The following is a 143,432-nucleotide window of genomic DNA, read 5'->3' on the forward strand; positions in this document are numbered from 1 at the left end:
AAAGGTGAATTTGTCTCCCAGTATCTGTTGGAATGCAGACTGAACCAGGTTCTCCTCTAGGATTTTGCATGTGCTTATCTTTATTCCATTTCTTTTTATCCTATAAACTCCCTCGTCATTAACGATTGCAAGCATACTCATAACATGATGCAGCCACCACCATGCTTGAAAATTCGAAGAGTAGTACTCAATGATGTGTTGTGTTGGATTTGCCCCAAACATAACGGTTTGTATTCATGACATAAAGTACATTTCTTTAGCCTTATGGTGAAATCCATGAGAGGTATTCTTCCTCTCTGACAATTGAGTTAGGAAGGACGCCTGTATCTGTGTAGTAACTGGGTGTATTGATACACCATTCATAGTGTAATTAATAACTTCACCATGCTCACCATAGGCTCCCGAGTGGCGCAGCAATCTACGGCACTGCATCTCAGTGCTAGAGGTGTCACTACAGGACACCCCGGTTCAAATCCAGGCTGTATCACAACCAGCCCGCATTGTTTGGGTTTGGCCGGTGTAGGCCGGCGTTGTAAATAAGAATTTATTCTTAACTGACTTGCCTAGATAAATAATTTAAAAAAACATATTTAATGTCAGATCATTTTTACCCATCTACCAATGGGTGCCCTTCTTCGTGAGGCATTGGAAAACCTTCCTGGTCTTTGTGGTTGATTCAGGTGTTTGAAATTCACTGCTCAACTGAGGGACCTTACAGATAATTGTATGTGTGGTGTACAGAGATGAGGTAGTCATTCAAAAATAATGTTAAACACCATTATTGCACACAGAGTGAGTCCATGCAATTCCTTAAGTGACTTGTTAAGCACATTTTTACTCCTGAACGTATTTATACTTGCCATAACAAAGAGGTTGAAAACCCATTGACTCAAGACATTTCAGCTTTTAATTTTTAATTAATTTGTAAACTATTTCGAAAAACATAATTACACCTTGACATTATGGGGTAGGCCTGTGACACAAAATCTCAGTTTAACCCATATTAAATTCAGGGTGTCAAGGAGTGTGAATACTTCATGAAGGCACTGTAAATTCCACACTGATTACCCCTGTTCGTGTAAACTCGTGGGATCACCGTTGTTCATGTAAACTCGTGGGATCAGGCGGCTCACGAAAAATCTTTGTATGCAGAGATACTGAACTAAGTTACTGTGCAGCTACACACGTACAGACAAAATGACACACCCACATTTATTATACACATTATCCGTTGTTACTATCATGACTTTACTGTAAAGTGGATGTAAAATAGAGATGATAAAATGGCTTGAAAACAAAAGCAGAATGCTGCACATCAAGATATAATTTTTTAAATATTAACATAGGGAACAACATTCTTAATAAAGCAATACAACAGACACCTTTTTAATTTGGTCTTTATTTCGAAAATACAAGAGTATCACTTTCTAATATTGGCAGGGCTGATGGGTTAGATCCGATTATTCAGTATTCACATTTTATTGTTCTAGATTTGCCCTCAATATGTTCTTGAATATGTGTCTTTCATAAAGGGGAATCTGACCTTGTTGTCATTGAAACCAACCAAATAGACAAATGGGGAAATGGTTCGGGTCAGTTTTCAATAATATTCAATTCCACCATAAATAAATAGGGGGGAAATAAAAGGGACCATTTGCCCCCTATAAACACAACACACATTTTAAAGCGGGAGAGTGGCGTATGTTACAATGGTATGCATATCTTCAGATTGTAACTGAACACCTTGCCGTTCTCAAGCACCTACCGGGTACATTACATTTTGCAAACATGCACTGTATTTATGGGAAAATATATTTTGGTATTTGTTTCATTGGTCAATTGTTGCAGTGCTTAATTTGTGCCGGATTCTGCTGGAACAGGTCCGGCACTTCTCAGTTTTGGACATTTTCGTTCCAGAACCCATTTGCCAGGATCCGGTACATCTTGTGGCATGAACAATTATTTTCACTGTTTGCAATGTAAAAAATATAATAAAAGCAATCAGAGTTAATTCAACTTTGACTCCTCTGTAATTCTCCTGCCCCGTAAAAACGTAATGGGAAAACGTGCCTGATATTCTAAGAATGTATTAATGTTGGGCTGGCCCGGGTTTATGGTTTGCCTAACATTGTGCCCTATACCAACGCGTGACCATTGCTGTGGTTAGAGACGGAAGCACGACTGTATCCTTTACATAACTAAAATGAGATTCACTTTCTACGATCTCTCTCTCCCTCTTTCTATTCTGATAGTCATGAACCTTCAACTCTCTTCTCTCCAGCGTTGCACTTCATCATTTATTTCCTTATATAATCATAGCCACAGGAAGGTGGCTGGAGGTTCCGCAGCAACCCTGATAGATTAAAATAGCCTACATTTGCCAACGCTATATACTTACTGCTGTCTGTTCAGGAAGAAATTAAACAATTCTGAATACTACATCAGGAGTAAACCTATAATTTACCCACAGAGGATCAATAGTTTATTTAATTTTTTTGTCTAGGTGTGGATTGTGTGTAGTCGAACCGCAAGGCATGCCTACAGTCCGGAACACGCGGAAAATCGTTCAGTTAACAAACAGCATGCAGCCAAAACAGACATTTCGCAATATTTCAAATACAATCGCGGGAAAACACAGGTTGGAAAGCAAATGGATCCTGCTGAAAAGAAGGCTAATCTGTTATCAACTTCCAAATAGGCCTATTGAGACAACAGCATTGTTTTACAAAGTAAAACAAGAGAGAGATAAGCTTTTTGGCACGAGCGCATCCGCCATCACCGGCGAGTGAGCAGCGCATCATTGGGAGAGTCACTGAAACTGCAAAGCTTTTTTAGGACTATAATTTCCTCCTCATATTGTATACTATTTGTCTCCCCGCACACCTAGGCCTAGGCTATTGATGGATTTAAGACAAACTCATTTCTAGTGATCTCAGATTCTCAGTTTGTCAGTGTCAAAGTAGCCTGTCATTTCGATCATTTGTGAGGTATTAAAAAATAGTATGCTAATCTAAAATGATGTAGAATTAATTTAATTTAATGTTTTAATAAAAGGCCACATTTTTCACGGACACTAGGCTACAATTTTTTCCCCCCCATATGTTCAATTTATGCAAGCTCTTCTTTTCTACTGCTCTATGCCAGTAGCAAAAACTATGATAATTCTGCATGGAATTTATTATAAAGGGGATTTTTTTTCATGCATTCTGGTACATCAGAGCCCCTCAAGTCACCTCCCTTTCTGGCACACTTTGTTCTGGCACCTACCAATTTACAAATTTGTAACGTCCTGACCAGAGTTCTTATGTGTTTTGCTTGTTTAGTGTTGGTCAGGACGTGAGCTGGGTGGGAATTCTATGTTGTGTGTCTAGTTCGTCTGTTTCTGTGTTCAGCCTAATATGGTTCTCAATCAGAGACAGCTGTCAATCGTTGTCCCTGATTGAGAATCATATATAGGTGGCTTGTTTTGTGTTGGGGATTGTGGGTGGTTGTTTCCTGTCTCTGTGTTTGTGGTCTGCACCCGATAGGACTGTCTCGGCTTTCACTTTTGTTATTTGTTAATGTTCATCGTTTATCATCTTATTAAACATGTTGAACAATAACCGTGCTGCATTTTGGTCCTCTCCTTCATCCCAGGAAGAAAGCCGTTACAAAATTAAGCACTGCATTGTTGATATAGTCCCAAAATGTTTTGCTAGTCAGCGATCAGGTTTTCAAGATATATAACTTTCAAAATACAGAAATACAGCTGGTATGACGCATTTTGCATCATCTTATGCAAAACACAGCATCATATGATTCAAAATGCATCATACTAGCTGTATTTCTGAAAACTTGATTGCTGACATGCAAAAACATTTGGGACAATATCAACAATGGACTAATGAAACAAATACAAAAATATCGTTTTGAGGTGGAGTTTTCCATTTAGGCAAACAAGTCAATACTGCTGACACATAGGAAGAGTTCATCATTCCATGCTAAACACAACCCCTTATGACCTTATGCAGGCATTCAGGCCAAGGATATACCACACACTCTCTCTCTCTCTCACTCTCACTCTCTCACTCACTCACTCACTCACTCACTCACTCACTCCTTCACTCACTCTCTCTCTCTCTCTCTCTCTCTATGCTCTCTAATGTAACATTGGCCCATCTCTCCAGTCACCCGCTTGTCACCAGTTGATCATGTCTCTCACATGCCCCCACAGCTTAGTGATCCACAGGTTGACCCCCAGCTCTGTCAGGTATTGCAGCTCGGGTGTGAGCATCTTACGGCACAGCTTGAGGTGGGCCTTGTCCACGTTCTTTTTCAGGTTGTAGCCCATGATGGACTTCTCCCCGATGGGCTGCCAGGGCTGCATGACTGTCTCCTGGATGCTATCTGCATCCACAGCATGCCCTCCCTCAATACAGACGGCCGCCATCTCTGCATTCCTCCTCCGGAGCTCCGCCACGTCGTCAGCCATCCGCTGGTGCCCGTATGCCTCCACCTTCCTCCAGAAGGTTGCATTGAAGTGTTGGTAAAGCCTCCAGTCCACGGCGTTCCACTCCAGGGCCTTGGCCCTCAACTCTGGGGTCAGTTTGGACACGGTGGAGCCCTTCCGGGCGTTGAGCTTGAAGAAGAGCAGGTCGTCCATCTCCCAACAGAGGGTGTCCATGAGCAGGATGAGGGACTCCTCAAAGTGCTCCACCAGCATGACCAGCTGGAAGCAGCCTGCGATGGCCCGGATGCCCTCCTCCACCCTCGGGTCGCCCAGCTCCAGAGTGTTGTCCTGCCCGAAGTCGAAGAACAGAAGATTCTTGAGGTAGAAGGAGTTGAAGCCATCAGGGTCAAAGTAGTGGCGGGGGTCGCGCAGGAACTCCCCCACCTTGTCCTTGCCTGGTATTTTCCAGGTCATGGGCACCAGGCGGCCAAAGTAGTGGAAGGAGGATTCAAAGAGCTCAGCCGGGTCTCTGAGGATGGTGATGTAGGAGGTGTCTGTGGGGAGCACCTTGGCCACCTCCGGTGCATTGAAGCGCATGTGGTTGCATATGATATTGAAGCACATGCCGGGCCTGTAGTCCTTGACCTGGGAGCGTTGGAATGGGGATGGGTAGAAGAAGTCATTACGGCTGTCTGGAAAGGCAAACTTGAGCCTGTGCTTTTCTCCGAAGCGGAAGAGGATGTTGAGGAGCGTGCTGCTGGCCGTCTTGTGGGTCTTCATGAACATGACATCCACTTTGGGAGTGCAGAGGCCCGTCTGTCCCGCGGCATGCTGGGAGCCATTTGTGAATGGTGTGGCGTGGGCTTGAGCAGGCTGATGAGCGCAGGAGTAAGGCACTGGCACCCTATGGAGAGCAAGTGTACACATATACAGTAACAGTCAAAAGTTTGGACACACCTACTCATTCAAGGGTTTTTCTTAATTTTTTACTGTTTTCTACATTGTAGAATAATAGTGAAGACATCAAAACTATGAAATAACACATATGGAATCGTGTATTAACCAAAAAAGTGTTAAACAAATCCAAATATATTTTATATTTGAGATTCTTCAAATAGCCACCCTTTGCCTTGATGACAGCTTTGCACACTCTTGGCATTCTCTCAACCAGCTTCATGAGGTAGCCACCTGGAAGGCATTTCAATTAACAGGTGTGACTTGTAAAAACTTAATTTGTGGAATTTCTTTCCGACTTAATGCATTTGAACCAATCAGCTGTGTTGTGACAAGGTAGGGGTGGTATACAGAAGATAGCCCTATTTAGTAAAATACCAGGTCCATATTATGGCAAGAACAGCTCAAATAAGCAAAGAAAAACAACAGTCCATCATTACTTTAAGACATGAAGGTCAGTCAATCTGGAAAATTTCAAGAACTCTGAAAGTTTCTTTAAGTGCAGTCGCAAAAACCATCAAGCGCTATGATGAAACTGGCTCTCATGAGGACTGCCACAGGAAAGGAAGACCCAGAGTTACCTCTGCTGCAGAGGATAAGTTCCTTAGAGTTAATTGCACCTCAGATTGCAGCCCAAATAAATGCTTCACAGAGTTCAAGTGACACATCTCAACATCAACTGTTCAGAGGAGACTGCATGAATTAGGCCTTCATGGTCGAATTGCTACAAAGACACAACTACTAAAGGACACCAATAAGAAGAAGAGACTTGCTTGGACCAAGAAACACAAGCAATGGACAATAGACCGGTGGAAATCTGTCCTTTGGTCTGATGAGTTCAAATTTTAGATTTTTGGTTCCAACCGCCGTGTCTTTGTGACACGCAGAGTAGGTGAACGGATGATCTCTGCATGTGTGGTTCCCACCGGGAAGCATGGAGGAGGAGGTGTGATGGTGTGGGGGTGCTTAGCTGGTGACACCGTCAGTGATATATTTAGAATTCAAGGCACACATAACCAGCATGGCTACCACAGCATTCTGCAGCTATACGCCATCCCATCTGGTTTGCGTTTAGTTGGACTATCACTTGTTTTTTAACATGACACTGACCCAAAACAAACGTCCAGGCTATGCAAGGGCTATTTTACCAAGAAGGAGAATGTTGGAGTGTTGCATCAGATGACCTGGCCTCCACAATCACCCAAACCTTGAGATGGTTTGGGATGAGTTGGACCGCAGAGTTAAGGAAAAGCAGCCAACAAGTGCTCAGAATAGCTGGTTGAGAGAATGCCAAGAGTGTGCAAAGCTGTCATCACGGCAAGGTTGGCTAATTTAAAGAATCTCAAATATAAAATATATTTTGCTTTGTTTAACACTTTTTTGGTTATTACATGATTCCATATGTGTTATTTCATAGTTTTGATGTCTTCACTATTATTCTACAATGTAGAAAATAGTACAAATATAGAAAAACCCTTGAATGAGTAGGTGTGTCCAAACTTTTGACTGGTAGTGTACAACACATCAAATCACAAATATTATCTGATTTACCATTATGCAATGATGTAGAAGACCCCAAACTAATTTTGCCTCTCATAGTAGCTTATTACCATCATTCATGTGGCAAATAAAGCAATCTGTATCATCTGTATATCATATATATTGCTACTGAATGTTGTTGATGCAATATTTACTGCAAAGGATGCCCAACAACCTCCCCTAGTAAAAAGTGTCTAAAAGGGGCTTACTCGGGCAGGTTGAAGTGGACCTGTGGAGCAGAAAGGCAGTAGAGCAGGATCATACAGCTGGTAAGTAGGGCACCCAGGACAAGGCCTTTGCACATCGACCTCCATTGCCTCCCCTGTTTGACAACCATGGTCCCAAATTGAGGGTTATCTGAAACAAAAAGCAGTGTAAGTTATCCACAGTGTACCAAAACAATAGGCTGACAGTCCTGAAATCAACAAACTCCATTTTGTCATTGACATGGAGTCTGTTAGTCACTTGGATCCACTGTCTCCTGTTCCTACTTATTTGGGAACGCACGTAACAGCTCAGTCAAATGGTTGTTTCCAATGAGCACATTGTGTGCCTTTGGTAATGAAACAACTACTAGGTTTATGTTGAGCAAATGTCAAGAAATGTACATTCCTTGATCATTTGAACACACACATTGTATCCTTAATACAATTCCTTGAAAAAGGCGCAATGGGAAATTGTCCAAAGAAGATGCATGTCCCAGCACCTAATCATTAAAGCTGTACTCAAGAGTTTATCATAATTTATGTTGACATTTTGATACATAAGAGAGACTTAACATTGTATACGTCTTATTGTAAGACATTGTAAGGGATCACACATATTCTTCCAATTATAAAGCGTTATACCTGCATGCTTTTGAAAGTGTTACAGCTACACCTTTACTCTGAACACGGCACAGTGTAGCCACACAACAGCATGGACTGATATACCCTGTGTTTCTGTGTCATCTGTCCCTTAGATGAATAATGCATGGGGCTGGAAAGTCATCCAGTACGGATCTGCAGCCATTCAACCTGCAGCCTGAAATCAGATCGGACTGCACAGTGACCCAGAACAAGCTGGCAGCATTATGTACATAACGTGGGTCACCCAGTTGCCACCAAGAGTGCGCTCGAGCAACTATACTAAAGACAAACCAAGTCAAGAATATCTGTATCAAAATGCTCTTTATTTGACAGAAAGCTCCCACGGCTTTGTTGAAGTTTGAGGTTTGCTCAATACTGAAATCTTCTGTGAACAATTAGGTCTAACATCAGCTAGAATCACCATCCCCATTTTGCAGACATTTGTGTGATAAATGTGTTTTTTTAGTGGAAAAGAAAACGTTCTGTGGCTGCTGGTCACTCAGTGATGGAGTTGAAAATGTCTTCTGCTCCTTTGTCTGGGAGTTCCATGACGGGGCCGTTATAGAGGCATGTGAGGGGGCATTCTGCCTGCCCTTAGAGTCAGCCCAGGCACTGGGATATATGGGAGACATTTAAGTGCTAGTCCCCCTGAATCAGGGATCTTTTCATGGAGCTGTTTAACCTGCCAATGGACCTTGGTATAGATGTGTGCTTCGTTAGGCTGAGCACTTACTCTGGCTCTGGGAAGGATGCACACCTTTGGTGGGCAGGTGTCTGTTATTGTGTAATGTTTCATGTAGTATATTGTATCTACCAAGTATTGTCTGATATGGGTAGGTGCTAAGAAGTAACAGTGACTTTAGAAAGTATTCACACCCCTTGACTTTTTCCACGTTATGTTGTAGTACAGCCAGAATTTAAAATGGATTCAATTGCAATGTTTTTGTAACTGGCCTACACACAATACCCCATAATGTCAAAGTCAGAATTTATACTAATTAATTAAAAATGAAAAGCTGAAATGTCTTGAGTCAATAAGTATTCAATAATTTGTTATGGCAAGCCTAAATAAATTCAGGAGTGAAAATTTGCTTAACAAGTTACATAATAAGTTGCATGGACTCTGTGTGCAATAATAGTGTTTAACATTATTTTTAATGACTAACTCGTCTCTGTACCCCACACATACAATTATCTGTAAGGTCCCTCAGTTTAGCAGTGATTTTCAAACGGGGAGGTTTTCTAATACCTCGCAAAGAAGGGCACCTATTGGTAGATGGGAGAAAAAAAAGCAGACATTGAATATCCCTTTGAGCATGGTGCAGTTATTAATTACACTTTGGCTGGTGTATCAATACACCCAGTCACTACAAAGATACAAACATCCTTCCTAACTCAGTTGCCGGAGAGGAAGGAAACCTCTCAGGGATTTCACCATGAGGCCAACGATGACTTTAAAACAGTTACAGAGTTTAATGGCTGTGATAGGAGAAAACGGAAGATGGATCAACAACATTGTAGTTACTCCACAATACTAACCTAATTGACAGAGTGAAAAGAAGCAAGATTGTACAGAAGAAAAATATTCCAAAACATGCGTCCTGTTTGCAACAAGGCACTAAAGTAATACAGAAAAAAATGTGGTAAAGCAATTACCTTTTCGTCCTGAATACAAAGTGTTGTGTTTGGGTCAAATCCAATACAGCACATTACTGAGTATCACTCACAATATTTTCAAGCATAGTGGTGGCTGCATCATGCTATAGGTATGCTTGTAATCATTAAGGACTGGGGAGTTTTTCAGGATAATAATTGGCAAATGTTGCAAAATCCAGGTGTGGAAAGCTCTTAGAGACTTACCCAGAAAGTCTCACACCTGTAATCGCTGTATTGACTCAGGAGGTTGAGTACTTATCTAATCAAGATATCTAATGAAGATATATTAGTGTTTTATTTATCATGATTATTTTTTTTACAAATGTTCACATTTTTCTTCCACTGACGTTACAGAGTATTTTGTGCAGATGGTTGACAAACAATGACAATGACATCCAATGCCACTTTGTAACAACAACATGTGGAAAAAGGGGTGTGAATACTTTCTGTATGTCTACAACACCATTCAAATGGAATTGTATGGTGAAGGGCAATGGCAAAAGTCACTCTCTCCACAAATCGTATAAGCAGTAATGTATCCATTATCTGATGATATCATAACCTTCAGTCACAAAAGCACATATTGACATACTGTGCATGAAAACATTCCTTGGCAATGAACCGCAAACAGAGACATTCAGGAAAACATTCAATGTGAGGGCTAACTTGCTATGCACACCATCACAGTTATTGCCAATGTGCAAATAACTCATGTCTGAATAAAACCTGCTATGGAATAGGTTAGGTAGGTTAGGTCTGAGGAGCATGATCAGACACTAGCACTACCACTTCCACACTCCAGTCCCAGGGGGCAGCAGCAACCGGGTCCAGGTTCTCTGTCAAGCCTTGATAAAGTGTGCAGGTGTTGGCAATTAGGAGTTTAATCAAACCTTGAGAGAGAGGTGGCCATAGAGCCTCTCGGCCTGACTGTTTTTGTTCTTTTAGTTAACCTCTTCGGTTTCCGCAATGTACAGTTGAAGTCAGAAGTTTACATACACCTTAGCCAAATACATTTAAACTCAGTTTTTCACCATTCCTGACATTTAATCCTAGTAAAAATTCCCAGTCTTAGGTCAGTTAGGATCACAACCTTATTTTAAGAATGTGAAATGTCAGAATAATAGTAGCGAGAATGATTTATTTCAGCTTTTATTTCTTTCATCACATTCCCAGTGGGTCAGAAGTTTACATACACGCAATTAGTATTTGGTAGCATTGCCTTTAAATTGTTTAACTTGGGTCAAACGTTTCGGGTAGCCATCCACAAGCTTCCCACAATAAGTTGGGTGAATTTTGGCCCATTAATCCTGACAGAGCTGGTGTAACTGAGTCAGGTTTGTAGGCCTCCTTGCTCGCACATGCTTTTTCAGTTCTGCCCACAAATTTTCTATGGATTTGAGGTTAGGGCTTTGTGATGGCCACTCCAATACCTTGACTTTGTTGTCCTTAAGCCATTTTGCCACAACTTTGGAAGTATGCTTGGGGTCATTGTCCATTTGGAAGACCCATTTGCGACCAAGCTTTAACTTCCTGACTGAGGTCTTGAGATGTTGCTTCAATATATCCACATAGTTTTTCTTCCTCATGATGCCATCTATTTTGTGAAGTGCACCAGTCCCTCCTGCAGCAAAGCACCTCCACAACATGATGCTGCCACTCCCGTGCTTCACGGTTGGGATGGTGTTCTTCGGCTTGCAAGCCTCCCCCTTTTTCCTCCAAACATAACGATGGTCATTATGGCCAAACAGTTCGATTTTTGTTTCATCAGACCAGAGGACATTTCTCCAAAAAGTACGATCTTTGTCCCCATGTGCAGTTGCAAACCGTAGTTTGGCTTTTTTATGACGGTTTAGAATTTCTGGATTAACTATCTAATGTTAGCTAAATGTAGTAATTAATAAATTGGCTACATTTCTTTAAATGGACAATTCTGTGAACTGTCTTGTGCAGCTTTTAAATTGACACAATACCTGTTAGCAAAGGTGTCCGTTAGAGATGACGTGCAGGAGCTTGCAGTGATTTGTAGTCTTGCATGTCTACTTTGATGCTAATTCGTATTTTTGAATATGAGAGTAAATAGAGCCAAATATATTGATATAAGTCACCTTGTCCGAGAGAGATTTACATGGTTATCAAAATGTCACGCCAGGGTAAGCCTACACGAAACAAAGCCCTTATTTTAAGTGTTTCTAAAATGGGAAAAATGAATGGTGGAAAAACGATTGGAATCATTTCCCTGTTTGACCGCTCGTTTTTATGGGTATTATGACACCTCCACTGTGGGGCTCTATGGCGACAGCTAGTCTTCAAGGATACTATCGGCAGAGCAAAATGTACTTGGCGGTACAGTAACTGAAAAAGGTTGGAAACCACTGCGCTAGCCCGTGTTGCACTGGTGTAGGCTTGCCCGTGTTGTACTGGTGTGGGCTTGGTATGGGGAAAGCCCATGAAGGGCTAGCCCATGTTGGGCTGATGGGGTTGTTGTGGGCTAGCCCATGTTTAGCCCATGTTTGGCTGGCTAAGCCCCTGCCCACCCTGCCCACCAAATACCCAAATGGGGCCAATAGGGCCATGTTTGCTGGGTAGTCAGTTTACAGAACAATTAGGCAAGCCTAGGCCCCCTAGACCCAGCGAGTATAGTGTAACAGTAGGTTTGTCTTATCAGTTCTGTAACAGCCCATATTGGCTGCTCTATCATTTGAAACAATTTTCTTCAGCCCAAATGTCAGAACTCAAACTTGAGATAAGATATTTTAGTTGCACATCATGATCATTCTATTATACCTATGTCAAAGAATAAAACAAAAAAATAGATGTTTAGAACCAGTGGTGGAAAAAGTACTAAATTGCCATACTTGATTAAAAGTAAAGACACTTTACTAGAAAATGATTCAAGTAAAAGTGAAAGTCACCCAGTAAAATACTATTTGAGTAAAAGTCTATAAGTATCTGGTTTAAAAAGTACTTATGTACAGTTGTGAAAAAGAGTAATCAATTGTCATACTGCTATAGATCAAATTCCTTATATTAAGCAAACCAGATGGCACAATTTTTTCTTTTTTTTCTTTTACGGACCGACAAGGGTACACTTCAACACTCAATTTACATACGCAGTATTTGTGTTTAGTGAGTCTGCCTGATCAGAGGCAGTAGAGATGACAACGCATTATATTGATAGGTGTGAATTGGACCATTTTGCTGTCCAGCCTGAGCATTTGAAATGTAACGAGTACTTTTGGGTGCCAGGAAAAATGTAATGGAATAAAAAGTACATATTTTCTTTTGGAATGTAGTGGAGTAAAAGTAAAAATGGTCAAAAATATAAATAGTAAAGTACAGATACCCCCAAAAAGGACTTAAGTAGTACTTCAAAGTATTTTTACTTAAGTACTTTACATCACTGTTTAGAACCATAAATAGGTCTGTAGTATACATTTCAATATACAAATCTCAAATGATCCTCAGTGATTCTCTTTGTGAAAAATAACACTTACCCTTTTGTGCATAAATCCAGCAACTGCAGTTAGATTAAAAATGCCACTGAAGTTGAAACCTAGGACGGTTGTTTCTCCTCAGAGTGTATAGCAGTGAGTATAAGAAGAGCTGTCCGGTCCACTGGTGCCTTTTTCCTGCTCCCGTTGGGTCACACATGCTGTCACAACCCCACCTCATGGTCCAGTACTTTCCTTATCATTACATATGACCGAAGCCCATTCACCTGGCAGGTGCTCTCTCTCTCTGTATATTATGCAAACCTGATGTCTCTGGCACCCTCCTCCTCCACTTTCAACTCTCAAAGTGATCAGGCTCCCTGTCAGGGGACTTGCACTTGTCAGTGTGTGAAAGAGAGAGAGGCACATAGAGAAAGAGAGAGGGAGAGAGAGAGCGTGAGGGGGGTAGAGGGACAGGGGAAGGGCTCTTTTCTGTCTTTATACAGAAGGCTATTGAGAGCAGACACTGGACTCAAGTCTGAGATGCAAGCTGATAGGAGGGCTAGCAAATAGTTTAAAAATAAAAATGCAGAGAGCCACAGAGCACAAAGCCCTCGATTGTGCCAACTTATCAAGCCTGCTCTATCTCACGACCGTATTGTTCTAAAGACTACTTTAGCAAGCTGTGCATATAGATCATTTAAAAAAAATGAAAATAGGATTAATACCATAATGAAATATGAATTAAGAAATAAGGCATGAGAACCCATGGATGATCATAAATACACACGGCTAAGGGATGTTCTTGGGCACAACACGAACAATAGGTTATAAATACACTGAAAAGACATGGGTATTGCATTTCATGTACTCTTTGTTTTGTGGTGAACCCAGTTACAGTACAATAGCCACAATTCATTTTTCAACTAAACAGCTGAACTTGAGGGATGGGCTTGAAAAACCTTCTACTGTTCTCAACTGAAGGACCAACAGCTTATGTATATTTTGAAACTTTACATTGTTTGGGTTATGATATATGGATTATGTACTAAGTTTGTAAGTTATATTACTTAAGAATCAAAGGTATATGTAACACATTAATAAGAAAGACCTAGTTAAGCTGCAGCTGGCCCAGAACAGAGCGGCACGTCTTGCTCTTCATTGTAATCAGAGGGTTAATATTAATACTGTGCATGCCAGTCTCTCCTGGCTAAGAGTTGAGGAAAGACTTCTAGTTTTTTGTAAGAAACATTCATTTGTTGGAAATTCCAAATAGTTTGTATAGTCAACTTACACACAGCACTGACATAAGCACTTACCCCACCAGACATGCCAACAGGGGTCTTTTCACTGTACCCAGGTCCAGAACAAATTCAAGGAAACATACAGTATTATACAGAGCCATGGGTGCATTGAACTCCCTTCCACCTCATAAAGCGCAAGTGAAAAGGAAACCCTGGTTTCAAAAAACAAATAAAGCAACACCTCTCCCACACGTGACCTACAGTACTTGTGTGTATGTACTGACATGTATGTGTAACTGATAGATGCAAACACACGACATGTTAATGTTTTAAATGTATGTAAATTGTAGTCTTTTGTCTGTAATGTCTTGGATCCCAGTAAAACTAGCTGTCGCCCATTGGCGTCGGCTAATGTGGATCCTAGTAAATCTAATTGTGAGGAACAGCAGGAAATCTTGTGTAAAACTGATTTGATTCATTCTGCATTTTCAGCTTCATAATAAAGGCGTGTTACCGGACTCAGATTAAGCCTACTCCTGGACCAAAATGCACTTTCAATGGAGATTTGCCTACTTCTTTGGACTCGTGAGAATATGGACAGCTGTATTTGGTACCACTACCGTCCATTTAACGGCAGTATCACGGTGTCAATAGAGAATGATCCAGACATATGAGCCAAAGATTGATTAGTCCATTTTACTCTGGGAAGCGGGATGTGACAATATGTTGTCATACAGCACTGACTGTTACAGTAAAGGGAGGTGGGCACTGTCCCTCTCTTTCCACACACTAAAGCCTTTCAATCCAGAAGGAGAAAGCATAGGGATCACGCTGATCATCCCACCCTGCCTCTAACCCTTCCCCCCTCAACACTCAGTCTTTTGTTGAACGGGGTGCGTCCTGAGTGCCAGGCTGAGACTCGGACTAGGCGGGCATGTGTGGAATGCAGATATGGCATGCTGGTAAGTAGGGGGGGGGCAGCCAACCCAAACCGTTCTGTGCTTTCACATCACAGTTCCAGCAGCAAAGGTGGATGGGTAGCTCGGTTCACCCGTGTGAAAAAGCTAACAGTGAAACCATGGCAACCTCCACCTCCGTCCACGCCACGATCCTCATGTGGCGGCATCAGATTCCACATCTCTGGTATCAGAGTTGGCCCAACTGCACATATGAAACCAAGAAGGCTACCATCTGCTATTTACAGAGCCAGTGTTATCATACTGATGACTTGTCGAGATCAGGGGAGAATGACTCTCTGCTCTCATTGAAGCCACGAAGGTCAAGGCGGACTGCGGTACAGCTGGCATTGTTTTAAAAAAAAAACAGTATCCCCATTCTAGTGAATGGAGAAAAATCTTTGGGTTCAATCTTCGTGTAAAAAGAAAAATCAGGTTACCAATAATTGCTTCTATTACACCAGATGTATGTCCTTGAACCAGTTCCTTCAAAATAGCACACAGAAGTTAAGGATTATTCAGTTGCTACTGGCAGCACCACGGTCAGCCTTCAACTGGAGATACTCAAGGAGAGGGCAGCACCAAACTAGCCTGCAACGTCACTTCCTGGACTAACTCAAACTGTGCATGTTGTCTTGAAAATCTACCCCATGAAACACCATCTTAGCTGCCAAAACTGACTTCCTTGCCTTCAAAGGCACTATCTTCACATAGCAATGAATGGGGCCACGTGATCGATGGGTTTGTCCATTCATATACAGTCATTGGTCAAGACTGATGCTTTGTATGGTTGTGGCTACCAGTACAGCGCCATCTAGTTGTCACGTCGGAAATAAAGCTGACAACTTTAGATCGAGCCTAACCCTTTTCCATTCTCCTAAGCTGCTGCGTTAGGGCTCCTAACCCGCTATGTAGTCACTTCTGTCCATAGCTGGGTGAGGCTTAGCTAACATGCTACGGTTGTCAACAAACCATTATTCTAGACAAACCATCAGTATCACAACGGCACCATGAAATTACTCAAGCCCCGCCAAACCTAGGAGAATTGGACTCCCAGTCAGTGGCAGTGACTAGAAGTAACAGTAAGTAATTCATTACACTGGACAGCGATGCAAGAATCTTAATCCAAAGGATCCGCACCATTTAAACGTTGATGAAGGAAAGTCTTGAAGCCCTAACGCATAAAACAAAGAAAGATTGGACATAAGTGACAGGTAGTGCTAGGTTGACAGGGGTAACTAAGCACTACCGTGTGCATTGCTGCCACACCTTACCCACCTCCCTGCCCTCCCTCAAGTTAAAAGAAGTGGGACAATTAACAAAAAAAAGAAGTCCATAAACAATTTATTTGAATTACATATCAAGCAAAGAGTCACCTTTTTTAAGCATACAAAATGTTTTCATGGGGTAAGCTTCATACACATTTGAATTTGTCTGATGACACCAACAAGTTATTCTACTGAAGTATTCAGAACCACATTTAATTACACATGCCATAGATTAAAATAGGGTGAATCATGGGGGGGGGGGGGGGGGGGAATTCAGGTACAGAGTACTGACCAGTTCACACAAGAACAAAGCAAAGTCACCTCACGATGGTTGTGGCAGGGTGGATAATATTTCACAACAATGTGACTCCTCCAGCTTTTCCAACTGCCAATATGCGTGACCACATGGTTTTAACACTCATCATATTCAATGGGACCAACTTTTTCCTGAATAAACCTATTAGTTTCATGAGACTTCAACCTTGTATGATTGACGACCATACAAATAAAAAAGAACGAGTCCTTGATGAATATCCACAGTTAAGCGGCTACTGTTTCTTGGCTTTTTTCTGCTTCTTCTGAGCCTTGCCTGCGTCCTCGTGGGCCTTTCTCTTGGCCGTCAGTTTGTTAACCTGCGAGGGGAAAGTAGATTGAGTTAATGAACAGTGGAGTAAAATCGAGAATTCATGGGTGTGCAACCAAGGTCACATGCTCTCTAAAAGAGCTATTGTTTTAGCGTGCAAGGTTTCCTGGCTATTCAAACCCTGTTAATCATTATCACGACAGCTCAATAGGTAGATACTAGGCACAAAGATAGCAGCCTAGTGGAAAGTACACAGCCAGTTATCCCAAAATGCCAGGCCTGATCCTCTACCTCCATGTATATTAATACGGCTGTTCCCGAGGCAAATGTACTAATGGGTCTGACACGGTAATGTGCTGCGTCTATCTATTTATCTATCGTGCCGTTAAAGTATTTACCCCCTTACCGACTTTCTCCATTTTTGACACTGATTGTTAGACCTTCAACTAAAACCTAATATTAGACAAAGGAAACATGAGTGAACAAATAACAAAATGTGATACTTATTTGATTTATTTAATAAACAAATTTAAGAAGAAACCAATGCCCTTGTGAACAGGTAATTGCCCCCTTACACTCGTGTGGTTCCGGAGTTAATCAGTTTTTTGTTGTTGTATAAACTACTCGTTTCAGGTCCTGCCACGACATCTCAAAATCAGGTTTAGGTCTGGACTTTGACTTGGCCATTCAAACTTGAAATGTGTAGCTTCACAGCCATTCTGATGTAGACTTGCGTGTGTGTTTTGGATCATTGTCTTGATTGAGACGTGGCCGGACATGAAACGTGCAGTTTATGCTCGAAAACCCCCAAATGTCGCTGAGTTAAAGAAGCTCTGCATGGAAGAGTGGGACAAAATTCCTCCCCAGCGACGTGAGAGAATAATCAACAACTACAGGAAGCGTTTGGTTGGAGTCATTGCAGCTAAAGGTGGCACAACAAGTTATAGTGTAAGGGGGCAATTACTTTATCACACAGGGGCATTGGGTATTACATCACTTTAAAACTCAATTGTTTGTGTTATTCCCTCAGGTTTATCTAATATTAGGTTTTGGTTGAAAATCTGATAACTCAACGTAAAAAATATGCTAAAATAGAGAAAATCGGAAAGGGGAAAATACTTTTTTTCACAGCACTGTATCTATGTAAATATCTATCTCCATCGACAGGCAACGGGACACAGTGATGGCATGTGAAGTGCCATGTCGGTTTGGCCGGTGCGCAGCGGAGGGGACTCACCTCTCGGGTCGTCCTCTTCTTGCCGAACATGATCTTGTCGTACAGGTACTTCTCCTTCTTCTTCATCATCATGATGGCCAGACGCTTCTCCTCTGCCTTCTCCTCCTGCTCCAGTCGAACCTTGTTCCCCACGGAACCAGTTTCCCAGGGTTTCACTTTGCCGGGGGTCACCTTCACCGCCAAAGTCTGCAGGGACAGGAGAGAAAAGATACATCTAAAGGTGTGTCCAAAATGGCACTCTATAGTGCACTACGCCTTACGATAATGTTTTATGTTAGATGAAACAGGCCATTCAGATGGTAAAACTGTAGAGCAGGGATCAACTAGATTCAGCCACGGGATGATTCTTGAGCGGAAGGTCAGGAACATAATTCTAAATAACTTGTAGACTGGAAATTGACCGGAAGAAACCCAAACTGATATAATATTTGACTAAAACAATTTCAAAACCTTGCTTAAAATTTCTATACGATCAAATATCTCCCTCTATAATGCGAGAGAATATTATTTATTATACTTTTCCCCCCTCAAAATTAAAAACCACTTGTAGCGGACTTTAAATTTATATATTTTGTTGAAAAGTTGGGAGGGGGCAGATCAAATCACCCGAGGCCAAATTCGGCCCGTGGGCCACCAGTTGGGGAACCCTGGTGTAGAGACTGCTAGGATTCTCTCACCTTGCCATGGGCTCGCGTATCCTCCATCTTCTTCAGATTCTTCTCCTCGGTCAACTCTTCATCGTCCACATCATCATCCTCTTCTTCCTCCTCTTCATCCTCCTCCTCTTCATCCTCTTGTACTGATATAAAAGAAAAATGGTTGAACATTTTAGTTCAACGCAACATACATCATGCAGGTGCAGAAACATGTGAAGCAGAGAGCAGAGAGGGATACAAAGTATATTGAAAGCAGGCGCTTCCACACCGGTGTGGTTCCTGAGTTAATTAAGGAATTACAATCCCATCATGCTTAGGGTCATGTATAGAAATGCTCAGCAGGCCATTATTTTGGCCACCATGGCTATGCCCCAATAGGATGACAATGCCCCCATCCACAAAATTGGATGTTCCAAGTCCACAACAATGCTTAAACCACACCAGGAGACCTCGAGGGTAAAAATGGAAGAAATGTGGATTAAAATGCACACCAGCCAGAGACCGTTGTTTGGTTAGTGATGTTTCTGTAGCGCTCATGTGATTACAAAGTTTGCTAAACAAATGGCCACTGGATTGATGCAAATAATCATATTCTGCCAGGTAGGCACAGGCTACTTTGTAATAAACATTTAATTGAGAAGGTTTTTAGGAAAGTCTTTCCATCTACCAGAAGACGGTTGTCATTACATTAGACTCATCACTAACGGCTACAAAAAGTGGCAGACAAACGCGCACAGACGGGCAGAATGTTCAGAAAGGAAAATACAAATCACGGATGCATTTTGTTCATGTCTTATGATAATAATATTGGGCAAATTAATGCATTTTCTAATAAGTTCAATACATTTAGATGATTTTTTTTGGTTCAACAATTTATTCCGTTTTAAAATCTGGGTTCGATCTGCAACGCAGATTTTATAGGGCACTACGAGTAGTCACTGAATTGTTTGAGGAGCATGAAAATGATGTAAACCATATGCCATCAGATCTCAACCCAATTGAACACTTATGGGAGATTCTAGAGCGGCACCTGAGACAGTTTTCCACTTCAAAACACCAAATGATGTAATCTCTTGTGGAAGAACGGTGTCGCATCCCTCCCATAGAGTTCCAGATACTTGTAGAATCGATGTCAAGGTCCATTGAAGCAATGAGCCCAACGCCCTATTAAGACACTATGTTGAAATGTTTTTTATTTTAGCGGTTAACTGTAGGTTGCATAGGAAATGGCACCCTATTCCCTCTACAGTGTACTACTTTTGACCAGAGTCCAGCTCTGCTCAGCTCTTACCAGGCTTCTCCCCGCGCTGCAGGGCCATGAGCTTTAACTTCTCCGGGGGCACGTAGTCGCCGTCCTTCTCCTCCACGAAGGGCGAGAGGTGGGGCGGCAGCGTCGTCCCCAGGAAGTAGTCCTCAACGGGCAGGCGCATCTTGGCGTTGACAGAGTCAAACACCCACTGGGGCTGGATGTAGTACCTGGAGCAGGACACAACCACCACACACGGTTACAGTTACACACCTGCCTGCCTCCTTTACGACCAAGGTTTCTACACAGATATGGATCAAATTGGGTTCAAATAATAGCCGTCTTCTTTCAAATACTTTAAGCGTTTGATCCAGAAAGTCTGGAGTGCCAGATGGGCGGAGTTTGCACCTTTGGGACTAATCCATTGTGCCAGATGGGCTCCATTGGGAAATGTATACAGTCAGTCAACCCAACCCATATTTGAATGTAACATTTAAACATTCCAAAAAGATGTGAGACCATTCACACATTGGCAAGTTGAGGTTGTAATCACAACAGCTGAAGACAAAGGTCTGGACAGGGTTAGGAGGCCCATAGTGTCGGCATTATGTACCCTGTTTAAAGCTAAGCTCTATGAAGAGCGATAAAGGGGACAAGAACTGTCACACGTGGCTCTGCCCACAGACTCCACCCCCTGGAAGCCCTGGATAACAGGGGCCTTTGAGCGGCCAGAGCAGGAAGAGCCCCTTTGAAAGGGGGCATTGTGGGGATGAGCTGAGCCCATCTCTGAGGGGGGACTGAAGGAAGGAGAAGGAAACCCCCTAACCAGAGCAACAGTTAGCAGCCGGGCAACAAAACACTTGGGTCTGTAAATAGCCCTGGCTGAAATAAAATTGTGATTTGAACGAGGGGCGGGGGTTGTATTTTCTTTTCTTCCAAAGATCATTCAGGCAAAGATTTTGAATGAACGGCAAGACATTGGCAACCACTGTAATAACTGCGGATAAAGGTATATGAACCGTCGGGTTCCCTTCACCTGTTGATGTACTGCTTGTCCATGTCAGGCCTGTCTACAATCTGATGAGTGATTGTCTCGTCGGTCACTTCATAGGTGCCACCGATGCAGAGGGACTTGTCCCAGGACACCTCGGCACCAAAACACCTGGCAGACAGAGAGGGATGGAGATCAAGAAAACAAAACAATGGTTCACTTCATGGTGCATCAAAGCTCCCCTTTGAGGTGCGGTGTGGCATGGAAACCATCCCCAAAAGCTTTGGCTTGCTTTTACTTCCCAGGGAGCCGTAATGTCTGTGGCGGTGGGCTGGTTCTCACCTCAGGATAAAAGCCAGTGACTCTCTGGGAACTTCCCTGTTCAAGAAGAACTTGAGCCCCTCAAAAAGCCTATTCTGGGCCTCCTGCTCTTTCTGCTCCTTCTCTCTGGCCTGCATATTCTCCTGGTCCTCCTGAAGAAAGACAGAAGGTGTGGGTGAAAGGAGACAGGAAAAGCTTTTAGAAGTGTAGACAGGCAGTTAGTGGGGTGGTTTGGTTGCATCATGTTGTTTATAAAACAGCTTGTAGCCATAGAGGAGTGCTGCCCAGTCTAACACTGCTAATGAGGTGAATCCATCGGGGAAAAACGTGAGCCTCTCCCTGTAGACCCACTGATTTTCAGAGTGTGGCCTTCCTGTGAGCAATTAGTTCAATCAGCTACTTTTATCCCATCATCAAATTGCCTAACAACGATTTAGAAAGAACATCAACGTCAAATACAGAGGACGACTTTTGTATGAGAACTATCAATTTACGACGAGGGTGCGCTACAAATAGTTCCTCCACCCACAAAGTTCTGGGAAAGAAAGGGCTTTCTAAATGGAAGGAATGAAAGGTGAACGTGGGAGGCATTGGTCATAACACACTCGTGACCACCTGGTAGCTACTTTATTCAGTGTCTCCTTACCCCCTCGGTAGGGAAATGGTCCAGCTGGTTCTCCTCCTCCTCTGCGGTGGCGACCACCCGTGCCAGGCTGGCACTCAGGGCTGACAGTTTCTGTTGAGCGCATGAAACTCACAGGTTCAGTTTACACACAGCTTAAAAACACATTTCTACTGATAAGAGTACCATCAAGGACGGGCTGGTAGCCCAGATCAATAAAGAGGGATGTCGCCCTGTCCGACATATACAGGAATCCTCAAGTTAATATTTAGTTTACTCATTGATTTGTATCAATCCATAACAGTGACGAAAAGGCCCACCTCCAAGTAGCTCTCTGAGTCCATAGCGTAGTCCTCCTCGTGCTCTGCCTTCAGCTCCGACTCAGCTTTGCTGTCCAGCTGGAGAGATGGGTGGAGTTAGCAACAGCGCAGACAGACAACAACTAGCAGGCCAATGATCTCTGTATACTACAAGACAATATAATGTTCATCGACAAAAAGAACATGGTTACAAAAAAGGCGCCGCTTGTGACGCGTGATAGCTGAAATGGTTCTCCGGGATCGTATTCATTAGGGCACACTGTAGCAAAATGTTTTGCAACGGAAAACAAAAACAAGCATTTCTTATTTAACTTCCGGTAGCCCCTCCATGTTTCAGTCCGTTTTCTTCCGCTTGTTGCGTAATGAACACGATGCAAGTTAAGGCCAGGTACTGGGTTACCTTGGGCGGGTAGACCAGGTTGAGGGTCTGGTAGAGGCGGAAGTTAATGAAGCCAAAGAGGGTAGTGTACATCTCTGTGAAGGTGGCCATTACTCTGTAGTCCACATCTGTCGGGTGCTGGGGGAGAAAGGATAGATAATTAAGCCTGAAAGAATGCATTGTAGAGTCAATGTTGAGGAGAGCCATTGCTTATCGCTTATCAAATTCCTCTAATTTACCCACAATTAACAGCATCAACTTAAATTTGCCTTGAAGCAATGCCTCTCACTCCATTCTCAGATAGATTATTTTCTATAGGTATAGTGTGAAGGAATGTGTGTTTGGGATATCTGATGTATCAGACCATAGTATCATTTCTATGGCCATACATCTAAACTGTAGGAAAATAAAGACTGTGTGGAGATGGCCCTTTTCAAAATTCTCACATTCAATGGTAGATCATATAAAAATGGAAAGAAGGAGATGTAGAGGAAAATGATAAGTTGAATCCTAATATTCTATGGGATGCAGTGAAGGTTGTCATTTGTGCAAAACTAAATCACACATACAACATTCCAGAAGAAAGCTAGATTGGCTATATATCAGAATTTGGCTATATATCAGAATTTGATTAAGAAGTTGAAAGGTATGGAACAAAAAGAAAAGATCACTTGATCCACAACAAATTAAACAAGGATAATAGATGATATTCTGAGTAACAGTAATTTATTCTAAACAGATTTCATGAGGGGGGCCGTAAAGCTACAAGACTGCTATCTAGACGAATACACAGATATATTTTGTATTTGCTAAGATAAGAGATCCACAAAGTAGACAAATTAAACACTGACCCATGACCATAGCCATAACCACGAGTCCGACGCAAAGGATATACTGCTTTGTCAAGACCAGGCAGTGTCAGAGGAAGGCCACTATTATTATTTTTAGACTCCAGTCACCCAAATCATACACTGTTCTCTCTGCTACCGCACAGCAAGCAGTACCAGAGCAGCAAGTCTAGGTCCAAAAGGCTTCTTAACAGCTTCTACCCCCAAGCCATAAGACTGCTGAACAATTAATCAAATGGCCACCTGGACTATTTACATTAACCCCCCCCCCACATCACCAACAAACTATCATGGTCCAAACACACCAAGACCGTTGTGAAGAGGGAACGATAACATCTATTCTCCTCAGGATTGCTGATTCAACTTGTTAGCCAGGGTTCGTGAAGATAACCAATAATTCTACAATGTTCAGATGAGACTGAAATAAGGTGACGATTAATATTGACTGCTATTGATGTAAAAGATTACTAGGTCTTTTAGAGTTTATTCAGAAGATAACAGCTCTATAAACATTATTTTGTGGCGCCCCAACTTTCTAGTTAATTATCTACCTGATTAGCTTAATCAGGTAATATTACAGAGAAATGATTTTATAGAATAGCATGTCATATCACTTAATCCGGCATAGCCAAAAACACGACAGAACTATTTAAGACCATGGAGGACATATTGGACCCAATAACAACATTCACGTTAGATATTTGGTTTGATATGGTCTGGAAACAGATATTGGAGAGAAGAATTAGGATCATGAGAGTTCATATGATGTCAAATTTAAATCTGGCACATATGATGAGTTTTAAACAATGGGTTAATCAGGGTATAACAGCATTGTGTACCATTGTTGAGAATGGGAAGAGTTAGATCCTGAAAACTCAAGGCAACATACAAAACCAGGATTTTTTAGATACTTACAGTAAAATGGATTACTATATCAACGGAGCTAAAGCATATAAACTCACCCATGGACTAAAGGAGTTTTGAGAGCAATTAGTAAAGCATATAAGGCAAGTAAATTTAAGGTAATCTCAGTATTGTACCAAGGCTTGATAGAAAGTAAAGGAAAGTCAATGTTGTAGATCAAGGACATTTTTGTAAAATGAATCCACTTTAATCTCAGAAGATGAAGAGTGGAAGAACGTGTACAACACAACTGGCAACCACTAATTCAAGAATATGGACAGAGTTACGTTGGAAGAACCTGACTTGATTCTTTATTACAGCTAAAATTAAGAGTAAACTTTGTACGCAACAAATGTGTTGGAGAATGTGTGGACACATGGAAGCTAACCACTATCATATGTTGTGGAAATGCAAAAAATGTGTGTTTTGGGATAAGGTGTGTTCTACTATTAAAGACATCCTGTGCTAGGATGGTGTGCCTAGGACTTGCTCTGTTGTCTACCCAGGAAATGTACAGGATGAAATAAGGGCATGTGAATAGTATATGATTAGGAACCTTCTTGCAGCTAGTAAGAAAGCTATAACAAACATTTTTTATTAATTAGATCCTCCCAAACTAGATGATTGGTTAGCCATTATACAATAAATCTATATGGAAAATATATCTTATTTGTTAAGAAATAAGGGAAAACAAGTTTGAGGCCAGATGGGAGAAATTGATATGGTTTGAGGCTCAGTAATGGGATATTAACTACTTAATGTGGTTATGACATAACTGTATGAACGTTGTGATGTTAATATTGTACACAATGTATCCCTGAACACCGGTCTTTTGCATGTATTTTATGTATACATTTTACTATGGTGAATTTCTGTACATTAGTGGGAAAATCCAAAGTATATAAAAAAAAAGTCTCTTTGAGCTGCTGTGATGTGACTCAGCACTTACATCATGGGCAAACTGGTAGGGCACGAGCCAGGTGATGAGCTGTCCAAGGACCTCTGCCTGATAGTAAATCCCCTTGATGGAGAGGAAAACCTGCCAGGGAAAGCAAAACCATGTCAAGTGTACTGCGGAATATCAGTTATTCTCTTTGCTAAAGAGCATGTATCTCATTCAGACAAATTCAATGTGAACTAACCACTCAAATTGCTTTCACAACACGTAATAGGCTTCTAACACCGCTAAGTACACTGAACAAAAATATAAAACGGCAGGTGTTGGTCCCATGTGTCATGAGCTAAAAAAATGTTTTTTGGGGGGCACAAATTTGTTTACGTTGCCATTAGTGGGCATTTCTCCTTTGCCAAGATAATCCATCGACCTGACAGGTGTGGCATATCAAGAAGCTGATTAAACATGATCGTTACACAGGTGCACCTTGTGCTGTGGACAATAAAAGGCCACTTTAAAATGTGCAGTTGTGTCAACCAACACAATAGCACAGATGTCTCAAGTTGAGGGAGCGTGCAATTGGCATGCTGACTGCAGGAATGTCCACCAGCGCCGCTGCCAGATCATCTAATGTTCATTTCTCTACCGTAAACTGCCGTTTTAGAGAATTTGGCAACTAGCCTCACAACCGCAGACCATGTGTAACCACGCGAGCCCAGGACCTCCACATCCGGCTTCTTCACCTGCAGGATCATTTGAGGAGGCGTTGGAGAGGTCATGAGGAGTGTGTATGTAATGAAGCCCTTGTGTGTAAAAATAAATTCTGATTGGGGAGTCAGGCCCAGCCAGTGGCTGTACCCCTGCCCAGTCATGTTAAATCCACAGATTAGGCCTAATGAATTTCTTTAAATTGACTGATTTCCTTATATGAACTGTAACTCAGTAACATCTTTGAAATTGTTGCATGTTGCTTTTATATTTTTGTTCAGTACATACGGAAAGGTCAGACCCCTTGAGTTTTTCAACATTTTGTTACATTACAGCCCTATTCAAAAACATATTCAATAAATGTTTTTCCTCAATCTACACACAATACCCCATAATGACAAAGCATAAGCAGGTTTTTGCAAATGTATTAAAAATAAAAAACAGAAATACCTTTACATAAGTATTCAGACCCTTTGCTATGAGACTCGAAATTGAGCTCCGGTGCATCCTTTTTCCACTGATCATCCTTGAGATGTTTCTACAACTTGATTGGACTCCACTTGTGGTAAATTCAATTGATTGGACATGATTTGGAAAGGCACACACCTGTCTGTCTATATAAGGTCCCACAGTTGACAGTGCATGTCAGAGAAAAAAACAAGCCATGAGGTTGAAGGAATTGCCCGTAGAGCTCTGAGACGGGATTGTGTCAAGGCACCAATCTGGGGAAAGACACCCAAAAGAATTCTACAGCATTGAAAGTCCAAGAACACAGTGGCCTCCATCATTCTTAAACAGAATAAGTTTGGAACCACCAAGACTCTCCCTAGAGCTGGCTGCCCGGCAAACCTGAGCAATCGGGGGAGAAGGGCCTTGGTCAGGGAGGTGAGCAAGAACTCAATGGTCACTGACAGAGCTCCAGAGTTCCTCTGTGGAGATGGGAAAACCTTTCAGAAGGACGACCATCTCTGCAGCACTCCACCAAATCACGCCTTTATGGTAGAGTTGCCAGACGGAAGCCACACCTCAGTAAAAGGCACATGACAGCCTGCTTGGAGTTTGCCAAAAGGCACCTAAAGACTCTAAGACCATGAGAAACAAGATTATATGGTCTGATGAAACCAAGATTGAACTCTGGTCTGAATGCCAAGCGTCACGTCTGGAGGGAACCGGGCACCATCCCTACGGGGAAGCATGGTGGTGGCAGCATCATACTATGGGGATGTTTTTCAGCGGCAGGGACTGGGAGACTAGTCAGGATCGAAGGAATGATTAACGGAGCAAAGTCCAGCGAGATCCTTGATGAAAACCTGCTCCAGAGCACACAGAACCTCAGACTGGGGCGAAGGTTCACCTTCCAACAGGACAACGACCCTAAGCACACAGCCAAAACAATGCAGGAGTGGCTTCGGGACAAGTCTCTGAATGTCCTTGAGTGGCCTAGCCAAAGCCTGGACTCGAACCAAATCAAATATCTCTGGAGACACCTGAAAATAGCTGTCCTATCCAACCTGACAGAGCTTGAGAGGATCTGCAGAGAAGAATGGGAGAAACTCCCCAAATACTGGTGTGCCAAGCTTGTAGCTTCATAACCAAGAACACTCGAGGCTGTAATCGCTGCCAAAGGTGTTTCAACAAAGTAATGAGTAAAGGGTCTGAATGTGATATTTCCGGCTATATATTTTTTGAAAAAAATATTTTTTGCTGTGTCATTATGGGGTACTGTGTGTAGATTGATGAGTGGGAACAAAGTATTTAATCAATTTTAGAATAAGGCTGTAAAGTATTTCTTTTGCCAAAGTCAAGGGGTCTGAATACTTCAAATGCACTGAATATACAATTGTCATGACTTAAATCCATTTCAGTGGTTATTGTACCTGTAACAGTCAGCATCATTACTTAATCAATCAATCATGCCTACATTCATGAGGACCAACTATTTATGTTAGCGAGGACACATCTGCAGTCTCGTCCTTCCTACCTTCCTGAGAGAGCGAGATGTGACCACGTAGTTCATCCACTCCACAGTGAGGCGTCGGCATAGCGTGATGGTCTGGACGTGGCACTTCCCCGTGCGGGCAAAGGTGGAGAACAGGAAGCACATGGAGAGGGCGTCGTCAATGTCACGGAGGGCATCGATGAAAGTGGGGTACCTGGCACACAAATAGACCCGAACATAACCCTCATCAGAAATGTAGGACATCCTTTACAAATGTTATGTTGACATGAGCCGTAAACAGGGCTCAACACCATAGAGATCTTATGACTTGCCATGGCTACTGATAGAGATTTCTGTGCATGTGCAGGATTTTTATTTTTTACGTAGCTGCTGCCCACTCTGCTGCATTCATAGCTTCTGCTCAGTGCTCCCACTGCTGCTTCCCTCCCATTGACATGGAGGGGGTAACGTCATGTTGTACACCCTCTCGTTGACATGAAGGGGGTAACGTCTTGTTGTTGGTAAAAGACCAAGTCCATATTATGGCAAGAACAGCTCAAATAAGCAAAGAGAAACTACAGTTCATCATGAGCAGCAGCTACATAGGGTAAGGGCTGGGCGACATGGCCAAAATATCCTATCACGGTATTTAAAAAGAAATTGACGAAATGACTGTATTTATGTTTTTGAATAATAAAAGTCATACATTTTCTATGAGTAGTGCGTGACCCTAGGGTGGCAACACATAAATCACATAGAATGTCAATGGATCTCTATTTGATTGTTAAATAGTGTTCAATTAAAACTACAAGCAAAAATAATTCCCTGCATTTTCATACATATCTGCATTTCCTGCACTCATTTGAGATCATTCCCACACTGCAACGATATGGGTAAAAAAAAAAATCTAGGCCATATTTTTAACCAATGTTTCAATTGCGATTTAGATCAAAACACTTGGGTGAACTGTTGGAATCATGGAAAAAATTATGATTATTCTAATTCTACAGTTAGAAGATCATAGTGGGCACTTTAAATACAGTGTTAATTGACATGACAACAAATGAAAATGCCAGAGGAGTTATTGTGACAGGGTAAGGAACCAAAGTGTTGGTCAGTGCTTCCTAGGGGACCCTATAATCTTTGGCAACATTAAAACGTTATCTTAGCTACTTCATGTAGCTAACATTTATGCTGTGCATATTCCCCTTTCATTTAGAAGATACTGTTGCACAATCAACATGCTGATTTAGGCCTACACCGTCACTGGTATTATCTGGCTCTATAGCTAGCTCTGTTTAGTCTGACTCAGTACATTTAGCCAGCTTACTAGCGATTAGCAGCTAACACGACTTAGCCACAATGTGCTAAGAAAAGACAAACTAGCTTTTTGCAGATATAAGAAAGAATTGAATCGTTTAACTATAGAATGCTTATGGATTTATATTAAAAAGCATCATAGTCATCAACATTGCTGCATGTGTTGCATTGGCCAGGCAGACTGAACGCAAGTGTCTCGTAGTTGACCAACAAAAAGGGCACTCCTTGAGTGCCAGTGGGCGAGGCAAGTTCTGTGTGGTAAGTAGCATGGAGAGAGAGAGAGCGGAGAGAGGACTCAAGTAGCGGAGTAAAGAATAACATTCAACTACAGATATAGAAGGTAAAGTAAAAACCCCAAACGGTCCATGCATCAATACCGGTATATCGTAAAATACGGTATACCGCCCAGCCCTACATAGTGTGCGTAAAATAACATGCACAGAACATGATCCAGATCCTTAGCTTTGAGAAAAAGGCTTCCAGATAGGCAGGAGCAAAAAGTCAGTATTGGCAGTCACTGCCTATTTTCTATTCCCCGAGTGTAGAAAACATTAGGAACACATTCCCAATATTGAGTTGCTCCCCCATTTTCCCTCAGAACAGCCTCGATTCACTGGGACACGGACTCTACAAGATGTCGAAAGCATTCCACTGGGATAATGGCCCAGAATGATTCAAATGCTTCCAACAGTTGTGTCAAGTTGGCCGGATGTCCTTTGGGTGGTGGACCATTCTTGATATACACGGGAAACTGTTGAGCATGAAAAATCCAGAAGCGTTGCAGTTCTTGACACAAACTGGTGCACCTGGCACCTTTTACCACACCCCGTTCAAAAGGCACTTAAATATTTTGTATTGCCCATTCACCCTCTGAATGGCACACATACATAATCCATGTCTCAAGTTTTAACCTGTCTCTTCCCCTTCATCTACATTGATTGAAGTGTATTTTACAGGTGACATCAATACGGGATCAGAGCTTACACCTGGATTCACTGTCATGGAAAGAGCCAAATGTTCCTAATATTTTGAACATTCAGTGTATGTAATTATATGCTCAACATTGCCATCTCCTGTTTGCAGTTGGCACTGCAGTGGATTGAGACCTCACCTCTCCTTGATGATGTGGTCCAGTTTGTAGCCAGGCTTGTTATCTCTCAGTCTCTCCACCCCTGTCCATTCTGCCTTTCCATATGCCTTCCTCAGTTTACGAACAAACACCTACCAGAGACAGAACAGGACAAGGCAGCCTTACTAGATCTGCCCCTTGATTTGAAAATAGTGGACAGAAAATTCACTGTATGGTACGAAAATGTCAATAAACAAACATGTCTATATAGTAGTCAAAACACTAGAATAAAACATTACCTTGTACTCTCTAAACTTTCGAACGATGGGCTCGTGCAGGAGGAACCGGATGTCTTTGAGCAGGTAGAATGTGCGGGGGGCCGTGGAACCCTTGTTCACCTTCTTCTTGTGCTTAGGCTCATGAGGGTAGATGCCTTTCAGAATACACAGGCGTCTATGGAAAACAGGACGAAGATGCAGACTCAATTTGGCATAGCTATAACTAATACCAGAGGCAACCATGTGATTACATTCACAACCAAAGTACACCACAGGGAAGAAAACGGACTGAAATAAGGAGGGCCTACAACTCACAAAACACGTATTTTCCATTGTAAAACTTTTGCTACAGTGTGTACTAATGAATACGACCCAAGTTGTGGTGGGTCAGTAGCAACGTTACCCAGTACCTGAAATCTGCCAGGCTTAGCTGCAGCTTCTTGCGGGCTTTGTTCCGTGTGATGTAGTTGGTGGCAGAGCCCCTCTCATACTGAATACAAATGGGTTTACAGTTACTCACAAGAAATGAAGACAGTAAAAGATGTGGGGTATTGGAGAAACCTGGCTTTTAGCGAGGATGTCATTCTTAGATTGTTACTACAACACGTGTAACCATACTAAATCGCAAAAACCTTGATGCTGACAATGTTCTGCGCATCTTTTATCACTATTTAGTACTCTGTCTTTTTTATTCACCAGGTGAAGATGTAACGTACTACCGTAGCAGCTAGGCTAACGTTAACTAGCTAGCATAGAAGGGTTGAAAACAATCTGCATCAACGGCATATGACTAGACCGACGTAGAACTACAATAGTTGAGTACAAAGACGTGTTTCATGCAAGCAATCTATTACAAAAATGTGATTATTAGCAGGATTATAGTTTTACAGCTAACTAGTAACAGCTACCTAAACATGTTCGGCCTAAAGTAAAACCATAGCTATTTAATGCTGTGCTCTGATAAACTACTGTAGCCAACTTTAGCTTTACGTAGCTAGCAAAATCGTTGGATACTTAATTTGACAGATAGTGACAACCTTACCTTCTTTTTCTGTAGACCCCCCATTTACAATAGATATTTTCGTGTTATTCTAATAAATTACTTTTTTTAATGGCTTTACTTCTCTAGACAATCCTGTAAACACAACCACCACGAAAAAATTCGTGGCTGATGCACGTGTTGTGTGACATGCGCGGAATAAACTCGCAGGACCCCGACACCTCAAGCTGTCCATTTTAAGGCCTGAATATAAAAGACCTAAAACATAAAAGTAAATCAGTCAAATTTGGATGACCCGTGTGTGTCTATCTATTCATTGGAAATAAGTTGGATTTTGAAGAATTCATTCATAATTCATTCAAACACACACAACCAGTCAAAAGTTTGGACACACCTACTCAGTCAAGGGTTTTTCTTTATTTTTTAAAAAACTATTTTCTACATTGTATAATAATAGTGAAGACATCAAAACTATGAAACAACGCATATGGAATGATGTAATAACCAAAAAAGTGTTAAACATTCTTTAAAGTAGCCACACTTTGCCTTGATGACAGCTTTGCACACTCTTGGCCATCTCTCAACCAGCTTCATGAGGTATTCACCGTGAATGCATTTCAATTAACAGGTGTGCCTTGCTAAAAGTTCATTTGTAGAATTTCTTTCCTTCTTAATGCATTTGAGCCAATCAGTTGTGTTGTGACAAGGTAGGGGTGGTATACAGAAGGTGGCCCTATTTGGTAAAAGACCAAGTCCATATTATGACAAGAACAGCTCAAATAAGCAACGAGAAATGACAGTCCATCATTATTTTAAGACATGAAGGTCAGTCAATACGGAACATTTCAATAACTTTTCTTCAAGTGCAGTCGCAAAACCCATCAAGCGCTATGATGAAACTGCCACAGGAAAGGAAGACCAAGAGTTACCTCTACTGCAGAGGATAAGTTCATTAGAGTTACCAGCCTCAGAAATTGCAGCCCAAATAAATGCTTCACAGAGTTCAATTAACAGCCACATCTCAACATCAACTGTTCAGAGGAGACTGCTTGAATCAGGCCTTCATTGTCGTATTGTTGCAAAGAAACCAATACCGAAGGACACCAAAAATAAGAAGAGACATGCTTGGGCCAAGAAACACGAGCAATGGACATTAGACCGGTGGAAATCTGTCCTTTGGTCTGATGAGTCCAAATTTTAGATTTTTGGTTCCAACCGCAGTGTGTTTGTGAGACGCAGAGTAGGTGAACGGATGATCTCTGCATGTGTGTTTCCCACCGTGAAGCATGGAGGAGGAGGTGCGATGGTGTGGGGTGTTCTGCTGATGACACTGTCAGTGATGTATTTAGAATTCAAGGCACACATAACCAGCATGGCTACCACAGCATTCTGCAGCGATACGCCATCCCATCTGGATTGTGCTTAGTGGCACTATCATTTGTTTTTAGACAGGACAATGACCCAACACACCTCCAGGCTGTGTAAGGGCTATTTGACCAAGAAAGAGAGTGATGTAGTGCTGCATCAGATGACCTGGCCTCCACAATCACCCAACCTCAACCCAATTGAGATGGTTTGGGATGAGTTGGACTGCAGAGTTAAGGAAAAGCTGCCAACAAGTGCTCAGCATATGTGGGAACTCCTTCAAGACTGTTGGAAAAACATTCCAGGTGAAGCTGGTTGAGAGAATGCCAAGAGTGTGCAAAGCTGTCATCAAGGCAAAGGGTGGCTATTTGAAGAATCTAAAATGTTAAATAAAATTTGACTTTTTGTTACTACATGATTCCATATGTGTTATTTAATAGTTTTGATGTCTTCACTATTATTCTACAATGTAGAAAATAGTAAAAATAAAGAAAAACCCTTGAATGAGTTGGTGTGTCCAAACTTTTGACTGGTACACACACACACACACACACACACACACACACACACACACACACACACACACACACACACACACACACACACACACACACACACACACACACACACACACACACACACACACACACACAAATAATCCATTAGGAATAAAACTGTGCAGCCTAATCAATTTGATGCTATGTATTATTGAGAACAGCACTACAGGGGGTGAGGCAGAGAGAGAGAGAGAGAGAGAGAGAGAATGCGAGACAGAGACAGAGTGAGACTGACTCTGACTCATTACATAAACTTGGAAGTATCTGGGAACAAGTCACTCAGGACCTCATATCTGAACAGACAGCTGATAAACTCAGAAATCATAATGGGACTGCTTGAGTTTATTAAGGATTATTTTCTTGGTTTCTGGGACTATGAGACCCCGAAGGTAATGGTGGTTAAAAACAAAAAACTTGGAGTCATATATAGGGGGGTTCAGTTTCTTGTGATCACCTATTTCATCTGGTATGTATTGGCCTCCTGTTGATGCATGCATAAAAATATACCATTTTAAATAGTATTGTCTTGGTGTGTAACTATCCTGTTTTTTGTTGTTGTGATTGAGTGTTTATGTTGCATTATCTATGACCTGCGTTGGATATTGCAGATACTGTGCCTAACAAGGCAATGTTAAGTCTGGTATTGGAAAGCATAAGAAGTAAAGAATGATAACTTAAACAAAAACATTGGTTGACTTTCAAGCTCAGATCAAATGTCCTGTCAGTGGACCCATATTTTTTGCTTTCAATAGCTATACCACCCATAACACTGTGATGTGAAATGAATCATTTGCTGAGAATAGCCACTTTGTGGTGAGGAAATGCCTTCCACTCGCAATTAAATCTCCAAACAAATATACAGCATAATTGATGGTAAGCACATAACGATTGCTGTGGTCAAGACGGACAGCTGTAGTCTCACTGGCATCATTGTGTAATGTGATCCAAATAGGCCAATTTTCATCGATTTTCGTTTTCCTGATGGTCCTTGAAGGAGATTTGTGTCTGTCTACTCATAAACATCCTATTTCAGCTTTTTCAAACATTTTCAAACATTTAAAATCAAGGTTCAAATGTTTAAGTATGCCTCATGGTCATCAGTATATCATGAAGCCCAAAATAAATGAATTTAGATCTTTATTGTCTGAATAAGTGCAAGTGTGGGCATGCATTAAAGTACAATTAAAATCACTTGGAAAGACTGAATTTGTCCACAGAACAGAAGTTAATCTGTGGCTGTCGAATCACCCTTCTACAGGTATGTCTTTATCAGTCAGAAAGCCTATCAGGACAGTGAGACGAGGCCAGAGAGCTCAGTCTACACTAAGATGAAAGGCACAGCACTGCTGGGGGACCACATCCTGGACATGGTGGAATACGTCCGACCCTCAGAGGTGAGCCCAAACTTTTGACTGGTACTGTACATTTTGCTCAGTCGCATGATCACTGATTAAGAAAATGGACTGATTTACAAATAATAATGAGTCCTTTAGGAAACAAGATGATTTGTAGATCAGTCAGTCTGCGGTCACCGACTGCAATGTAGTCGATCCTGAACATGCACGTTTGGCTCTATTCATAAAGCAAGGACATTAGGTAAAATAGATGTCAAAAAGATGATGCAATATGTAGCTATACTGTATGTTTTCTACATGTAGCCTACGTGACTAGTTACCATCATATACTGTACTTTCTTCTCTGTGGCATTTCACCTCTAGGGCGGTGACGTGATCAGCACAATACTGAGACGAGAGGTCACACACAACCAGAGGCAAGGCACGTGTGCTGAGGTGAGCGGTATCAACCATTCCCCACACTCATGTGTTCTCCTGAAACCAAAAAAACAACTCAATAAAAATACTGCAGTCATTTTACATTGATCAATTCTAGGGCTGTATATTAAGTTGTGTGCCTTGCTCCATACTCCACTATTGCAACTCGCACTGTCTCCTGGAAAAGCTCTGTAAGATAATGTGATAAAGATTTATCAGTATCACTACCACCCCACAGCAGCACAGCTGGGAAAAGCTGATAATGTCTAAAACAATGACACTTTCCTCTTTTCTTAGCACTTCACCGTTCCCAGTGCCAACTGCTCAAAGGATGCTGACTGCATCTCAAGGGAAGTGAACTTTGATGGCAATGGTACGGACTTAAAAAGAGGGAAAAAGAGGGAACTAAGTGAAAAGTCCCACTAAGCCAGTTCTATGAATCTGTCTGTCAGTAGATGGTCCAGCTAATGCATTCAGTCTGATGTGTTTCCTGTAGGACAGAGAACTGGGCGCTGTGTTCCCTACTACAACCAGACCTTCAAGACCTGTGAGATTCAGACCTGGTGTCCTATTGAGGACTATGCCGCAATATGGTGAGGGTCAATATCAATATGACATTTTAGATAGTAGGCAGTCACAAACAAAACGACTGTCTCCCTAGTCTGGAATAAGTCACTTGTAAAATCATAAAATAAAGAGAAATCTGTTGTTGTGTCCTTCAGGGAGCCGGCATTGGCAGAGGCCATCAATTTCACTGTTTACATCAAGAATGCCATCCATTTCCCCAAATTTAAAGTGCTGAGGTATAGTATGAACCCCCTCAACAACACACAACACACACACACACACACACACACACACACACACACACACACACACACACACACACACACACACACACACACACACACACACACACACACACACACACACACCTGTAAAGGGAACTGTATCCCTGTTAATATGCTGCCTCAACTGTTTCTGCAAGCAATTCTCTCTTATCTCTTTCGCAGAGGAAACATCAAACCAAACAAACGAAATGGGCAGAAATATCTGAATAAGTGTCATTACAATGAGAAGAAACACCCCTACTGCCCCATCTTCCGGCTGGGCTACATCGCAGAACAGGCCAGGGAGAAGTTCAGCGAGCTCTGCAGGACTGTACGTGTACACCCGCAATCTACATCCAGACAGTGACACTGTATATCCCATTTTACAAATCACATTAAACATAGAGAACCATTATTATTCGGGGCTCACATGAACGACAGAACACATGATCTAGGTCTAACGTCTCTAACAATATGTGTGTGTGTGTGTGATGTTTCAAAATCAGACGGTGTTTACAGATCATGGAAATAAGTAGCTAAATAGATAATGGCAATCAAAACTAATAGAAACAATCCACATTAAGGAGGAATGAGAAGATGTGTTGGATAGAGCGGCAGTAATGGCTCAGTTAGATAGCTCATCAATTGTGTCCTGTCAGGGGGGAGTGATTGGAGTGTTCATCAACTGGAAGTGTGACCTTGACCTGGACCCCTCAGAGTGTACCCCCACGTACTCCTTCCGTCGCCTGGATCTTCGCAAGAACCTGCCCAGCTCTGGCTACAACTTCAGGTGAGCCTCTTCATAGCATCTTGTGAATGCCTGGGTCGTATTCATTAGTGCACACTATAGCCAAACGTTTCGCAACAGAAACCAGGAAACGTGTTTCATATTCTTCTGTTTGGTACCCAGTGCATACGATCATGTCTTTACTATTGCCATCTCATTGACATGACCTACTGTAACCTTTAAGTCTATCTCTGCTGTAACTTGGTTATGAAGAGGCATACAGGTCTTGACTTATAAAATGGTCTAGGTTTGCCAAGTATTACAGTAAGGACGGAGAAGAGTTCCGGACACTTATCAAGGCCTTCGGGATTCGTCTGGACGTCATAGTTCATGGACATGTAAGAAGTTCCTCCGTCAACATCCTTCATCAGTACTCAATTAACCATGAACCAGTTGTTGAGAACGATTACTCAGTGACATAAAGCGATATAAGGACTCTGTCCATCTCATTTTCTGCAATAATTCCTCTCCAGGCTGGACGATTCAGCATCATCCCAACTATCATCAACACAGTGACAGCCATGACATCTGTTGGAATAGTGAGTTTGATTCTCAGCACTCTCGTGGTATGTGTTGATGTAGTGTGTTTGTACCCGTTTCCCTTAAATGGTCGTGTCATCGCCTAGTTATTCATTGATATATTACTTTTCTTCATTCCAGTGTTCCATTATCTGTGACTGGATCATGCTCACTTTCATTGACAAGAACGATATCTACAGTGACAGAAAGTATGATGACGTAAGAAAATAATTTGATTCCATACATTCATGATCTTATTTTCTTCTGTTAACCATTTTCTGCTATAGCACTTATCACTGCACAACCAGTTAGGTAACTTAGTTTCCAAAGAATATAGTAGTGTGTAAAAGTATGTGTATTGTGTAAAAATATTCATATAACATTGTAATAGTTCAGCCTTAGTCCCTACCTGTGTGTTAATATTGTTCTAGCAGGGTTTCCTGAACTCAGTCCTGGGGCCCATCCTGGGTGCACGTTTGTTTTTTTCCCTAGCACTATACAGCTGATTCAAATAACCAACTCATCATCAAGCTTTGATTATTTGAATAGTGTAGTGCTAGGGCAGAAACCAAAACATGCACCCAGGGGGCCCCCAGGACCGAGTTTGGGAAACCCTGGTCTAAAGTAATGTTTTGCTTTTCTGACTGTATATTTCTTCAGGACAGTAAAGTGCCCAGCCCCAGCCAGCTCCTCACAGTTCCCACAGAATTCACCATCAGCTATGGCTCCAACCACTCAGACCTGTCAGAGGGAGTGGCCCTGTGATGTCCTGCCGCTACAGTGCTATTTGGCCACATGCATGGAGGATGCTATTCCTCAGACACCTGACTGTTGGACGGACAGACAGACAGACAGGACGGCCTTTCCCCCAATCGGTCTCAGATGTCCGCAGAGAGGCCTCTGATGGGTCCACCTCTGCGGAATTTAACTGAAAGACAGCCAAGACTTGATGGGTTAGTGTCAATTCCTGTTGGTTCAGGAATTGAATTATACACCAATAAATAAATTCCATGTCCAGTTCAATTGACAGGGACTGAAATTATACTGTTAAACCCAATCTCAAATGATTGCAAATTGTTTGAATTGAACACAAGAAAAATAAACCAAATCATTTATAGCAATCAGCTAAACATGTTGGAGTAAATTTTTACTGAGAACCCTCTTTCCACAGTCTAACCCGAACCAAGTCAATAACTGTATACTGTAATCTATATATGCAAACATAACAATAAATGTCTAACCAACTTTTAACGTGATCTCTGCCAGTCAATCATATACATGTCAGATTGGAAGGAATAAGAATACATGATTTTTCTGGTTTGAAAACACAGAATTACGCATTTCAAAAGGCTGACCATTTTAGTATATATACACACATACATATATACATACATATATACATATATATACACACACACATATATATATACATATATATACACACACACACACATATATATATATATATATATATACACACATCTTTTTAAAATACATTTTCCTTTATTATTTCCTACAAAACCTACCACCCCTCCCCTAATTGGAGTAAACTAATAAACAAGAACACTTAGGCTTCTACTTCCAACTTATACATACTGTATACCTTTTATGGACACAATCTATTTTACAATAGTTATATTTTATTTGTTTTTAGTCCTGGCCTTCCTCTAACATCTATTTCTGGTGTCCATCCAGTTAGATTTTTGATTTGCCATATATTTTTAACTGCTATTTCACAAAAGTTCTGAACCTATATACATTTTACAGACACAGTATATTTGACATGAGTTATCTTGTTCTTATTAGTCCCACCCAGCTCCATTCAACTCCTCCCATCTCTCTCTCTTAACGCCATCCATATTGGATTTCTATTTGCCATATATTTTTCAACTGTGCTGTGATGCTTCACAAAAGTTCAGAACCTTTTTATTCTCATAGTTTCTACAGATTGTAAATTAAAGATAAACATTATTGCTAAAAGTATTATTATAATATTGATCGATTGTCTATGACTTTTCAAATAACCCAGCAGTGCTATCTGCAGCGTTAGCTCCAGGTAAATGTTGCAATTAATCATGACTTTTAATAATTGGATCAATCAAAAAAGATGACTATGCAAAACACAGTATACTATGTTCAGGGAGACAATATTCTCTGGGACTCATATTGCCTTCTTCAATGTTCATGTAGATGACTGATGCTGAGCATATACGGGAATAAAAAGGCACAGAGGTCCAAGAGGAGAGCTCCACTCAGAGAGAGTAATCAAATAATGATTACATTTCCCACAAAATGGTTTCTATAACAAGATTGTGGGACATCCATCTGGAGTCGTAGAGAGTAATAGAAACATCGATAGTGAAAAGGACTGACGGCTGAGGTCTAATGGATCAGTGTTTTACGCAGTCGATGGATTGTTGACAGCCACAATGACACTTTGGAACTAGGTGATATGAACACACAAAGTCAGATATCATGGACGCAACAAGAAAAATCAAGGCAATGCTATTAATGCAGAGTTCTATATGTATTTCATTTTGGAACATCCAAAGTAGATGCCCTTCTCCGTTCAATCGCATTGGCATTTTTTCACCTGCAACATGTCATAGGAAAAAGTGAAATTGTAAATATCTTGAGCTCTGTATTTCACTCCATCCTTTAAAACAAACTGTCGGTCGGCAGGGAACCACCCCAATGCAACCAATCTAATTGTGAGACTCAGCTCCAGTGTAGATGTGAAATTAGATTACTGGTCTGAGAGCGATGCCCGTCTGTAAGCAGCAAAGTGAGTTCTCTGGAACAATGAGGTTATCGTGATGGAGGTAGATGGGTTAACATGATTTTGATCTAGACTGGGATATGCCATAACGAGTAGATGTTTTCTTTACAGATGACAACAAAGGGAGCCAGGGATGAATGTGCACTCTTCCTCATCATCCTCACTCCAGATAGGCTAAATCAACAGATGCTAAAGCCAAGCACTTCTGCACTAAACTGGCATTTCAATTCCAGGCAAATCATCCTCACAATATCAGCAGTATAGTAATGATAAAACGTTGGTATTGGAGCAGCAGGCTCCCATAGCCTTCTGTGTTCTGGTTACACTGAAACTCACATCTAATGTATCTCCCCTAATTGTCTATGACCCTGAAGACTGGGGTTCAATCCCTGTGTCCACCCACATAATTGTATTTTAATCTCCATTAAATAAAAACTCAGACTATTCCTCTGAGCCACATTAGCATCCAATTACAGAGGAAGGAGAGTCACCATGTTATGTTTAGGACTGATGGGGTTTCCAAATCTGGGCAGCAGCCCTCAATGAGTGTTTAAATGCGCACTAATAATTCGATATTGAACAGATTATGCAATTGTAATGTCAACACCTTACTCTGCTTATTTTAAATCGGCGTAAACTCAAAATCAAATAAGCATACGCCGATTATAACACCTGGTTTTCTGAGCAATCTTTTGAATTGTCGGCGTTCCAGCGGTATATTTGATCTGCGCATATGCCAGCACCGGACGAGCTAGCCTCCCTCTTTAGTGCGAGGGAAGTGAGTCCTGAACAACTGAATGTATACGAAGTAGTTCACAGAAATTTAGCCCGAACTAAGAATAAAATATGCTTCCCAAAAGATAACATGTTCGCTGTGGTAGAACGTTTATTTTGAGTGCCGATTTTCTGCATTTATCAGCGTCATCAGGTAGCCTGATTTTAGATGTGTCCATGTAAACAGAAACTGATAAACGGGACGGCTAGAGCATTTCTCACAAACTCTGCCTTGAAAGAAACTGTCCATTGTGTACTAATTACAAAAAAATATTTATTGACAAAAACATTAAGACAGGATGAAACCCTTGACCAGAGGCCTATACCTTTTCTCATCCATAAGCATTCCTATACAAAGTCAAAACACCATATCTACAATTTCGCATGGAGACTGGAAAGCTGATTGACAACTCATTTACATTTCCTGTACTTGGGTGGTCAAGAAATGTACGTTTCTATGTTGTTTTAACAGCTACAGTATAGAAAAGCATAGAGGAATAAAGATGTATTATCATAATTTATTGTCACATCAAAGCAAGTTTGTCTCAAAGTGAGCAATATTCCCATTCTGCATTTAAATATCGCCAGCGTTGAACATCCCACGAGTGACATCTGGGTGAATTTGTCCAATAATAAAAAGTCTGCGGTGTGCTTTAATGAACACAACCCTGGTAACTGACGGGATCTCCAGATACAGCCACAAAAGCCAGTTTAGCTCACAGACTCAGATTGTGGCTCATCATCGAGACTGGCTTATTTGTGGACTCATGACCAGTAGCCAGTCAATGGTCTCTTCCAGGAAGTTCATGTTGTAGTGTGCGGCGATGTTCCGGAACACTTTGATCTGCTCTGAGAAACTCTGTGGATGGAGAAGAAGAGACCTTTAGAAATCCGAGAAAACACAATGTTTCATAACCTTTGAATTTAAGATATTATGGTGGGTGGCACATCGTTTTAACACGGCTAGGGACACATGGGTTGGAGGAGCACAAACCTTGGTGGGGAAGGTGAGTTCAAAGTCTCCTGCACAAGTGCAGTAAAGAGGCATGTTGGCCTCCTTCACTCCTTTACACTTGGCACAAGCCTGCAATGCAACGAACGCAAGGCACGTTTTTAGACTTCACAGTGAGACACGGTCACAATTCCTGAAAACAGTAGTTACTAAGTAGTGAACCTGGGTTGTGTTCATTAGGCACCAAACTGAAGAAACCACCTGGACTTCTCCTTTTGAAAACGTTTTCTGTCGCTTTCCTTAATGAACACGACCCAGGTCATATGAATCCCAAAGGATGTGTCAGATGTGAGGGTGTGGGTTGCTTCCTCACCAGGTCCTGCAGAGTGTAGCTCATGAGTTTCTTCTGCAAGGCCTCCACCAGGGCCATCTCAATGGACTCAGTCTCATACTGGGTCTGGCAGTTGGAGCAGAACCACTGGGGCAAAACAGAGCCGTCCTGTGAGCACAGAACAGATGACTTACATAGTGAACACGAAGGAGCACACACAAAATTTAAACCAAATTGAACATGTTTCATTATTTGAGACTAAATTAATTATATTTATGTATTATATTAAAACAAAAGTGTTCATTCAGTATTGTTGTAATTGTCATTATTACACACATACACAAATATATATATATAAAATAAAAATAATTCGGCCGATTAATCGGTAACGGCTTTTTTTGGTCCTCCAATAATCAGTATCGGCGTTTAAAAATCATTTAAAAAATAAATAAATCGGTCGACCTCTACTTTGAGCATCTGTAAAAAGCGCTTCATCATTCTAATGGATTGGATGAGCTGTAGGGGAGGCACTGACCTGTGCCACCGAGGGGTCCTTGCAAAGGTCGAGGTCGCGGCAGAAGTTGCAGTGGTGGCAGATGACCTCGGGCAGGATGTAAGAGTTGCAGGGGTCGCGGAACTGGGCTTCCTCCGAGAACTCACCCACGTCTACCAGACGCAACAGGTCCCTCTTCAGCTTGTTCACCTGGTTCACTATGTTGGCATCCAGGGAGAGGACCTACAGGGGAAGGTTGTGTTCATTAGGCACCAAACAGAAGAAAACAGAACTGAAATGCTCATTTTTGTTTTCCGTTGCAAAATGTTTTGAAATGGTGTGCACTAATGAATACAACTCTGGCGTGTATTCACTAGGCACAAAACAGAAGCAAACGGGTTGAAACTGGGAGGGACTACCTGAACTTACACAATAAGAAATTAAAAATGTTCATTGCAAAACTTTCTCCGTTGCAAAAATGCTTTGCTACGGTGTGCACTAATAAATATGACCCTGGTTCCCAGTCACTGACCTGGCAGACGTATTTGATGAATTCCAGGGCTGGGTTGCTGAGAGGCAGGTGGGAGCCAGGCAGGACGGGGAACATTTCGGAGGGCTGGGTCACGCTCCGGGTGCCCGTCACCTTCTTCTGGATCTTCTGGGTGATGGTGAAGAAGTTCTGGGTCAGCTCGCTGGACACATACTCTTGAGAGAAGGAGATCATACCTGTGGAGGAGAGACGGCTTATTTTCATCTGTAGATTGCTAGACTGGATATGTGGGGAGACTATTGAAGGTTATAGCTGGCTAATAGTCAGGTATTGCTGGGTTTTCCAGTGTAGGCCAGCTTACGGGAGACTATTGAACAATGTAGCTGTCTAGTAGTCACAGGAAGTAAGTGGGGGACAGCAATCTAAAAGCTATTTGGAGATTAGACACAAACCAGACCACCTGTGGTGGTCACTCCTCTGTTTTCACACCAAAATAACTTTGTTTGTGTCTGTGTACGGTTGTGGTACCGCTCTCTGGTTACTTACCGGGAAGTGCTGTGGAATCTCCTGCTGCCTGCTGGGAAGTCTGGCTCCCGCCCCGCCTCTTAACGGGCGTGGCTCCCGGGGCGTTGCGTCTTAGCTCCTCCCGCATGCTGTGGTAGATGGCAGCAATATAGGCTGAGAGGAAACAGAGGAGACATGGTAAAGGACAGACGAGCACAGGAAATCAGGGAGCTGTGCCCACGGACCCCCTCCAACTTCATTCTGGATCAAACACTGTACACGTGCTATGCTAATGATGACGATGTTTGCGATAATGCGCTGGCCTACCGGAGATGATCATGAGGAAGTATTTCTGACAGGAGGCGGTCTGAGGCAGATACTGCATGATGTTCCAGCTGCTTTCAATCAGCTCCTCCACCTCATCCACCTCTCCGGCTCCATCCTCCTCCTCAGCTTCCTCCTCATCCTCGCTGCCCTCCTCCTCTCCATCCTCCTTTCCCTTCTTCTGGACTGTCCCATTCTGAAAGTCAATGTAGGTAGTGAGTGTCATTTCAAACCCAAATATTTTCATTGGTTATGAGACATAGGAAAAACAAACGCACATCCGTTAAATATCAAATGAAATTGTACTGGTCACATACACATATTTAGCAAAAGCAGAACTAGAAGGTACCTCTCCATACAGGACGCTGGAGGGCAGTTTGCCCTTCACTCCTCCATAGTTGGCCAGATCCATCCACATAAGGAACTCCCAGCAGCGGGAGAAGGAGATGGAGAGGGAGTGGAAGATTTCCCGCGAGTGAATGCTGAAGATTAAAAAAAAAAATCCTCAGTCAGAACAAGTTGAAAAAAATTCATAAATAATTGCCCATAAAACAAAACCTTGCCTACTAATATATGGTTAGTGCTTGATCCCACAGGGTGACGGTATGCTTGGCTGATTTCCACGAACCTTCACCCCATGCGATCTAGCTCTGAATTTATTAAACAACAAACTAAACAGGGCTTGCACTCACTCTCTAACCACGCATCACTGATTTACGAGCGCCGTTCGTTTATTAGGTCAATAAATGTTTTTCTCTGGCTTTGATAGACAGCATATTGATACGTTATAAAAGGACAAAGTACTTGTATAGAGGCATTGTAGTACATTTAACCTTCATTTTATTTAACTAGGCAAGTCAGTTAAGAACAAAATTCTTATTTTACAATGACGGCCAAACCCTCCCCTAACCAGGGACGACGCCGGGCCAATTGTGCGCCTGCCCTACGGGTAGGTTAGTTAACCAACCTGTTGGTGATGTACTCCACGTAGCTGATGGCGTCGTCAATCCTCCGCTTCTTAGTGCAAAGGAGGATGCGGTTAAAGTTTCCGTACACCACGGTGGAGCCCAGCCGCTTGAACTCTGCCACCAGCCTGTGATAGGAGAGCAGAGAGAGCCATTCATCAAGGGATCCTTCCTGCTTTCAAGGAACGACCGTTTTCAATACATGACAGACCGTTTAGAGTTAGAATAAATTTAATACAATTCGAGTAAAAAAAAGAAGAAATCTTCTAATTTTCAAAGTTGGGGGAAGAAGATGATCTACAAAATAAATGGTTTTGTGTCCAATCACATAAAACGATACGAACAAATAAGAATTCTGATCATGTCATAACCTCCCCCCCAGATAAAGCTGCATTTGAATGGAGACAACCAAGGGCCAAGTAGGGTTGTGTGTGTTGGGCAGTGTCACTTACTGGAGGAATACCTTCTTCATCATGTTGTGTAGGGTGCGGTGCAGCGCCGGGTCGTAAAGCAGCGAGCTGGGCGAGCGCAGCCAGCGGTAGAAGTGCATCACCTGGTTGTCGGCGTAGACGTTGTGGTACCGCGTGATCTCCCGCACCCAGCCAACCACCATGCTCTTCAGGATCCTGCTCGCAGACAATACATCCAATCAAATCAAACTTGATATAAAGTATATTATTTTAACCTGTGCTGGGCTACAGTGCTGGGCTACACTCCAAAAACCACGCAGGCTAGTTAGTTTAGAGCCGAAACGGGTTGCTTGACGGATCTGGGGTGTTTCGAGGTGTCGGCGGCAGTGGTTGCATGTTATTACGAAGCGGTCACCTGAAGGTGTTGGAGCAGAGGGCTGTCTCGTCGTAGCTGGCCACCGCACTGGCTCCCTGGTTCCCTGACATCATTTCCTCCAGCGAGGCCTGCTGGATGACGTCAAAGCTGACACCCAGGCTGGCTCCTCCCTCCATGTCGTTGACATGCTGCGACTGCAGGATGGTGTTGACAGCCAAACTCTGCAGGTCCAGCTCCACACACACTGAAACACAGTAGAACGACAGGGAAAAACAGTTTGAAACCTAGTTGAAAGCATATTTCCTTTTGTTCCAATTAAGTCGCTTTAAATGTACCGCATCACCGGTACAGATGATTAATTCCTAACTACAAGACAATGGTTGGGGCTACTTCAATGTGTCAGTGTTGTCCATAATGTTTGTGTTAGAGCGGGGATGATAACCCCAAAAATTACAGGTACCATCATTTTCCTATCTCTTTCTACAATTTTGCATTTGTCAGTTATTTTTGTGTGATTATGCTACACAACGTCCTTAAAACCATTATTTGTTCAACAGTAATGTGAATTATATGAATTCCTGCTACGACAACATCTGAAAGTATCTGCCTGTCCAGGTTTCGATGCTGTGTGAGTGAGCCACTCCATCACCCACTTCGTTGACGTTGTGCAACCTTTAAAAATGCAATTACAACAACTGTCGTTTTCGTCTCAGCTTCCTGTGCGTGTGTCACCTATTTCTCAACTCTCAATATCGAGCAAATGGCACCACTTTACAACGGCAGTTGGCTAAGCAGTATGGTTTTGGTGTGCACACGGAGCGTGGCCTTTGCAGTGAACACATCGAGTAGGCTACGCCTAGGACCTGGAAAGTTTGAGTAGGACATTCATTAATGACATAGCTATCGAGCAACAAAATCCTAATTAGCGCAATCTAGCTAAGTGTTTTGGATTCCCACTTCCTGCGGTGGTGAATGATGTAGCCTACGCCAGTTTGCAAACATTTTTGGGTCGCCAAATTCATCTAGAAAAAGAGCCAAAAGAAATGTGATAATTGTGGATCATATTTTTAAATGTTGCACATCAAAATATCAAATCACACATCCCCTGGATAGGATGGATGAAAGACATTTTTTCTTGAATCAAAGACATCTCAGTTGTCTTACTTGGCACAAGAAAAAAAAAATGTCGCTAAGGGGAAGCAACTGCGTAATTTTTTATTGGTTGTATTTATTGTCATCAAGCAAAATGTTTAAATGTATCATGATTTGACCGTTTGTCTACACGGCCCAGCTCTGGTGTGTGTGAATGAGTAAGGCTGGCTACCTGTTGAGTAGCAGCCCTGAGCGTTGATCTCCATGGAGCCCCTGTCATCAGCCTCCATCACCAGCCTGCTGTCGTCGGCCTCCTTGCCCCCCAGGTCAGGCCTGGCGGTGGGGGACAGCCACAGCAGGTGGTTGTGCTTCCTCAGGTGCCTGGCCAGGAACAGGTCAGAACCAAAGATGGACACGTCGTGGGGCAGGTTCCCCACCGGCAAGTGGTAGTATCTGAAATGGGATGGAGAGGGAACAGTAAGCGACCGTAGCCCAAAACGAGCATAAAAGTCACAATGATATTACACAAATGAAACCCAGACTAAATATGTAAAGTGTGAAAATTATTATAATACATTTTTTGTATAAACAATGTAAAAAAAACCCCACTAGGGTTCTTATTCCAGTTGTGCCATTTAGACTGTTCTAGGTGTACAGAGCCAGCACAGACCTGGTTTAGTGCTGTGTTACCTACCTGGCCATGTCAAAAGCCTGCGACAGGCAGCTGTCCAGGTTGAGGTAGTGGCGGACCATGCGGCGGGCACCGTGGCGCTGCCAGTCCAGCACGTTGTAGCTGATCTCGTCCACCACATGCACCGGCACCACCGGGAACTCCTCCAGCACCGGCATGCCCGCCACCAGCCGCCGCAGCTCCCAGTTGGACTGCACTGCGATCAGGGTGGGCCCGCGGCGCTCCCCCTGAATACAGCGAGAGAAGGACAACGGTCAATAGTGTTACCAGGGCTGTGTTCATTATGCACCAAATGGAAGAACATGGACTGAAACACGGAGGGACTACCTGCACTTGTCCAATAAGAAATGCTCATTTACGTGTTCTGTTGCAAAACGACACTGCTCTATCCTATTAATCTGTGATAAGCATACAACCTTACACCTTCAATAGCAAGTTTGAAAACTTTAGAGAGAAGGCCTAAACAAAGCAACACATCCGAGAACAAGCCGGAGAGAGCAATATAGTGGCAGAACCATGCAGGTGACAGGGGTGCAGCGGATGGCGGTACCTTGTAGTTGAGCAGTATGCGCTGCAGGGCTCGGTGGATGGCCTTCACATCGTTCTCGGCCCGCACCTCAAAGGTGTGTTTCTCAGGGGGCAGGAGCTCTTCGCTGGTCTTCTCCAGCAGGGCTGTACGCTCTGCCCCATACAGGGTGTTCAGGTTGGGCATCTGGTTACTGCGAACCTAAAGTAGGAAGGGGAGGAAGACGAAGGGGACTTGATGTCTTTTTTTCTTCAACAATTTCGTAGGAAATGACTTAAAAATCACTCTCGCATCACGTTTGTGTAATGAAGCATTACAAGGAAAAACGATTTTAAGGGGAAATCTGATGTGTAGGGTGCTTGGGTACAGAGTGTAGATGAGGTGTGGTCTTACCGTGTCCAGGACAAAGATGCTGGCCTTGCGCTGTGAGGGGATGAACAGGCCGAACAGGGCTTTGTGGCCCTGGCTGTGGTGGTAAAGGTAGATGTGTCGGACGCTCCCTGAGGAAGACAACACAACGATACTGGTTCAACGCTCCCATCGTCACGTTCCATATAAGGGGTCGTATTCATTAGGCACCAAATGGAAGAAATGCCAGGTTTAGGTTGATTTACATCATAGTAAATGTCAAGTCAGTCAACACAATAACTTTAAAAAAAGACAGGTAAAGAAAGATTACAAATAGATATCAAATATATGGACGACACATTGAGACACAGTAGAGAAACAGTGAAGGGAATCTGCAGTGCCAGTGGGAGCTAGTCCTACCAGGCTCCAGGTAGCTGAACTGGGCCAGGGACCTCATCTCCAGGTGCTCCAGGTCATACGTCTCAGCCTCCCGGCCGCCCAAATCCCGGACCAACTGCTTGTTGACCATGCACATACAACCCAGCTGTACCAGGGCCCGGAACAGCAGAGGGACCTGGAGGAAAGAGAGAGAGGGTTGTTCATTAGGCACCAAATGAAATAAAACAGAGGCTACCTGGACTTTTATTTTGCGAACTTCTTCTAAAACGTTTTCTGTAAAAAAAAATAAAAAAAAATTGTACTACACACATGGAGACTAACACTCAAAACACAGCCATTGATTATATTTCCCTAAATATGAAATGTTAAACATGCTAACCAAGACACACAACACTGGATTCAGGAATACAGTACAACCCCTTAACCCCACTAACTGCTTCTTGTACACATCCAGGAGGAACACGACTTTGTCCTATCCTAACCCGTAGGTACCTGTGTCTCGTAGACCCCCTCTATGTCTGGGGCAGAGAGGTCAGCGTTGATCTCGTTGAGGTGCTCCTGGTACATGTCCTCAGGGACAGAGTACTGGTACAGGTAGTAGACGATGTTGGAGCGCGGCAGAAGACGGTTCACCTGCACAAAGCAAAAACCAGAGTGCTCAGTCATCAAATAATAACACGAATAATGAGAAATTGAACTTTTGTAGTGCTTTTCATTACAAAAATAACCTCAACGAGCTTTAAAGCAATACCAAAAAAAAAGCCAGGCATTTTAAAACCGACGACATATCATTCAAGAGTAGACGGACGCTCATGAGAGGGTCGGAAGGCTTGAGCAGTCAGCGGAGGGAGGTTGTCACAGATCTATTAATCAATCCGTCTCTCATGAGACTAACATGTACCTTCTTGTATGTGGCTCCCTCCTCCTGCTTGGGGACCTTCTGGTTGACGTAGAACACCCGTGGGATGTTGAGCTTCATGCAGTGCAGGTCACTGCCGATCACAGCCCACAGCTTATACAGCCCAGGGTGACTGGTCTCTGCAATCTGGGGGAGAGAGGAGAGGACAGGACATCCAGTCACACAGACTTCTGGGTTTAAGCATTTTGTTTATTAGAGGAGCATTCACAAGATATATACAGTTAGTCTTCCTTTTGCTCTGTACAGTTCCCATGAACTATTCTGAAACAAAACAATGGTATTTGGAGTTTTAGTCAGTATGGACACAGTTTAAGCCTAGTCCTGTACAAAACACTTTAAACAGATTCTCCATTGAGCAGCAGCATGCTTTTTAGATCAGCACTCGGCTTGATCTGTGTCCTGGAATCCGTCTTAACTAAATGTTATTTGACCCCCCCTAGGCCCAACTTAACCCACCTGTACGATCTGCCAGGGCATGTCCAGGATACTGCGCGCCGTGCGGCGGAGGAAGCTACCCAGGCCTGTGGCGGGGCCCGCGTCCCGGATCACCCCTCCCCCCATGGCCTGGACCTCGCCGTCCAGCAGGCGCCGGCGCTTCCGGCGCTCCTTCCTCTGCCGCAGCTGCAGCTCCCACTTCTTCTTGTGGTAGCGCAGCCACACCAGGCGCGCCTCCTGCGTTTCCCCCGTGGGTGGTGGAGGGCCGAGGATCTCCCTCCAGGACTGGGTGAGCTCCATCTCCTGGGACTCCACGGCCTGGCTGTTCTCTCCTTGCGACACCCGCTTGCGCTTCGTGCTGATCAGTATGGCCGGCTGCAGGGGTCGGGCAGGCATCCCAAAGTCCTCAATGTCAGCCGCCTGCCCTGCCTCCAGGGCATGATGGGCCACCTGAGAGGGGGATGCAAGAGAGAGGGAGTGGCGTGAGTGTGTGTGTGTCTTTCTGTGCGTGTCGCCGCTGACCGTTGGCTAGGCGGGTGTACCTGTCTCTTGCCCTCGCTGGTGAACAGCTCGCTGATCTTCTTCTGCTTGTAGATGTCGTTCTTCTCCAGCAGCTTCTTGTGGAGCCAGTCCGGGTGGCGCACTCTGGGCACGGGGTTCTTCACCTACAGCCCGGATCACAACGGGACCAGATTGGGTGAGCAGCGAGCAGGTACAAGTTGAAAGAATCTAGTCCCACATGGATCAGGAGTAGGCTGAAGTTGCACCTAGGCACTGGTCTTGGATCAGTTTTGCAACCCCCCCCCCCACTAATGGGCAAGGTTAGGATTTGGGGAGGGCAAGCTGATCCTAGATCTACACCTAGGGGCAACTGCACCTCAGAGCCACGGTTAAGAGCTGCTGTGGGTTTACCTGTTGCAGGGCAGCTGGAATGGTGATGATTTTCTGGATGGCACTACCCAATCTCTCAATGTAGTAGCTCCAGTCAAGGATCTGGAGAGAGTTCATGGCTAAACTCGTTAGTGACTGACTCAGCTAAAACACTAGGGAAATAACTGCGGCACTCTTAGGGTGGAAAAAAAAGAAAGAAAAATGCCCAGAGACTTACGGAGCGGATGTCCAGGTCATGGAGGCTGGGCATCTTCAGCCACTTGCGTAGGAAGTGCTTCTTAACACTGGGTTCAGCTTGGAAGATGGCCAGGGGGATGGCCCTGTCAGAGAGACAGCGAGAGAGAGGAATGAACACTAGCAATAAGCGACACTACGCTAAAATGAGCTGAAGACAAAAATGTGAAGTGAGGAGCCATGACTGCCGGTCTGTGGTAGTGGAGTGTGGGTCGGTCTGCCTCACCTCTCTGTGACCGGCGTGCCCTCTGGCTTGCGGGAGATGATGTAGCGGCAGCTCAGCCCGGCGTCCTTCACCATCTGGTCTCCCAGGAACTCGGCCAGCCGCTTGGCCGTGCTGATGGTGTTGGACTTCTGCTCGCCATAGTCCTCCAGCTTCCGCGACATGGAGCGGTTCTCCGAGATGAGCTCAAACAGCTCCGCGTCCGGCATGTTGGCAGCCTGGGCAAAACACAAATCCCGTCAGGACACAGCATAGTAGAACATTCAGATATAATCACGTCAGCTCTCTACTATTGACAATCTGCAACTTTCCACAACGTTTTTCCCGACTGAACGTGGTCCGGCTGATGTAGCTTTCAGCATGCAAGCAGAGATGGGGAATATTATTACAGGTTGGATCGCTCATTTAATACATGGATGAATGAAGAAGAACTGATAAAATGTAAAGTTACCACACACAGGTGCGCGCCGGGAAACAAACACGTTACCTTGCTGTAGAGCACGTCAAGCCAGTAGTCGGCCACCTTGGCCACCGAGTCATACACCTCCTCTAGAGTGGTGCCTTTGAGGAAGGCCTCGAACACGGACGACTGGAAGATCTTGATGAGCTGCAGCTCGCCTCGCCTCTTCACCTCGAAGCCCTTCAGCTCGGCCAGCGAGCCGTCCTCGTTGAACACAGCGTACCTGGACACAGGAGAATGCCGTAACCAGTGCTATTATCAGGAGAATGCCGTAACCAGTGCTATTATCAGGAGAATGCCGTAATCAGTGCTATTATCAGGAGAATGCCGTAATCAGTGCTATTATCAGGAGAATGCCGTAATCAGTGCTATTATCAGGAGAATGCCGTAATCGTGTTATTATCAGGAGAATGCCGTAACCAGTGCTATTATCAGGAGAATGCCGTAACCAGTGCTATTATCAGGAGAATGCCGTAATCAGTGCTATTATCAGGAGAATGCCGTAATCAGTGCTATTATCAGGAGAATGCCGTAATCAGTGCTATTATCAGGAGAATGCCGTAATCGTGTTATTATCAGGAGAATGCCGTAATCAGTGCTATTATCAGGAGAATGCCGTAATCGTGCTATTATCAGGAGAATGCCGTAATCAGTGCTATTATCAGGAGAATGCCGTAATCAGTGCTATTATCAGGAGAATGCCGTAATCAGTGCTATTATCAGGAGAATGCCGTAATCAGTGCTATTATCAGGAGAATGCCGTAACCAGTGCTATTATCAGGAGAATGCCGTAACCAGTGCTATTATCAGGAGAATGCCGTAACCAGTGCTATTATCAGGAGAATGCCGTAACCAGTGCTATTATCAGGAGAATGCCGTAACCAGTGCTATTATCAGGAGAATGCCGTAATCAGTGCTATTATCAGGAGAATGCCGTAATCAGTGCTATTATCAGGAGAATGCCGTAACCAGTGCTATTATCAGGAGAATGCCGTAACCAGTGCTATTATCAGGAGAATGCCGTAACCAGTGCTATTATCAGGAGAATGCCGTAACCAGTGCTATTATCAGGAGAATGCCGTAACCAGTGCTATTATCAGGAGAATGCCGTAACCAGTGCTATTATCAGGAGAATGCCGTAACCAGTGCTATTATCAGGAGAATGCCGTAACCAGTGCTATTATCAGGAGAATGCCGTAATCAGTGCTATTATCAGGAGAATGCCGTAATCAGTGCTATTATCAGGAGAATGCCGTAATCAGTGCTATTATCAGGAGAATGCCGTAATCAGTGCTATTATCAGGAGAATGCCGTAATCAGTGCTATTATCAGGAGAATGCCGTAATCAGTGCTATTATCAGGAGAATGCCGTAATCAGTGCTATTATCAGGAGAATGCCGTAATCAGTGCTATTATCAGGAGAATGCCGTAATCAGTGCTATTATCAGGAGAATGCCGTAATCAGTGCTATTATCAGGAGAATGCCGTAATCAGTGCTATTATCAGGAGAATGCCGTAATCAGTGCTATTATCAGGAGAATGCCGTAATCAGTGCTATTATCAGGAGAATGCCGTAATCAGTGCTATTATCAGGAGAATGCCGTAATCAGTGCTATTATCAGGAGAATGCCGTAATCGTGTTATTATCAGGAGAATGCCGTAATCGTGTTATTATCAGGAGAATGCCGTAATCAGTGCTATTATCAGGAGAATGCCGTAATCAGTGCTATTATCAGGAGAATGCCGTAATCAGTGCTATTATCAGGAGAATGCCGTAATCGTGTTATTATCAGGAGAATGCCGTAATCGTGTTATTATCAGCAGAATGCCGTAATCGTGTTATTATCAGGAGAATGCCGTAATCGTGTTATTATCAGGAGAATGCCGTAATCGTGTTATTATCAGCAGAATGCCGTAATCATGTGATTATCAATGTCATTGGCTGGAATCTCTCTCTGATTGTTGGGAAGGGCCCGTATGTAAGCATTTCAATGTTAGTCTACACCTGTTGTTCACAAAGTATGTGACTAATTAAATTTGATTTGGATAAACCCACCCCCCCCCCCCATCGCCTGTATATACAGAATCGCTTGTATGTACCTTTTCTTCAGTTTCTTTCCCTCCTCTTTGGAGGCGGGCAGGATCATGGCCAGGTAGGGCCCGTCCACCTCGAAGAAGATGCTGTTTTCCGCCCGCGTCTCGTAGGTCAGCGAGGCAGGGTCCACCAGCTCCTGGTACTGGTCGTTGGTGAAGCCTTCCTTCACCATGATGTTGAGCATGGCGCCCGGGTAGGAGATGGTCACCTTGGGCTTCTTCTCGTTGCTCGTCTTCACCACAAAGTTCTCGGGGAAGGTGTTGGGCAGGACGCACCAGATACCATCCGTGTCCAGCTCCAGAGGCCTCCTGTAGTGCCACAGACAAACACAGTAACATAAGTGGTTGAGTTGGCATTGAAAACAGAAAATATATTGGGGGTGGGGTACTATACTTCCCTAGCAAGCAAAAAGGCAGTAACTGCTCATAGCGTGGAACTGAGAACAATTGCTTTTATTTACCTTGGTTAAACAGTAACTTTATGCAGTTTGCTAACATGACCCACATTTTCTCCAAAACACAATACAATAGAGGCAGGATACTTGTCCACATGATTAAACATGTATTTAATGTAGCAAAAATGACATTAATTTTCGACAAAATGAGCAGTTACTGCCTTTTTGCTTGGTAGGGCATTATACTGAACTAAAATATAACACACAACATGCAACAATTTCAAAGATTTTACTGAGCTACAGTTCATAAGGAAATCAGTCAATTGAAATAAATGTATTAGGCCCTAATCTACAGATTTCACAAGACTGGGATACAGATATGCACCTGTTAGTCACAGACGCCTTAAAACAAAAGATAGGGGCGTGGATCAGAACACCAGTCAGTATCTGGTGTGACCACCATTTGCCTCATGCAGCGTGACACATCTTCTTCGCAAGGAGTTGATCAGGCTGTTGATTGTGGCCTGTGGAATGTTGTCCCACTTCTTCAATGGCTGTGTGAAGTTGCTGGATATTGGCGGGAACTGGAACACGCTGTCGTACATGTCGATCCGGAGCTTCCGAAACATGCTCAATGGGTGACATGTCTGGTGAGTATGCAGGCCATGGAAGAACTGGGACATTTGCGCACAGATCCTCACGACATGGGGCTGTGCATTATCGTGCTGAAACATGCGATGGTGTCGGATGAATGGCACAACAATGGGCCTCAGGATCTCGTCACGGTATTCATGTGCATTAAAATTAAAATAAAATGCAATTGTGTTCGTTGTCTGTAACTTATCCCTGCCCATACCATAACCCCACCGCCACCACGGAGAACTCTGTTCACAACGTTGATTCCAGCAAACCGCTCGCCCACACAACACCGTACATGTGGTCTGCGGTTGTGAGGCCGGTTGAACGTACTGCCAAATTCTCTAAAATGATGAAGGCGGCTTATAGTAGAGAAATTAAGCATTCAATTCTCTGGCAACAGCTCTGGTGGACATTCCTGCAGTCAGCATGCCAATTGCACGTGTAACAGTATAGCTTCCGTCCCTCTCCTCGCCCCAACCTGGGCTCGAACCAGGGACCCTCTGCACACATCAACCACAGTCACTCACGAAGCATCGTTGCCCATCGCACCACAAAAGCCACGGCCCTTGCAGAGCAAGGGGAACAACTACTTCTAGGTCTCAGAGCGAGTGACGTCACTGATTGAAACACTATTAGCGCGCACCACCGCTAACTAGCTAGCCATTTCACATCAGCCACACACGCTCCCTCAAAACTTGACACATCTGTGGCATTGTGTTGTGTGACAAAACTGCACATTTTAGAGTGGCCTTTTATTGTCCCCAGAACAAGGTGCACCTGTGTACTGATCATGCTGTTTAATTGGCTTCTTGATATGCCACACCTGTTTTATATTTTTTTATATATAATATTCGCCCCAAAGATTCGCTACATTGGCAAAGTTAGTCACTGTAACAAAACAAAAAAATACCAGTGACCATGCCATGTACTGCCATGGTGAAACAGAGTGCTGTTCATGCATGAGCCTTGTGCTACCCAGCACTACACACAGGTCTCGCTAAAAAAACAAATCTCCATAACATGAGTGCTAAAAAAGAAAGCATTAAGATGCCTTCTGTAAGAGGATGGACATTATTAAGTTACCCGATCTGTTCCACGAGCTCTCTGGCCTGGGTGATGATGTTGGCTCCGGTGTAGCACACTATGCCAGCCATCTCCATGGAGTACCAGCGGGCCCTAGTGGAAAGACATGGCAACCACACAAACACAGCAGCACTGTCAACAGGTTGCAAAAAAACGTTTTCTACCTACTGAATACAGCCCAGATTATGTTCTATCTCTCGATAAAACTAAATATTCTTCTCTGGGAGGGGGACGCTGCAGCTGCACCTACCCTTTCCTCATGACGTAGCCATAGAAGGAGTTGAGGATGCACTTGTGGGCTAGCTGGAGAGAATCGTAGAGGATCTCCATGTTCTTACAGCGCTTCACCAGGGCAGCGTCACCACTTTCCTGGGCTGCAGACAGTTTCTTCTTCCACACCTGCAGTACCACAGAGGACGGAGAGGAGAGGGGAACACTTAACACGCTACGGACAGGCATAGTCGCTGGAATCATGCTGACAATTTAGCGGGAGTAGAGTAAAGCGGGAGTAGAGTAAATAGGTATGGTAGCTCTTTGGCAAGTACCTTGTGCAGTCCCTTAAACTCGTAGCGGCGGTCTCTGAAGGCTCGCACAGTGTCCACGTAGAAGGAGTTCTCCCTCTGGCAGATGGTGGTGACCCGCTCCTCCAGCTTGGTCTGGCGGACCTTCTTATAGGCCCTCCTGCAGTAGTCTGGGACAGAACAGACAGCGCGCGAATGTCATGAAGATAAGTGAAATGCACAACAGTAACTCACTGACAACTTCTGTGCCAATCTAAAAAGATTTCTCCCTCGCTCACCGCCCAGGCGTTTCTTCTCGTGGCGGGCCTGCTCCTCCAGGTTGAGCTCATGGAAGGCCCGCGGCCTGCCGTTAGGGAAGAGCGGAGGAAACTTCTCTGATTCCAGCTGCTGCTGGATACGGTGGAACTCACTGCGGCTGGCCGGCACTGAAGACATGGCGGAGCAAGCAGGTGAGCGGGAAGGGAAGAAAGAGGCAATTACAATTAGGGCAATATATTGAATTAATCCAAATTAATTTTGTGCACGATATTCCAAACGCCTGTATTTCAATAACCATTTTATTTTTATGAGCGTCTATGTCCGCTTGTTGTCTTTTGGTCTCGTCTCCTTCTGTGCTGCGTGCCCCTTCCCATTTACTCGCATGCACGGCACACAAAGCCCCTCCCCCTGCCACTCACAACAACAAAAGATGAGAGAACACTTCTTCCTCTCTGACAAGCCGTTTCAACTCGCCATTTGCATTTGAGGTTTGGTCCAACAGAAAATCGGTCATATGGACACTGAAGATAGGCCACCTGATTTCAACATCTGAACAAAGTGGACAGGCTAGCACGCTGTTCAAACCCGTTGGAGACGGACAGAAGGGTGTCCTCATGACAATTCAACTGCTCTACCTTACTAGCTAGCAAATGGATCCAAGTTGGCTAAACTTGAAATATAGAGATTAGCTGGCTACTCACTAGCATGTGGGCTTGTGCTTGAGACACTTAAATGAGACTTGAATTGATTTTCTATAATGCCTGCTACTAGAAGTCATTCATTATTAGTGAATGTGCAGTATGCATGGTTCTGGTTAAATTTGGAACAAAAATTGTATTTTCATAGACTTGAGTTGGAAGCCAGATCAGTGATTATTGAAAAGAAAAGCAGGTTAAACTATTTTGATAAAATTATTAGTGGGTTTTATGGTTGTGGAAGACTTATATTTAGCCTAGGTATAATTTCACAAGCCCTGAATTCATTTGATTATTGCTTGAATGTTTTAAATGCAGTGTATTTAAAATTGTACAAAAAGCTTATTTAAAACAATTAAATAGATTTATGGATAATTCATAGCCATATTGCCCAGCCCTAATTATCATTAAAAACAAAAAACTGCTTTAAATGAGAAGTAGGCATTGTAGGTCTGAATCCCCCCTCCCAAAAGAGAAGAAATTCACATGGAGCACCAAAATGCCTACTCCACCCATGCTCTACCAAGGTTTTCCAGCACACAGCTTTGACCTACTACAGTAGCTATGTTGGTCTACTGTACTTCAAACAATGTGTATGAAGGTTGCCTAGGATTCAAACAGCTAGCTGCTAATGGCTGAAGTAATTTGTGTAAAAACCTTCCATAACCAAATATATTTTTCCCTGTTCGTTAGTTAACTGTTAGCCATCTTTCAGATGACTGGTGTTAGCTAGTTACAGAGGCTAGCTGCTGTACTTTGGGTACGCAAGCTAACGTTAGCTAGGTAAGGTTAGCTAGCCATCTAATTGGTCGACATGAAAAATATGTTAGCATTGTCGGAAATGCTTCAAAAAGGAAGCACACCGTTGGTTCTTAAATGGACAGAAATGGGCACGTGAGAGCGATAAATTATCAAAATGTAAGAAACTATTGCACCTACAAATGTAGTCAATCCAACATGTTTTATGTCAAATGGTCAGTTTATGGACACTATAGTCTTGTTTTAATCTGACGACTGGAAAATGAGCTAGGTGGGTGCACATTTCTTTTCTGAAAACGACCTTGTTAAAATTCCGGTATGTGGTTCCTGGTAACGACCGGACAGCTAATGATGAAAGGTTTGTTGTGTACCTCCAATTTTTTTTATTTAACTAGGCAAGTCAGTTAAGAACAAATTCGTATTTACAATGACGGCCTAGGAACAGTGGGTTAACGACAGATTTTTACCGTGTCAGCTCGGGGATTCGATCTAGCAACCTTTCGGTTACTGGCCCACCGCTGTAACCACCTGCCGCCCCCAATCAAGTTGATTTGCAAATTTTCCTCGACATTGGTGTCATATTGGCTTGGATACAATGGTAGGTAGATACGAATTTAACATTGCGCTTCAGCCAATGCCATACCATTGTGACAAGTTACATCTCTGAAAAAGACTGTCTCTAAAGCAAAGCAAGCGCTTAGGCTGACACTGGTACAGCAATAGAAAACAGAAGTCAGTCTAAAAAGAGCTGACCTCCGCAACACACACTACAGGAACTTACTGATCTCCCCCCTCCATTGCCAGCTCATCTTCCTCTGACAGTTGGCCCCCGGCTTGTTGAAATCGCAGGCAGCACACGTGGCCTCGTCAACCATAGCAGAGGGCTGAGGAAGAGAAAGGGAACAGAACAGTGTAACTTTCTGGAGTGTTGCCAGACCAAGTCCTTCGAGATGTCGCATGCAATAAAGGGAGCATCCATTTGACGCGCACGCATGCACACCGCAGTGTAGTTTACCTGCAGGCGGTTGGTGAGGATGATGTTGGGGTACATGGCCGCCACATCCAGATGGTAGATGAGTGGACACTCGATCCTGTTGGGGACCTCCTTCAAAGAGATGAGCTTCTTCTTGATCTCGTCACACACCTGCAGACAGGGCAGATGATGATTCATGGAAAGTACAGCATTTCATTGCGGAGAAAAGAGAGAGAATGTATTTTCCATTTACACGCACACTATGGGGGTCAATTCTAACTTCCCCCTTTCTTTAGGGGAACATTTTTATTTTGACAATAAGAAAGCGAATGGTATTTTGTGGCCCGAGAATGTACATCAAGAGAAGTTGGTAACGCTATAGATGTCGCCGTTTTTAAATGTAAGGAGACGTAGGTTGATGGCATGATAATGGGCGGAAACAAGTCTGACTTTGTGTCTATATAATCCTCGGCAATTTTGGTACATGTATTGGTTGGCCTGGTGTGGCTTCTTTATGTACTGTATTTTAAATAGTTAAATCAAATCAAACCTCGTTGAAGTTGGTGACTTGCTCCAGGGGAATCTTCTCCTCCTCCTCGATGGCGTGACGCAGCGTTTCCTCCACCCGCTGAAGCAGGAAGTCGAATGCCGCCGGATTCTGTCCAACACACCAGAAAGAAAACCGGGTCAACAAAACACGTAAACTAAATACCTACACAGGCAAATAACGGACTGGGCCCGAGCAGTGCCATACCATTTTGAAGCGGCAGGGGATGTCGCTGCGGAACACGCCGGACTCCAGGGCCTCCACGTGACCCCCCACGTAGGTCTCAGAGTCCATGACGTGGCCATCGTCTGTCAGCTTGTTGAACACCTGCTCCTGCTTGTTGGGGAAGACGATGTTGGCATGGTAGGCCTGCACCATGAGCAGCGCCTCACACAGGGTCCCCGAACCCTTACGCAGCACCTGCACACACAACCACACACACCAGTGAGCAATAGTCCAATCCCACCACCCCATTGTCCATGTTTCAACTGACAAACTGATAGAGACAAACCTCATCTGGCTCCATAGGGATGATGGTGCAAAGAGCAAAGATGAAGGGGTGGACGTACTTCATGTAAAGATAATACGTGGCCACGGCATCCGACACAGAGTAAGTGGCCAGAGTCTGGGGACAGAGCCATGAGAAAACCAGTCAGACAACCAACCTGCATCACATCTACACACACAACTTGGACTCGTTTCCTCCATTCCTTGCAACCTCTCTACATGCCTCCTTCTCAAAATACACTGGAGAATGAGGCCCGAGAAGGGGAGGGACCTTGGACCTTCTCCTCCAAGAAAGCGGCGAGGAGATTGGATATCAGGACTCAGAGAAAGACATTGAGATAGGCCCTAGCTCACCACTTCTAAAAGCAGTTTGTTTGTGTCTCCCAGAATGCACCAGCTGACCTGTGACTCCTCTGTGGCCATGCGGCACATCTCCTCGGGGTCCAGCTCCACTGGGTCATAGCCCAGCTTGGCCTTGGCCGCCGCCTTCAGGTTGTGACTGCCCACCGGCAGGTAGCTGTCACGCTTCACCCACCTGGCACACACACACACACACACACACACACACACACACACACACACACACACACACACACACACACACACACACACACACACACACACACACACACACACACACACACACACACACACACACACACACACACACACACACACACACACACAGAGGTGGGTTAGTCAGTTTGTGTTAGTGTGCGCGTATCATTATTTGTATAGGTACAACACCACACAGATAGCAAGGCACTGCATTATGAGATGCATGGTGGCCCTCACCTAAAGGCGTCCATGTGGATGGCCTGGCTAGCCCTGTACTCGCCCTGGTTGTCCTTCTGGAAGCCAATCTCTCTGTACATGTTCAGGCCGTGGTGGGCAGCCCTGGTCTCCACAAAGGGCCTTTTGGAGGGGAGAAGTGGAAGAGGGAAAGAGAGAAGATGAGGCAAGGGGTGGGCGGGGGGCAGTTGAGCACAGTTAACCAAACTAAGTTCAGTTGATCAAAGAGTTGATCGGTTGATCCGTCCCCCAGGCCGACTCACCAATCGAAAAAGTCTCCGTTGTAGGTGACAAAGATTTCGGGCTTGGTTTCTTGGACGTGCTCGAACCATCGCTGAATGAGACCCGCCTACAAGCACAGAACACAGCATGTCATCAAGTATGTATGTCTTTATATTGTACGCATTTATGTATGCCCGTAGGCGTTTACTTGTCTTTCGTTATTGATGCTCCCCTCCTTACCTCGTCAGGCTCATTGAATACAGTGAAGGGTCCCTCGTACTCTGGCTTAGGGGTGAACTCAAAGTCCTCAATGTCCTCAGAGACAATCTCTCGGTTTGTGATGAGGTAGCCCTGGCAGGAATCATGAACAGTTAAGACATCAGTTAAAGGAGCAGACAGGAAATCCAGAGCTCCAGATTAAGACTGAAAATGGGACATCCTCATAGTAGATCGGGATGTGCTGTTGTGCTGTACAGCCAACTCCTATGGTTGATGTTAACGACAACTAAGATACAGGGATGCAAACTACTGAGGGCCCAAAAAGGTGACACTTTTTTTGGGCACTGAAACATGCAACAACAAAAAATCCCTGCTAGGTGGAAATGCAGGTTTTAACTAATTAAACAACAAAGAATATGATCTACATGATCCGTCACTGTGTGTAAAATGAAAAGTGGTTCATGTGAACCTAACTCACAGCTAAAAAAATGTAAAGAAAGCAATCCAACTTTACAGCAAATGAGAAGAAAAAAACAATACACTAATATTGCAGTTAGCCATGACAGCCTTTATAATAGAACACTTGTGACCACACACACACACACACAAATATTGCACTTAGGAAAAAAACATCTTAAAGTAGAAATAGAATGAAACAAACAGGCATTCTATTTTTGCTCTATTATAGTGGCCACTATAGTAGACATCGATCAAGTCCACAAGGCTACATGTGTGTAAAAATAACATTCACCGAGTAAATTTTTTAATAATCCCCCCTCACTCACAAAGTGGTAGTGTCCAGTTCAACACAACAAAAGCATTATCTTTGGGCTACACTGCACATTATTAGATTGTACACTTCCTGCCTGTGGACATCTGTTCTACAATGTGCCAGCAGAGCATGATACCCCTTTTTGGCATAATTTCTCTCTTTCAGGCAGAGAGCACACCTGGCATACCCCTTTTTATCCACTGTATTGAAAATTGAGAAAAAGGTTAAGTGTGTGGTGTTCCTTTCACCATACTGTCATCCAGCATAAACCAGGCCCAGCTCCAGCTACACCTGATCCCTGAATCCACTTGCTTAACAAGCAAAGTCTCCTTTTCACCTAATTCTCTAATTCTGAAAATTAACCACATACTGTAGAGGGGAAACAGTTTGTTAGCTAGTTAACAATTCAGATTGCCAGGGTCCAGTGGGCAACTATAGTATTCGCGTTAAAGCTTGAGGAAGGGCAAGGAGTTGTATACCAGTTAATACTATAGCGCATTGGTTAGGTTAATACTGTTAGCTCATCTGATGTTGCAACGTTAGCTAGCTAACGTTAGCTGTCTTCCTTTATTAGCAAGCTAATTCTCACACCATAAACTCAATTATTTGATCAGATAAGTTGGCTAATGTTGCTCAACATTTCTCTCCCCCCAAACTTCTCTCATCGGATCTGCACGAATCACGTAGGTCACCCCTTTTTGGATTCAAAACGGCGAATTTAGCCGAAAGGTGACCAGTTTGCATCCCTGAAGATAGCGGGTTTGTAATGTCTTGCCAAATCCTGAGAGCAGACTGGTCCAACATACCTGTCCGTCGATCATGTAGGATATCATCATAATCTGGTCCGTTTCTGCATCAGGGAATTTCAGAGGAAGCTTGGTGGTCTCTATGTCAAAGGCCAGCACAACTGGGTCCTGAGAAACAGGGAAACAAAATCACAACTACAAACACTGCTAGGACCGTCAGTCAGATTGTGAGTTCGATCAATTAAACTATAAAAATGGAGATAGAGAAAGACCATGGTATCTTGACTACAAGAAACCTGGATGGCTCAATGAAAATCCCAAACAACTAAAACGTCAGATAGATGGCCATCAGGCATAAGTAGAAGAAAAAATATATGTTCTTACTGGTCGTTCCACCAGGTCGCTTCTCAGTATGATCTCCGGAGGGTATGCACTACCCCTGTACCGAACGTTGTACCAGTGAGCCTAGGGGGGAAAAAAATAATCTGAACGGTAAGTCTTTATAGGGGATTACTGGGGAGAGAAAGCCCATGATTCCACTGAGCATCCACTGCCTAGCCTGGTCCCAGATCGGTTTGTTCTGTCTGGCCAACTCCAATGGTCATTGTGGCGAGACAACACAAAAAGGATCTGGGAGCCCGGGCTATCCATTGGCCAAGCAGGAACGTCAAAAGCCCTTACCACGTGGATCTTAAGGTCGATGGACAGGCGCATGTGGTAAGGCACGTCGTACTCTCTCATGTCCACTATGTTGTCCATCTGGTCGGAGGTTTTCTTGGACATGCCATCTTCATCCGCTGCCGAGACACTGCCTCCTGCCAACGCACTGATGAGCAGAGAGCTCGTCAAAAACGTATAGAAAGACCCAGAATAGTCGAATTTCAAGATGATACTGTACTACCGCACTCCACATCACAGTAACACTTTATTTCACAGCCTGTGAGGTATTTACCGAGAAACTACACGGTAACACCATAATGAATACCCAAGAATTACTATATTGTAACAAATATCAGGAGGTAACAATTTTTACCACAAAGTTATTAACTCTTAAAAGACTTTCAAATGATTACCAGAAAGTACTACATTTTACCAAGTATTATCACATTAAATACTGGATTAAAAAAGTGTCAATAGGGCTGTAAAATAAAATGTTTACCAAAATCACACTGAGATACTGTACCTTGATAACATTGAGGTGTAGGTATCGTTGGACTTCTCCCTCTCCCGATTCTTGCGCACCGCCGGCGAGATCTCCCGTTTGACCTTCATGAGGTCATCCACAGTGTTGAATGAAAGCTTGATGTAGCTCCTCTTTAGTCCCACCAGGTGATTGGGCTATGGAGAAAACATATGTCGACATGGTTATCCTACAGTAATACTGGATGCCATCTCCCAGAGGTCAATGTCTGAGCCGGCGTGGACGTGGTTGACGTCATCACGTTTTATGATATAAAACCCAGTGTGTTCACGCTAGAGACGTCCTGCTGAGGCGTAACAGACTGAATCTGCCGGTATTAGCCATTAGCCTATGTGGTAGACATGCGCCTGTTAGCGCATGCGTTTGTCAGAGACGACAGGATGACGAAAAGCCCAAACAGTTTGAGCTAGAAACTATTTGGACCCTTACAAATGCAAACATATTTTCTGTTTTGCTCTACGACGCCCACAAACTTCACGGGAATTGTCTCAAGTTGCCGACGTCCCAACTCCAAACAGGTCTTCTCACAAATAGCCTGAGCAGTTTGAGCTACCAACTAATATCAAAATAATAATCGAAAGCTAAGACTCACGAACACGAAAGTGTTCTCCATTTTGCTCTATGACGACCCCATAACCTTCACAAGACTCGTCTGAAGGTTACCTGGTACTGAGCAGTAAAATAAATGACTGAAAATGAATAGGTTTTTTGGGACCAGGGTAACACATGTAACTCGTTTGGCTCTACTTGAGATGCTCAACGCGCTGCAAGACCCCTCCTTAATGGATATCAAAAAGATACAAACCCACGCGGATGCTTGAAAGACAAACGAGAAGAGACAAATCACATACTGTTTAACTAAAAACTAACTAGGTTTCCCTTTTTATCTGTGGACTAATAGTCGGAGTAGAGAAAGACACGATTTTGTATGACTCTGGTTAAAAATTCTACAAAGAATTAGCTAAGAGGACCATATGCATGTGAGGTAAAATAAAATAACAACCCAATGTTCATCCAAAACAAACTAGGTAGCAACTGCTAGCTAGCTAAATGTCCATGAATCTTTCATATGTGTTTCAACCTGCCCTGAAATTAATAGAATTGATTCACACTTGATTTTGGTACTTAACATGCGTGTCATGATCACGTCTGGTGGGGATAGACAAAATGATAATGCACGTGTGGGGCCGGTCTAGCCATGGTTAGACTCAAGAGGGTTAATGCAATTTCACATTTTAAGAATGATCAGATGAGCTCAATGACTGTATAGGTCCATTATTCCGTGACTTATCTTTTTCTAAATGGGCTATGGTTTGGTTTCTCACCAGATCCAGGTCCTCCTTAGGGAGCATCTCCAGCTTCGCCACCTTCCCTTGGAACTTCTTGGACAAGAATGAGATGACTTCTCTCTCACAGTTCTGGATGGGGCACACAGGTGGTCGACGTTGTCATTCATATGAGAAGTAATAAAGCCTGTTCATTTTAAAATGAGTACCTGGTCATCCCTGACTTACCTTTTTAGTGGCTATGTAGAAATAGGGCTTAAAGGGGAGGGGTACCTACAACAAAAGGAAAGAGAAAAAGAAGGATGAGATTGCAGCAGCTGAACATCGCCATTGTGATCATTCTTGCACTTGTGTTTATATCAGGTGCTCAGATCCTCACCTTGAACCTGCTGCCATCTTCCTGGATGAAATAATAGTCCACAGCGCTGACCATCCGTTTGTCATCGTCCAGAATCTCTGTCTGAGATGGGAACAGGAGGATTAGATACTGACAATAGTCACATTAAGATGAGATGATCAAGCCTTGCTAAAACATTTCTTCAATTCAGGCACAAGACTTGTATTATAAATACTGTATCAGCAGGACAGTGACCTTATTTGTCTATGTAAGCCTAAGAAAGAGTCTTCCACAATGCAATCCCCAATTTGGCGCGGCAGTGGTTAGAGCGTTGGGCCAGTAACCGAGAGGTTGGTGGATCGAATTCCCGAGCTGACATGGTACAAATCTGTTGTTCTGCCCCTGAACAAGGCAGGGGCAGAACGTTCCCCAATAGGCCGTCAGTGTAAATAAGAATCTGTTCTTAACTGACTTGCCTAGTTAAATAAAGGTTAAACAAATATATACAAATAAAACTATCATAAAAATAGCACATGAAATACATAAAGCTAAATGACAGCAGGTCCAACTTAAGGGCATCCTGATCATCTGCTTTCCAGAGCCCACTATGGTCTGTGTGGTTGACCTACAGGGTGCATGTTGATGAGCCAGCCAGTCTTCTCTCCTGGGTCCTTCATCCTCTCGAACCCGAAGCGGGTGTCCATCTCGTCGGTGAACTGGCTGCGCTCCAGCCGGATAGCAGCCGACATGGATGACCGGTCATCCCTACAGAGGAGAATACACAACATAAGAAATAATGCTACATACCGTTTGTGTATGTGTAATTAACTAACTAGTTAACTACTCATTTAGCCACGCAGCAGGGCTGGGGTCATTTCGAATTGAAGGCAGTCAACTCAGTAAGGGATTTTAATTCAACATAACTTCTACTCCTAAGTTATTTGAGACGTCATTGTCATCATTTCAAATGGACCCCAGCCTAGCATCTAAAAAGGGATTAAATAGTTTATTGTTCATTGCTCAGCGATTCTCCAGTCAGAACCGTCTACAATTTTATGAATGTAACTTTAGCAGCATGTCCCGCTCTGAAACTAGCTATCAGGTACCAATTCTTAAATATATATAAAAGAATGATGTACAGGCTCGCACGCTGTCGCTATGGAATGCCCTTAGATCTTGTCTCTTTAAGTAAGTAATTAATCAGAGGTCTAATATTGGGCTAACCCCAGCCCTGCTAAGCAGAGATATTTTGTTGACATGTGAATTGAAACTTGCATGCAGCCATTTCAGGCAGTGACTTACTGTTGATTGTCCTGGTCACCCCCTTGTCCTCTCTCTGACTTGTACCGTCCACTGTTTTGTAAAACCATCTTGGACGGGATTCTGTGGGTAACGTGACCCCAAAAAAGGTAACTTGCATTCAGTGAAAAGTAGTTTGTGAGAGATATGCAAATCCACCTCGCAAGTGATAGATACAGCTAACGTTAGCTAGATAACTGTTAGCTAACGTCGTTAGTTGCCACGCAAAACGGCTGACTGTGTTGAAAACACAAAATATAAGACTGCTCGCGAACATTTGCAAATGGTTGGCATATGGCAAATAACTTCTCTCTGTACACCCAACTGAAAATCTAAAACTTTGTCGTTCAAATTCTTATTAGATAGCTAGCCTAGCAGGCTTTGACAGACGTCGGTGTTGTTCTTTGCAAGTCAGAATTTGGCGCGTTCTCCCTCTTGCCGCGAGAATGTCTTGGGAGTAGTCAAGTCAACGTCTCTGCGGATGCCCCGCCTTTTGGGTGGTACTTCGCAAGCCCTTCCCTCTCCTCGCCCCTTTGAAATGTAGCAACTCGGGTGCGTTCAGTTCGCTTGGACGTTTGCTACGTTACTGGACGACACATTTTCCCCAAAACGTTCTTGAACAGACTTTGAGGTATGTTTACTCCATTCGGTGGATGTGCTGGGGTTTGGCTTGAGCAATGATTGGGGTATTTTTAAAGGGCAGAGGGGCATTTTCAAACCACAACTGAACCCTCCCTGCTATTCAACTGGTCGTTCAGTACAGCACTCCTTGTTCTATTACGTGTTTGTGTAATGAACGCAGCCCTGCTGCCGAAAATAATTTTCACACAGTAGGGCCATTGTTTTTTATACAGGTAGTGAAATCAATTCACAAAATCCATGCATTTCATCCAGGCAATACTAGATGTAGACAACTTCAGACATCTGCCCCTTTAGAATAAGGATGTATCATTGATTGATGGCAATATTGTTTGGCATAATAGCTACAAGTTTTTAATTGAGTCACTAATGAAAAACGGATTATTTTAGTGACAAACCAAAACTATTTTTAGCAGCACAACACCACATAACGAGCTAAACATGTTGCAGATTGATCGCCGTCTATGGCCCGTGACCTTAACGATAATCGAATCCCCTCAGTAACTATGCCAACAATCGCGACACCGAACCTCAGATTTATTACGTTAGCCCACTAACTAGAAATAAATATACTCTTGTCGAATACATGAATCATGCCAAAGTGAGCATGCGATGTAGCTAGATATAATAATAATAATAATAATAGACAGTAAGATGTATACTCTTTAACACCGTTTACTCAAAACGTAAAACGTTTTGTAACAAAAACGAGAGGTTCAATTGGACAAATTCAGGTAGGTCCCGCCCTGTTTCGTTCGGTCGTTCCAGTTTCTCTGTTTTGCTTCCGTTTGGTTCTGAAACGGTAAACGGTTTATCTGTTGCACGCGTGGGGCTAGTCGACATCACAATTGTAAGCATCAACACGCTCAATAAGGCTCCAATGGACTGTAGAGGTAAGCCTACAACTAATTAGTTAACTAGCTACAGTACTGAACTAACCTTAGTCATCGGTCAATAGTTGGCTCTCAAAAACGCTGTAAGAGTGTAGCTAGCTAGCCAGGCTATTCTTGCTTCCATATAACTAGTCAATGCCCAGCTTGGTTAGTAATGTTTACTATATATTGCATATTTTAGCATTGGGGAGTTGAAACTTTATGCGACATATAGCCTAGGCCTGAGATCCAGGATTATCCATCCACATTTTTGTGTGAAATTGTGTAGAATTGGCCCTGAAAAATGTTTTTGCAACAAATCCAGAGATTGATAGTCTACTGTAATCAATATCTGAGATACCTAACGTTAGTACTTTTGTAGACTACCCTATCTGAAATATTGTTGTGATGAGATGAGTATCACTTCTGACCTAGTCTATTTGATGTTTGATAAACTTAAACTATTTCATGGTCATACATAGATAGCAGAGCATTGAGCACATAACAATCTACTCAAGCATGTCAGAGGAAAGGATATATTAGAAATGGCCCTCCAGCATTCTGAGTCAGGAGCCTGTTCACTTTGAAGGTCAAACTTGGCAGAGAAGAGTATGCCTTTTTTGTAGGAACTGGAGGATAGCAAGGTTGTCTTGCTTAACTGATTTTTATGTGACATGGTATCATTTGGCCCTTTCGTCCTGTGCTTCATCCTATACCACTGTTGTTTACATGACTTGTCTGTCCCTCTCCCTCCCCACTCCATTCCCTCACTGCTGACCTTTCCCCTATATGGGACCAGGACAGCTGTCAGCCGTGCTCATGTGAATAAAACCCACTTGTGAATTAAACCCACTCGGTTCTCTCTCTTCAACTGCCAGAGATCGGTTGTTTACTGGTCACAAGGTAGTACTGAAGGAAAAGCCTGCCTCGCTCTGCCGTACCATGTAGCCTAGTCCCCGAAAACACTGCAAAAGGTTTTTCTGCAAATGATTCCATTTGGGTTAATTATACAGTAATTTACAGGCTACCTTGTGCACTGTCAAGACAGCATATTTGGCTGCTTGTTTTTTTACCGCCTATTTGTGTCTAGTGCTTTTAGACGGTCCTTTTCATTATGAGGTAGAAGTTGCCCTTTACCACAGAACTAGGATCAGATTACGTTATTCCCCGACCTTGACAATTAGCAGGATAAAGACCTAAGAAGATAACTGACCCTTGATCAGTGGTTGGGGCAACCTCCACATAGTCAGTTCTCTGTATAGTGTTGGTAAAGCATTGAGAGAAAGGCTTATCTATTCAGATTGTATATCTGATTTTCTACAAGGTACACTATGTAGGTACACTATGTGGACACCCCTTAAAATTAGTGGATTCGGCTATTTCAGCCATACCCGTTGCTGACAGGTGTATAAAATCGAGCAGACAGTAATGGAATCTCCATAGACAAACATTGCCCGTAGAATGGCCTTACTGAAGAGCTCAGTGACTTTCAACGTGGCACGGTCGTAGGATGCCACCTCTCCAACAAGTCAGTTTGTAAAAGTTCTGCCCCGATAGAGCTTCCCTGGTCAACTGTAAGTGCTCTTATTGTGAAGTGGAAAGGTATAGGAGCAACAATGGCTCAGACGCGAAGTGATAGGCCACAGAAGCTCACAGAACGGGATCGCCGAGTGCTGAAGCGAGTAGCACGTAAAAATCGTCTCCTCGGTTGCAACAGTCTTGAGTTCCATACTGCCTCTGGACGCAAGGTCAGCACAATAACTGTTTGTCGGGAGCTTCAGGAAATGGGTTTCCATGGCCAAGCAGCAGAATAATGGTCTGGGGCTGTTTTTTTATGGTTCGGCTATGCCCCTTAGTTCCAGTGAAGGGAAATGTTAACGCTACAGCATACAATTACGATTCTGTGCTTCCAACTTTGTAGCAACAGTTCAGGGAAGGCCCTTTCCTGTTTCAGCATGACAATGCCCCCGTGCACAAAGCGAGGTCCATACAGAAATGGTTTGTCGAGATCTGTGTGGAAGCGCTTGACTGGCCTGCACAGAGCCTGGACCTCAACCCCATCGAACACCTTTGGGATGAATTGGAACGCCGACTGCGAGTCAGGTGTAATCGCCCGACCTCACTAATGCTCTTGTGGCTGAATGGAAGCAAGTCCCTGCAACAATGTTCCAATATCTAGTGGAAAGCCTTCCCAGAAGAGTGGAGTCTGTTATAGCAGCAAAGGGGTGGACTAACTCCATATTAATACCCATGATTTTGGAATGAGATGTTAAACGAGCAGGTGTCCACTTACTTTTGGTCATGTAGTGTATTTTGCTTACGGTAACAATTGCTTGTTCACTTGATAGAATTCTTACATCTGAGGCAGTCACATAATTCATTTTGAATCAATATTAATTTCCTTGTTGCTACAGTGACTACATTTGGATTAGAATCATACTTAGGTTAATTCTCTCTTTTCATGGATTTGCAGTTTCAAGAGGATGTCTGTGAATGCTCCCACTTCTACTCTCGGGATTTCTGCTCATATTGTGGCTACTCTGGAGGATTAAGAACAAGATGATGCTGGACCAAGGTGGGGAAACTCCGACTGGCTGTGGAAGCGCTGCAGCACAAGAGGAGATGCAAGCGGCCGATGGACCCACCGCAGCTGTACACACCCCTGCTCCCGTTGAACACTCCACGCCATTGGGTCTTGCATCATCTACCTCAGACAGCGGGGACAACAGTCCCCAAACCCACATTGACCCCTCTGAGGGACCCATGATACCCAGGGCAGGGGGTTCCCAGCCTCCTCAGGCCTCTTCAGAGGGGATGACAGAGCAGTACACACAGACCCAACCATCTCCCTTCGTCGTCCCTCAGCCTCCCAGTAGAACGACCAGGCCCAAGCTCAGCTCAGGCCCCGAGGTTCGACGAGCCTGTCTCAAGTTCATCCTGGGGGCATCGGAGGACAATTCATCAGATGACGAGCCGCCTTTGACCATGAAACCCCCTACAGGTTCGAGTTCCTCTGAGGCCACCGCCTCCACCGTACGGCAAACTGCATCAGCAACCTCAACCGCCTTCTCCCCCCCACAGCAAGTTCAATCAGTAACATTAACCACCACCTCCCCTGGCATGAGGTAGGCCAATGCAATGTTGTTTTGTCTCTTAGTTCAAGTTAACTTTGTTTTCATAATAGAGAACCGGTTTAGACATCCTCAATTTCTCTAGTCTGGTGACATCTGAAATGTATTTTGTTCAGAATGTGTTGGTGAATGCAAGTGCCTGCTCCATTAACCCAGTGTGAAGAAATAAATTGAGCAAATTAGCTCGTATCTCATTGACTAGTGAGGTGAGGGTACCTGTCAGTGCAGTAGCCTCTCACTGACAGTAGAGTGCGCTGTTGCCCAACAAGCGAGACCAAGTGTTGGCCAGGCCAGAGTCAAACTTTGCCAACCACATTGTGGTATGATTGCTGCCTTGTGTTCTGTCTCCACACAACCAGCCTGCCTGTGATCACCTGACCACAGCATGCTGCTGACAGTGAACTGTATTGTTGTCGCATGCCTCACGTCTCTGCACTATTAATGGAACATGTCTCTTGACTGACCTTGAGAACCAGGGTCTGAGTCCCAAGGGCCACACGACAATGTATTGTATGTTAGCTAGACAAACCGTAATCCCGCCCTTGGAAGTTCTCTGCAAATACATTTGACTTGCTGTACGTGGCCTTTAGGTTTAGCCCACACGGAGCTATTGTTTATCTTTTTTTGGTGATATCGTGATGGATATCTGGGGTAGTTGGTCGGCTAAGCTTATCTAAGTCTACTTGACGCAGGTTCAGTTTTCTTTGACTGCCCCAGTCCACTCTGAGCCAAGTATTAAACACTTGTTTGTAGACTTGAGCCACTTGTGCAGGAATTACCATGGAGGTGAAGCTGAAAGAGAAGGGTAAGAACTTACCGAGAACTTATCGTGTTTTTTTTTTTTTTTTGTAAATAGGGCCTTTTGTTTTTCCTAATATTAAGAAGTAGCATAGGCCTATGAATAGCACTGACTGACATCATGCTACTGTGTAGGCTTACACAACAATGGTTTGGCAATTTCAGTCAGTTTGCAAAATTGCTACATGAAAGAATTAGCCTTCCAACTCTTTGTTTACAATGTGCTAGAAGGTTATGATAAGCTTTAGTTTGGTGGTTCGTGAAGGGACAACTTGTATTTAACTTGAATGATAATTGATGCACCCACTGTGTGTGTGTGTGTGTGTGTGTGTGTGTGTGTGTGTGTGTGTGTGTGTGTGTGTGAGCGAGATATCAGACAAGATTGTTAAACACGTCTAAACAGACACACACACAGACTGCAGTGTTCTGTTCCATGTGAGTCTTTGGGTGAAGAATGTTTTGCTCTGCCTGTGGGACTGGGGAGGTTGTGGCTCAGCCGAGAGGAAGGGACTGGTGAAGGTCTTATTGTTTTGGTCTCAGATTTTAACTCCGCTATTCACACATCAGAAACAATCTGCCATGGAGGGTTTGAGTATGGAACTCCCCTCACCTGGTTGTCTTAATTGAAAAGAAAAAAACTAAAACCAGCAGACACTAGGCCCTCCATGGAATGAGTTGGCACCCCAGTTTTAACATGTTGCAGTAGCAATGTTTTCACCGGTGGAATTGGGGTAACCACATCTAAAAAGCCAAAATGGAAGAAGGGAACTATTTTTGCGTTACAGTGGACAAAGTAAATGTTTCCCATTGTTTCTGCAGACATCTTTGAATCTTAATTGTTATCCTGTTTCCCTGTACAAGTGTGAGGTGTGAAATATAAATGTTTTTTTGCAATTCCTAACTCCTCCCGAGACCCTCGGAGAGTGGGGTCACGCCAGGCATCAGCCATTATTGACGGCGACCCTGGAGCAATTAGGGTTAAGTGCCCTGCTCAAGGTCAGATCGCGCAAAATTGTAATTTTTTTACCTTGTCGGCTCTAACCGCTAGGCTACCTGCTGCCCTGGTCTCAAACTGTGGGAGATTTTGCTGTCATTCTGTTACTGAACTTTATCTGCACTATTCCTCAAGTAAATGTGTTTTAGTAAAATGTTGTGTCAATTGTTACAAGAAGACTTCTGCAAATAGGTGTATGGTTTCTTTTAACTTTGCCATCAAGTTTTTGCTTGGCATATTTTAAAGTGAAATGTCTGTGTCACTCTTATCGCGTAATTGTCCATTATTAGACAGATGTAGGCTCTGAGTTGCAAAACTAGCCAAACAGAATGTCTGGAGCTTGACAAGTGCACTTTCATCACAGGAATATGAAGCCCCCGAAGTATCTCTTGACTTCTGGCTTGAATTCCTGCAAACCTACAGTGCTATAGTCTAATAACAGAATATGCCCCCCCCATTTCAGCCCTCACTAAAATAGAACTTTGGCAAGCCAAGCAATGGCATTGCAATGCCAGGCTTTTCCATCCTCCAGATCATTTTGGATTGGATGGAGGAAGAATGAGCTGTGGCGCCTAGTGAACACTACCCCGTGTCATTACAGTGATGTTTGTCAACATTTCACTCATTGGCAATGCCAGGATTGTGACTTAAACTGCACGCGCACTTGTTATTTAGGCACATGTAATGTCTTTCAGAAGTTCTGCTAGGCTGATTGCCTGAGGGCTGAAATAGAATGTTTTAAATATGTTGTCAAATCATCCTACGTAACAGCAATTCATTCTAGCTGAGCTTTGGATCAGTCGACCTTGATCAGAGCATATCTCCAAACAACCGTGGGACAGATTAGGCCACGCAGCGAGCCAGAGGTAATTGCAGACACCTGTGGTAATATAAAGTACCCAAAACGGCCATTCGATAGAAATACAGGATAGAACAGAACGTTATGGATGTATTTCTACTAGAACAAAACACATGTACACAGGGAATGTGGTGTTCGTATAAGGAACCCATACTTTCAGAGAGGACAATAAAGGAGAAAACCGTCTAGTGGCCTGATACTTCTGGGTTTAAGTAGCAGGCCACTAGGGCTGTCATGAATACAGGACACCCTAATACCAGGGAGGCGGTGTGTGTGAAGCTAAGATGATAGGAATTACAACATGACCTTCATATCAAAATCCTCATTAAGTCCTCACGGTTGTAGGGTGCCTAAAGTATGAATCCAGAAGAGTTCTCTATGGCAGAGTTTACAGTTGTCGTCTCCTCCTCTTGGTCACACTTCCACCTTCTCAATGCCCTGGAATTGTAGAGAAGACGCACTGGACAAAGTCCAAATCATCCCAAAGTGTCTGATTGTGTATCTCAATGACGTTACTTTAAGATAATGTGTAGGACATTTTGAAAACATTTAGTCTAAGTGTTTTAAATGTTAAACATTTTGTAATTTGGGTGAACTGTCCCTGATATTTGATTTCCCTAGGCCTAGCTATAGCTTAAAATCTCATTTGAGGAGACTGCTGAGTACAGATTTCTTTCTGGTCTTGACATTGTTTTCCTCAGTGATCCATAATTGAGTCACTAGAATCTTCACTGGAATGGTGGAAGTGGCAGGTTCTCTTAACCCTTCCCTGGTACGCTATATTGTTCAGTGAACTTCTTATCGTTTTATGTCTTGTGTCAGTTTAATGAAGTGGGCAGAGTTTCTGAATGAGTCTGGCTACTTATTAAGTCACCACGATCATGTTGAACCCTGTTATTGTATCATCACTTTTTCATATGAACTTGGTTCATATTAATATTATTGGTGGTTTGGCACAATGGAGAGATTGTAAAATTACCTGCCAGGGCTTGCGTGTGTAACTAGGCTATGTATTTTTGCTGATTACACGTTAACCCTTAATTGGCTCTGTGGTCTGGGAAGTCTTGTTTATACGTGCTGTGACTACCAGAGCCACACTATCTCTGACGCACCTCCTGAAGGTAACAGAGAGGATTAGCACTTAGTTTTATTGACATCTGTCTGATTGTAGCCGAGTTGGAACATTCGTCTATCTAGGTAGGCTGAACACCTGTGTAAAATATGGCTGACGAGATATTTGGCTTACAGAGAAGGTAAGGAACTTGTGACCTGAGCAACAATAGCACAGCTGCTACCCTACGTAGAGACTAAACTTTGTTTGACTGCTGCAATGGTCCATCGATTTTAACATTGTCGCCGCCGTTTCCTTCTCCTTGTTGTGGGTTGTCGCAGAGTCCGATGATGGGTTTTCCCCTTGGGACAGCAAAGTAGGCTGTGGCATATTGTAAATTGCTAGCGCTGGACGGGAATGTTCTTCTAGTAGTCTTATGTCCTACTTTACCGGAACATACTTTACATGCGTAGATTTGTCACAAAACAGACATTTGTGAGTGCCAGTTGCTTGATGTTTCGCTTGAGTAGGTACTAGGTTACAACATTGACATAAAAGAGGACACATGTCATGTATACCCACTTTAACTTACTTCACTGGAATAGGGTCTGACGACGTGAAATTCCTCCCTAAGCACTATTTTTGCTTTATCAAATGGCCTGTTCAGTAGACGTGCCAGACTTCCTCTTACCCCTTCCCTGGTAGGCTATATAGTTGAGTGTTGGCTCTTTCTCGGTAGTGAACTTCTGAATGAGTCTGGCTACTAATTTAAGTAATCACGTGATCATGTTAAACTGAGAATTTGAAATCCATTTCCAGGTTAATTCTAACTAAGTTGTCATTGTTTCCGTTATCTTTTTCATATGAACTTGGTTCATGTGGATATTATTGGTGATTTGGCACGATGGAGAGATAGCTAAGTTACACAAGTCCTTAATATGTATCGTTGCTGATAACACGTTAACCTTTGCTTGGCTCTGTGGTCTGAGAAGTCTTGTTTATGCGTGCGTACTTGCAGTGTGCAGGAATTACCAGAGCCACACTATATTTCAGACACCTCTGTAGGTAAGAGAGTATTAGCAATGTGTTGTCATCTGTTAGATTGTAGCAGAGTTTAAACATTTGTCACGGTAGACTGAACACCTTGCGTAGGATATGGCTGACGATACCAGTATCGTGATACTCGTTGGTATTGCGTCAAGGAAATAAAACTAAGCGTATTGAACTTAAGGAAAATAGCCCTAATGTTGCAAACAAACATTGTTGTCATCCAGAGTCACATGTATTTATTTTCCAAGCTGTAGCACACTCTTTTACATACATCAAGTTTTTAAAAGACGAAATAGTTTGCTTTGCGTTTTAATTTTTGCCATGGAAAAAAATATTGCGATACTGGTGTCGTCCCTGCCCTAGCTGACTAGATTTTTGGCTTACAGAGAAGGTAAGGCACTTACTTGTAACCTGAGAAACAACAGCACAGCTGCTACCCGCTGTAGAGACTGCAATTGACTGCTGTAATGGTCCATCGATTACCGATGCTGCTGTTTCTTCCTTGTTATGGGTTTTGTCGCTGAGTTCGGTAATGGTTTTCGCCCTGGGACGGTAAAGTAGGCTATAGCAACTTGCTAGCGATGGACGGGAATGTTATTCTAGTAGTCCTACATCCAATTTTACCGGGACATACTTTACATGCATCGCTTTGTCACATCACAGAAATAAGCGGTTGCTTGATGTTTCGCTTGAGTAGGTACTAGGATCCAAAATGAAATAGTGTAGGTTACAACACGAAATGTTGACAAAAAATGAGGCATTGACACATTTGTGGTCTTCGCCAACAATTCGTCTGTTTTTCTCCAGGCCGAGCATGTCTCACCCACACCTGGTGAAGAAGGTTCGCGAGAGCCGGAAAATGGAGCTGCAGAGAGACTTCACAGTGGCCTCGCCAGCCGAGTTTGTCACCCGCTTCGGTGGAAACCGGGTCATAAATAAGGTAAGAAGTCCCTGTCTGGGCCTTTTGGATGAGTGTCGCAAAATTGTTGTCACTTTTTACTAAACTCCTCGTCAATCTACCTGCAACAGACTGAGCCACCAAAATACAGCGTCAACTTTGTTCTTAGAGTATTGTCGTTTATTCTCAAACTCTTTTCCTTTCTCTCTCTCTCCATCTCCCTTTCACGTTTGCTCTCCACCTATTTGTCTTTCTCAAGGTGCTGATAGCTAATAATGGCATAGCAGCAGTCAAATGTATGCGTTCCATCCGCCGCTGGTCCTACGAGATGTTCCGTAACGAGAGGACCATCCGTTTTGTGGTGATGGTCACCCCTGAGGACCTGAAAGCCAACGCAGGTCAGTGAGACAGGTTTTCGCAGGTCATCAGCAGCAGCTCCAGAAGGTTGTTCCTCATTGTGCCACTCAGCAGATCTGGAGATTAAGTCTACAGCGGGAAACACCATCAATTATTTTCATTAAATGACTCTATGGAAATATCTAAATCATTCAATTTGTAAGTCGCTCTGGATAAGAGCGTCTGCTAAATGACTTAAATGTAAATTTGCCTGGAACCTCTGGGGGGGGAAAAATAACTGGTGTGACTGTCTGTGTGTGGCTCTTCTATAGAGTATATCAAAATGGCGGACCACTATGTACCCGTCCCAGGCGGAGCCAACAACAACAACTATGCCAATGTAGAGCTGATCGTAGACATCGCCAAGAGGATTCCTGTACAGGTCAGACTGTGTTCCTCCACTCTCACCCACAGAGACATTCCCAATCCCAAATCAAGTCACAATGTTCTATGATAAGTGGACCGGCGGCCATGAGTGTTCCAGTCAAATTCCCATGTTCTTAGGGCTTTGGTCTTATCAAGTAATTCTATTTTTATGGCTCAGACTCTGATCTCTGCTTTTTCTGTTGTTCATAGGGGGTCTGGGCCGGGTGGGGTCACGCCTCTGAGAACCCCAAACTACCTGAGCTCTTGGACAAGAACGGAATCTCTTTCTTAGGTACAGCCCAGCATTAAGCCGTTTGTGGATTTTTGGATTGTAATGATTTCCCATTAGTCATTTCAGGTTTAATGACATTACAACACAAGCGCCATTCATTGCGATGTAGATATCGTTGTTGTTTTTTGTTGGTGTGTCTCAGGGCCGCCCAGTAAGGCCATGTGGGCTCTGGGAGATAAGGTGGCCTCCTCCATCGTGGCCCAGAGCGCAGACATCCCCACCCTGCCCTGGAGTGGATCAGGTGATGTACCTGCACCCTTACCCCCAGACAACCATGCCACATTCCTTATCCCCTATTACATAATACTCCAAACATAAAGTATTAGGACTCTGACTGGGTTACTGACTGGGTTGTATTTTGAGACTAATGGTTGTAAGGGACTGTCAAGTTTTTACGAGGCCCGGAATTGAAAGGAGTTGGGAAAGAATGGCTTGTCTGTGGTACATCATCTAAGCTAATATTTTAGCAATAGGAATACATTTTGCAGTTCAATGATCAATACACAGAATCATCAGATAACAGGTTTTGTGACTGCACCAAGAAGGTACAGACATTTATTGACATTTGTTATGAACAGAACCTAACTCAGCCACACCTTCTTTTACACTTGGACTCAAATGTGGAGGACTGAACTGAAACTTGTCCAATCAGAGGGCAAGTAGACAGTCAAACCCCTCCCCGGAACTATAAAATAATGTGAATTACTGAAAAAGAGCTGATGTGATTGGTCAAAAGACCAATTAGTGGAAAAAATATCAGAATTGGGCTGCCTGTGTAAATACAGCCTCTGTTTCCTTTGGAAAAATTGAATTTAAGATTTAAGGTTTTGTAAGTACACTAGCCTCAGTGCCTTTCGACTGTAGCCTGGTCCTTTGCTGAATTCTAAGGCCTACACTCTGCGCATCTCTTTGTTGTGCAAAACGTGAAGTTTGTTTTTGCTGCTGCCGCCTTTATCCAACTGTGGCCAATGTGGCAGCAGTCTAATCTCAATTTGAATGAGGTGAAGCCATTGAAGTAGAATGGGGAGCCTACAATAGATATCCTGTTCAATTACTAGTGGTTATGCCATCAACCCTCAAAGTTCCAGAATGGGGGAAAATGGCATCCATATTGGTCCGGGAGAAATATAAACCTGTCTGATTGGAATGAATGGCAGTAGAGGCATAATCCTGATTTTACTTACGCAGAAAAATAAGACATTTATGATAAATCAGAAATTGTGTAATAGAAATATTGTCATAATTATAAATTCAATTAATACAGAGTTTATACAAATTGTAGGCTCTAAAAGAGTGCCTTCGGAAAGTATTCAGACCCATTGACTTTTTCCACATTTTGTTACGTTACAGCCTATTCTAAAAATGATTAAATTGTTTCCCCCCCCTCATCAATCTACACACAATACCCCATAATGACAAAGCAAAAACAGGTTTTTAGACATTTTTGCTAATTTAGTAGAAAAAAAACTGAAATTACATTATTATTCAGACCCTTTACTCTGTACTTTGTTGAGCACCTTTTGGCAGCGATTACAGCATAGAGTCTTCTGGGGTATGACGCTACAAGCTTGGCACACCTGTATTGCAGATCCTCTCTAGCTCTGTCATGTTCGATGGGGGGCGGCACACCTGTATTGCAGATCCTCTCTAGCTCTGTCATGTTCGATGGGGGGCGTTGCTGCACAGCTATTTTCAGGTCTCTCCAGAGATGTTTGATCGGGTTCAAGTCCGGGCTCTGGCTGGGCCACTCAAGGACATCCAGAGGCTTGTCCCGAAGCCACTCCTGCGTTGTCTTGGCTGTGTGCTTAGGGTCATTGTCCTGTTGGAAGGTGAGCCTTCGCCCCAGTCTGAAGTCCTGAGAGCTCTGGAGACGGTTTTCATCAAGAACCTCTCTGCTCCGTTCACCTTTGCCTCGATCCTGTTTAGTCTCCAGTCCCTGCCTCTGAAAAACATCCCCACAGCATGATGCTGCCACCACCATGCTTCACTGTAGTAATGGTGCCAGGTTTCAGGCCAAAGAGCTCAATCTTTGTTTCATCAGACCAGAGATTCTTGTTTCTCATGGTCTGAGAGTCTTTTTCCTGAGGAGTGGCTTCCGTCTGGACACTCTACCATAAAGGCCTGATTGGTGGAGTGCTGTGGAGATGGTGGTCCTTCTGGAAGGTTTTCTCATCTCCATAGATGAACTCTAGACCTCTGTCAAAGTGATCATCTTGTTCTTGGTCACCTCCCTGACCAAGGCCCTTCTCCCCCGATTGCTCAGTTTGGCCAAGCGGCCAGCTCTAGGAAGAGTCTTGGTGGTTCCAAACTTCTTCCGTTTAAGAATGATGGAAGCCGCTGTGTTCTTGGGGACCTTCAATACTGCAGACATTTTTTGGAACCCTTCCCCAGATCTGTGCCTCGACACAATCCTGTCCCGGAGCTCTATGGACAATTCCTTCGACCTCATGGCTTGGTTTTTGCTCTGACATGCACTGTCAACTGTGGGACCTTATATAAACCAGTGTGTGCCTTTCCAAATCATGTCCAATCAATAGAATTTACCACAGGTGAACTCCAATCATGTTGTAGAAACATCTCAAGGATGATCAATGGAAACAGGATGCACCTGAGCTCAATTTCGAGTCTCATAGCAAAGGGTCTGAATACTTATGTAAATAAGGTATTTCTGTGTTTTATAAATTTGTAAACATTTCTAAACCTGTTTTTGCTTTGTCATTATGGGGCATTGTGTGTAGAATGCTGAATATTTTTATTTTATCCATTTTAGAATAAGGCTGTAACGTAACAAAATGTGGAAAAAGTCAAGGGGTCTGAACTTTCCAAAGGCACTGTATGTAAACAGCCATGCATGTCTACATTTTTGGTTTCTTGGACAGCTGTGAGTGATATTATGTGATACAATGTCAGTACTTGTTGCATTTACAACTTGTCTATCATCAGCTGTTTTCAACCAGTGTATGGCTGTGGTTTGACTGCATTGTTTGAACGGAATGTTGGCATATTGGCAGTTATTGAAACTATTCTGGATTAATTTCTCTAAAGTTGTCTGGCTGGCTAGCAAATAAATTCTTCAAATTCATTATTTTACTATGTCTTATCACAGCACTGGCAAACCATGGTTGACCAACTCCCTGACCAAAATGGCTGACCTTTTATCCCATCATAAGAAGATTCATTTCCATTCTAGTTCCTAATTCTATGATTTTGGAGATTGTTCAACGTTACCATCTTGGTGTTTTAATTTGTAGATTGGGAAATGCGGATTGGGAGAAGGTGTCCTTCATGGTTAGACGGCGTTGACGTGGGGGGTGGGCGGCTGCATTTGAAATGTGTTGCGGCGTGGTTACATGGTATTGAAGATTATTCTAATGTGCCTACACAGCCTATTGTTTATCGCTGTCATTAGTGTATTTGAATAATGCGAGGTCTCGTGTTGTATCATATCAGGCCGTGATTGGGAGTCCCATAGGGCGGCGCACAATTGGCCCAGCGTCATCTGGGTTTGGCCGGAGTAGGCCGTCATTGTAAATAAGAATTTGTTCTTTACTGACTTGCCTAGTTAAATAAAGGTTAAATATATATTTTTCTCCTGCCTGTGCTGTAGGTCTGAGAGTAGACTGGACAGAGGACGACCAGAGGCTGGGCCACGTGATTAGCGTGCCTCCGGAGGTCTACGTGCACGGCTGCGTGCGCGACGTTGACGATGGTCTGGCGGTAAGCAGCTCCACGCCATCACCCGCCTCACTAACGCTGAAACCACAGAGACAACCTTTTCTAGGCATTTCCCTTTTTTAAAAGATGTCTGAAACACTATTTCAAAGTACTTTTCCCAGAGAAAATGAAATACGGCCGCTATTCGGTTACAAACCAAGGTTCATGAACAGTGGAGCAAACTGAAGAAGAAATGCGTTGGTTTTATACAGTAAAATTAGATTTTAAGGATAGGGTTGCTGAAAATGAAAGAATATTCAATGTGCTTTCTCCTTTAAAGGGAGCAGACAGAATTGGCTACCCGGTGGTGATAAAAGCGTCAGAAGGCGGAGGGGGCAAGGGTATCCGAAAGGTGGACAATGCTGAGGACTTTGCCAGCTTCTTTAGACAGGTTTGTGTCGTCGCACTGTTACACCACACACCTGTATGCTGATTCTCATTGCTGCTGGGGGACGTAGTGTCCCGTGACCACAATCAGGAAATGAATTGTGCGACTTGGTGTTGCCTTCGACAATGTTTAACGCAGCGTATCTGCTTGTATGGTTGAACTTATTAAATTATCTAACAACAATCATGTGACGGATCCTCATCCTCAGGTGCAGGCGGAGGTGCCCGGCTCGCCCATCTTCGTCATGCAGCTGGCCCAGCATGCCCGTCACCTGGAGGTCCAGATTCTCGCCGACCAGTACGGCAACGCCATCTCCCTTTTTGGCAGAGACTGCTCCATCCAGCGGAGACATCAGAAGATCATTGAGGAGGCCCCAGCCACCATAGCATCTTCCACCACCTTCGAGCACATGGAGCAGGTGAGACACAGAGGGGCTTTCCTCATCTTTAAATTCTCCACTTTGACATTTAGATACTTTTCTCTGTCATTTCCAATTCAATATTCCATTTGAACAGTAAAAGTGTTAGGGCATGCAATGGAAAATGTTTCACACTGGAATGCCTATCCCTGTTTCAGTCTGTTTTCTTTCGTTTGGTGCCTAATGAACATGAGCCCTCTCTCTCTCCCTCCCCATGTCAGTATGCAGTGCGGCTGGCTAAGATGGTGGGCTACGTGAGTGCAGGCACTGTGGAGTACCTCTTCTCTGAGGACGGAAGCTTCCACTTCCTGGAGCTCAACCCCCGTCTGCAGGTGGAACACCCATGCACAGAGATGATCGGAGACGTCAACCTGCCCGCTGCCCAGCTCCAGGTACGCTTCAGCCAGAGGTCAGGGGTCACACCCCGGCTATCACAGCCTCGTGGTTTAATCTCTGGTCCTTTGACTTAGTCAATAGTCGCATTCAGGTTATATTTTTCCGCAGTCTCAGTAAAATTGCTATGTCATATTAATGTGGTTGAGATGTTATGTTTTTACCTTTTCTTAACTGACTTGCCTAGTTAAATACAAATTCTTATTTTCAATGACGGCCTAGGAATAGTGGGTTAACTGCCTTGTTCAGGGGCAGAACGACAGATTTGTACCTTGTCAGCTCGGGGATTTGAACTTGCAATCTTTCAGTTACTAGTCCAATGCTCTAACCAGTAGGCTGCGCTGCCGCCCCATGTTCTGGAATCCCTAGGGACTGATTGTGGATAGACCATGTTGGGTCTAACTGGGTAAATTTCCTTTGTTGTAGATAGCCATGGGGATCCCCCTCCACAGGATCAAAGACATCCGCGTGCTGTATGGAGAGACCCCTTGGGGGGACACCACCATCAACTTTGAGGCCCCCGACTGTGTCCCCAGTCCCCGGGGACACGTCATCGCGGCCCGCATCACCAGCGAGAACCCAGACGAGGTGTGCATTCTTAAGTCTACAGGCATGGCCGGCCATATTCTAAACAAGCGATGGCATGGGTTCTGTAGGCTCACAACTCACAACGTCCTCTCTCCTTGTAACTCGCAGGGCTTCAAGCCCAGCTCGGGCACGGTGCAGGAGCTCAATTTCCGCAGCAGTAAAAACGTGTGGGGCTACTTCAGCGTGGGGGCTGCTGGGGGTCTGCATGAGTTTGCTGATTCCCAGTTCGGCCACTGCTTCTCCTGGGGGGAGAACCGAGAGGAGGCCATTTCGTGAGTTTTTCCTTACCTTGTTGTGCCGTAGACTAGACTATCAGTGCTTCTGATGATGGTTCTATCGACCCCTAGCCCCTACTTCCTAGCCACTCCTGGAGACCTGAGAGGATTGGATAGGTGGAAGCAACAATTCCACCCGGCCAACCAGAAGGCAAGGTGAAGCTATTATCTTAAGACTTTTCCAATCCTCAGATCTACAGGAGCGACTAGGGTGTATGGGTTAGGCCCGGTTCCGTTTGGAATGCAGCATGAGTTAATGGTGTGTGTTGGTGTCTTACTGTACCTGGGTGGTGATAGTGGTGGTGGTTACTGTGTGGTGGTGCAGGAACATGGTGGTAGCCATGAAGGAGCTGTGTATCCGGGGGGACTTCAGGACCACGGTGGAGTACCTCATCAAGCTGCTGGAGACCGAGAGCTTCAGGAACAACGACATCGACACCGGCTGGCTGGATAATCTCATCGCTGATAAAGTTCAGGTAGAGAGCACCCTTGTGAAGTATGAATGTGAATCTTAACCATTTCAATCCTGTAAATCTACAGTTGGTAAAAACAAATCTTCTAACGTGCTTGTGTGTGGCGTGTTTTCCCCCGAAGGCAGAGAGGCCAGACACCATGCTGGGCGTTGTCTGTGGGTCTTTACACGTGGCGGACGCCAGCTTCAGGAAGAGCATGTCTGACTTCCTGCACTCACTGGAAAGGTATCCCTACTACTTTACTGACTTTATTGTCCCCTTGGGGACATTTTGTCGCAGTGTCATGTACACGTTTAAATAACAAAACAAATTGACAATACAACAGTTACATACCAGTAAAAAGAGACTACCTGCTGGCCTTACTTTGTCGATAGGAACATTAGCCCGAGCTATTTAGGAGGGATATCACACCTGGCACAAATGATTGTCTAATTCTGTTTTTCCTGCTGAGGGGTGCCCTGTACCTGCGCCCAGAGGGGAGTAGTTCAAAGTCCAGGTACAGGGGTTGGCTTGGGTCTAGAAGGATTTTGTGAGCCTTGCGGAGGGGCCTGGCATTAAAGATCTCCTCCAGGCCTGTCTGTTTGACTCCATGTACCTTGCTTACTGTGGCAGCATATTTCTCTGGCTGACAGTGGCATTGCCAAACCAACAAACAATACAAAAAGTTAAAACCCTCTCATTGAAAGATTTGTAAAACAGAGTCCGTATAGTCGTCTACATTGAAAGATCCCAGCGTTTTGAGAAAGTACAGTCTGACTCTTTTTGTAGATCAGGTCTGTACATTTACTCCACTGAAGCTTATTGTCCAAGAGGACACCCAGATATTTGTATTCCTCTACAATCTCTATGTTCTGACCTCTACATCTGATAGATGTTGCAGAGGTAGGTGTTGTTCGCTTCCTGAAGTCGACGCACATCTCTTGGGTCTTGTTGGTATTGAGGACCAAGTGTGATTCGTCACACCACTCTACAAAGTCATTTAGGACCGGGCCATGGTGTTCCTCGTCATCATGCAACAGGCTGATCAAGGCAGTGTCATCAGTGAACTTAACGAGGTGTCTGTCAGGATGGGAACTAGTACAACTATTAGTGTACAGGAGTGGGGACAAAACACATCCTTGAGGAGAGCCTGTGTTGGTGGTGCGTATGTCTGACACGTGGGGACCTACTTAGACCCGCTGTGACCTCTGGCTCAGGAAGTCCAACAGCCACAAAACCAGGCAGAAGAAAAGTCAACAAACAGAACTCTGACATGGGATTTGGCACCCTCTAGATGTCTATAGACCATGTTGAGGAGTGTAAGAATGGCATAATCAACTCCTCTGCTGGGCTGATCTAACTAGCTGAAGGAGTAAAAACAAAAAAGAGAACCATTTTAAACTGTACATATTTTACAGACACAGTATATTTTAAGTCGGAAGTTTACACACACTTAGGTTGGAGTCATTAAAACTTGTTTCTCAACAACTGCACATTTCTTGTTAACAAACTATGGTTTTGGCAAGTTGGCTAGGACATCTACTTTGTGCAGGACACAAGTAATTTTCCCAACGATTGTTTACAGACAGATTATTTCACTGTATCACAATTCCAGTGGGTCAGAAGTTTACATACACTAAGTTGACTGTGCCTTTTAAACAGCTTAAAAAATTCCAGAAAATGATATCATGGCTTTAGAAGCTTCTGATAGGCTAATTGACATCATTTGAGCCAATTGGAGGTGTACCAGAGGTTGTATTTCAAGGCCTACCTTCAAACTCAGTGCCTCTTTGCTTGACATCATGGAAAAAATCAAAAGAAATCAGCCAAGACCTCAGAAAAAATTTTGTAGACCTCCACAAGTCTGGTTCATCCTGGGGGGAGAAATTTCCAATCGCCTGAAGGTACCACGTTTCTCTGTACAAACAATAGTACACAAGCATAAACACCAAGGGACCATGCAGCTGTCATACCGCTCAGGAAGGAGACGCGTTCTGTCTCCTAGAGATGAACGTACTTTGGTGCGAAAAGTGCAAATCAATCCCAGAACAGCAAAAAACCTTGTGAAGATGCTGGAGGAAACAGGTACAAAAGTATCTATATCCACAGTAAAACGCGTCCTATAACGGCATAACCTGAAAGGCCGCTCAGCAAGGAAGAAGCCACTGCGCCAAAACCGCCATAAAAAAGCTGACTACGGTTTGCAATTGCACATGGGGACAAAGATCTTTTAAACTCAGATTCACAATTCCTTGCGTACTATTGTTTGTACAGATGAACGTGGTACCTTCAGGCATTTGAAATTGTTCCCAAGGATGAACCAGACTTGTGGAGGTCTACAATTTTTTTTTTCTGAAGTCTTGGCTGATTTCTTTTGATTTTCCCATGATGTCATGCAAAGAGGCACTGAGTTTGAAGGTAGGCCTTGAAATACAACCTCTGGTACACCTCCAATTGACTCAAATGATGTCAATTAGCCTATCAGAAGCTTCTAAAGCCATGACATCATTTTCCAAGCTGTTTAAAGGCACAGTGAACTTGGTGTATGTAAACTTCTGACCCACTAGAATTGTGATACAGTGAATTATAAGTGAAAGAATCTGTCTGTAAACAATTGTTGGAAAAATTACTTGTGTCATGCACAAAGTAGATGTCAAAACCAACTTGTCAAAACCATAGTTTAACAAGAAATTTGTGGTGTGGTTGAAAAACAAGTTTTAATGACTCCAACCTAAGTGTATGTAAACGTCCGACTTCAACTGTACGTATTTTACACACAGTGTGTTTTAAAATGGTTATCTTTTTTGTTTTTAGTCCTTCAGCTAGTTAGATCGTCTATCTACCATATTTCTTACACCAATCCTATGCTTATAAATCCTTGGGGGGGAGCGAACACCTCTGTAAGCAGCAAGAGAATCTCAATGTCTCCCTATCCTGTCTTATTACTGTAATGCTTGTTCTATGTACTTTTCTAAATCCAGTATGTGAAATGTCTTCTTGTAGAGGCCAGGTGCTGCCTGCAGCCAGTCTGCTGAATACTGTTGATGTGGACCTGATCTACGAGGGGGTCAAATACTGCCTCAAGGTAGGAGGACCTGATATTACACCTCTCTCATTCTCTGTCATGACTGAACTTCCTCATTCTCTCAGGGACAAATCCTAACCAGTCAAAGTTTCACTTAGTCGCCCATTGACATCAGTGCATGACTAAGTGAAAATGTGTCTTAAGTTATCAACCAATTCTTTTTTGAAAACTCTGTTTATTAAGTTTTACACACACACAGACAAGACAAAGCAATATAAATAATATACTCATCTAGAAAAAATACAAATAATACATATAAAAAAAATAACTTTAAAGATACTATACTTTAGACAAGTTAAACACACCAGGCAGAAGGCTACAAAAGGTTAAAGGGCAATCTATAGTATAGGGACAGAGCAAACACCTCACCATTGTTCCTGTAAACAGTCAAGGGATGGGGTGGAGAAATGCAACCACTCAGACAGTCAAGGCCACAGACCAACCATCCACTGGACCAAAAATAAAAAGTTTACAATGCTTTAAAATAAAAAATGAATAATAATAATTTTATGTAGGCGTGAACAGAATTAAAAAATAAAAATAACTGGGAAAAACAAGCTCACACCTTAGTCTCTGCCCGGGCAAGATGAACAAGGCATCCGCAGGTCACAATCAATAAGCACATCAACCTTAATGCCCCCCACCCCCACCCCAGAAAAAAACACAGAAATGCTCATCCAACCTCTAAGTCACAGGGGGGTCAAATACAGACTTATTTTGGTTTTAATAGGAATGCCATCAGAGGATGGACTGTTTAAAGTAAGACCGGAATGGAGCCCAAGCCTCATTAAACAGTTTGGGGTTCCCACGTGAATTGAATTGAATTTTTTCTAGTTTCAGAGAGCACAACACATCTCTCACCCAATATTTATAAGATGGGGGAGCTGCCATCTTCCAGTTCTGTAGTATTAGCCGTCTAGCTAAAAGAGTTGTATAAGCAACAGTGTCCGACTGGATTCTTGACAGGGGGGTGCCTATGGGCAGTACTCCAAAAAGGGCTGTAAGGGGAGAGGGATCTATAACAGTGTTATATATATCAGAGAAACATTTAAATATTAATTCCCAGAAACCTGACAGTTTATGACAGCCCCAGAACATATGCAACAGTGTGGCTGGTTCAATTTTACATCTGACACAGGTAGGATCAAAATCAGAGAATATTCTTCCAAGTCTGGCCCCAGACCAGTGGATACGGTGAACCACCTTGAATTGAATGAGGCTGTGTCTAGTGCTAAAAGAGGACGAATGCACCCTGCGCAGCACAGATTCCCAGGTGTCTTCCCCAAGTTCCTCCCCCAAATCCTTTTCCCATCGAGTCTTTAAAGGCACCAAAGAAGGGTTCTGTAAGTCATGAATGATTGCATATACATCTGAAATTGCGCCCCTAGGAAGCTTGTTCAGCTCCAGGATGCTCTCTATAGCTGTATTCACAGGCCTATGGGGAAATTCAGGTGTGTTAGCTCTGACAAAGTTCCTAGTCTGGAGATAGCGGAAAAAGTGGGATTGGGGGAGGTTGAACCTTTCCTGTAGCTGAGCAAAAGAGGCAAATGTATCATCAAAGAATAATTGGGCTAGTGAGGAGAGGCCTAGTGAGTGCCAGATGCCAAAAGCCCCATCATTCAAAGATGGAGGAAATAAAATGTTCTGATTGATTGGGCCTGATAGAGAAAAGCCTCGGAGGCCAAAGGCTAAACGGAACTGATTCCAAATTTTAAGAGACTGCTTTACAATTGGGTTGACACACCTTTTGCCTAGGGACACTGGGAGAGACGAGCACAACACAGAAGAAAGTGCAGCAGGTTTACACGATTCAGACTCCATCTGGACCCAGATTGGTCTAGGGCCAGTAGGATCAGTCTGCAGCCAGTACAGAAGGGCTCTGAAATTTGCAGCCCAATAGTATGTCTGAAAATTTGGTAGAGCTAAACCCCCCAATGACTTAGGCTTCTGTAAATGTTTTCTACCAATCCGTGGTACCTTGCCATCCCAAATAAAATGCATGAATGTTTGATCCAGTGAAATAAAAAAAGGTTTTGGAATAAAAATGGGTAAACATTGAAATAAATATAGAAATTTGGGCAACACACTCATTTTAATGACATTAATCCTTCCGATAAGAGAAAGAGGTAGCGCATTCCAAAAAGTAAAAGATTGTTTCAAACTGTCTGCTAGAGCAACCAAGTTTTCCTGAAACAGATTTGAATATTTCCTTGTCACTTTAACTCCCAAGTAGGTGAATTGATCCCGGACAATCCTAAACTGAGAACTTGTAAAAGAGCACTTTAAAGCAGCCTTGTTTACAGGAAAAAGCTCACTCTTGCCTAGATTCAGCTTGTACCCTGAGATTGATCCAAACCTTTTAAGAACAGATAAGGCGCGTGGCAATGAGGTATCAGGGTTAGAGATAAACAAAAGGAGGTCATCCGCATATAGCGAGACTTTCTGCTCTGAGCCCGTCCGGATTATTCCTTGAATGGCATCATTAGAGCGTAGTGCAATGGCGAGAGGTTCGATTGCCAAAGCAAACAACAAGGGGGAGAGTGGACAGCCCTGTCTGGATCCGCGGTGCAAGGGAAAATAGTCAGAGGACAAGTTGTTAGTCCGTACCGAAGCCATGGGGGAAAAATAAAGAATCTTTATCCACGCAATGAATTTGGGGCCAAAGCCAAATCTATAAAGGGTAGCTTGTTAGGTAATCCCACTCAACGCGGTCAAACGCTTTTTCTGCATCAAGTGAGACCACCACCTCTGGGTCCTCCGACGCAGGGGAGTACAGTATATTCATAAGGCGCCTAATATTGAAAAACAAATGCCTATTTCTCACAAAGCCAGTCTGGTCAGAGTGTATTACTTGATGCAGCGAGCCTTCCATACGGATGGCTAAAAGCTTGGCTAGGATTTTGTAATCACAGTTTAAAAGCGAGATTGGGCGATAGGATCCACATTCCAGGGGGTCTTTGTTTTTCTTTGATAGTAATGAAATTGAAGCCTGATAAAGACTAGGCGGTAGCTTTGAGGTATTAAGGCACTCTGCAAATAGTCGAGACAAGAATGGGCAAAGCAGACCAGAAAACGTCCTGTAAAATTCGGTTGGAAAACCATCCGGACCCGGTGATTTACCACTTTTCATTGCGGACACTGCTGTTGCAATCTCCTCAGGTGTAAATTCTTCTTCTAGACAGTCATGGGTGTCTGTATCAATTGAAGGCATATTCAGGCCATTAAAGAAGGAATCAATCAGCAAAGGGTCTTGAGGGGATTCAGAGGTGTATAGCGCAGAATAAAATTGTTTGAATTGATCATTGATCTCTTTATGTATAACTGTGGTGGCACCAGACGGGGTCCTTATTTGTGGGATTAAACGTGAGGCCTCAGATTTACGGATCTGATGTGCAAGGAGTTTACTGGCCTTGTCGCCTTGTTCATACACTCTGTACCGAGCTCGCAAGAGTAACTGTTCAGCTTGCCTGGTAGAAAGCTCATCAAATTCAGATTGGAGTAGTTGGCGCTCTTTATGCAGATCAGAGGAAGGAACTGTGGCATACTTCTCATCCAATGTGGCTATGGATTCGCTCAGGTCCCGAAGTCGCTGAGAGCGAACTCTGTTTTGGTTGGCTGTATAAGAAATAATTTGGCCACGTAGGTATGCTTTGAGAGACTCCCATATGGTAGAGCAGGACATACCTGGTGTTGAATTAGTTTCTAGGAATAAGGTGATTTCAGAAGAAATGAAATTGACAAACTCCTTATCTGAGAGTAAAATGGGGTTAAGACGCCATTGATAACACATAGGAGGTCGCTGGGGAAACTCTAGTTCAAGCACTAATGGTGAATGGTCAGAAATAACAATACTCTTGTAAGTACACTGCCGAAGGTTAGGCAGAAGTTTTTTGTCCAAAAAGAAGTAATCAATCCGGGAGTATGTTTGATGAACATGAGAATAAAAGGAATACTGTCTATCTGTAGGATGTAGGAAACGCCAGGCCTCAAACATGGCATATTTCTGAAGAAAGGCTTGAATAAGTAGGGCACATTTAGATGGGCCTGTAGTTGTTCGTGAGGACTTGTCAAGAACTGGGGACATTTTGCAGTTGAAATCCCCCCCTAAAATCAACAAATGAGAATCTAAATTGGGTATAGCAGACAAAAAGGAAGAAATGAAACTTGTGTCATCCCAATTGGGAGCATAAACACTAGCCAAAACAAGAGGGGTAGAAAACAGTTTACCGGTTACTATGACGTATCGTCCCTTAGGATCAGCGATAACCTCAGAAGCTACAAAGGGAGTGGCTTTATCAACCAAAATGGCAGCCCCTCTTGATTTACTATGAAAGTTAGAGTGGAACACTTGACCAACCCAGTCCCTACGCATCCTAAAGTGCTCACCAGTCCTCAAGTGAGTCTCTTGTAGAAATGCAACATTTGCATTCAAACCCTTTAAGTGTGTCAACACCCTCTTACGCTTCACTGGGTTATTAACCCCTTTGGTGTTCCACGAAATGTACTTGATCGCATTGTTTCGGCCCCTCTGGGCATTCCCGTTATACAACCCTGTCATTAGAGCATAGAATGGAAAAGCAATGAGCGCCCAAAAACCCCAGAATAACTTGTCTCAGAGTAATAATGTACGGTGGTAGATGTTTGGAAAAAGTACAGAAAAAAAAACAAAAAAGACAGAATGACAACATTAGAACTGAACAATTCAACCCCTCCCCCCATCCCAGACAGTACCTCCCCAAACGAGGTACAAGCCTAAATAGAACATGTTCTCTTCGCACAGTATGTCTGTGAGAGTGCGGTCTTAAACCTAAACCCACAGTCCCGCTCTTTAAAGTCGTGTTTTGTTAGTGGATCAAACAGCAAAAAGAGATAATCATTTTTTAAATAAAAAAAATTAAAGTGAATCCCTTGTGCAGACGAAATTACAAAAGCACCACTTGTAGATGTATATAATTATATTCCCAGTCTTATAACAGGCATTTGAGAGAGAAAATAAAGAAAATAAATAGAATGTATAAAGGCTCTCAGCCGAAAACCTAATTTGAAGTAAGGAAATCGTAGTAAGACAATCAAAAATAATAATTATTATTATAATAGTTGTCTAGTTGAATGCTGAGACAGCTTACAACCAAGACCAAAAAACTACGTGTGCGCAACGTTGAACGCTTGCTGGGCATAAATGACGCTCAGAACTTTTCAAATTTAAGTGAAGACCCCAAAAAACGTGTCGCCTCGGGAAGCATTTACTGTTTACTGGGTCAATGCAAACGGATGCAGTAAGCAAATAACCAAGAATATTTTGAGTCACTGAGACACTATGTAAACAAACTGAATAGGTGAGCAAGACAGCCTAGAAAACACAGGAGTATAGTAAAACCGCAATACAATGAAATTAAAATGACTGAATGCTTGTAAGGCAAGCACACTAGATGATCAAAACATTAGATCACATCAAATAAGCCTGAATGGGTACGCCAACTCCCCAACTATACAAAATTAGCATGTTGTAGCTAAACATAATTGTACCACAGGTGGGTTACTTACTATCCACAGTTCGCAAGCAACAGTTGCTGAACTATGAGCAAGTTCAAGACTTCTTGATGTGACGTTGAATGTGAGAGAGAGCCTCATCCGGAGATTCAAATGTGTAGTCTTTACCATCATGAGAGAGCCATAAACGGGCCGGGAATCGCAGTCCGTACTTCACACCTGGATGGTCCCGAAGTAGTCGTTTGGCCTGTCCGAAAGCTGCGCGCTGCCTGGAAACAGTGGGGGAGTAGTCCTGGTAGATGGAGAAGCTCTGTCCTTGAAAGCTCAGAGTGGTATTGCGGGCTCGTCGGAGAATCTCCATCTTCTCATGGAAAAAGTGCACTCGAAGAATTATGTCACGGGGCCTCTCCCCATCCCGGGGCTTTGGGCGCAGCGACCGGTGGGCACGATCAATCAGGGGCTTTTCATCTAAGGCAAGAACATCCTTCAGCAGCCCAGAAACGAAATCCGTGGCGCGAGGCATTTCCGCTGACTCTGGGACTGATACAAGTCTCAGGTTATTGCGGCGAGAGAATCCCTCCAAACTTACACAGCTCTCCTTCACCTTTTTCAAATCCGCAGCTAGGCGTTTCACGTCAGCCTCCAGGGATGTAGTTAAGTCGGAGACATTTGTAGCGAAGGTCTCCAGTGCTGCAATCGTTGTAGTGTGCGACTCCATTGTTGTTTTGAGTGATGCGATTGCCGGCACCGTCTCGTTCCGCAGGATGGTTAGATCTGCTTTTAAAGTATCAGAAACCTCCTTTATTCGGGCCTCAATCGTAGCAACCACCTCCGTTTTCATTTCAACTATCTCAGAGCGTAGTAGTTTGATGGCCTCGAATGTTCACTTCAGCGCCGCCAGGCCAAGCCGCCCTCCCGGGTAAAGTATCAGTCCCCGGGCCGTCAGGCTCAGGGGAGGGCGGTGATGAGAGTGTGTCTTGTAGGCCGGGTTTTCTCAGTCATGCTTTTGGCCTTATGTTTCGTCGACATGCTGATATTTGGAAGTAAAGTAGTCTTGGTTTTTACGGGAAGGGATCACCAAAATAATATATGAAAATAAATACGGTTCTGCTGCAAAATTCACATAAACTTTAAAAATACCACGGGAGCAAAAGGAAAACACGTCAGTCGCACATGGCGTCCCTCCAATCCCCTCAAGTTATCAACCAATTCAACCCCAACTATGTTTTATGACTGACAGGTAGCTCGCCAGTCCCCCACTACGTACGTCATCATCATGAACGGCTCGGACATCGAGGTCGACGTCCACCGGCTGAGCGACGGCGGGCTCCTGCTCTCCTACAACGGCAGCAGCTACACCACCTACATGAAGGAGGAAGTGGACAGGTGGGACTTCCTGTCCATCTCAAATCTGAATGGATGGATGGACTGGCCATTAAGTCGATACTTTTAAATGGTCATACTTTGTCTTACTTGGGAGTTGATGCTCCGTCATGAACGTATGCGTTTGTAACCCTCTAGCTACCGGATCACTGTTGGCAACAAGACGTGTGTGTTTGAGAAGGAGAGGGACCCCACGGTGCTGAGGTCGTCCTCTGCTGGTAAACTCCTGCAATACCTAGTGGAAGATGGAGGCCATATCTGCGCCGGGAACTCGTATGCGGAGATCGAGGTGAGCAGAGAGTTCCATGAGAACATACTGTATGTTTACCAGTTTGGGTATGACAATTTAGATCCTCATTAGATTGGTAGTGTGTGTGTGTGAGCACATGGACTGACTTCTGCGTTATGGTTGCAGGTGATGAAGATGGTGATGACGCTGACGGTGGTGGTGTCGGGCTGTGTCCACTATGTGAAGAGGCACGGGGCGGTGCTGGAGCCTGGCTGTGTGGTGGCCAGATTGGACCTGGATGATCCCAGCAACATCCAACCAGCAAGTCACCCATTCACCAACTTCTATACAACTCTGGCTGCGTCTGAAATGGCAACCTATCCCCTATATACTGCACTTGGCCTATATAGGGAACAGGGTGCCATTTCGGACATAGCCTTTAATACAGCTATTATAGGAGGCAGCCTTTTTAGGAAATATCATGTAATACGATACAAATCACATAGTACAAAAAAATGATGCTATACGTTTAAAACATACGTCATGTAAATCGCACGCCTTTGGTCAGTCAATCGCAGGGTGGCTTGGTGGTCAGGTCCACATTTGGAGGCTGTTTTTATCCGAACCCTGTCTTCCTGTGCATCTCCTAGGTGGAGCTGAACACGGCCTCCTTCCCGGCCCAGCAGCCGCTGCCCATCGTGGGGGAGAAGCTCCACCAGATCTTCCACATGGTCCTGGAGAACCTGGTCAAGGTCATGGCCGGCTACTGCCTCACCGAGCCCTACTTCAGCAACAAGGTGAGGGCCTCCACCCACTGCAGCGCGTACCAATACAGTGGCTTACTGCGTTATTCCAGTTCGTCGTTATTAGCAGACAATCAGATCTCACAACATGCCAAAGAAGTGCTTTAAGTTCTCTGAAACCACATCATTCTTGGATGATTTCTATAAAGACGTGTATGGAACGCAGGCAATAGAATGGCATGCCTTGTGCACAGTGTCGAATAGGGATGTCGGTCAAGCTGTGGGACGGGGGTGTGATATTGGGGTGTGTGATGGCAGCATGTCCCCCCCCCCCTCCTGCCTGCAGGTGAAGCAGTGGGTAGACACCCTGATGAAGACCCTGCGGGACCCCTCGCTGCCCCTGCTGGAGCTCCAGGAGTTAATGACCAGCGTGGCCAGCCGCATCCCGCCCAGCGTCGAGAAGGCCATCCGCAAGGTCATGGCCCAGTACGCCAGCAACATCACCTCGGTGCTCTGCCAGTTCCCCAGCCAGAGGGTGGGTGACTTAGCCTTAAGCCATAGCTAACGCTCAAAGTATCTGAAACTTTTCTAATGGTGTGTATTTGAATCAGGGGTTGGAACCGTTTCAGGGAACAGAACCGAAAACTGGAAAATAACAATATTTTTTTGAAGAACGAAAACAGAACTGGGAACAAAGTTCCTCCATATTAGCCACTAGTATATAGGAATCTAGTAGTATATAAATAATTATGGAATTCAGTGAAGTAATGTTCGGCCTACTGCTAATATCCTAAACGCATTATAATGCAAGTCATATCGTGATGCCCAGCGCTTCAAGCCAAGCCTCCTCCGTGCCCGCCCGTCTCTTTCGCTCTCTCCCCACCCTGCAGAATTTCAGTTGCATCTCACGCCCAGCACTTGTCTGTATGAGTCAAGCATGTAAACAACTAGCTTTCCCGGTTTATAGAGCAGTTTTCTATCTCCACTGATTGGTGGAGTAATTTAATGCGCAAAATGTAAAAACTGTTGCTTTTTGTAGTTAAAGGAACAATATAAATGGGTACCCTTTTTTCTGGTTCAAACCGGTTCAGGACTTTGTTATGCTGGTCAGAACAGTGGAACGAAACGATTGGAAAATAAGTTTGGTTCCAACCCCTGATCTGAACCCAGGTCTGCTCTACAGTACACTTGGTGAATTGGTTTCCCATCCATTTCAGATTGCCTGTATCTTGGACAGCCACGCAGCCACCCTTCAGAAGAAGGTGGACCGGGAAGTGTTCTTCATGAACACTCAGAGTATCGTCCAGCTGGTGCAGAGGTCGCACTTCTCTTATTTCATTATCTGAATCATCACTCCATGACTCCATGTACGACTTCAGATAGGATATTGGATTGTAATAGTGGGTGGATGAATTTGCCGCAGGTACCGCAGTGGAATCCGAGGATACATGAAGTCTGTGGTGCTGGATCTGCTCAAGTGTTACCTTCAGGTGGAGATGCAGTTCCAACAAGGTGATTTGGTGTGTCACTGTGGATATAATCCAGACAATATCCTGCTGTTTATGACTCATTTTATATCGCGGTGATGCATTGTATGACCACATTTTTTTTTCTTTTTGTGAACAGCTCACTACGACAAGTGTGTGATCAACCTGAGGGAGCAGTACAAGCCTGACATGACCCCTGTGCTGGAGAGCATCTTTTCTCACGCTCAGGTCTCCAAGAAGAACATCCTGGTCACCATACTCATCGTAAGGCTACTCTCTCTCTCACTCAGCTAAACACCCACAGCTTCGTGTCCACTTGATGAATAACAATGAAATGAAGCTTAAACATAAATTCAATAAAAAGGAAACTGCATTGCGCTAATGTTTTTGCTTTTTTGGAGGGGTCAACCAACGCAACCTGCAAGCTGTTTCTCGCATTGACTTTGTCACTGGATAATGAAACCACACTCTTTTTTTTTAAAGTGTAATTTTTTCAGTGTTAACACTGCAGTTTCCCTTCATCGGCAATTGATGGTGACGGGGACATGTTTCAAGACTCACCAATGCTAATAGGGAGTGTGCTGTGTGTACCCTGGTGACGTTTAGGATCAGCTGTGTGGGCGGGACCCCACCCTAGCAGACGAGCTGATGGTCATCCTGAACGAGCTCACACAGCTCAACAAGATGGAGAACGCAAAGGTGGCACTGCGTGCCAGACAGGTATGTTTCGCAACCGTTTGTACTGAATGATGTTTTGGCACAGCGGAGTGTACCGTTCTTCGACATTCTAAGACCCCCAGTCAGTCTGGTAAGATGGTAGATGTTATTCACTTAGATGGGCACTACATATTGTAGTTTAGTAGCTTCAAAACAACATTCTGAATATTGATGGACAAGTGTGTATTTTGCAGGTTTTGATCGCTTCCCATCTGCCCTCTTATGAACTGAGGCACAACCAGGTGGAGTCCATCTTTCTGTCTGCCATCGACATGTATGGACACCAGTTCTGCCCAGAGAACCTGAAGGTGAGCGTCACGATTTTTCCAAAACAGCATTTTTTTGTTTTGTTATACTTCCGTAAGATCCGAAGGATAATATGTCTTTACTCCTCGGCAGAAACTCATCCTGTCTGAGACCTCCATTTTTGACGTCTTGCCCAATTTCTTCTACCACACTAACCGGGTGGTGTGCATGGCTGCCTTGGAGGTGAGCAAAGTGAACAGCATATAAACCTGACATGGCTTCGTCCTGATGTAGATTTGAGCTAAAATGTTCGCCTACCGTGGTCCCCTACCTATAGGTGTACGTGCGAAGGGGCTACATTGCTTACGAGCTGAACAGCCTCCAGCATCACCAGTTGCAGGACGGGACGTGTGCCGTAGACTTCCAGTTCATGTTGCCGTCGTCCCACCCCAACAGGTACCCAGCCACCGCAGACACCAGTTCTCTACCAGCGTCACAAAGCAGCTCTACAACAAACGTAACCTACAATGTCCCAACTCTGGAGTTGCCACTTTCAATACAAGGCGTCCATAGCTGCCACTATCCCTGGTAATAAAGTCTGAGTTGAGATAGAAGGGACATGGTGGGTGCAATTTGAAATAGACAGGAAAGACTGTTAGTTTACAACCTAAAGTTACAACTGTGCCATTATGATAACTGTGTTGTTAATGAAAAGAAAGTTGGTATATTTAGTTAGCTAATTTACTTTTCACCACATAAGGATTTGATTATTCTCAAGCGATGGGAATGGAAATCTTTTTTTTTTTTGGTACGTCTTTATGCCATTTCTCTGCAGTCCAGTATTCCTCTGGTTCTCATTGATTTGCTCCTGTTTCCCATTTCTCCCCATCAACAAGCGAGAGATTCACCCGAGTGATTCACTCAGCGCGCGCCAACGCGTAATCCACTCAACTCTACATGCTCAGCATCTCTGAGAACGTGTTGCTCAATCTCTATACTGAGAGCACTAATAGGGCCTGTAAAACCCTGGTCATGGTACAGTCTGTGTGCTGTTTCCTTTTGTGTAGAGCAGTAGATCATCTTCTGACACCCCCATAACCCTCTCCCCTTTGGGACAAGCCCTTCAATGTAATCGTTTCTCCACTGCCATTTTGGGGCAAACCGTCAGACGTAAGTAAACTATCGGAATGGACTCTCGATGCCAAAGCTCTAATTCCACAAACCAGGAAACTGACTTCCTTTTTTGTTTAAAAAATTTCTTACGGGTTTTTTTTTTAAAGGAGATTTTCACAGTTGTGAAAATTCAATTCACTGAAAGTCAGGCCCAATTGCAAAGGATTGACTTTCGGCTTTCCCCTCTGCTCTATTCTGTTTTGTTAGAAGTCAGGTTTTGTAATTGCAACTTGATAAATCACAATGGATCTCAATCACATCCAGTAGTTAAAGTAAAATTACCCATTTGCTGCTTTTAACATTTTAACTTCAGAATGGTTTTTCATGGTCATTATTAATGTGCAAAGCTAGAGTATGCCATCAAGTGCTTTGAAACTAATAAGAATGCATTGTGGTCAAGGTTGATCATCCACTGCTTACATTCACCTGTCAATGATCTGATTTCAGAGGGAGCAGCCCTACTCTGAACAGGTAGAGTACAGCTCCTCCTTCCAGGCAGCCTGCCACACTGTCTGGCTCCGTCTGTGTATGTCTCCTAGCAATGCATGGCTGAATGCGCTGTTTTTCTCTTCCCCATCTTTTAAAAAAACCACAAACCTCTGCCGAAGGACTCCTCCAACACGTCCTTCCTAATTTATATTCTTCACTTTTTTTTTTGATTTTGTTGCCTTTCTCAACTTTCATAGAGATGTAGCTTTTGAGAAGCATATGTACTTTGTCTGACCTACTGTTTGCAATGTGTGTTTTTAAACCCTTTTTTTTGTGACAAAAAGCCCATTCTGTATTCTCCAGTTGCATATTTGACCCTCATAGGCCACTATAGTAATCTGCCACGCCTCTTTCAATCAACCATAGTCAGTTATACACAATCAGTCAGTTAATTTCAAACGTATTATCAATCAAAACATGTCTAGAAAACAAAGATATTGCTGTCTGTTATGCTTTGTGGAAAGAAAACAGGTACAGTATGCTATACCATTGCTCCCAGTGCTCACCCCAACCCTACCCAGGAGTCACCAGTGTGTCGTCCCTTCCCTCAGGTTGGCGATGCCGGTGAACAGTGTGGGACAGTTTGAGATGAGGCGGCAGGGTAGCGAACTCTTCCTAGATGGGGCGTTCTCTCCCCCCTGTCAGCGCATGGGGGCCATGGTGGCCTTCCAGTGTTTCGAAGACTTCAAAAGGTAAAAAAACACAGATCAACTCTTGGATGTCTGGTAATATGGGGTAATAATAAGCCTTGTCCGAGACCTGAGGCGAGTTCAACTAGGCTTGTTTGCAGCGAACATGTTGCCACAATTTCAGTTGTACGATTTGAATGAACATTCCAAAATGTTACGGTGAAACATCAAACGGCTACTTTTTTTGTAAGGATTACTGTGGCTTACTAGCGACAATATTCAAACTGTAAACGACTTAGCTATTCCTACTAAATATACTAGAAAGTCTACGTGGCCACTTGATTAATTTTAGTGGCAGTTTAGACCCGAAACAGACATTTACGTTCACGGCACACAATCTTCTCAGACTGTTAGCTAACTTTAGCGAACAGTCGCGGCTAACACAAAACAAATGGAATATTGGGTGTGTGTGTGTGCAGGAACTTTGATGAGGTCATCTCCAGTTTTGCTGACCCGCTCCTGGAGAGCCCGCTTTTCCCCGAGGCCTGCTCCAATCAGTTCTACGAGGAGGATAACTGCAAGGTGACCGTGTGATGGGATTGTGTTAGAAGTTTTATGGAATTGTTGCTTCTGGGGGTGCTCTCAAGCCACAAGGGGTCTACTAAATGGACAGAAATATTGGCGAGAAAATACCTCCATTAGAACGACAACAAAAATATATTGTTTGCCTAAAACGAACCATTTGTTTCATTAGATAAGAAATGGATATTATATAATATTGATATCTTTGCATATGAACTATACAGCTACAATCTGATTATTATTTTTTTTTTTGGTATATGAGGTGAAGGCTGACATTTCTCACTAAGCTGTGATTGATTATTTCCCCGTGCGCTCCAGCAGAACATGAAGGAGAACCCCATCCACATCATCAATGTGTCCATCAAGTCGGCGGACACAGAGGATGACGATACCTTGGTCACAGCCTTCGCTGCCTTCGCGCAGTCTAAGGTCAGCAGCACAGTTCATCCCACCAAACTCTCATAGTAGAATTGTGTCGGGGCTTTTTTCCTCATAGGGGTGAATCCTAGCTTCTGCTCAACGTTGAATTTCAACTTAGTCTCCCATTTGACCTCAACACAGGATTAAGTGAATATTTGACTTAAGTGGAAGTTGGGATTCTCCTTCATTATTATCCCAGTATGTCCTGTGATTTCTGCACTAGGATTATACTTGATATGATCATTTCTTATTACAGAAAGGGTTACTCTTTGAGCATGGCATCCGAAGGATCACGTTTTTAGTCGCACAGAGGGTAAGATGTTTCTACGAGACCTTTTTGAAATAGCCTCGTACGACCATCCTGATCTCGCAAGCTTCCATTCTGTTACATGGAATCCATGTAGCGAAACGGATTTTAAGCTCGCGAGATCGAGATGGTCGTACTTGGCTACATTTTGAAAAATCCCTTTGCTGTTGTTGAATACGACTGAACAGTGCTCTGTCATCTCTTACTATTAAACTGATTTTACTTACTATTAACTTAATTTTAATCTACTTTGGATTTACTATTAATATCCTATTAACTTAATATTAACTTACTATTAAACTATGGCTAATAAAAGCAGGGTCGTTTCCATTAGTGCACACCGCAGCAAAGCGTTTTGCAAAAGAAAACGAAAACGAGCATTTCTTATTGGACAACTTCAGGTAGTCCCTCCCTGTTTCCGTCAATTTTCTTCCTTTTGGTGCCTAATGAATACGACCAACATGAATCTAATTTTCCTCTTTGATTTTTACCAGAGGGAATTTCCCAAGTTCTTCACTTTCAGAGCCAGAGACGGGGTAAAAAAAACAACTTCTTTACAATTTTTATTTTTTAACAATAACTAGACATTTGTTATACATGAACAGCCTTAAAACACTAGTAAACCCACTCGCTCTCCACCTGTGTGCGTGTCTCTCTCCCAGTTTCAGGAGGACCGTATCTACAGGAACCTGGAGCCTGCTCTGGCCTTCCAGCTGGAGCTGAACCGCATGCGTAACTTTGACCTGACGGCCGTACCCTGTGCCAACAGCAAGATGCACCAGTACCTGGGTGCCGCTCGCGTGCAGGAGGGCGCTGAGGTCACAGACTACCGCTACTTCATCCGAGCCATCATGCGCCACTCTGACCTCATCACAAAGGTACGGGGGGGGGGGGAATAAACGCCACACGAGCGCAAGAGTGCAGGGGTGGAAGGAGGCCCCTTACAAAAACTCTCTTCTAAACAGGAGTTAAAAATACATGTATTGATTTTGCTCCCTTACATTGAAGATAAATAATTTGTGTCTTGCTTGGAATATTACTTTTCGCTCAAAACGCTAGCACCCCTTTCTCTCTGTCCAGGAAGCGTCATTTGAGTACCTACAGAACGAGGGTGAGCGTCTTCTCCTGGAGGCTATGGATGAGCTGGAGGTGGCCTTCAGCAACACCAAATGGCGCACCGACTGCAACCACATCTTCCTCAACTTTGTCCCGACCGTCATCATGGACCCCTCCAAGGTCCGTGTGCCTCTGCTCTCTGCGCTGTTGGACAAGGGATTTTGACGACAATCCATCAACTTAAAGGGGGCTATGTGGCTCCTGAGCCAAAAAGGCTTCCATAAATGGACAGAAATGACCTCATTGGACAGAAGGGGCACACCTGCCCATATCCACGAGGAAAAGCATATATTGTTTGCCAAACACAAAGGATTGTGGGGTTTCATGAGCTAGTTAAATGTTATATCATGTGTATATGAACTACAGTATGTCTTGCCACTCTCTGTCCTGTAGATTGAGGAGTCTGTGCGCTCCATGGTGATGCGTTACGGCAGTAGGCTGTGGAAGCTCCGGGTGCTCCAGGCCGAGCTCAAGATCAACATCCGGCTGACGCCCACTGGGACCGCCATCCCCATCCGTCTGTTCCTCACCAACGAGTCCGGCTACTACCTGGACATCAGCTTGTATAAGGAGGTCACAGACCCCTCAACGGGACAGGTAGGCCGATCAGGAAGAGAACTATAAACCGGCACGCAGGCTGGGATCAGCTCACTGACACAGATTGGCGCACGATGCACAGCCAGAGAAAGTGTTGAATTAGCAGTGCAGCAGAGTCTACAATTTGCTAAACGCTTCACAGGGTATTCCTGAAGACTATATGGATGCTTCACAAATCATTTATAAACACTTCTTTCTATTTCAGTTTCTCTATCCGTACGATGCAATGAGCTGCAGCTGACAACTGACCTCCGTCTCCCCTCTGACCTCTAGATCATGTTCCAGTCGTACGGGGACAAGCAGGGCCCTCTGCACGGCATGCTCATCAACCATCCCTATGTCACCAAGGACCTGCTGCAGTCCAAACGCTTCCAGGCCCAGACCTTGGGCACCACCTACGTCTACGACTTCCCAGAGATGTTCCGACAGGTGGGGTTCCTCTCTCTCTCTCTTTTTGACACTTGACCCTTTTTAACTGCAGGGACTTTTGTTTGTTTTTTATCTGTTTTTTACCTTTTGTGTCTCATAGGCCCTCTTTAAGCTTTGGGGTCCGGGGGACAGCTACCCTAAAGACGTGCTGATGTGCACCGAGCTGGTGCTGGACCCGCATGACCGACTGGTGCAGATGAACCGCCTGCCTGGAGACAACGAGGTAGAGCACATAGCGTGCTCACGTGGAGTGGAACGACAACATATTCTAGTGTTACAGAGACGAGCAGGGCCATCTTTGTTTTAAAACCCCCTATGTTGTCCTGAAACCCCCCTGGGAATCCTGAAAACTCTTGGCTCTCTATCCCTCTCTCCCAGGTGGGAATGGTAGCCTTTCGGATGCGGATGAAGACGCCAGAGTATCCCGAGGGCCGCGACATCATCGTCATCTGCAACGACATCACCTACATGATTGGCTCGTTCGGGCCCCAGGAGGACCAGCTGTTCCTGCGGGCGTCGGAGATGGCCCGGGCCGAGGGCATTCCACGCATCTACATCTCAGCCAACAGCGGGGCGCGCATCGGCCTGGCCGAGGAGATACGACACATGTTCCAGGTTGCCTGGACCGACCCCCAGGACCCTTACAAGGTGACTTATCACCAGTCACTACTTAACAGTAGATTCTACAGTGTACGTAAGACCTTTTTTACAAGGACTGTTCAGTTGAGCACCTGCTACTGCGTTGTCTTCAGTGGCCTTGTAAAAAGGTCTTTGGGTGCAGGGTTTTGACTTGTAAGGGCATACCATGCAACCATGTACTTTATTTTAGTCTACTTGGTACATATTTTCTTAACTCTTCTTGAACTGCACTGTCGGTTAAGGGCTTGTAAGTAAGCATTTCACGTTAAAGTCTACACTTGTTGTATTCGGCGTATGTGACAAATAAAGTTTGATTTGAAAAGTGGGGAAAAAACACTCGCTGGAAATGGTCATTAGAAATGTAATTGATTTGCAGCAGCAGAGGTCACTGCAATGCAAATTAAATGACTTTTCTAAAGATTTCTTTTTCTGACTTAACGTTATTTCTTCCGTCTGTGTGACACTGGCAAAGCTGATTTGTTACCATGTGCTGGCGGCATGGTCTACTGTGTCGGGCAACCTGACTGGTGGTCAGAAGAGTGGGTGTGATTGATTTTCTCTGTGGGGCATAATGGCAAGGTGTAATCCTGTTGTAACCGCTTATCAGCCTCTACACAGACATGCCCTGTTTTTGTGTCAGCCCACTTTCTTGGAACTGATGACTGTTTGTTTGTCTCCACCGGTAGGGTTTCAAGTATCTGTACCTGACGCCCCAGGACTACACCCGCATCAGCTCCACCAACGCTGTCCACTGCCACCACGTGGAGGAGGGCGGAGAGTCCAGGTGGCACACGCACGCCCTTCACCTGAGGAGTATACAACAAAGCAGGATCAATTAGTTAGCCCGCTGACTTTGAAAAGCAACCAGTATAACTATTGATTTGATGGGACATTTTTTTTTTTTTTTATGCTCAACTTAGTCTAATTGAAAAGACATATCTATGCCCATTTTCAAGCTTATCTTGAAATATCAAAAATATTATGGCAGGTCATCCGGCTAACTCCTTGAACCTGCTTTGTAGTATACCCCTCTGGTGCTAGTCACTCTTATCAACTAGCGCAGCTAACAAAGACAGTGTGGTATCCCAGAGGTTCGCTGACTCTCTCTCTCCCCATCCCGTCGACTGGACTCCAGGTACATCATCACTGACATCATAGGGACCGAAGATGGTCTTGGGGTTGAAAACCTGAGAGGATCAGGCACCATCGCCGGGGAGTCTTCCAAGGCCTACGATGAGATCATCACCATCAGCATGGTCAGGAGGACACACACACACACACCTCTCTTTGTCTGGTGTTAGATAACCCAGGTCGTTAGGCATAGCATGCCTCGTGGCTTATGTTGAAGCCATGGTACTGTATGTCCTGGGTACTGCAGGTGACGTGCCGTGCCATTGGGATCGGGGCTTATCTAGTGCGTCTGGGGCAGCGGGTCATCCAGGTGGAGAACTCCCACATCATTCTGACCGGGGCTGGAGCCCTCAACAAGGTATGTCTTAGTCCCGTCTGCTTGGATTCATCATGCGTTTTAGAACTCTGAGACTTACACAAGAAGTAAACACAGGCCCACTGTTAGGATAACTATGGAGCCCGTATGTTCAAAATAATATATGAAAATATGTTTTTTACCTAAAATACCCCTCTAACCCTCATACTACCAACATAATTTACATACATGGGTATGTAAACTTGGGTCATTTTGACAAGCAACAATCGTCAATTAACTTGATAATAATTAAGACCTCATTAAACATATAAATGTTATCAGATTTTTTTTCAAATATCAAAACTGACTTATTTTAGCAAAATTAGTTAATTTGTTAACCACATTAGTACTGAAAAGCTAATTTACCATTTGACTGTAGTATAATTTTGTTTTTCATAATTTCGAAGTAAATATTAATTTTGACATAATGAGCTAAAAAAACGACTGCATTTTAAAGGGGCGGTACATCAAAAATGTAAATATACATAATTTTATTGACAGTGTTTAATCCATTGATCATGAGACAATTACCAAAAATATGGCTTCATTTTATTTATTTACTTATCGCGAAGCCAGCATTAGCATCGCTTCTAGTGAAACAATGGGAGTGGTAGGGCCTATGGTAAGATGTTTCTAAAAGCATGCCCAAATCCTCAGTCACTTCAAACCAAATGTTATAGCAACCAAAACACCTTAAAAAGTTGCACATATAGAATTTTGGAGGATATTATAGGAATTCTGGTATTTATAAAATATTTCCCTGTAGAATAACTATGGATAACTTGTATTTATGTCTCCAGAGAAAGCTATATTCAAATAAAGGTCCTATTTATCAAATGACTATAGGCGGATTAGGTGTTTTTGGCACCAAAGGTCTTTTTTTAAGTCCATATTGATACAGAAACACTAAACAATTATTTAGATTGGTTGAGAACAAGTTGATTGACAAAGTCATGAAGAATTGAATATATCACCTTTGGGCTATGATCAAAAATATGACTCTTGTGTCAAAATGACCCCGGTCAGTAGTATGATGGTTAAGGAGTCTCATATTTCATAAGTAGTGAAACCTATTTTAAACCGTTATAACTGCAATGTACTATAATCCTCTCGATATGTGAAGCATTTCCACTGTCCTTGACAGTGAACCTGTTGTCGTTACAGGTTCTGGGTCGAGAAGTGTACACCTCCAACAACCAGCTGGGAGGCGTCCAGATCATGCACAACAACGGAGTGACGCACACCACGGTGCCCGATGACTTTGAGGGTGTTTTCACTATCCTGCGGTGGCTCTCCTATATGCCGAAGGTACATTAGAAAAAGAGGAAGACCAGATCGGACCCCATATTCATAAATATTCTCAGAGATGGAGTGCTGATCTAGGATCACATCCCCTCTGTCCATGTAATCATATTCATTATGATCTAATGGACAAAACTGATCAGAGATCAGCACTTTTACTCTGAGACGCAAATTTGGCAAGACAGCCCAAACAGATCTCGGACCAGGCTGAAGATGTACCGTAAGAGGTCAAATTCAGCCGACTAACCCCCAGATAGGAGTTGTCAGAACATTGTTCTACTCTGATTTCAGACCAAGCACTCTCCGGTGCCGGTGATACCACCCAAGGACCCAGTGGAGAGGGAGATCGAGTTCACCCCCACCAAGGCTCCCTATGACCCCCGCTGGCTACTGGCCGGGAGGCCCCACCCCAGTGAGACACACTCTGCAGCATACATAACCCTCTTAACTCTGCCCAGATTCTATTTCCCCCAGCCCCTGAGTGGATAGACATGGCTATGTCACCCAGTGCAGTGTACTGAATATTGAATTAAAACAAGTCCAACTTTTTAAAGTGCAATAATAAAAAAAAATGCAATGCACTGTACATATTGCTGTCATAGACTATTTTTGTGTGTTGTGTTTAGCTGTAAAAGGAGCCTGGCAGAGTGGATTTTGTGACCATGGCTCGTTCATGGAAGTGATGGGGTCTTGGGCCCAGACAGTAGTGGTGGGCAGAGCCAGGTGAGTGTACTGTATAGACACACACACACACGCGCAATATAAATGCTTACAGAAGACATATGGGTAACAATTTCTTAAAACCTGCAGGTACAATACATTATGATGCAGTTTTAATACATTCATGCATTTTAAGACTAGTCATGAGCATGTTTGACCTCGTTACGTCTTATCTCATAATGACCCTTACTAAATATCAGTCATTTCGAGTCAGTTGATACATGGAGCGAGAGACATAACATTTGAATTATTATATACAATTATGAAGGCTCATAGATGATTATAACAGCTTGTTCAGCGTTATACCTGCAGGATATGGAATCACAGAGATGTAGTAGTTCCGAAGGCAGACTGCCAACTAATTTGTAACGCAACACCACAGGTTAGGTGGGATTCCCCTTGGCGTCATCGCTGTGGAAACACGCACCGTTGAGGTGGCTATCCCGGCCGATCCAGCAAACTTGGATTCTGAGGCCAGAGTGAGTGGGCTTTGTGTCCTCCATTATATGTTGTGTTCTTGTGCCGTATGCCAAGGTGACATGGTAGTAAACATCATGAGTTAAGTTTTGATGCCTTTGATCATTTTCGAAAAGGGAAACATGATCTGACAAGGTAATGCAGACTCATTTGACACCTGCAACAGAGTTTAACATCCCTCTGTGTGTGTCTCGCACTCACTCTCACTCAGCTGGTGCAGCAGGCCGGCCAGGTGTGGTTTCCGGACTCTGCCTTTAAGACGGCCCAGGCCATCCGTGACTTCAACCGTGAGCGGCTGCCTCTGATGGTGTTCGCCAACTGGAGAGGCTTCTCCGGGGGAATGAAGGGTACTGACTGGCCAACCTGGGATCAAATGCTATTCAAAATCATTTCAAATACTGTATCTGTGCTGGATTGAGTTTGCCTGTTGCAATGGGACTACTAGGACATCTCAAGTCATGCTCACCTGGCACTCCAGCCAGACTAAAGCAAATGCTCAATGCATTTGTAAGATTTCAAATACTATTTGAACCCTAGTCTGATACTGACTTGGAAACCCCCACTACAACACAGCGTTTTTTTCCCTTCTAAATCTCAAAACAATATTGTAAATATTGGTGTTACCACAACTGCAAGTCCATTTTTATTTCTCTCAGACATGTACGACCAGGTGCTGAAGTATGGGGCCTATATCGTGGACGGCCTGCGTGAGTTCCGCCAGCCTGTGTTGATCTACATCCCGCCGCACGCCGAGCTGAGGGGGGGATCCTGGGTGGTGATCGATCCCACCATCAACCTTCTGTGCATGGAGCTCTACGCAGACAGAGAGAGCAGGTGGGCCTTTTTTTTTTTTTAACATGGCTGGGCAGCTTCTCTCCAGAGCCAATGTGAATGAGCTCTTACTCCTTTCCCTCTTCTACTCTCTCTCATCCACCTTCCCTGTTGTCTCATCTCCACCACTCTCCCCCTCCCTCTCCCTGTCAAGGGGTGGTGTGCTAGAGGCAGAGGGCACTGTGGAGATCAAGTATCGCAGGAAGGACCTGTTGAAAACCATGCGCCGGATCGACTCGGTCTACGCCGGTCTGGCTGAACAGCTTGGTAAACAGCCTGGTAAACTCTTACAACAGTACCTGTAGTTCCGCCCATATGTACGATAGGCATCGTGTTTTCTTTTTAGTTAGCATTGTAAAAAACAAAACAAAAAAACAAACAAAAAAAAAAAAAAATCTGAAGGTCACGGACAGTCAATCGTGTTTTTGAAGTTCTGATATTTGAAGGAAACCAGATCAAAGTATGAACAGTGACTGTTTCCTCTACGTTGATAAAGTGTGATCATAAAGTTACTGGTCCCCTCCCCCATGTCAAACATTTGGATTCAGGAGGCGGGATTATTAAGGGGATAGTGACATCACTCTGACTTTTTTTTAATACACCAATGGTAACATGATATTCTCGTACCTAATTTAAATGAGTACAGCCTTTTAACCAACGTCAGAGAAGGTGTGTTTGCAGAGAGGTGTGGTTTATATAACTAGATAGCTTCTCTACTGGTGCCAAAATTCGACTGTAGGGTATCAGCAAATCTAATTTAAAGTTTACCCTATTCATCTATGGCAAAGATACTTAAATGTTTTCCCTTTCCTCTGTGTCTGGCTAGCTATGTCTTCAGCCAACTTGGAACAAAAGGGGGAGGGGGGGGTCGTTCAAAACTCGGACGCAGTTGTGAAGTCCGCACATCTGTCTGTGATGCATCACAAGAGACATGCTAAACGGGAGATGTATACTTTTTGTCCTGGTAGTTAGCCATGAGAGAAAGTACTTTTCAGAACTACTGTCCAGGACCTTTAAAGTTTTGCCATGTCCAGTGGTGTAAAGTACTTAAGTAGTACTTTAAAGTATTTTTACTTAAGTAGTTTTTTTTAGGTATCTGTACTTTACTATTCATATTTTTTACTTTTACTCCACTACAATCCTTTAGAGAATAATATACTTTTTGCTCCGTACATTTTCCTTGAAACCAATAGTACTTGTTACGTTTCGAGTGCTTAGCAGGACAGGAAAATTGTCCAATTCCCACACTTATCAACAGAACATCCCTGGTCATCCCTACTGCCTCTGATCTGGCGGACTCACTAAACACACATTTTTCATTTGGAAATTATGTTTGAGTGTTGGAGTGTGCCCTGGTTATTCGTAAATTTTGTAAAAACAAGCAAATCGTGGCGGCTGGTTTGCTTAACATAAGGAATGTGAAATGATTTACTTTTGATATATTTAAAACCAAATACTTTTAGACTTTTACTCAAATAGTATTTTACTGGGTGACTTTCACTTTTACTTGAGTCATTTTCTATGAAGGTATCTTTTTACTGTTTGTACATTTTCCAGCAGTGCTAGAGTCACAGGGGTTCGACAACCAACAGCTGGGTCGTGTTCATTAGGCACCAAACGAAAGGAAACAGGGCAAGACTTCCTGGACTTAGGCAATAATAAATGCTAATTTTCAGCTTTCCATTGCAAAATGTTTTTAAACATCTTTAATTCTGTGTCCTAATGAACAGGGACTGAAACGGGGAAAGACTTCCTGGACTTGGCCAATAAGAAATGCTAATTTTCTGCTTTCCATTGCAAAATGTTTTTAAACATCTTTAATTCTGTGTCCTAATGAACATGGAGGAGACATTGGTTAATACATTTTGACTGGCCAGGTACACCGGAGCTGACAGACAAACAGCGGCGGGACCTGGAAGCCAAGCTGAGGGCCAGAGAGGAGTTCCTGCTGCCCATCTACCACCAAGTGGCAGTGCAGTTTGTGGACCTCCACGACACCCCTGGTAGAATGCACGAGAAGGGTGCCATCACGGTAAAAAAAAATCCTCCCTTTGTGTTTTACAACAACACTCTGTTATGATCGGGGTTGGAACCCCAAAAACTTCAAATCGTTTCGTTCCAAATGGAACCCACATTTAAATTCCTTTCCACTGTTCCGACTAGCAAAATAAAGTTCTGAACCAGTTTGAAAACAATTATATATATATTTTTTGTACATTTAGCTCAACATAAAATTACTTCACCAATCAGTGCGGATAGAGCAGCTTGCTATGGAGCGGGCAAGCTATAGTTATTTACATGCAACTATAGCGAGATGCGACTGAAATTTTGCTGGTGGGGAGCGAGATGGTGGAGGAGACTTGGCTTGAAGCTCTGGGCATGTTGTTATGACATGCATCATCTGAATTAGGCACACAATTATACCAACAGAAGAGCGGCTTTTATGAAGGAACTTTGAATGTCCTTGAACTTCCAAGTTGGCTTAACGTTGGACCAGAGCTAGCTGCCTAACCTTTTTTTAGTTAATAAATCCAATGTGGAATGTGATAATTATAGTATCCTTAACTAGTATTGAAAAAGTTAATCCATTCTTCTCTAATTAAAAATCTCTCTTCCTAATTTCTGAATCACGTTTGTAATGTCGATAGACTACAGTAGCCTATGCTTCGGAGGGCGAGGGGCAGGTAGCCACAGCTGGCAGGCAGACAGTGGAATAAATTTCTGAGTGACAGCGTGAGGGCTTTGCATAGGTGCGCTTTGTTGCATTTTGTTTTGGTACTGGAAAAAACGGCGGAACATAAAATAACTTTATTAACCGGTTGCCATTCTTTTAAAATGACAGTTCCGTTTTCGGAACAGTGTAGATCGCTTTCGTTCTGATTCTGTTCCTTGAAAGATTCCGTTATTTTCCGGTTTTTGGTTCTGTTCCCTGAACTGGTTCCAACCCCCAGTTGTGATAGTCAATCAAACAATGGAAGGTGCCAGAACAAACCCTGGAAAGCTAAATAAAGTTCAATGCGACCTCAAAGGGTGTACATGGGCAGACAGGAGGAGATGAATGTGTGATGCCCGGTCCCATTCTCCACACCTGCAATGGGGCAGGGGCATTAGTGTCCCTCACTCTATGGTCTATGTAACCTGATGGTGGTCTATGTAACCTGGTGGTCGCATGCAGGACATCCTGGACTGGAAGAATGTGCGGAGCTTCTTCTACTGGCGTCTGCGGCGCCTCCTGCTGGAGGGCGTGGTGAAGTGTGAGGTCCTGCAGGCCAACCCAGAGCTGAGTGACGGACACATCCAGTCCATGCTGCGCCGCTGGTTTGTGGAGACAGAGGGCACGGTCCAGGTATGGATGTCACAACGTAATGGCTCTGTTCATGTGATACAAGCAAGGTTATCCTTTTGTAATGGAGTACCCCTGTCTGAAACATGTAATCCCAATTGTCACCCTCGGAACATTTTAGTTATTTTTGGTCCAGTGTTTAAGACGTTGGGTTACTGCGTGGGGGACCCAGGTTCGAATCCCACTGGTTACACAATCTATTCCAATCCATGGTGTGTAGACATTTTTTTAGAGTTAGGTTCTGTGCTTAATTTCCAGGCGTACCTTTGGGACAATAACAAAGCGGTGGTGGAGTGGCTGGAGAAGCATTTGGCCAAAGAGGACGGCACACGATCCGCCATCAGAGAGAACATCAAGTACCTGAAGAGGGACCACGCCTTGAAACACATCCGCAGGTACACACACACACACACACACACACACACACACACACACACACACACATTGCTACACTTGAAAGTACTGTGTGCATATAATCCTATGTATGTATGTACTGTATGTGTTATCCCAGCATTGTGCAGGCCAACCCTGAGGTGACCATGGACTGCATCATCCACATGAGCCAGTCCATCACTCCATCCCAGAGGGCCAAGATCTCCCACCTGCTGGCCACGATGGATGGCACCGCCCCCAGTTAAACTCCAGATCTGAGGCTGAGCTGCCCAAATGCCTTACACAGGAAATTCCAGCATACGGGAGAAAATAGATAAGTAGGTCTGTGGGATGTGGACTTAGGGCAGGGGGACACATGCAGTATCTCCCCATCGATGCCGCCTACGTTCTATTGTTGAGTTGAGACAATAAAGCTAAGATGCCAAAAACATGTCTAATTCTCAGGGTTAGGGCTAGTTCGGGCTGCTCATATGCTATAACCATGCAGCACTATACACTACACATGCACTACATCAAGGGTAGATTTATTTTTCTTTCCGCGGATGGTCGGGGGGCCGGAACATAGTTATAAATCATTTGTACACTGAAAATTGACCGCAAGAATCCAAAACATATATAGTATTTGACAAGAACTGAATAATTGTAAACCTTGATTTCATTGGGATATGATCACTTATGCCTCTCTATTTATGCGTGGGAATACTTGGGAACAGATTCCCTAAGTTAAAATCCCTTTGAGCTGATTTCCTGGCGATTTTAGTCTTATGTTCAACAACTGAAATATATTTTTTTAAATCCTCAACTTGGGGGGCCAAATAAAATCGGGGGATTCGGAAAGTATTCAGACCCCTTGACTTTTTCCACATTTTGTTACGTTACAGCCTTATTCTAAAATGGATTCATTTGTTTTCCCCCCTCATCAATCTGCACACTACCCCATAATGACAAAGCAAAAACATATTTGGGGATTTTTTTCAAAATGTATAAAAAAATTAACTGAAATATCATTTTTCAGAACCTTTACTCAGTACTGTGTTGAATAACCTTTTTGCAGTGATTACAGCCTCAAGTCTTCTTTGGTATGACGCTACAAGCTTGGCACACCAGTGTTTGGGGATTTCTCCCATTCTTCTCTGCAGATCCTCTCAAGCTCTGTCAGGTTGGATGGGGAGCGTCGCTGCACAGCTATTTTCAGGTCTCTCCAGAGATGTTAGATCGGGTTCAAGTCCGGGCTCTGGCTGGGCCACTCAAGGACATCCAGGGACTTGTCCCGAAGCCACTCCTGCGTTGTCTTGGCTGTGTGCTTCGGGTCTTTGTCCTGTTGGAAGGTGAACCTTCACCCCAGTCTGAGGTCCTGAGCGCTCTGGAGTAGGTTTTCATCAAGGATCTCTCTGTACTTTGCTTCGTTCATCTTTCCCTCGATCCTGACTAGTCTCCCAGTCCCTGCCACTGAAAAACATCCTCACGGCATGATGCTGCCACCACCATGCTTTACCGTAGGGATGGTGCCAGGTTTCTTCCAGATGTCACATTTGGCATTCAGGCCAAAGAGTTCAATCTTGGTTTCATCAGACCAGAGAATCTTGTTTCTCATGGTCTGAGTCCTTTAGGTGCCTTTTGGCAAACTCCAAGCAAGCTGTCGTTTGCCTTTTGCTGAGGAGTGGCTTCTGTCTGGCCACTCTACCATAAAGGCCTGATTGGTGGAGTGCTGCAGAGATGGTGGTCCTTCTGAAAGTTTGTCCCATCTCCACAGAGGAACTCTGGAGCTCTGTCAGAGTGACCATTGGGTTCTTGGGTCACCTCCCTGACCAAGGCCCTTCTCCCCTGATTGCTCAGTTTGGCCGGGCGGCCAGCTGTAGGAAGAGTCTTGGTGGTTCCAAACTTCTTCCATTTAAGAATGATGGCCTCCGTGCTCTTGGGGACCTTCAATGCTGCAGAAATGTTTTGGTACCCTTCCCCAGATCTGTGCCTCGACACAATCCTGTCTCGGAGCTCTACGGACAATTCCTTCGACCTCATGGCTTGGTTTTTGCTCTGACATGCACTGTCAACTGTGGGACCTTGTATAGACAGGTGTGGGCCTTTCCAAATCATGTCCAATCAATTGAATTTACCACAGGTGGACTCCAAGTTGTAGAAACATCTCAAGGAGGATCAATGGAAACAGGATGCACCTGAGCTCAATGTTGGGTCTCATAGCAAAGGGTCTGAATACTTAAGTAAATAAGTATTTTTATATACATTTTAAAAAATGTCGAAAACCTGTTTTCGCTTTTTCGTTGGGGTATTGTGTGTAGATTGAGATTTAAAATGTAATACATATTAGAATAAGACTAACGTAACAAAATGTGGAAAAAGTCAAGGGTTCTGAATACTTTCTGAATGCACTGTACATGGCAACGTTGGTGTGGTGTTGTAGCTTTAACGATTCAAGAGCTGTGGTGAATCCAAATCAAGCATATGGAGCTTTTATGCACTTTTAAAAAGTTAAAAAAGTATAAAAGTTATCAAAAAGCAACCTATTCCAGACTGGTCTACACGTTTTTAAGTTTGAAAGGTGTTTCTAGGTTAAACTGTAAGATTAGTTATAGGCTACATTTTTACTATTCAAGTCTATGGCCATTGAAATGCATTGGGAAAGGGACGTTTTGGTATTGGTAGTTTTTACGGTTTGGGCGCTACAGGTTCCAGTGGAATAATAATAATAATAATAATTTAAAACATTTTTTTAAGAGTAAACCATTTTCAGCAATCACACCTAATTATCAAATGTACAACCCCCACCCACCTGACACTACAGGCAGGTTAAAGTAAATGGTCGAAGTATTTGACCTCAGGTCTGGTTCCATGTGGTTTTAACATTGCTATGATCAGAGGGAACCACCACTACTCTTTAGCATTTCTGATTCACTTCATCAATAGGATTTGAAAACCCATATGTTTGAAAGCATGAATTGAATGGATTGGACCATGTGCCTTTTTATCAGTATTCTATCAAGCTTTTCATTGCTAATGCGGTACACTGGCATTTTACAACGGGGGTGACCAGGGTTTTTGCTATGGTGTGTTGATCATTCTGTTCATATCTGGGAGAATGTGTGCCGACCTTTGAATGTACGCCAGCCAGGGGCCGAACAAAGCTCTCATTTGTGTACCATGTAAAATACTTTTTTTTTTTTATGTAATGTGCCAGTGCAGACAATACACAAGCCTGTCTGGGGGTTGTGTGACGTGTAGCCTTTACTTCAGTATGTTCCTAGGCCGTTATTGAAAATAAGAATTTGTTCTTAACTGACTTGCCTAGTTAAATAAAGATAAAATAAATGTATCCTTGTGACAATATTGACCAAAAAAAGACTAATTTCAGTGACATTAAATTACATTGAATTAAATTTCATTTCATTTACAGAATCATTTCAGTGACAATGGTCGAGTAGGAAATTTTTCATTTTTCCCCCTCATTAATTTAATCCAAAAATGGGATATGTCAGTATTGCCCTTATTAAGACTAACCTGTACAATTTGAAAGTCAGGTAATATTTTTTTATTTTATTAACCAGTGTTTATTTGTGTGCCCTTGAATTTCTTTCTTTGTATTATTGTTTTTTGACTGAATAACATACGCCTGTGTTTTTCCTGAGTCATTTCATTTGTATTTTTTGTTGTTGACAGTGATGGTATATGCTGGAGTCTGAGTGAATAATACTATATAAATCCTAGTGGATAAATTCACACCAGTAGTATTTGTATAGTAATAATTTGGAACAAATTGGCATTCAGATATTACTTTTTGTCTGTGTTTTCATTGTTTTTAATATAATGCTGATTGTTGCTTAAACGCAGGTGAACAGGGGCAGAGAAGGGTATAATGTGTAGACGACAAGATTGTAACCAAGAGACCCCAAGCCGTTCTGCTGCTGTTGCCTTCATCAAAATACCAGATATCCATTTGAAATTGTCAATAATATGTAAAATGTCTGCCATGTACTTACTTATTAGAGTAATGTATAGTATCTGTAAATAAATGGAATGAATCTGTTTTCAGCAAGTAACTCTTTATTTATCCATTGTGATTTTACAGTACATGTAGCCTGACATCCTCCCAAAAGTTGTGAATAATTCAATGAAAATTATGAATTCGGACCTTGACAGATTTTAGCATATTTTCAAATGCTGAAATTTGTAAAATGGTCTACAAATGCTATTATTAGACAGGTTTTGATATTTGTGTTTTGGAATGTATGGATAAATACTGTTTTAAGAAACAAGCTTCTCAGTGGAGATCACAGTGATTTGAAACACAAATATACAGTAAACAGTGTTTGACAAATTCCTCCCCTTTTCCAGCTGCCATTTATAAATATAAATAAAACATCACAGTAATACTGCCTAGCACAATACAGACAATGGATAAAGAACAGGGAACTAACAGTACCATGGTAAGGCTTACAAACACAGGAAAGTCAATATTGTACAAAACTGGCAGAGATGGTACCTGTTGCCTGCTAGGTTTGTGTACAACAGTGTAGGACCGCTCTAGAGTCTTTGCTTGGCAAAGTTACCCCAGAGACATCAATATCTTTTAGTCAATTTCCTCCCAAATTTCAGTTTTCCTCATTGGTTACTCCTATTGTAAAACCACACATGTAAAAGCAATGACTTTGATCAAATCACCCTCCAAGCAGATGTCTTTCTCTCATCTGAAATAGTGGCTTAGGCATGGCAACACAAGTTGCTCTGTCATTGGAGAAAGAGAAAAGCAATGAGGATTCAGGATTTTCAGTGGAAGATGTGGGGGCTTTTTGGTGCCAGGAGTGGGATTGACAAGTAGAGCCACAGCAAAAAAAAATAGTTTTTGTATTGTTGGTGATGCCTTGTTGCAGCTCTCCCCGTGTGGTTCCACTCTGTGGTGCGGGGGATGTTTTCATTAAAGCAGGGCAGTGATGGGCTTGCTGTTGCCTGGTGTGCCCATGTACTGGGAAGAGAGGGTATCCAGGGCGGCGTAGGTGGTGTACATGCCCGTCACCTGTAGGTCTGAGAAGGGCATGCTGCCCCCGCTGTAGACTGGAGGGAGGCTGCCCGTCATGGTGCCAATGTCACAGTCAGACAAACGCAGGGGAGAGTTACTGAAGGTGCCCAATGCCTCCAGATTAAAGCTGTCGTCTTTCATCTCCCACAGGTTACCTGGGGAAGGAGGTAATTGTGTCACGTCACTGGTCATCACTGCTTCTGAAAGCCAAGAAAATGGCCAACTGCCGTGCAAATTCACATTGGTATCCAGATTGTTAAAGGCCCAATGCAGCAGTTTTTATCTCGTTCAAATCATTTCTGGGTAAAAATCAAGTAACTTACTGTGATTGTTTTCAATCAAAATGGTGAAAAAGAAACAAATAGCTTCTTGACAAGAGCAATTTTACAGGTTTGGAACTCTAGTTGTTCTATTAACCAATTTACTGCCTGGTGATGTCATCAGGCAGGCCAAAACTTCAGGTTTTCAGGTGGTCTTTTCAAACGACTCTTACACTAAAAGGGCATTATCATAATAAAAACCAAATCGCAATATTATTCCAACCTCAGTGTGGAAATATATATAATTCACAGGAAATCAATTTTTTTGACTGCAGTGGAGTTTTAAGACCATATATAATGTTGTTGTGACTAGTACTATAGCTACCCACCTTGTAGAGCGAAGTCCATGATGCTGGGGTCCAGCGTGTCCACCTCTGCGTTGACCTCACCATGGAGACTGTAGAAGTCGTGCGGCTGCTTGCCGGGATGCTGGGTAGCGAGGAGGCTGTTGGAGAGGTCAGGAACGGTGTGGAGGGGGGGTGTTTGGGCAGGGGGGGGGGACACCGGGGCCAGCCTGGCCTGGGCATGGAGCTGGTGATGCTGGTGCATGGGCAGGTACTGCAGGGACAGGGTGACCATGGGCTGGGGTTGCATCTGGCCTGGGACAGGCAGGGATAGGCCAGACGGACAGCTGGGCAGACGGGTCATCCCGGGGTCCATGGGCTTCCGTCTGCAGCTCTCTGGCCGGTCCGTAATCAACCTATCCAACTCATCTGACAGGGAAAGAGGGAGCAGACCAGTTCAGCGACTGATGACTCCATTTAAAATTTAAAAAACAAAGCAGATTTGTTTTCTGTGATGCTGCTTATCGCAAGGGCCAGCTTACCAGGGCCCAAGAGGCAGCTATTTTTTAAAATAAATAAAGTAAATATATACAGTATAGATTATATGTAATATATATTTTATTATTTTACTACAACCGCCAACCAGACGAGGATTCAGGAGCCCGCTCTCAATGAGTGTAGACAGCCTGCTGCTCCCTGCTGCTGCTCTGCTAATTGTCAGATGGGGGAAGGAGAGGAGGTAGCGGGGGACATGTGGGTAACTGGGGGGCCATGCCTTGATTGGGTAACTGATTAATAAAAAATGAACTGCATAATAAATTCATGTGACTGGTCAATTGTGTGAGTCAGGGGCTGGGCACAAGAGGCAAAGAAAAAGAAAAATAATGATTGCATTTGTTTATCCAACTACAGGAGCCCGCTCTCAATGTTCAAGATGCACAAGAGAGCATCATTTAGCCACAGAGGATCAATAGTTTCTCAAAAATAACAGTGGATTACATTTTAGCACAAGCACATACAATACAGGTAAATGTCAAAATAAAGGAAAAACCAACATAGTGTCTTAAAAAAGGCCACCACCGGCTGCGCCTTGGCATAGATTCTACAAGTGGACCTAAACCATGCCAGGAAAATGCTCCCCACACCCTAACATATTATTTGTAGCCCTCATTTACTCAAGTGTTTCATTTATTTTGGCAGTTACTAGTTGCCTACAGTCGCGAAGGCCACGGTTTGGCCAGCATGCGCGCCAAATATATAGGTTGCTGCGTTGTAGCCATAGACATAATCCATAAAAGGGTTTTGTAACTTCTTACCCTGGCAATTTGACTATTAAACTCATGGGTACACTAGCAATGGCTGCCAGTCCTGACTTGAATGGGAACTGCCATCCATGGATTATATTTCTATGGTTGGTTGCTGCTGTCTGTTAGCCTTTTGAAAATTTTGCAGGACAAACATACAGTTTGGAAAGCCAATGCCTTCCGCTGAAAAGAGAAGATTCATCTGTCTTTGGAACTATCAAGGCATCAAGGCAAAGGGTGGCTACTTTGAAGAATCTCAAATATAAAATATATTTTGATTTGTTTAACACTTTTTTGGTTACTACATGATTCCATATGTGTTATTTCATAGTTTTGATGTCTTCACTATTATTCTACAATGTAGAAAATAGTCAAAATAAAACAAAACCTTTGAATGACTTGGTGTGTCAACTTTTGACTGGTACTATATACTGAACAAAAATATAAATGCAACATGCAACAATTTCTGTGATTTTACTGAGTTACAATTCATATGAGGAAATCAGTCTATTTAAATAAATGCATTAGGCCCTAATCTATGGATTTCACTTGACTGAGCAGGGGCACATGCATAGATGGGCCTAGGAGGGCAAAGGCCCACCCACTGGGGAGCCAGACCCAGCCAATCAGAATTAGTTTTTCCCTACAAAAAGGGCTTTGTTACAGGCAGAAATACTTCTCGGTTTCATCAGCTCTCCGGGTGGCTGGTCTCAGACAATCCCGCAAGTGAACAAGCCGGATGTGAAGGTCCTGGGCTGGCGTGGTTACATGTGGTCTGTAGTTGTGAAGCCGGTTGGTCGTACTGCCAAATTCTCTAAAACGACATTGCCAATTGCATGCTTCTTTAAAACTTGAGACATCTGTGGCATTGTGTTTTGTGACAAAACTGCACATTTAAGAGTAGCCTTTTATTGTCCAAAGCACAAGATGCACCTGTGTAATGATCATTCTGTTTAATCAGCTTCTGGATATGCTACACCTGTCAGGTGGATGGATTATCTTGGCAAATGAGAAATGCTCACTAACAGGGATGTAAACAAATTTGTGTACAAAATTGGAGAGAAATAACCTTTTTGTGAGTATGAAAAATTATTGGGATCTTTTATTTCAGCTCATGAAACATGGGACCAACACTTTACATGTTGTGTTTATATTTTTGTTCAGTATACAGTGCTCCATCATGACAAAGCAAAAACAGGTTTTTAAAACTGAAATAATACATTTACATAAGTATTCAGACCCTTTACTCAGTACTTTGTTCAAGCACCTTTGGCAGCTATTACAGCCTCAAGTCTTCTTGGGTATGATGCTTAGCACACCTTTACACCTCAAGCTCTGTCAGGTTGGATGGGGAGCGTCGCTGCAAAGCTATTTTCAGGTCTGTCCAGAGATGTTTGATCGGGTTCAAGTCCGGCATCTGGCTGGGCCACTCAAGGACATTCAGAGACTTGTCCCGAAGCCACTCCTGCGTTGTCTTGGCTGTGTGCTTAGGGTCGTTGTCCTGTTGGAAGGTGAACCATCGCCCCAGTCTGAGGTCCTGAGCACTCTGGAGCAGGTTTTCATCAAGGATCTCTCTGTACTTTGCTCCATTTATCTTTCCCTCGATCTTGACTAGTCTCCCAGTCCCTGCCACTGAAAAACATCCCTACAGCATGATGCTGCCACCACCATGCTTCACCGTATGGATGGTACCAGGTTTCCTCCAGACGTGACGCTTGGCATTCAGGCCAAAGAGTTCAATCTTGGTTTCATCAGACCAGAGAATCTTGTTTCTCATGGTCTGAGAGTCTTTACAGTAGGTGCCTTTTTGGTAAACTCCAAGCGGGTTTTCATGTGCCTTTTACTGAGGAGTGGCTTCCGTCTGGCCACTCTACAATAAAGGCCTGATTGGTGGAGTGCTGCAGAGATGGTTCTCCTTCTGGAAGGTTCTCCCATCTCCATAGAGGAACTCTGGAGCTCTGTCACCTCCCTGACCAAAGCCCTTCTCCCCCAATTGCTCAGTTTGGCCAGCTATAGGAAGAGACTTTGTGGTTCCAAACTTCTTCCATTCAAGAATGATGGAGGCCTCCGTGTTCTTGGGGACCTTCAATGCTGCAGACATTTTTTTGTACCCTTCCCCAGATCTGTGCCTCGACTCAGTCCTGTCTCGGAGCTCAAGGGACAATTCCTTCGACCTCATGGCTTGGTTTTTGCTCTGACATGCACTGTCAACTGTGGGACCTTAAATAGACAGGTTTGTGCCTTTCCAAATCATGTCCAATCAATTAAATTTACCACAGGTGGAGTCCAATCAAGTTGTAGAAACATCAAGGATGATCAATGGAAACAACCTGAGCTCAATTCTACTGTAAGTCTCATAGCATAGTCATGTAAATAAGGTATTTATGTTTATAGGTTTTATACATTTGCTAAAATTGATCAAAAGTGTTTTTTGCTTTGTCGTTATTGTTTATTGTGTGTAGATTGATGAGGATTTTTATTTATTTAATCTATTTTAGAATAAGGCTGTAACGTAACAAAATGTGGAAAAAGTCAAGGGGTCCGAATACTTTCCGAATGCACTGTATATAGCCTCCTAATATTGTACAATCTGTGTGTCGCTTCTTTGGCCTGGGCTATTGTTTGTTTGAATTCAAGACCAGCTCGATCTCAGTTTGTCAGAGTAGCCACTCATTTCGGTCATTTGTGTGGTATTAAAAAAGATTCAGCTAATGTATTATATCATGTAAACAACGTAGAATTACATGAAATGCATTTCCTAAAAGGCTAACAAATTATCCCCATGTGTGGAAATCCTAAAAACGCCTCTGCTCAACTGTAGCCTATGCTACATCGCAAATGTTATTATGGCTTTATTATAAGGGTGATTGTTCTTTAACAGTAAATTTACCACGCATCCAATTGCATCTTGGTGCACGGATTTGTTTACCGAAAATGATGGTGTGACTATGATTTCTTAATCCGGCCCTGTTTATAGCAGTCCACTAAATGTGACAAATGGATAACCTCTTTCGTTTATTCTTGAATTAGAATGTTGTCATCAGTTGTAACATAGCCAACTGTAGCCATGACACTTGCCACACTGACATATAAAACTGAATGGGCATAATCATCTTAATTGGTGGTGGTGCGTGTTCTCCATTGATGGGCTGTGTTCATTAGAGTACACAAAGGAAAAAGTTTTTAAACATTATGCAATGGAAAAGGTTGTCGCTCCCGGTTTCCTTCCCTTTTCTTTCATTTTGTGCCTGGTGAACAGGACCCAGGTTATGTGTGAATGGGCCTCAGTCAGTCCTGTGGTCTCACCTGGGTTGGCCATGCTGCGGCGGATGGCTGGGAGGTCCTTACGCTTCCACTTCTGCATCTCCTCCTCCATCTTGTCGATCTTGACCGGGTTCAGGGCCCAGAGGCAGCCCTTACGAGACGACCCACTGGTCTTGTTCTCCACCTTCTCAAAGCACTTGTTTAGTGACAGGTTGTGTCGGACTGAGTTCTTCCATCCGTCTGGTGCTGTCTTCAGGCGGATGAAAACCCAGGAAGAGGAAGGAGACATTTAAACGACTGACTTAGCACAATGCTTACCTAAAATATCTGCTTCCCCAATCCCTATTGAATATTAGGCCAGTTTCCCAGGCCCAGATAAGCCTAGTCCTGGACTAAAAAGCATGCTCAATGGAGATTCTTTATTGAGCATGTTGTTTAGTCCATGGCTAGGCTTAATCTGGGTCTGGGAAACCAGCCCTTAGAGCAGGGGTGTCAATATCATTCCATGGAGTGACTAGTGTCTGCAGTTTTTTGTTTTTTCCTTTCAATTAAACCCTAGACAACCAGGTGTGGGGAGTTCCTTACTATTTAGTGACCTTAATTCATAAATCAAGTACAAGGTAGGAGCGAAAACCTGCAGACACTCAGCCCTCTTTGGAATGAGTTTCACACGTGCCTTAGAGGATCCGATCGAGTCATACCTTAAAGTAGGGAAAATGTTCCTTCATAAAGGTGTAGATCTCGCTGACTGGGAGACTGCCTGTCTTGCTGTTCTTCAGAGCCATAGAGATCAAACAGCTGAGGACGGATCAAAGTAGCGAGACAATAAGTGCATTAGGCTACATATACTGTTGATAATTAGACCAGGTTCGTGTTTACTAGGCATCAAAGGGAATAAAAATGACTGAAACAGGAAACGACTTTGTCATCTTCCATTGTGTGCCCTAATGAACACGACCCAGGCAATACAATAATACTATAATGCCACTTGGCCCAGGGGGAAGCTCACCTGTAGGAGTAGATGGGCTTGGGGAAAGTCTTGGGCTGCAGGTCCTGATTTTGTGGAGCCAGGCGCGGCTGTGTGAACAGGCTTTGGTTGTTGAACGAGACATTGCCATAGAGCCCAGCAGGAGTACACTGAGAGGGGGAGAGGGCAAAGAGAAATTAGTGAACAATCTAGAAAATCTCTATTGTGTATTATTTTCAACTTCATTCAAAAACATATTTCTTGTTGTTTGAATGAATGGCATCTAAATATCAAACCTTTAATCAGCAGCAGAAGGTAAACTGGTAGAGTAATCTCGAACGACATGAAGTTGCTCTTATACCCATGGAATAACACTGTAGTAACAATACTATATTAACAGTTTTACATTGTAACTTAGTTATCCACTGGACAGCTCTTATAACTATTTTAGTAACACTAAATACTCTAACAATTCTGTGTACAAAATATTAGTCACAGCTTCCTAATATTGAGTTGCACCTCCTCAGAACAGACTCAATTCGTCGGGGCATGGACTCTACAAGGTGTTGAAAGCGTTCCACAGGGATGCTGGCCCATGTTGACTCCGATGCCTCCCACAGTTGTGTCAAGATATCTGGATGACCTTTGGACCATTCTTGATACACATGGGAAACGGTTGAGCGGGAAAAACCCAGCAGCGTTGCAGTTCTTGACACACTCAAACCGGGGCGCCTGGCACTTTCTACCATACCCCGTTCAAAGGCACTTTCGCCTTGCCCATTCATCCTCTGTATGGCACACACACACACAATCCATGTCTCAATTGTCTCAAGGCTTAAAAATCATTATTTAACCTGTCTCCTCCCCTTCATCTACAATGATTGAAGTGGATTTAACAAGTGACATCAATAAGGGACCATAGCTTCGCCTGGATTCACCTGGTCAGTCTATGTCATGCAAAGAGCAGGTGTTCCTAATGCTTTGTACACTCAGTGTATGTAATAATTCATCTCTAATTAACAAACTGTATCCACAGCCCAGTTGCAGGGATGACGTAGTTACCTGCTGGCTAGTCTGGGTCAGAGTGAACACTTGTTGGGGTGTAGGTTGGTAGACAGAGGCAGGGCATTGGTGCCCTGGGGAGGGCTGCCCATTCATGGAGAACGGAGACATCTGTGGAGTAGACCGAGGACAAGTTTAGTATATTAAGTATATCCTATACTTTACTGTCCTAGAGTATAAGCATTGATTAAACAAAAAAAAATTGTTGATAAATAATTGGTCGGGAAGCAAAACGTACACTTCCGCTTTGGGCGGTGATGACGTTAATTCCCAGGGGGCTGTGCTGCATGTTGCTCTGTAGGTGGATCATGGCTCCCTGTCCCCCTGCCATGGTTATGTTGTTCAGCTGAGCTGTGAGGAAGGAAGAAGTACATCATCCAGGTCAGTCCCCAATCAATCTCCACACATCGGCCCTGTTACAATCCTTTCGTCCTCGTTTCCTTGAGGTAAGTGTAGATATACAGGTGATGGGATAAGTTTAAGCAAGACTACCACCCTATTCCTTTCACTAATCCAAGCATTCAGATCTGTGATTGTACTTCAAGGAGGATGCATTTGCAAAGTATTCAAATAGGGCCCATGGCCCTATCAAGATTTAGCACAGGCCCGAGTCTATACCCCCTTATACTTTAACGATTTGATTTGTCTTGCAAGTCTTATTAGCCAGGTTGGCAGTTATAGCTTGTTTCCAACTGTAATGGCTTTGGCTAACTTGTCCTCCTCAACATCCGGGCCTAGCAGCACTCCTGAACTATCCAATCAAAGCGTATGTGTGTGGATTTGAAACGGCGCTGCCCCACCGACGTGGAGTGTGTGTGCGTCTCACCTTGAATCCAAGATAGCATAGCAATAGGACGTGTGTGTTTGTTTTTGTCTTATCCCGTGTAAATAGCCGGTCTTTTTCGTATATATCTTGATCTCACTTTCTATCTACGAACTAAATATACTTTCCTGCAACCCGCCTCACCCAGTGGTACGGATCTGCTATTTTTATTCCTTATCACTGGAACTTCCATCAGGAGCTAGCCAAATAACGAGCTACTAGTCTTTGTTAGCCACGGCTAGCGGTCTTCACCTTTTTCTCGGTCACCAAGCCAGCCTTAGTTCGGACAACACCTGCCAGTCTGCACAGCGGGATATCAACCCAGAGCATATCAGGTAGCCTTGAGCTAGCCTCGAGCTAGGCCCATATACCAGCTAATTCTAGGGCTACAATACCTCCTTTGCCAATTGGCCTGGACCCTTTATTGTCGACAGGGAGCCCCGCCGGTCCATCACGAATGGACCGACGACCTGATCGCCCGATAGGGTCACAACGGGCTATTCTGTTACGATGTCGCCGAAGAACCATCTACTAGCCCCGGTCCGCTAGCTTTTCTGAACACTGTGTCCCCTGCTCACCTAGCGTGGTAGTGACTACCGAACGGTACCCTGACTCACCTATTGCTGCTCTTTTGACCCTATGATCACTCGGCTACACAGCTGATGCCCCCTGGACTTTTTCAATAACACGGTACCTCATTTTGTTTACCTGTCGGCCCCAGCCTCGAACTCAGGTCCTGTATGTACCTAACTGACCCGCTCTGCCCATTCATCGCCATTTACCAGTTGTTGTCTTAGCTCTCCTGATCAACACCTGTGATTGCTTTATGCCTCTCTCTAATGTCAGTATGCCTTATCTACTGCTGTCTTGCTTAGTTCTTATTGTTTTATTTCACTGTAGAGCCCTCAGTCCTGCTCAACATGCCTCAGATAGCTCTTTTGTCCCACCCCACCCACATGCAGAGACCTCATCTGGCTTAACTGGTGCCTCCAGAGACGAAACCTCTCTCATCGTCACTCAACGCCTAGGTTTACCTCCACTGTACTCACATCTTACCATACCATTGTCTGTACATTATGCCCTGAATCTATTCTACCACGCCCAGAAATATGCTCCTTTTATTTTCTGTCCCAAACGCACTAGACGACCAGTTCTTATAGCCTTTAGCCATACCCTTATCCTACTCCTCCTCTGTTCCTCTGGTGATATAGAGGTTAACCCAGGCCCCGTGTTCCCCAGTTCCACTCCTATTCCCCAGGCACTATCATTTGTTGACTTCTGAAACCGTAAAAGCCTTGGTTTCATGCATGTTAACATTAGAAGCCTCCTCCCTAAGTTTGTTTTATTCACTGCTTTAGCACACTACGCCAACCCTGATGTCCTTGCCGTGTCTGAATCCTGGCTTAGGAAGGCCACCAAAAATTCTGACATTTCCATCACCAACTACAACATTTTCCGACAAGATAGAACTGCCAAAGGGGTTGCAGCGATAGCCTGCAAAGTTCTGTCATGCTATTCAGGTCTGTGCCCAAACAGACCTACTTTTAAAAATCCACCTTTCTAGAAACAAGTCTCTCACTGTTGCCGCTTGTTATAGACCCCCCTCAGCCCCCAGCTGTGCCCTGGACACCATATGTGAATTAATTCACCCCCCATTTATCTTCAGAGTTTGTACTGTTAGGTGACCTAAACTGGGATATGCTTAACACCCCGGCCATCCTACAATCTAAGCTAGATGCCCTCAATCTCACACAAATGATCAAGGAACCTACCAGGTACAACCCTAAATCCGTAAACACAGGCACCCGCATTGGATATCATCCTGACCAAGCTACTCTCTAAATACACCTTTGTTGTCTTCAATCAGGATCTCAGCGATCACTGCCTCATTGCCTGCATCCGTAATGGGTCCGCGGTCAAACGACCACCCCTCATCACTGTCAAACGCTCCCTAAAACACTTCAGCGAGCAGGCCTTTCTAATCAACATGGCCCGGGTATCCTGGAAGGATATTGACCTCATTCCGTCAGTAGAGGACGCCTGGTTATTCTTTAAAAGTGCTTTCCTCACCATCTTAAATAAGCATGCAAAATCTGGACCCCTACAAATCAGCTGGGCTAGACAATCTGGACCCTCTCTTTCTAAAATTATCCATTGCAATTGTTGCAACCCCTATTACTAGCCTATTCAACCTCTCTTTCATATCGTCTGAGATCCCTAAAGAAAGCTGCCGCGGTCATCCCCCTCTTCAAAGGGAGACACTCTAAACCCAAACTGTTACAGACCTATATCTATCCTACCCTGCCTTTCTAAAGTCTTCAAAAGCCAAGTTAACAAACAGATTACCGACCATTTCGAATCCCACCGTACCTTCTCCGCTATGCAATCTGTTTTCCGAGCTGGTCATGGGTGCACCTCAGCCACGCTCAAGGTCCTAAATGATATCATAACTGCCATCGATAAAAGACAGTACTGTGCAGCCGTCTTCATCGACCTGGCCAAGGCTTTCGACTGTCAATCACTGCATTCTTATCGGCAGACTCAACAAGCTTGGTTTCTCAAATGATTGCCTCGCCTGGTTCACCAACTACTTCTCAGATAGAGTTCAGTGTGTCAAAACGGACGGCCTGTTGTCCGGACCTCTGGCAGTCTCTATGGGGGTGCCACAGGGTTCAATTCTCGGGCCGACTCTTTTCTCTGTATACATCAATGATGTCGCTCTTGCTGCTGGTGATTCTCTGATCCACCTCTATGCAGACGACACCATTTTGTATACTTCTGGCCCTTCTTTGGACACTGTTGTTACGTTCCCCAGTTTCTGTGTTGTAGTTTGTATTTGAGTGTGTGTGTTTCAGGAGATGGCTTCCTGAAATTCTCCCCAAGCAGCTGATTGGTCGGCCCGCAATTGATGATTGGAGAGCTGACCCCGCCCCCTCGTCAGGACGCAGCTGTCTCCAATTACCAATGCCTTCTGAAGCTATAAAAGCCAGTGTTCTGTTGTTCAGAAGGGTGAGATCATAGGCAGGCTTAGATCATTGCAGGCTGAGGAGATTGCAGAAAGATTGATTGTGATAGAGATTTTTGCTGAGAGAGAGTGCAGAGAGCGATTTTTGCTGAGAGAGAATGCAGAGAGAATTTGATTGTGAAATAGAGAATGCAATTGCAATTGCTGAAAACTATGTTGGTTGTTTTTCAGGGAGCTGAGGGTTATATAGTGTTAGTTGTTTCTCAGAAAGCGATTTGGTATGTACTGTGTTAGTTTGTTGCATTATCAGATAGAGCTTATTTGATGTCCTTGGTTTCTTAGTTTGTTTGAGTAATTGTTTGATATTCTGTTTCATTTGTTCCCAGGGGGGAAGGGGAAGGCACCTAGGGAGTGCTTAGGCAAGAGGCCCGCGGGCATACATATACCCGTAGTATATTCACTGTCTAGGCACACTAGGTAAGACCTGGGCGGACCACCCCCTGTATTTTGGTTAGCGCACCAGGCGGTGCAAAGTAAGGTAAGTAGTGGGTAGGCAGGTTAGATAGGAGAGGGGGGGCTTTGACATTTACTTTCTTTGCTTTGGTTCCGTCCAGACCCTTTTCCCCATATTACAGTGTAAAGGAATAAAATCCTAGTACACGGTCAATTCTGCCTTTTGTCGTCCTTTCTCACACCTACAGTCCCATACCTATTTCACTTCACGGGGAGTTGAGTTGCAGCAGGGTGTTGCGTTCGCTCTTTTCAGAGGCGTGCGTAACAACTGTGTTAACTAGCCTCCAGACGAGCTTCAATGCCATACAATGCTCCTTCCGTGGCCTCCAACAGCTCTTAAATGCAAGTAAAACTAAGTGCATGCTCTTCAACCGATCGCTGCCCACACCCACCCGCCCGTCTAGCATCGCTACTCTGTACGGTTCTGACTTAGAACATGTGGACAACTACAAATACCTAGGTGTCTGGTTAGACTGTTAACTCTCCTTCCAGACTCACATTAAGCATCTCCAATCCAAAATTAAATCTAGAATCGGCTTCCTATTTCACAACAAAGCATCCTTCACTCATGCTGCCAAACATACCCTTGTAAAACTGACTATCCTGCTGATCCTTGACTTCGGCGATGTCATTTACAAAATAGCTTCCAACACTCTACTCAGCAAATTGGATGCAATCTATCACAGTGCCATCCGTTTTGTCACCAAAGCCCCATATACTACCCACCACTGCGACCTGTATGCTCTTGTTGGCTGGCCCTCACTTCATATTCGTCGCCAAACCCACTGGCTCCAGGTCATCTATAAGTCTTTGCTAGATAAAGCCTCGCCCTCTCTCAGCTCACTGGTCACCATAGCAGCACCCACCCGTAGCATGCGCTCCAGCAGGTATATTTCACTAGTCATCCCCAAAGCCAACTCCTCTTTTGGCCGCCTTTCCTTCCAGTTCTCTGCTGCCAATGACTGGAACGAATTTCAAAAATCACTGAAGCTGGAGTCTTATATCTCCCTCACGAACTTTAAACATCAGCTGTCAGAGCAGCTTACCGATCATTGCACCTGTACACAGCCCATCTGTAAATAGACCACCAACTACCTCATCCCCATATTGTTATTTATTTTTTTGCTCCTTTGCACCCCAGTATCTCTACTTGCACATTCATAATCTGCACATCTATCACTCCAGTGTTAATTGCTAATTTTGTATTATTTTGCCACTATGGCCTATTAATTGCCTTACCTCCCTAATCTACATTTGCACACACTGTATACAGATTTTTCTATTGTGTTATTGACCGTACGTTTGTTTATCCCATGTGTAACTCTGTGATGTTTGTGTCGCACTGCTTTGCTTTATCTTGGCCAGGTTGCAGTTGTAAATGAGAACTTGTTCTCAACTGGCTTACCTGGTTAAATAAAGGTGAAATAAAAAATTACAAAAATAAACCTGTCTGCTGCTCCAGCAGGCTGCCCCCCTGCCCCTGGGAAGGCCCGTTGAAGTCTCCTCCGCCACCACCGCGACCATCGGCCATCTGCTGCAGCCGGGGAACATCTACAGAGGTGAGCCACGACAAAGGCTGCAGGTCCCCGGGGAGATCCTCCTCTCGGAGCTGGGAGGGGTCTGTGGTCAGAAGTCTGCAGAGGCGGGACACAAGCAACACAACCACTCAGATACACAGCCTAGATTACAACTGTTCATTATATCCAGGCCTGGGTTCAAATACTAGTTGAAAGCATTGTTGCGATGGAACCAATACCAAAAGTCCCAAAAGTGCAAACTCTTAAACAAATGAGAAAGTAACATTTTAGAAATAGTATTCGAACCCAGGTCTTTGTTATATCTTGGGCAAATATAAAATACACTGACTGAACAGCGAGTTATGGTAAGTAATACATTCAATAATGGAGGGGGAGAAGTGAGAACAAATCATTATTCAGGAGTTTTGTTTAATCTGGGATTTACCACAAGTAGATTATAGAGTGCTATTTAATTAGGTAATTACTGCAATAGTAACATTATGGACACACAAAGCCTGTCACGCCCTGACCGTAGAGAGCTTTTTATGTCTCTATTTTGGTTTGGTCAGTGTGTGATTTGGGTGGGCATTCTATGTTCATTTTCTATGTTTTGTATTTCTTTGTGTTTGGCCGGGTGTGGTTCTCAATCAGAGGCAGCTGTCTATCGTTGTCTCTGATTGAGAATCATACTTAGGTAGCTTTTCCCCACCGATGCTTTGTGGGTAGTTATTTTCTGTTTTGTGTTTCTGCAGCTGACAGGACTGTTTCGGTTTTCGTTCATTCTCTTTGTTATTTTTGTTATTAGTGTTCAGTTGTAATAAAAAGCATGAACACTTACCACGCTGCGCTTTGATCCAATCCTTCTTCAACAGACGACCGTTACAAAGCCAAGATTCTCAACATTATTAATCCCTCTTCAAATTTGCTTGTGAACTTCCAAATCAACATTAGACATTTCAATGGTTACTTCCTGAGTTTTTTGGAAATACTGTACAAAAACCCCCCACTAGATTAGCTACACAACCACAACCTAATGATTATTTAGTCTTGTCTAAAATGAATTTCCTTACCAGCGTACAATGAAATGAGTTAAGATTTACTGTATCATTTCTGCTTAATCGGGGGCATGGGCCTGCCTCTCAGCTTTTTATCATTGTTTCTTTAAAAACAGTTGGGTTCTGCTGGAAGAAAAGAGAGGAATCCTCTTGAATCCTCTCCAGTCGTCTTTGCACAGACTTACTGTAGAAGAGTTCAGTAATTGGGGTCGCTATGACAACACTCACTATTCAGTTACTTTGTGGGCCTGGACACCGTAGGATCCCACCCCAACCCCAACTGCAAACAAAATTACCCCTATGTCAGGTGACCACAATCTCCCTTTAACCATAGGCTGAATCATAAGTACACAGCGCATGAGATCATTTGAAAACATGGGAAAGCAGCACATGTTGCTCTGTAACAGTTGGCCTTGTCTATTGAAAAGTGATTGTGTCCCAAACGACAAATCTGCCCAGTGGCACGTGGCTCTATTGTTTCCCCCCAGACCCTTCCTTGATTGTCTTTGCCGTTTAAAAAAAAAAACAGTCCCTGCATTAATCTGTTGGAATGACAGCTCTCACACAAGAGAGACAAGTAGGATGCCATCTGCTTCCCTGTCCCTTTCCAGCCTCTCCCCTCAATGCCCCCCCCCCCCCCTCCCTCCAGAAGGGCAGTAGACAAGGCCCTTGGGGAAGGTGGGGGTGGGGGGTTGGAGGTCAGGCCACACTGCTCACTCAACCTGTCACCTGAATAAATTACATAATTTCACAAGGCTTTGGACACCTTGACTGCGTGTGCCAGTAAAGGCTTGTGAATAACCGTCTCTTTCAAAGCAGAGTGACAGAAGCTCCTGTGACACTGTACACCACAGACAACACCTATTTCATCTTGAGCTTTGAAGTATGAGCTTCCTCTACCCCTCCAAAAAGACACATGTACATCCGCCACATACATTCTCTCTCTCCCTCTCTCTCTCTCTCTCTCTCTCCCTCGCTCCAACAGAAAAAAACACACCAAAAATATATATAGTTAAGGCTAAATCCAAATTGGTAAAACACATTTTAGAGAGCACTAGTTCCAATGGAAGCATATGCCCAAAATATTATTATTTTGGCCTCAAAGGAGCAATCTGCAGTTGCTACATACATTTTGTTGGCTTACAAATTAATAATACTACTAATTGATTCTTGAAGAATATAACTTAGAAAAATGCCTCATGAGTTTAGTTCAGTTGTTGTACACCATCAGAATCCAAAATATAAGCTTGTTTTACTCTGTTTGTAAACATCGTAAATGTAAACAAACACTGTAAAGCCTCAATGATGCTTAAAAATAAAATGTGGATATCTTAGGAGGAGCCTAAGCCTAAGCCTACTTTCATCAATAGCTCTGTTTGTCTATACATGTAAGAGTGGTTATACATTTAAGAAGCTTTTTTATTGTTTCAACTCAATACAACTTCACATAATTTTTTCACTTACCCAGGCTGTAGTTGGATCCCCAATACAGTTCTTGGGATATGTATTTTGTTTAATTTACTTAGGTATTTGATAGTCATTGTGTTTTGTCAGTATTCCAATACCCCCCCCCCCCCATTCATTCTGAAATACCTCTAAAGCACCTTACAAGCACACCAATCCAACTCATATTACACAAGTATTCCTTTCTCAAGGACGCCTGACATTTATGGTGGTTCAATCTACTTTTGAATGTTGTAATTGAGATGCATCAAATGCAGACATGACCTTCAGAAGGGATTCATGATGAGTATTGGGGTGTTTGTAAGGTGTTTTGGACCTATTTTCAAAATGAAAGAGGTACAAAAACCATGTTAAGTTGTGTGTTGAGTAAAACATGAACATCCCTTTAACGATTAGTGGGATTTGAACCAAATATTTCAACTAGGTTGGAAACAGTCCTAGCCTATGACTCATACTTGACATGTTAAAACGAATGAGAACTATGCAAGGAGGTCCCATTCTTAACGCTTGTCTGAAAATCTCACAAACATCTCTAGACCCTTCCTCCCTCCCTCCCACACACTTAACCCACAATGAAGTGGATGTTCAGCGAGGCAAGGCATGTTGGTCTATGGTGTCCCCCATCTAGCACCAGTCGCACGTTCAACACTGCAGCTCACCCCGCTCCACCCCCTCCCCCTCCCATTCCCTCCACCTCCTCCTCCTAATTGGGAGCCACTTCTCCGCAGTAGTGACCCGGAGAGCCCCATCTCCCCCTCGGAGCCGGCGGGCCAAGAGGCTCAGTCTCTCCGTGTGCCGACAGAGGGAATGTAAACAGAGCTGATGGTTTCTGACAGATCCATTCAGACTGAAAATCATTCACTCTAAGGTTGTTGTTTTTTCATTCCACTTTTTCATAAGCCCCCTCCCTTCACTGAAAGAGCTGTCCATCTACATTTCGATTAAACATATAGGGAGATTTAGGAAAATATATCTTGGAATTATCCTTATGCCTGAACATTTTGAACCATATTTTCAGTGTTGAGTGTTGCCAACTTTACAAAATACAAAATGTATCAAAACCCTTATATCTGTGGTTAGGATTTAGTCTGATTTAAAATCATTCAAAGGCTGTCTTTAAAGTAACTGAATGTTATAAATCCAGTCTTACCTGTAGTCTTGTGGAGAGGGATGATGACCTGAATTTTCGAGAATTCCTGACATGCTGGTGGTAATTCTACTTTCTATCATTTCCTGGGATGTTTGATAATGCTGCAACAAGGGAAAAAGTGCAACTGCATAAGACATCTAGGCTACAGTGCTTTCATTTAATTTAGGCCTGGGTCTATTTCTGTTTTCAAAACTGAAACAACACTTTGAATTCCTTTGTTTCCTTGTTTTAGCAACTCATTATATATGTTATTATACTGGCATTTAGATCAATAAAATATTAGCACATCAAACAGACTACTTATGGGGAAAAACAAGCATTTTCTGTTATTTATTTAATCATACAAGCTACAATGAATGTCTATAGAAAACAATCTGAATCGGATTATGACCAGTTAATAATGGGACCTACTGTTATAAACTAATGACAATCATATCACCTATTATGGCAAAAACATAACCATTTAATATTAACATAGAAAACAACACGTGTGATCTTTTTTGGTGTAAGAATGAAGCAAAGTTAAAGGTGTATTCTCAGTTCACATTGTGTAGGCTGTGCTTCAAATGAATAGGCTATACAATCGAGTTTTATGTTATGGAAAACAAAATGATGGCAATTTATTGATTTTGCCAATGATGGCTTTTTATTTCATTTCAGTTCACAAGGCTGTTTATTAACTTGACTGCTTAAAAAATGTATACTTGATGTGCAATCTCAAAATATCGCCGCGTTTCCCACCCTTACTGACATATCAATTGGCCTGACTGAAAAGTCGTCTAATTGAAATAATCCCCTCTCACTCAAAGTCTTAGGCCTACAACTATTTGCTGATCGTCGTTCTCGTAATTCCGAAAAAAAAATGAAAATCTTACCTGTTTAGAATAATCTGCAGCAAATTTGAGCTGGCGATGAGCCCCGTGTAGCCTACTGTATTTTCACTGTGCTGCACTTGTTTCCCTAAAACCGTTTTTAAATTTCCCTCTCTGGAACTGTCCAGCAGACTGTCATGCGCAGTAGGTCTACCTCAACGGAGCCTATTGTTGCTCTAGGGGCCTGCTGCCAATGTAACAATTTGTGACAGTCCGGTGGAAGACAGCAAGCGCACCATCCGCACAGTCTAAACAGATCTGCAGTCTGTGCTTACTTTTTGTATTTAGGCCTATATGCTAGTTCTTCCTTTAATTATTGTGATTGTGCAGTTCCTGGATAAACTGTAGGTATTGCGTTCATTAGCTGCAGCCACTGAGACTTTATCCAATATTGTTGACAATTGTCATAGTAAGATGACAGATGATAACCTATATGTGTGATACTTTTTGTTGGTCAGCTAAAATAAATTGCTTTGGTCATGATCGATGCGCAGGTGCACTTTAGATGCGTCGCTAGACAACAATAGGCTACGAAACACTTCATCACTCTGCCAAGTCTTATATGCTTTTTTTTACAATCTAGTGCTGATTTTCAATTAAGACTTGGCAGAGTGATGAAGTGTATATATATATATATATATAAGAAGTAAGCGGAATAATTGATCAAGTATAATGTTATAGCCTATTTTTAGCCTATACAATTTTCCTTCAATAAGTTAATGTCGTGTCCATCTCCGTAAGTTCCATTTTTTAAGTATTCCAACAAATAGAGACCCTCGACTGTGATGGTGTCTCGCTACTTGTGAGCGTCTAAATGAATGTACATTTTAGGCGAGTGTTTGCAGACAATTGTTTCCCCGCCGCTGCACCCGCGTCTTTCTCTGCACAAAAGCGGGAAGAAATGCGCGCATGGGAGGTAGGAGCCCAGGAAACCTCAAGGCGGAAAAGTTGACACTTGTCAGAGGAGATTTGCGCTGGTGAGGTCAACCTGTGTTATGGAACACAGACAGTATTTCGACAAGTGTTCAAGCGACAATAAATAGTAGCAATAGACCCTTATGGGCTATAAGCTCCCAGAAATAGAGTAAAAACTGTTAAGAAAAGGAGGAGAAATTTTCCTTGTTTAGGCCTATAGGCTACTTTTAAAAAATACATTTATTTTTTACTTCACTTATTTTGTGGTTTTACCAAATTTAAAATATTTTGACCACGTTCACATACACAAATATAATTGGAAAGACCTCTAAAAGTAAAATTCACAACGGGAAATTAACATAAATTCCTCTAAGTCTGTGGGGATAGAGCCAATGACAGTGTCAACCCCATGGGACACCACAGATGGTAAATTGCGCTGTCACAATAGAAACAATCAACGATTACATGCATGAACGTAACGGACAAAATAAGACCATCAAAGACTGAACGCTTAGGTCCTAGAGCCTGTGGTCTTCCACTGTATTCTTCACAGGGCTCCAGTTAGATTATTTGCCGAGGGACCCAAACCCCTTCCCTGATTCATGCATGTCAATTGTCTTTCTAGGGCTCTCCCATAGATATGTACAATTATAATGGTTTATTTATCACTACAGTCTATTTTATAATATTGTTGCTGTTAAGAGAGAGAAACAAATATGTTGACAGAGAAATGATGTGATTGTAACTAAATATTTCGAGTTCTGCTTGTGTTTAATACAGTCTGGTGTCCTTTTGACTGTGCCTTTTGGACTCTCAAATTATTTCACAAGTGGTTACATTAGTTAAATTATACTGGTAAAGGATTGGAGTGTGTGACATTCAGACACTGTCTACAGCCAAGGCAATCAACCAGTGCCCGGTTTCCCAATAGCATTTTAAGGCTAAGTTCATCGTTAGAACCCTCGTAGGAGCATTATTAAATCGCCGAGCTGTTTCCAAAAACCATCGTTTTTAACGTTGCACTTGAAAACTCTCACAATCTTGAACGCCTGCCTCAAACCACTTGTAGAATAGCTAAGTGCGCTGTTAAATGTTTTTTTTTGCGTCACTTTATACACAGAAGTTATCCGCTAAACACAGAATCACAGTGTTTATTCATCTCTGTGACCGCCGATAACTTCACAACTAAGTTCATTTTAAATACACAGTTGCCAATGTCTTTGCAATTGTTACAAACAAGCGAATGATAAAAAATATGCTTAAAATGAAAACCAAGATGATTGCATTACAAGATAAATAGCCTACCTACAGTATAGGTGTATACAGTATATTTCAATGATATTGAAATACATTTTCATGCTCTTTGGATTTAGTTTGATTTTGCTATTTGGCTACTGTCAAATTTTTGGCCTCAATATATTTCATAATGTGTAGCCTAACGTGCGCAATGATGTGCCAAATATTGATTTAGTGTATTATTATAGGGTAAGTATTAAAATAAGCCGCCTCAATATTTGCAGCAGTAGGTGGTAATATCTCTCTAGGAGCTGATCCATCGTCAGTGAAATAATTACAATGTTAAGATTTTAATGGAGAAAGCTTTTACAAGAGCAGCACTCACTTTCGACCTTTTCTCAATAGGGGGTGCTGTTTGCACTTTGTAAAAATTTCGTTCCCAAATTAAACTGCCTCGTACTCAATTCTTGCTCGTACAATATGCATATTATTATTACTATTGGATAGAAAACACTCTCTAGTTTCTAAAACCGTTTGAATTATTTCTCTGAGTGAAACAGAACTCATTCTGCAGCACACTTCCTGTCAGGAAGTGAGATTTCTGAAATCGAGGTCTCTGTTCTAGGGTCAGTTTATAAATTCCCATGTAAGCTATGGGGCTACATGCACTGCATACGCCTTCCCCTAGATGTCAGTAAGCGGTGAGAATTTGAATGGAGTGAGTGGATTGCACCATCTGGGGCACTATAAAAGCTCTTGGAACGGAAGGTCCGACCTTTTCAACGGGGGGCCTGACGCAGGAGGAACATCACCATGGCGTCCTGAAAAGCTTTCGTTTTAGCAGTTCTATATCTCCGGCTCTGATTTAATTAGATTTTTGTCTTAAAAACTTCATAAGGTAGTTAATTTAAACCGACTTATAGCAGTTTATATCAGTTTATTGCGATTTTCTGGAATTTCTTTGTCACGCGCTATCGCGAGTTGGACACCTCTCCGGCACATGGCTAGCGTTAGCTGCTAATTCTACAGGAGAAGAGGACATCTTTCAACCAAAAGACGATTGTTCTGGACAAAGGACACATTGCCCAAGATTCTGATGGAAGCTCATCAAATAGTAAGAAGTCTTTATGCTGTTAATTCGTATTTATGTTGAAAAATGTTAAACAATAATTCCGCCATGAATTTCGGTGCGGTCTCGCTTTAGCGCACGCTGTATGTCGTAGTAACGTTAATTTTAAAAATCTAACACAGCGGTTGCATTAAGAACTAATGTATCTTTCATTTGCTGTCCAACCTGTATTTTTTAGTCAAGTTTATGATTAGTTATCGATTAGATTAGGTGCCTCTCCAAGATGGCGCCGGACAGATTGCTTGAAGTTTGGCTACTAATCACATTGTATAACCACGATTTGTGCCGCTACATATGCACATTTTCGAACAAACCCTATATGCATTGTGTAATATGATGTTACAGGACTGTCATCTGAAGAAGTTTATGAAGGTTAGTCAAAAATTATATATCTTTTGCTGGTTTGTTACGATCGCTAACCTTTGCTGCTGGTAAATGGCTTGTGTTTCTGGCTATTGTGGTAAGCTAATATAATGCTATATTGTGTTTTCGCTGTAAAACACTTAAGAAATCTGAAATATTGGCTGGATTCACAAGATGTTGGTCTTTCATTTGCTGTATGCTGTGTATTTTTCAGAAATGTTTTATGATGAGTATTTAGGTATTTGACGTTGGTCTCTGTAATTATTCTGGCTGCTTCGGCGCTATTTCAGATTGCAGCTGCAATGTAGAACTGTGATTTATACCTGAAATATGCACATTTTTCTAACAAAACATATGCTATACAATAAATATGTTATCAGACTGTCATCTGATAAATTTGTTTCTTGGTTAGTGACTATTTATATCTTTATTTGGTCGAATTTGTGATAGCTACCTATGCAGTAAAAAAATGGTGGAGTAAAAAAAGTTGGCTCTTTTGCTATCGTGGTTAGCTAATAGAAATACATATTGTGTCTTCCCTGTAAAACATTTTAAAAATCAGAAATGATGGCTGGATTCACAAGATGTGTATCTTTCATCTGGTGTCTTGGACTTGTGATTTCATGATATTTAGATGCTAGTATTTACTTGTGACGCTATGCTAGGCTATGCTAGTCAGCTTTTTTACTGATGGGGGTGCTCCCGGATCCGGGATTGGGGTGAAGTAGAAGTTTTAAGTATCGACACATATGCTCCAACGAAGCACGTAGAGACCTTCTCTCTGTGTGGTGTTTTGGGAAATGCATGTTTTCGGCCCTTGCTTTTCTTTCGATCCTATCAGTATCAACACATGGTCTAACAATGAACTTAGCATCACGCGCTTGTTTGGGAAACACTTAAAAAGTTCCCTCGTAAATAACGACGTATCTGGCATGATCATCGTAATGTTTAAGTTACATCACAACTGGGAAAGAGGCCCTGGGCCCATATTCATAAAGTCTCAGAGCAGACATGCATGGACAAGAGGGACCTGCCCATAGATCAGCACTCCTGCTCTGAGATGATTTATTAATATGACCCAGATCACCAGATCCCCTTAAACAAGTCATGTCACCACTGTTTGCATCAGTCAAGGAAGTCCCAGTAAATGACTCCCTGCGGTTCAGTGAACACAGTGATGACATTCCGCTCTCTCAGGAATAATGGGGAAAACAACGGGATTCCCTCTCTAAAGGAGCAACAACCAGTGTTTGGTGGCTCTGTTTTTGTCTTCCACCTAAGTGTTTACCTAAACACCCCTGTCTGTCCTTTGGACACTCTAATAGGCACCCCAGCCAGAGAGGCAGAGCCAGAGTGTCCCCCGGAATGACACATCACCCAGGGTGACCTCATGGCCAGAAAGAGGAAGCTAGCTGTCAGCAGTGCTTAATCAAAGTGCAGCAGGAGAGTCCAGCATGCAGCCAAAGCCGTTCTGTTCCTGATTAGGCCAGGGTTGACCTGATGGGCTGTCCTCAGACTTGGGGTCATTCGGACCAAAGGCCGTGTTGCTTTTGGCAGTTGCTGCCAATAGGACATGGATTTATTTCATTCAAGGGATTTTTCAGAAGTGACCACTGAACCAACCCATATGGAAGTTTACACATTTGTTGATGTATGGACAGTATCTAAAAATCCCGAACACTCCAGTAGGTCGACATCAGTGTCAGCTCTGACCATTTAAGGTGAAAAAAGTGAGGGGTGACCGGACATGGTCTCTAGACTCTAGCAGTACACCCAAATAAGCATTTGGGGACAATCAGACATTACAAGATGCTATTCTGACATTATATTCATTCTCCATTATGAAAAAGACAAAAACACCAAAAAGAGTTACAAAAAAGTGACTGCCACTAGTCCATCCATTCTATATTTTATATTCTCTATCTTATGCGGAGGCAGGTAACCTCGTGGTTAGAACCGAAAGGTCGCTGGCTTGAATACCCAAAAGGACAAGGTGAAAAATCAGTCGATGTACCAGGGGCGCCTTTCTACAATGCCTGACCCTGTAAAACAACACATTTCACTGCACCTACCCGGTTTATGTGACAATAACAACAAATATTTTTTTTATAGTTCTAAAATGGTCTAGAGAGAGCAAAGATATACTCCTTCTGGACTGTCAATGAAGTTCTCCTGGAGTATGCTCTGGAGGACAGCTAACGACTGCCATAAACTTTTGACTTTGAACTGCTCTAACACAGGCAGTCATCTGTTAGCTTCAGACAGAGAGGAAACAGTCAAAGAGGTTGAACTTCAGGGGTGACTCTCTCAGACAGGCTATTTTATTGATCTATCCCCCATTAAAAGTCCTCTCCTGCAGTTTCAATCCTTACGGGAAGCCCTGAAGCCCAAGGCAACAACAAAAAAATAGACTCTTGGACTTATCTCATCTAGATGACTTAATATCTCATTCGAACAACTTAGTATTTGGTTTGAACGACTTAGTATCTCGTTTGAACAACTTAGTCATTTTTGAAAACGTGATTGTTCTTTTGTCTAATTAGGCCTCATTTGTTACGCAGCACCAGTTATGCTTGTAAGACCGTTGCTGCAGCCATTCATTCACTGATTCCATCCATTGATATGATCATTCATTACCAGTCCTTTTGATAGCCTAAAGCAGTGCTTGCTTTTGAATGCTAGAGCATGTTAGTGGGCGAGTGTGGAGCGAGGAGCGGGGTGTAATTCACTCCGGTGCTGCTCAGCCACAAGCTCTGGGCATGCTTGTTTTAATTAGGTCTATTCAGTTGTATTTATTTATATTACTGCACTTGATTATTATTTATGTGCAGGTACACATAATGATTGAAGCCAGGTGTGCATAATGATGGATCCCAGGACCGTTGGTTAGTATACCTGCGATCGGAAGGTAGGAGCGGGAGTAGACGTGACAACGGGAAAGAAAGGCAATGAATAGCCTACTTCCTACAAATGTGACTTGTTATGATTTTGATGATTTCAAGGTTTGTAATAATATGCAATTTGCCAATCAAATCTAAAAAAAGATTGAACAATAGACACTAAGAAATATCAGATTTTTTAAAAACTAGCGACCAGCTTCATCTCAATGTATTTTTCAATTCTAGACTTTTCAAATATATTCCATTCTCCTGTTTATATTCTGGGTATTTTCCCACTAATATTCCTTTATGTAATTAAGCTTTCACATGTGTGTTTTTCTGTTTAAGAATCTTGTTGGTGCTTACTTCTGTGCACAAATCAATTGCCGCTGCAGTTTGAGACTATTTATTCAATTTCTTTATCAAAAGAAGCTGATACTGGCCTTCATTATTTATGATTATTTTAGCTTAATTAAATTGATGAATTTTATGGTGGTTCTATTCCAAGAAAAAATACATTTGACAGTAGCTCATAGCTCATGCAGTGGCGACCCGTCATTCAGGGCAGGTAGCCCCACCTGTTTTGAGCCCCACATTTTTTGCAAAAATGAATAAATAAATATAAATATATGTCACATGTCAGTTTGCAAACAATGTAAAAAATATATATAATTCAGTTAATAAAGCTGCATGGTCTCTTTTTTGTTTTGTTGAGTCGGGCAGCTCCAAAATACAGGTGTTTCAGCCTAGCTCAGTGCTTTCTGTGGTGGTGGGGGGGCGAGCCAGGAAGAAATAGGAGCATTGCGCCTTGATTTGCTCAGTGTTCTGTCACTCATGGGGACAGTACGTCATCGCCAAGTTTAAGAAGGGTAGGCATCCCAAATTTCAGCCCTTTGGGTCTTGCCATAGAGTTATATCACAAGTGCCCTTCGAAGAAGGCTCAAGGTAATTGGCCACAGATAAAATGACGTCAAATCACGTTATATATACAGTAGCTTTGATT

General features: G+C 43.4%; 6 protein-coding genes across 7 annotated transcripts; 2 read left to right on the forward strand and 4 right to left on the reverse strand.

The window, feature by feature from the left end:
- Positions 1 to 3,668: 3,668 nt before the first annotated feature.
- Positions 3,669 to 14,283, reverse strand: gal3st1a (galactose-3-O-sulfotransferase 1a). 2 transcript variants are annotated; one of them, XM_039013200.1, is made up of 3 exons: positions 14,177 to 14,283; positions 7,132 to 7,279; positions 3,669 to 5,333 (listed from the first exon to the last, which is right to left on the reverse strand). In XM_039013200.1, exons 2-3 carry the CDS (start codon positions 7,257 to 7,259, stop codon positions 4,178 to 4,180), a joined length of 1,284 nt encoding a protein of 427 aa, XP_038869128.1. In that variant the 5' UTR covers positions 7,260 to 7,279; positions 14,177 to 14,283; the 3' UTR covers positions 3,669 to 4,177. The 2 variants fall into 2 exon arrangements, with proteins under 2 accessions (XP_038869128.1, XP_038869127.1); XM_039013199.1 differs by lacking the exon at positions 14,177 to 14,283 and adding an exon at positions 12,921 to 13,484.
- Positions 14,284 to 16,384: 2,101 nt separating this feature from the next.
- On the reverse strand, positions 16,385 to 31,823 carry pes (pescadillo). The gene is made up of 15 exons (XM_039013202.1): positions 31,683 to 31,823; positions 31,051 to 31,130; positions 30,662 to 30,815; positions 30,405 to 30,514; positions 28,016 to 28,187; positions 25,381 to 25,470; positions 22,702 to 22,818; positions 22,302 to 22,379; positions 22,006 to 22,095; positions 21,381 to 21,511; positions 21,084 to 21,209; positions 20,093 to 20,277; positions 18,823 to 18,944; positions 18,146 to 18,331; positions 16,385 to 16,957 (listed from the first exon to the last, which is right to left on the reverse strand). The coding sequence occupies exons 1-15, from the start codon at positions 31,704 to 31,706 to the stop codon at positions 16,874 to 16,876; spliced, it is 1,749 nt and encodes a 582-aa protein (XP_038869130.1). The 5' UTR covers positions 31,707 to 31,823; the 3' UTR covers positions 16,385 to 16,873.
- A 2,065-nt stretch (positions 31,824 to 33,888) lies between these two features.
- On the forward strand, positions 33,889 to 38,235 carry p2rx2 (purinergic receptor P2X, ligand-gated ion channel, 2). Its single transcript, XM_039012731.1, has 12 exons — positions 33,889 to 34,028; positions 34,821 to 34,956; positions 35,281 to 35,352; positions 35,632 to 35,707; positions 35,831 to 35,927; positions 36,057 to 36,137; positions 36,348 to 36,495; positions 36,824 to 36,954; positions 37,199 to 37,289; positions 37,425 to 37,490; positions 37,612 to 37,689; positions 38,131 to 38,235. Exons 1-12 carry the CDS (start codon positions 33,889 to 33,891, stop codon positions 38,233 to 38,235), a joined length of 1,221 nt encoding a protein of 406 aa, XP_038868659.1.
- Positions 38,236 to 41,277: 3,042 nt separating this feature from the next.
- On the reverse strand, positions 41,278 to 67,820 carry pole (polymerase (DNA directed), epsilon). Its single transcript, XM_039013203.1, has 47 exons — positions 67,435 to 67,820; positions 66,762 to 66,897; positions 66,175 to 66,255; positions 66,024 to 66,068; positions 65,835 to 65,927; positions 64,492 to 64,646; positions 63,990 to 64,134; positions 63,693 to 63,773; positions 63,369 to 63,476; positions 61,812 to 61,922; positions 61,613 to 61,698; positions 61,353 to 61,472; positions 60,960 to 61,092; positions 60,562 to 60,675; positions 60,258 to 60,470; positions 60,054 to 60,161; positions 59,546 to 59,674; positions 59,312 to 59,414; positions 57,097 to 57,243; positions 56,843 to 56,988; positions 56,548 to 56,696; positions 56,298 to 56,390; positions 54,187 to 54,489; positions 52,114 to 52,309; positions 51,630 to 51,844; positions 51,387 to 51,489; positions 51,191 to 51,271; positions 50,821 to 50,943; positions 50,300 to 50,728; positions 49,826 to 49,969; positions 49,417 to 49,557; positions 48,946 to 49,099; positions 48,571 to 48,677; positions 48,202 to 48,378; positions 47,655 to 47,878; positions 47,193 to 47,413; positions 45,908 to 46,112; positions 45,535 to 45,708; positions 45,085 to 45,210; positions 44,467 to 44,599; positions 44,121 to 44,313; positions 43,836 to 43,967; positions 43,332 to 43,525; positions 42,842 to 43,042; positions 42,349 to 42,474; positions 42,018 to 42,107; positions 41,278 to 41,882 (listed from the first exon to the last, which is right to left on the reverse strand). The coding sequence occupies exons 1-47, from the start codon at positions 67,500 to 67,502 to the stop codon at positions 41,763 to 41,765; spliced, it is 6,876 nt and encodes a 2,291-aa protein (XP_038869131.1). The 5' UTR covers positions 67,503 to 67,820; the 3' UTR covers positions 41,278 to 41,762.
- A 9,816-nt stretch (positions 67,821 to 77,636) lies between these two features.
- Positions 77,637 to 114,191, forward strand: LOC120063072 (acetyl-CoA carboxylase 2-like). The gene is made up of 52 exons (XM_039013204.1): positions 77,637 to 77,765; positions 77,983 to 78,121; positions 78,392 to 78,501; positions 78,696 to 78,777; positions 78,920 to 79,018; positions 82,385 to 82,494; positions 82,772 to 82,882; positions 83,088 to 83,297; positions 83,519 to 83,689; positions 84,117 to 84,278; positions 84,387 to 84,550; positions 84,879 to 85,029; positions 85,148 to 85,251; positions 88,009 to 88,090; positions 94,821 to 94,966; positions 95,102 to 95,252; positions 95,379 to 95,513; positions 95,843 to 95,989; positions 96,282 to 96,470; positions 97,153 to 97,253; positions 97,359 to 97,447; positions 97,562 to 97,686; positions 98,029 to 98,142; positions 98,334 to 98,447; positions 98,539 to 98,628; positions 98,723 to 98,841; positions 100,006 to 100,029; positions 100,599 to 100,739; positions 101,156 to 101,258; positions 101,580 to 101,687; positions 101,935 to 101,991; positions 102,480 to 102,521; positions 102,648 to 102,863; positions 103,066 to 103,221; positions 103,495 to 103,698; positions 103,972 to 104,127; positions 104,228 to 104,350; positions 104,506 to 104,775; positions 105,453 to 105,550; positions 105,902 to 106,022; positions 106,145 to 106,255; positions 107,417 to 107,560; positions 107,846 to 107,966; positions 108,181 to 108,277; positions 108,657 to 108,753; positions 108,963 to 109,098; positions 109,408 to 109,585; positions 109,737 to 109,861; positions 111,460 to 111,614; positions 112,758 to 112,928; positions 113,184 to 113,320; positions 113,437 to 114,191. The coding sequence occupies exons 1-52, from the start codon at positions 77,640 to 77,642 to the stop codon at positions 113,561 to 113,563; spliced, it is 6,759 nt and encodes a 2,252-aa protein (XP_038869132.1). The 5' UTR covers positions 77,637 to 77,639; the 3' UTR covers positions 113,564 to 114,191.
- Positions 114,192 to 118,245: 4,054 nt separating this feature from the next.
- On the reverse strand, positions 118,246 to 135,172 carry LOC120063533 (forkhead box protein N4-like). Its single transcript, XM_039013898.1, has 9 exons — positions 135,036 to 135,172; positions 131,296 to 131,483; positions 125,811 to 125,899; positions 125,549 to 125,659; positions 124,529 to 124,656; positions 124,221 to 124,317; positions 123,562 to 123,769; positions 118,997 to 119,380; positions 118,246 to 118,502 (listed from the first exon to the last, which is right to left on the reverse strand). Exons 1-9 carry the CDS (start codon positions 135,170 to 135,172, stop codon positions 118,246 to 118,248), a joined length of 1,599 nt encoding a protein of 532 aa, XP_038869826.1.
- Positions 135,173 to 143,432: the final 8,260 nt, after the last annotated feature.

Source organism: Salvelinus namaycush, chromosome 18 (genome assembly GCF_016432855.1).
Source record: "Salvelinus namaycush isolate Seneca chromosome 18, SaNama_1.0, whole genome shotgun sequence".
Taxonomy (NCBI): Eukaryota; Metazoa; Chordata; class Actinopteri; order Salmoniformes; family Salmonidae; genus Salvelinus; species Salvelinus namaycush.

Bases quoted from the DNA above. Each gene is read 5' to 3' on its own strand.
- LOC120063533 (XM_039013898.1), bottom strand. From the start codon at position 135,172: ATGTCTTATGCAGTTGCACTTTTTCCCTTGTTGCAGCATTATCAAACA. The intron at 131,484-135,035 runs GTAAGACTGGAT...CCGCCTCTGCAG, and splicing joins CCCTCTCCACAAGACTACAG to ACTTCTGACCACAGACCCCT. The intron at 124,657-125,548 runs GTAACTACGTCA...TCCCCCTCTCAG, and splicing joins TGACCCAGACTAGCCAGCAG to TGTACTCCTGCTGGGCTCTA.
- p2rx2 (XM_039012731.1), top strand. From the start codon at position 33,889: ATGGGACTGCTTGAGTTTATTAAGGATTATTTTCTTGGTTTCTGGGAC. The intron at 34,957-35,280 runs GTGAGCCCAAAC...TTTCACCTCTAG, and splicing joins AATACGTCCGACCCTCAGAG to GGCGGTGACGTGATCAGCAC. The intron at 37,690-38,130 runs GTAAGAAAATAA...ATATTTCTTCAG, and splicing joins GTGACAGAAAGTATGATGAC to GACAGTAAAGTGCCCAGCCC.
- pole (XM_039013203.1), bottom strand. From the start codon at position 67,502: ATGGTTTTACAAAACAGTGGACGGTACAAGTCAGAGAGAGGACAAGGG. The intron at 61,923-63,368 runs GTATGTTGGACC...GATTCCTGCCAG, and splicing joins CCTACATGATCGACGGACAG to GGCTACCTCATCACAAACCG. The intron at 48,678-48,945 runs GTAGGACTAGCT...TGTCTTCCTCAG, and splicing joins GTTCAGCTACCTGGAGCCTG to GGAGCGTCCGACACATCTAC.
- LOC120063072 (XM_039013204.1), top strand. From the start codon at position 77,640: ATGTCTCACCCACACCTGGTGAAGAAGGTTCGCGAGAGCCGGAAAATG. The intron at 78,122-78,391 runs GTCAGTGAGACA...GCTCTTCTATAG, and splicing joins GGACCTGAAAGCCAACGCAG to AGTATATCAAAATGGCGGAC. The intron at 109,099-109,407 runs GTACTGACTGGC...TATTTCTCTCAG, and splicing joins CTTCTCCGGGGGAATGAAGG to ACATGTACGACCAGGTGCTG.
- gal3st1a (XM_039013200.1), bottom strand. From the start codon at position 7,259: ATGGTTGTCAAACAGGGGAGGCAATGGAGGTCGATGTGCAAAGGCCTT. The intron at 5,334-7,131 runs GTAAGCCCCTTT...TGCTCTCCATAG, and splicing joins GTCCACTTCAACCTGCCCGA to GGTGCCAGTGCCTTACTCCT.
- pes (XM_039013202.1), bottom strand. From the start codon at position 31,706: ATGGGGGGTCTACAGAAAAAGAAG. The intron at 30,515-30,661 runs GTAATGTTTTAT...TGTCTCTGGTAG, and splicing joins GAAAGTTTAGAGAGTACAAG to GTGTTTGTTCGTAAACTGAG. The intron at 21,512-22,005 runs GTAAGGAGACAC...GTCTTTCTTCAG, and splicing joins ACCATTTCCCTACCGAGGGG to GAGGACCAGGAGAATATGCA.